This window comes from Dryobates pubescens, chromosome 40, assembly GCF_014839835.1.
Source record: "Dryobates pubescens isolate bDryPub1 chromosome 40, bDryPub1.pri, whole genome shotgun sequence".
Lineage (NCBI taxonomy): Eukaryota > Metazoa > Chordata > Aves > Piciformes > Picidae > Dryobates > Dryobates pubescens.
In genome coordinates, this window is record NC_071651.1 from 2091389 (window position 1) to 2219996 (window position 128608).

Here is a 128608-nt window from a genome sequence, read left to right on the forward strand (position 1 = left end):
GGCAGCAGCAACTCTGAGCTGGGCTAGGAACTGGCTGGAGGCTGAGCCCAGAGGGTGGTGGTGAATGGTGCCACAGGCAGCTGGCAGCCTGGCACCAGGGGTGCCCCCCCCAGGGAGCAGTGCTGGGCCCCAGCCTGATCAATATCTTCATTGATGATCTGCAGGAGGGGATGGAGTCCATCAGCAGGGAGCTTGCAGAGGGCACCAAGCTGGGGGCAGGAGTGGAGCTGGGAGAGGGGAGCAGAGCTCTGCAGAGAGACCTTTGCCAGGCTGGGCAGAGCCCAACAGGATGGCACTGAGCAGGGCCCAGGGCCAGGGGCTGCACTTTGGCCACAGCAACCCCAGGCAGTGCTGCAGGCTGGGGGCAGAGGGGCTGAGAGCAGCCAGGCAGAGAGGGAGCTGGGGGGAGTGGGGGAGAGCAGCTGAACATGAGCCAGCAGTGTGCCCAGGGGGCCAAGAAGGCCAAGGGCAGCCTGGCCTGGGGCAGGAGCAGTGTGGGCAGCAGGAGCAGGGAGCTGATCCTGCCCTGTGCTCAGCACTGCTGAGGCCACCCCTGGAGTCCTGTGTCCAGCTCTGGGCTCCTCAGGGTAGGAAAGAGGTTGAGCTGCTGGAAGGGGTCCAGAGAAGGGCAACAAAGCTGGGGAGGGGGCTGGGGCACAGGGCTGAGGAAGGGGCTGGGGCACAGCCCTGTGAGGAGAGGCTGAGGGAGCTGGGGTTGCTTAGCCTGGAGCAGAGGAGGCTCAGGGGAGACCTTCTTGCTCTCTGCAACTCCCTGCAGGGAGGTTGGAGCCAGGTGGGGGTTGGGCTCTTCTGCCAGGCCCCCAGCAGCAGAACAAGAGGACACAGCCTCAAGCTGTGCCAGGGGAGGTTTAGGCTGGAGGGGAGGAGAAAGTTCTTCCCAGAGAGATTTGCCCTTGGGCTGTGCTGCCCAGGGGGGTGGTGGAGTCCTCATCCCTGGAGATATTTAGGAGGAGCCTGGATGAGGCCCTTGGTGCCATGGCTGAGTTGATTAGGTGGTGCTGGATGATAGGTTGGACTTGGTGATCTTGAAGGTCTCTTCCAACCTGGTCCCCTTCCCTTCCCTTCCCTTCCCTTCCCTTCCCTTCCCTTCCCTTCCCTTCCCTTCCCCTTCCCTTCCCCTTCCCTTCCCCTTCCCTTCCCCTTCCCTTCCCCTCCCCTCCCCTCCCCTCCCCTCCCCTCCCCTCCCCTCCCCTCCCCTCCCCTCCCCTCCCCTCCCCTCCCTTTGTGGGGCTGCAGCACATCAGAGAAGCCCAAAGAGGGAGACTCAGACCGCGGAGAAGGGAGAGTCTGACTCCGAGGGTGGTGAGACCCTGGCCCAGGCTGCCCAGGCCGGGGGGGGTGCCCCAGGTGAGGCTGAGAGTTTGGGGCTCTGGGCGGGGATGTCCCTGCTGAGAGCGGGGGGCTTGGGCTGGAGGAGCTTCCCAGGTCCCTCCCCAGCCCAAGCAGCCTGCGGGGTGCGCCCAGAAGCAGAGGCTGCCAGCCCCTGCCCCGGGCTCTCCCTGGCACTTGTTGAGCTGGGAGGGGACAGTGGCCGCCCGGCAGGAGCTGTGCCCAGCAGGGCCAGCCCCGGAACCAAGGCCGCAGCCCCTCTGCCCACCCCCCAGCCGAGCTCCTCGCTGAGCAGAGCTCTGCAGCCCTTCTCCGATCGATTCCGCTCCGAGACAAATCGCGGCCGCAGCCGGCGCCCTCCCCCGGCATGCAAATGTATGCAAATGAGAGGGGCGTGCGCTTCAAGATTCCTCAGCAGAGGAGCAGAGCTCTGCCGCAGCGCCAAGCAGCAGCTGCCCTGCTCCAAGGGCTCGGGGTCGGTCCGGGGGTGAGGAGGTGGCCGGCGCCGGGCTGGCACCGCGCTGGCACCGCGGCTCCGAGCTCTGCCAGCTGCGGAGCTCAGCTCCCGCGGGGTCCCAGCTGCCACCTGGCACTGAAGAGCTTCTTGGGTCGGTCCGGAGAGGCTGGGCTGGGCCGGGGGATGGAACCTGCCCTGCCGGGGGGGAGGTTTCGCTTCCTGCTCGCCTGGCGGGGGCGCAGGTTTGTGCCCGCTCGGGAGAGGGTGCGGTGGGAGCAGGATGCTGCCGGAGGTTGCCTCGGGATGGAAGGGACCCTCCAAGGGCAGCTCCTCCAAGCCCCCTGCAGGGGACAGGGACACCTCCAAGGCGATGAAGTCGCTCAAGGGCACATCCAGGCTGACCTTGGATGTCTGCAGGGATGGAGCCTCTGGCACAGCCCTGGGCAGCCTGTGCCAGGCTCTCACCACCCTCATGGGGAAGAACTTCCTCTGATGTCCAACCTGAACCTAACCTGCTGCAGTTTCAAACCATTGCTGCTCCTCCTGGCACCCCCAGCCCTTGTCCCAGGTCCCTCCCCAGCTCCCCTGGAGCTTCTTCAGCTCCTGAACTGCAGCTCCAAGCTCTCCCTGCAGCCTTCTCCTCTCCAGGCTGCACAGCCCCAACCCTCCCAGCCTGCCCCCACAGCAGAGGCTCTGCAGCCTCTCAGCATCTCCATGGCCTCCTCTGGAGCCTCCCCAGCAGCTCCAGCTCCTCCTGCTGTTGAGGGCCCCACAGCTGCCCCCAGCCCTGCAGGGGAGGTCTCCCCAGGGCAGAGCAAGGGGCAGGATCCTCTCTCCAGCTCTGGCCACACTGCTTTGGCTGCAGCCCAGGCTGCCCTTGGCCTCCTGTGCTGCCAGTGCCCAGTGCTGGCTCCTGCCCAGCTGCTCCCCACCCCCAGCACCCCCAAGGCCTTCCCTGCAGGGCTGCTCTGGACCTCAGCACCCCCAGCCTGGATGGATGCCGAGGGCTGGCCTGGCCTGGCTGCAGGATCCTGCACTTGGCCTTACTGCCCCCCAGGAGGATCTCCTCAGCCACCCCTGCAGCCTGCCCAGGTGCCCCTGGATGGTTCCCATCCTATCCTTCAGCCTTCCCAACCTCTCCACTCAGCTTGGTGTCCCCTGCAGGCTTGCTGAGGGTGCCTCAGCCTCTGTTTCACTGACACAAGGACTGTCCCAGGCAGGCTGCAGGACCTTGGCCTTGCTGCTGCTCCCCTGAGCTCCCTCCCCTGTGATGAGCTCCAAAGCAGCTGTGAGGGGAGGGATCCAATCCTGCAGGGGACAGGGTGGGAGAACCTTTCCAGTGGACAGGGAGGGGGACAAGGGGAAAATGATTTAGCTTCATCAAGACAAGAGCCAAGAACTGAGAGGCTGCCTTGGAAGTTTTAGCCTTTCCCCCTCCCTCCCCCTTTCTTTTACTCCTTTTTATTTTCCCCTCCTTTTTTTCTCATTTTTTCATTTTCTTTCTCTTTTTCCTCCTTCCCCCTCTCCCTTTCTACCTTTTTCCCCCATTTTCCCCTCCTTTCTCTTCCTTTCTTTTTTCCTCCTTTCTTTTCCTTTCTCTTTTTCCTCCTTTCTTCCCTCCTTTTTATTCCATTCCTTCCTTTCCCTCCTTCCTTCCTTTCCCTCCTTCCTTCCTTTCCTTCCTTCCTTCCTTTCCTTCCTTCCTGCCTTTCCTTCCTTCCTGCCTTTCCTTCCTTCCTTTTCTTCTTCCCTTCCTTTTTTTCCTTTTTTCCTCCTCTTTTTCTCCTTCTTTTTCTCCTTCTCTTTTTCCTCTTTCCCCCTCCTTCCTCTTTCCCCCTCCTTCCTCTTTCCCCCTCCTTCCTCTTTTCCCCTCCTTCCTCTTTCCCCCTCCTTCCTCTTTCCCCCTCCTTCCTTTTTTCCCCTCCTTCCTCTTTCCCCCTCCTTCCTCTTTCCCCCTCCTTCCTCTTTCCCCCTCCTTCCTCTTTCCCCCTCCTTCCTCTTTCCCCCTCCTTCCTCTTTCCCCCTCCTTCCTCTTTCCCCCTCCTTCCTCTTTCCCCCTCCTTCCTCTTTTCCCCTCCTTCCTCTTTTCCCCTCCTTCCTCTTTCCCCCTCCTTCCTTTTTTCCCCTCCTTCCTCTTTCCTCCTCCTTCCTCTTTCCCCCTCCTTCCTCTTTCCCCCTCCTTCCTCTTTCCCCCTCCTTCCTTTTTCCCCCTCCTTCCTTTTTCCCCCTCCTTCCTTTTTTCCCCTCCTTCCTTTTTTCCCCTCCTTCCTTTTTTCCCCTCCTTCCTTTTTCCCCCTCCTTCCTCTTTCCCCCTCCTTCCTCTTTCCCCCTCCTTCCTTTTTTCCCCTCCTTCCTCTTTCCTCCTCCTTCCTTTTTTCCCCTCCTTCCTTTTTTCCCCTCCTTCCTCTTTCCTCCTCCTTCCTCTTTCCCCCTCCTTCCTCTTTCCCCCTCCTTCCTTTTTTCCCCTCCTTCCTTTTTTCCCCTCCTTCCTTTTTTCCCCTCCTTCCTTTTTTCCCCTCCTTCCTTTTTTCCCCTCCTTCCTTTTTTCCCCTCCTTCCTTTTTTCCCCTCCTTCCTTTTTTCCCCTCCTTCCTCTTTCCCCCTCCTTCCTTTTTTCCTCCCCTCCTTCCTTTCCTTCCCCTGCCGGGAGGCGCTGGAGTCTTCGAGCTGCCGAAGCCAGCGCACTCCGGGGGCGATCCTGCCGCTTCCTTTCCCCTCAGCGATCCCCAGGCAGCTGTGACCGAGCCTGGCGCCGGCCTGCAGAGCCCCAGGCTCGCACCTGCGGCGCCGATCAGCTCTGCACCCAGCGGCATCCTTCTCTTCCTTCCTTTCAGCCACTCGGCGGCAGGGCTGAAGCTGCATCTCAGCTCCCCTCGTGGTCCAACGACAATCCCAACCCCTCCCAGCTGGGTCCCAGCACTGAGCACCAGAGGTGTCCCCTGCCCACCCACTCCACCAGGACCCCCAGCAGCTGGTGGGATGTGCAGAGCCTCTGCTGCTCTCTCCTCTCTTGGAAGCCCCCAAAGCAAACCTCCTGCTCATCTCCTGAGGAGGACCACACCGCCTCCAGCTCTGGGACCCCCAGCACAGGGAGGACCTGGAAGTGTCAGAGAGGGACTGGAGGAGGTCACCAAGATGAGCAGAGGGGTGGAGAAACCTCCCCTGTGGAGAGCTGGGGCTGTGCAGCCTGGAGAAGAGAAGACTCCAGGGAGAGCTTAGAGCAGCTTCCAGCAGCAAACCTCCTCCTCACCTCCTGAGCCAGAGGCACCTGAGCTGCCTCCACCCCCCCAGGAGAGCCCTGCAGCCTCCAGCTCCCCCCTGGCACCAAGCAAGGACAAGCTGCAGGCAGACTCCAAAACTGGGCTGGGGGAGATCCCTGCAGCACTGCCCCCAGCCCTGGGACCCCCAGCCCTGGGACCCCCAGCACAGGGAGGAGCTGCAGCTGCTGGGGAGGCTCCAGAGGAGGCCACAGAGAGGAGCAGAGGCTGCAGAGCCTCCCCTGAGGGGCCAGGCTGGGAGGGTTGGGGCTGTGCAGCCTGCAGAGGAGAAGGCTGCAGGGAGAGCTCAAAGCAGCTGCCAGCAGCTGAAGAGGCTCCAGGGGAGCTGGGGAGGGAGCTGGGACCAGGGCTGGGGGTGGCAGGGTGAGGGAGGATGGATTGGGGCTGGGAGAGGAAAGGTTGAGAGGGGAGAGGAGGAAGAAATCCTTCAGAGGGAGGCTGGGGAGAGCCTGGCACAGGCTGCCCAGGGAGGCTGTGGCTGCCTGGGGGTGCTGAGGGCCAGGCTGGATGAGGCCCTGGAGCAGCCTGGGCTGGGGGGAGGGGTCCCTGGGCATGGCAGGGGCTGGAGCTGGCTGAGCCCTGAGCTCCCTCCCAGCCCAACCTGGGATTTCATGAAATAAATAAGAAGTGGAAAAGGAGGAGGGGGACAGGGGAGGGATGGGCTGGGGCCAGGGAGGGTGCCAGGGGCTGCAGGCACTCAGCTTGGGCACCACATGGGTGCCAGGGTGGAGGTCAGGGATCCACCAGCTCCTCTTTGAGCCCAAGCCCAGAGCAGCTCTGAGAGTGGGGGCTAAAGACCGCCCCCCCCTCGGGCTCTTTGAATAGACCAGACTAGAATAAACCAGGCTGGAAGAGACCTCTGAGGTCACCAAGTCCAACCTCCCCCCAGCACCATCTGAGCAACTCAGCCATGGCACCAAGGGCCTCATCCAGGCTCCTCCTGAACACCTCCAGGGGTGAGGACTCCACCACCCCCCTGGGCAGCACAGCCCAAGGGCAAATCTCTCTCTCTGGGGAGAATTCCCTCCTCCCCTCCAGCCTGAACCTCCCCTGGCACAGCTTGAGGCTGTGTCCTCTTGTTCTGCTGCTGGGGGCCTGGCAGAAGAGCCCAACCCCCACCTGGCTACAGCCTCCCTGCAGGGAGTTGCAGAGAGCAAGAAGGTCTCCCCTGAGCCTCCTCTGCTCCAGGCTAAGCAACCCCAGCTCCCTCAGCCTCTCCTCACAGGGCTGTGCCCCAGCCCCCTCCCCAGCCCTGTGCCCCAGACCCCTCCCCAGCTTTGTTGCCCTTCTCTGGACCCCTTCCAGCAGCTCAACCTCTTTCCTACCCTGAGGAGCCCAGAGCTGGACACAGGACTCCAGGGGTGGCCTCAGCAGTGCTGAGCACAGGGCAGGATCAGCTCCCTGCTCCTGCTGGCCACACTGCTCCTGACCCAGCCCAGGCTGCCCTTGGCCTTCTTGGCCCCCTGGGCACACTGCTGCCTCCTGTTCAGCTGCTCTCCCCCACTCCCCCCAGCTCCCTCTCTGCCTGGCTGCTCTCAGCCCCTCTGCCCCCAGCCTGCAGCACTGCCTGGGGTTGCTGTGGCCAAAGTGCAGCCCCTGGCCCTGGGCCCTGCTCAGTGCCATCCTGTTGGGCTCTGCCCAGCCTGGCAAAGGTCTCTCTGCAGAGCTCTGCTCCCCTCTCCCAGCTCCACTCCTGCCCCCAGCTTGGTGCCCTCTGCAAGCTCCCTGCTGATGGACTCCATCCCCTCCTGCAGATCATCAATGAAGATATTGATCAGGCTGGGGCCCAGCACTGCTCCCTGGGGGGGGCACCCCTGGTGCCAGGCTGCCAGCTGCCTGTGGCACCATTCACCACCACCCTCTGGGCTCAGCCCCCAGCCAGGGCAGGGCTGGACAGGACCCTGGAGGCAGGGCAGGATTCGGCCTCCCCCCTCCTGCACCTTCTGCTGGGGGGCTGTGGAGATGGAGCCCCCCCCGCCCTGAATGACTCCTCCCTGCCCCCCCCCAGGGCCTGCCCCCCCCCCCCCCAGGGCCTGCCCCCCCCCTCCCCAGGGCCTGCCCCCCCCCCCCCTGGGCCTGCCCCCCTCCCCAGGGCCTGCCCCCCCCCCCCCCGGGCCTGCCCCCCTCCCCAGGGCCTGCCCCCCCTGCAGCCTCTGGAAGCATTTTGGGGTTGATTATTCCCAACAAAGGTTCAAGCCCCAGAGGCTGCCTGGAGGGAAGGGGGGGGGGGGCTGGGAAGGGGAAGAAATGAGCTCCCCCCGTGCTGCCCTGGGGGGGGGGGGGGGGGTGTGTCTCTCATTAATGTGATGGTTAATTGGTGGTGATTATTAATTAGAGCTGGGGGGGCTCCTGCTTGGTGGAGTTGGGGATCTGGGGAGGCCCTGAGTTGAAAGGGAGGGGATGGGGGAGTGGGGCTGGGGGCTGGGGGGGCTCTGAGTGAAGCAGGGAGGTGCTGAGCCCACCCAGAGCTGGGCTCAGGAGGACTTGGGGGGGGGCTGCAGAACCAGAGGCTTCCCCAGGCACCAAAGTGGGGGCACAGCTGCAAGGGGGACCCCAAAGCTGGGGGGGGGGGAGGCGGGGTGCTGAAAATAGAAGTGGGGGGCTGGGGGCTTGGGGAGGATCAGAGCTGCTCTGGGATGCAGCTTGAGGGAGGCTGGGATGGGGGGAGGGGGCTGGGGGGAGGTGGGGGGGGAGGCTGTGGGGTTTGGAGGGTGCTGGCACTTTGGGGGTCGAGGTTTGACGGGGGGGTCTCAGACTGGGCACGTTGGGGAATGGGGGGGATATGAGTTGGGGGGGGTCCGGGGGGGCTCTGGCTGAGGGGAGGGGGGGGACAGAGAGTTGGTGTGAGTTGGGGGGGGGGATCCTGGGGGGCTCTGGCTGAGGGGGGGGCGGGCAGAGAGTTGGGGGGGAGGGGGGTGTCCTGGGGGGCTCTGGCTGGGGGGGGGGGGGTCAGAGAGTTGGTGTTGGGGGGGGGGTCCTGGGGGGCTCTGGCTGGGGTTGGGGGGGGGTGGGCAGAGAATTGGGTTCCAGGCTCCTGTCCCTTGGGTGCCCGGGGTGGGGAGTTGAGGACTCTGCACTCCTGGGGAAGCTCCAGGTTGGGGGGGGGGGGTGGATGGGGGAGGGGGGAGGCATGGTGGGGAGGGGGCTCCCAGCTTGGGAGGGGCTCAGGGTTGGGGGCACTGTGGAGGTCTCCAGGGCTGTGCTCCTCTTCCAGGGGGCTCCAAGCCGGCTGTGCCTCCAGCCGGGGGGGGGGGGGGTTGGGGGGGGGCCCTGGGGTGAGTCTAGGGGGAGCTGCAGGCTCGGGGTGCGCGTGTCTGGGGGGGGTCTGGGATTTGGGGGGGGTGGATCTGGTGCTGGGGAGCCACAAGCCTTGGAGCTCTGACGCTGGGGGTCAGGGCTGGAGGGGGCTTTGGCTCCAGGGTCTGTGGATGCTGTGGTCTGGGGGCTTGGGGCTGCAGGGGGCTCTGGGTCAGGTATCAAGGCGGGGGGGGGGGGGGGGGGTCTGGGGTCTGGGAGAGGTATTTGTGCTCTCTGTGGTCTGGGGGCGTCTCTGGCTCTGGGGGGGGGGGGGGGGTGGTCCCTGGCTGGGGAGAGTCTGCAGCCCAGAGGGTCCTTGGCTGGGGCAGAGGTCTCATGGCCAGGGGGGGCTCTGGTTCCCAGGGGCACTCTCTGCTCTGGAGGGGTCTCTGCTTAGGGGGTCTCTGGCTCTGGAGGGGTCTCTGGCTCCAGGGGGGGCTCTGATCAGGGTGTCCTTGGCTCCGGGGGTCTCTTTCCTTTCCAGGGGAGGGTCTCTGGCTCTCCAGGGGTCTCCCTTCTGGGGAAGGGGGGAGGGGGCAGTGGAGGGTGTCTCTGGCTCCGGGGGTCCTCGGTCCTTGCTCTTTCTTGGCTCCGGTGGTCTCCCCCCTCTGGGAGGGTGGCTCTGGCTCTGGGGGTCGCTGGTCCTGAGCCTCTCTGCTCCGGTGGTCTCTCTGCTCTGGGGGTCTCTCTCCCTTCTGGGAGGGGGTCCCTGGTCCTCCTGAGGTTCACTCTCCCCTCTGGGGGTCTCTCCCCCCTCCGGGAAGGTTCTCTGGCTCTGGGGGTCCCTGGCCCTCAGGCTCTGCTCCAGTGCTCTGGGGGCCCCTGGTCCTGAGGCTATCTTTTGGCTCCGGGGGTCTCTGGTCCTCAGGCTCTCCCTTGGCTCCAGGGGCCTCTCTCCCCTCCAGCAGGGTCCTCAGGCTCTCTGTTCTGGTGGTCTCTCTGCTCTAGGGGTCTCTGAGCTCCGGGGGTCCCCGGTCCCGAGACTCTCACTGGGCTCTGGGGGTCTCTGAGCTCCGGGGGTCCCCGGTCCCGAGTCTCTCACTGGGCTCTAGGGGTCTCTGAGCTCCGGGGGTCCCCGGTCCCGAGTCTCTCTCTGGGCTCTGGGGGTCTCTGGGCTCCGGGGGTCCCCGGTCCCGAGTCTCACTCTGGGCTCTGGGGGTCTCTGGGCTCCGGGGGTCCCCCGTCCCGAGTCTCTCTCTGGGCTCTGGGGGTCTCTGGGTTCCGGGGGTCCCCGGTCCCGAGACTCTCACTGGGCTCTGGGGGTCTCTGAGGCTCCGGGGGGTCCCCGGTCCCGAGTCTCCTCACTGGGCTCTAGGGGGTCTTCTGAGATCCCGGGGGTCCCCGGGTCCCGAGTCCTCTCTCTGGGCTCTGGGGGGTCTCTGGGCTTCCGGGGTGTCCCCGGTCCCGAGTCTCACTCTGGGCTCTGGGGGTCTCTGGGGCTCCGGGGGTCCCCCCGTCCCGAGTACTCTCTCCTGGGCTCTGCGGGGGGCTCTTGGGGTTACCCGGGGGTCCCGGTCCCGGAGGTCCTCTGGGCTCTGGGGTCATCTGGGCTCCGGGGGTCCCCGGTCCCGAGTCTCTGGGCTCTGGGGGTCTCTGTGCTCCGGGGGTCCCCGGTCCGGAGTCTCTCTCTGGGCTCTGGGGGTCTCTGGGCTCCGGGGGTCCCCGGTCCCGAGTCTCTGGGCTCTGGGGGTCTCTATGCTCCGGGGGTCCCCGGTCCCGAGTCTCTCACTGGGCTCTGGGGGTCTCTGAGCTCCGGGGGTCCCCGGTCCCGAGTCTCTCTCTGGGCTCTGGGGGTCTCTGTGCTCCGGGGGTCCCCGGTCCCGAGTCTCTGGGCTCTGGGGGTCTCTGTGCTCCGGGGGTCCCCGGTCCCGAGTCTCTGGGCTCTGGGGGTCTCTGTGCTCCGGGGGTCCCCGGTCCCGAGTCTCTGGACTCTGGGGGTCTCTGGGCTCCGGGGGTCCCCAGTCCCGAGTCTCTGGGCTCTGGGGGTCTCTGGGCTCCGGGGGTCCCCGGTCCCGAGTCTCTCTCTGGGCTCTGGGGGTCTCTGGGCTCCGGGGGTCCCCGGTCCCGAGTCTCTGGGGGTCTCTGTGCTCCGGGGGTCGCCGGTCCCGAGTCTCTCTCTGGGCTCTGGGGGTCTCTGGGCTCCGGGGGTCCCCGGTCCCGAGTCTCTGGGCTCTGGGGGTCTCTGTGCTCCGGGGGTCCCCGGTCCCGAGTCTCTGGGCTCCGGGGGTCCCCGGTCCCGAGTCTCTGGGCTCTGGGGGTCTCTGGGCTCCGGGGGTCCCCGGTCCCGAGTCTCTGGGCTCTGGGAGTCTCTGGGCTCCGGGGGTCCCCGGTCCCGAGTTTCTGGGCTCTGGGGATCTCTGGGCTCCGGGGGTCCCCGGTCCCGAGTCTCTCTCTGGGCTCTGGGGGTCTCTGGGCTCCGGGGGTCCCCGGTCCCGAGTCTCTCTCTGGGCTCTGGGGGTCTCTGGGCTCCGGGGGTCCCCGGTCCCGAGTCTCTGGGGGTCTCTGTGCTCTGGGGGTCGCCGGTCCCGAGTCTCTCTCTGGGCTCTGGGGGTCTCTGGGCTCCGGGGGTCCCCGGTCCCGAGTCTCTCTCTGGGCTCTGGGGGTCTCTGGGTTCCGGGGGTCCCCGGTCCCGAGTCTCTGGGCTCTGGGGGTCTCTGGGTTCCGGGGGTCCCCGGTCCCGAGTCTCTGGGCTCTGGGGGTCTCTGTGCTCCGGGGGTCCCCGGTCCCGAGTCTCTGGGCTCTGGGGGTCTCTGTGCTCCGGGGGTCCCCGGTCCCGAGTCTCTCTCTGGGCTCTGGGGGTCTCTGGGCTCCGGGGGTCCCCGGTCCCGAGTCTCTGGGCTCTGGGGGTCTCTGTGCTCCGGGGGTCCCCGGTCCCGAGTCTCTCCGCGGGCTCCCGGTGTCCTTCGGGCCGGCTCCCGGGGCGCCCCCTGGCGGCGCTGGGTGTCGCTGCGGCCCCGCGGATGCGGCAGAGGCCCTGGCGCATAAATTATGTTCATGACGCAGCAGCTAAAAAATCCCCCCCGGAGCAGGCGGCGAAGCCCCTCCCGGAGCCCTGCGGCCGCAGCCCACCCCCCACTTTGCCCTCCCTAGGCAAAGAGCCCCCAGCGCCGGCCGCCCGCCCCCCACCCCGCGCCCCCCGCCTCGCTCCCCGCCGGGCTGGCCGCTCGGGGGGTCCCGGCGCCGCTCGCCGCCTCCCCCCGGCCCCGCTCCCCTCCCCCTTTGTGCCGCCGCCGCTGTGAGATGAATTTTTAATCGCTGCCGGCACCGGGCGGGCTCGGAGCGGCGCGGAGCGGTGCGGGGAGCGGCGCGGAGCGGTGCGGGGAGCGGCGCGGGGAGCGGTGCGGAGCGGCGCGGGGAGCGGTGCGGGGAGCGGCGGCCGAGCGGCGCCGGGGCAGCGCGGAGCACCCCCGCTCCGGGCCCCCCCTCCAAGCCCCCGGGGCCGCGGTGAGTGCGGGGCCGGAGCGGGGCGGGGGGCGGCGGCGGGGCCGGTGGCGGTGAATATGCAATGGCGTAATTAGCATAATTTATATATTTATGATAAAGAGCGAGGGAGGGGGAGGGGAGGAGGGGGTGGGGGGAGGGGGGGGAAAGAAAGCGGCGAGGAGGGGGGGGAAGAGCGGAGAGCCGGGAGGGGGGGCGCGGAAGGGCTTTTTCGGGGAGGGGGAGGCAGGGTTCGGAGGGGCAGAAGGGGTTCGAGGGGGAGACGCTGGGGGGGGGCGTCCGGGGGGGGCGAATTGGGCAGAACTGGGCAGAGAGATGCTGAGAGGGGAGACTGGGGGGGAGGGGGCGCTGGAATTGGGGGGTAGGGGTTTAGGGGGTGCTCGAGGGGGGGGGGCACCCCCCCGCAGCTGGGGGTGTCCAGGAAAAAGGGGGAACGAGACGACCCCCCCCGGGGCAGGGAAAGGGCAGAGCTGGGGGGGGCGCAGGGGGGAGAGGAGAAAATTGGGGCTGGGGGGGGTTGAGTTTTAGGGGCAGGAGAGGAGGGGCGGCCGAGGAGCGGCGCTGCGGGGACCGGGGGGGGTCCTGCCGGGGGGGGGCTGGCAGCGGGAGCTGAGGGAGGTGCCCGGCCCTAGGGGTGCGGGTGCCAGGCAGGAGTTTGGGTGCCCCCAAACTGGGGGGGGGGGGCGAGCAGACCCCCCGGGAAGGGGGGGGGGGCGCTTGGAGACCAGGTCCGGGAGGGCAACTGCTGCGTTTCGGGTGGGGGCGCAGTGCGGGGCCGAGCTTGGGGTGCTGCAGGGATTTGGGGGGGGTCGTGCTCCCCGTGGAGGCTCCCACGGCACCCTGAGCCCCTCGGGGGGGCGGGGGGGGGGGGGCACGGCCGCGGTCCCTGCGTGCTGCAGAGCCTCAGCTGGCAGCGATCCGACAGCGCAGGGCGGGGGGGGGGGGCACCGGTTGGTGTCCGGGGGGGGTTCGGTGTTGGGGGGGGGGGGGAGCAGGGGGGTCCTGTGCCCCGCCCCCCGTCCCCACCCTGCTGTCCCTCTGAGACGCCCCTGGAGCCTCGGAGGTGGCTTCCAGTGCTGGGACTGAGGGCAGGGAGGGATTGATGCTTTGGGAGGGGGGAGCTGGCAGAGGAGCTCCCAAACCTGCTCCTGGCTTTGCTGAGCTCCTCAGAGGTGACCTTGGGAGGTGAACTTCATCCTCTGCCCTCCCCTCCCCTCCCCTCCCCTCCCCTGGCTGTGTGCAGCAGGGGGAAGTGAAAATGCTGTGGAGAAAGGAAGAGGTCCCTGGGCAGGGGCCCTGAGCAGGTCCAGCTGCTGCCTGGTGGGATGAGCTGGGCAGGGTCTGGCCCTGCACAGAGGAGGGACCCCCAGACCCCCAGCACAGGCAGCAGGGCAGGTTTGGGAGCAGGCTCTGGCTCCCCAGAGCCCTCCTGCAGGCAGGGAGCTAGGCAGGGCTGGGAGCTGAGGCCATGCTGGGAAGCTCTACAGCAGAACAGCTCTCAGAGCTGAGAACTGGCACAGGATGAGTTGGGTTGGCTTGGAAGAGACCTTTGAAGGTCCTGCAGTCCAGCCCTTGACCCAGCACTGCCAGGGCACCCCCAGCCCCTGGCCCTCAGCACCACAGCTCCAGGGCTTTGGAAGCCCTGCAGGCAATGGGGACCTCACCAGCACCTCCCTGGGCAGCCTGGGCCAGGCCTGGACAACCCTCAAGGGGCAGAAATTGTTCCTGAAGGCAATCCTGAACCTGCCCTGGGGCAGCCTGAGGCCATCTCCTCTTGTCCTGGCCCCAGAGCCCAACCCCCCCTGGCTCCAGGCTCCTCTCAGGCACTGGCAGGGAGCCAGGAGGTCTCCCCTCAGCCTCCTCTCCTCCAGCCTCAGCCCCCCCAGCTCCCTCAGCTGCTCCTCCCCAGCCCTCTCCCCCAGCCCCCTCCCCAGCTCCCTTGCCCTTCCCTGGCCCTGCTGCAGCCCTCCTGGCCCTGAGGAGCCCAAGGCTGCCCCCAGGCTGCCAGCTGTGCCCCCCCAGTGCCCAGCCCAGGGGCAGCATCCCTGCCCTGCTGCTGCTGCCCACAGCACTGCTGCTGCAGCCCAGGCTGCTGGTGGCCTCCTTGCCCCCCTGGGCCCCCCCTGGCTCCTCTCCAGCTGCTGACCCCAGCAGTGCAGTGAACATCAGGAGCTGGTTTTACCTGGTGCAGGCTTTGGGACAACTCTTCTGTGTTCAGCCTGACCTGAGGAGTCTCAGCCCAGGCCACAGAGCCTCCTCCTCCTCCTGCTGCTGCTGCTGCTGCTGCTGCTGCTGCTGCTGCTGCTGCTGCTGCTGCTGCTGCTGCTGCTGCTGCTGCTGCTGCTGCTGCTGCAGCCGCTGCTGCTGCTGCTGCTGCTGCTGCTGCTGCTGCTGCTGCTGCTGGCAGGGGGGCTGCAGCCCCTTGGTCTCCCTGCACCTTCCCAGGCTGTGGCCAGCAGGGCAATGCTGCCAGAAGGATCTTTGGCAGAGAGCAAAGTTCAAGCTCCCAAAGGCTCAGCTGGCTCTGGGGGGGGTTCCAAGCAGCTTTTTGGGGACCCTCCCTTCCCCCCCCAGGCATTTCCCCTGCCTTGCCCTGGCAGGAGATGCTCTGATGGAGGGGAGGAGGAGCTGGGGTGCCCCTGCTGGGGGCTGGGGGGCTGGAGCCAGCCTCCAGCCTCCATAGAAGGGCTTCTGGGCTCAGGCTTGGGGCCAGGGGGTGCCAGGCAGCCTCCACCTCAGCCCAGGCTGAGCAGCTCCTGCTGTGCTTCAGCAGCCCCAGCTGCCCCCAGGCCTTCCCCTGAGCAGTTCCTGCTCCAGCAGGACCCCTGTGGGCTCCACGGAGCCCCTCGGCCCCAGGTGGCCCTGGCCAAGCCCCCCTGGGGGAGCTGGGCCAGGAGCTGAGCTGTCCCAGGCTCCTCTCCAGGGCCCTGCTGCCCCAGCCCTGCCTGGGGGCTTCCAGGCAAGGAGGTTGACTCAGCCCTGGGGCTGGGGAACGCTGGGGAGCTGCCATGTGGCCTCCAGAAGCTTCCCAGTGGGAAGCTCTCCCCTGGCTGCTGGCAGTGCCGGCAGTGCCACCAGGGCTGCTGCCCTGCCCCCCAGGACAGGCTGTGCCAGGCGGTGCCAGGCTGGGGTTGGGTGCAGGGCAAGGGCAGGGAAGGGGAAATGGGGCAGCAATGGGGCAGCACTGGAGCAGCAGTGGGGCAGCCCTGGAGCAGCCCTGGGGCAGCAATGGGGCAGGAATGAGGCAGCCGTGGGGCAGCAGTGAGGCAGCAATGAGGCAGCAATGGGGCAGGAATGGGGCAGGACTGAGGCAACAATGGGGCAGCCGTGGGGCAGGAATGGGGCAGCCGTGGGGCAGGAATGAGGCAGCAATGGAGCAGGAATGAGGCAGCAGTGGGGCAGCAGTGAGGCAGGAATGGGCCAGCCCTGGGGCAGTAGTGGGCCAGCCGTGGGGCAGGAATGAGGCAGCCTTGGGGCAGCAATGGGGCAGGAATGAGGCAGCCGTGAAGCAGCAGTGGGGCAGCCGTGGGGCAGCAATGAGGCATCAATGGGGCAGCCGTGGGGCAGCCATGGGGTAGCCGTGGGGCAGCAGTGAGGCAGCTGTGGGGCAGGAATGAGGCAGCTGTGGGGCAGCAATGAGGCAGCTGTGGGGCAGCAGTGGGGCAGCCATGGGGCAGGGCTGAGGCATCAATGGGGCAGCAGTGGGGCAGCAATGAGGCAGCTGTAGGGCAGCAATGAGGCAGCCGTGGGGCAGCCGTGGGGCAGCCATGGGGCAGGACTGAGGCAGCCTTGGGGCAGCCTTGGGGCAGCAATGGGGCAGGAATGGGGCAGGACTGAGGCAGTCATGGGGCAGCAGTGGGGCATCAATGAGGCATCAATGAGGCAGCCGTGGGGCAGCCATGGGGCAGCCGTGGGGCAGCAATGAGGCAGCAGTGGGGCAGCTATGGGGCAGCACTGGCGCAGCCGTGGGGCAGCCGTGGGGCAGCACTGGGGCAGCCGTGGGGCAGCTATGGGGCAGCCGTGGGGCAGCTATGGGGCAGCACTGGGGCAGCTGTGGGGCAGCACTGGCGCAGCCGTGGGGCAGCTATGGGGCAGCCGTGGGGCAGCACTGGCGCAGCTATGGGGCAGCACTGGCGCAGCTATGGGGCAGCACTGGCGCAGCCGTGGGGCAGCCGTGGGGCAGCCGTGGGGCAGCTATGGGGCAGCACTGGCGCAGCTGTGGGGCAGCTATGGGGCAGCCGTGGGGCAGCTGTGGGGCAGCACTGGCGCAGCCGTGGGGCAGCTATGGGGCAGCAGTGGGGCAGCAGTGGGGCAGCAGTGGGGCAGCTGTGGGGCAGCTATGGGGCAGCACTGGCGCAGCTGTGGGGCAGCTATGGGGCAGCAGTGGGGCAGCTATGGGGCAGCACTGGCGCAGCCGTGGGGCAGCTATGGGGCAGCCGTGGGGCAGCTGTGGGGCAGCACTGGCGCAGCTGTGGGGCAGCTATGGGGCAGCACTGGCGCAGCTGTGGGGCAGCACTGGCGCAGCTGTGGGGCAGCTATGGGGCAGCAGTGGGGCAGCTATGGGGCAGCCGTGGGGCAGCTATGGGGCAGCAGTGGGGCAGCTATGGGGCAGCACTGGCGTCTGTGTGGCTTTGCTGCCCTGCAGGGGTCTGGGGGCGCACCCGGCCTGGGCAGTTCCCTCCTCTGGGGCTCTGCAGAGGCTGAAGGGCAACCACCATGGGGGAGGGCCTGGGGCAGAGGCCTTGTGAGGGGCATCTGAGCTGGGGGCTGGGGGCTGCAGGAGGGGAGGCTGAGGGAGCCCTCAGTGCTCTGCAACTCCCTGCCAGGAGGCTGGAGCCAGGGGGGGTTGGGCTCTGCTCCCATGCAGCAAGGGCCAGGACAGGAGATGGCCTCAAGCGGTGCCAGGGCAGGTCCAGGCTGGCCCTGAGGAACCATTGCTGCCCTGCAAGGGTGCCCAGGCCTGGCCCAGGCAGGTGGTGGTGGAGTCCCCATCCCTGGGGGGGTTCCAAGCCCCCCTGGCTGCGGTGCTGTGGGTCAGGGCTGGTGGCTGAGCAGCAGTGGTGGTGCTGTGAGCTCTGGTGAGTGCTGCCCTGGGGCAGCTGCAAGGGCTCCCCCAGCCCGGGGGGCTCCATGGCTCTGTGATGGGAGGCAGTGAGCTGCAGGTTGTCTCCCAGGTCTCTCAGCTCCACTTGGCAGGAAAGAGAAGCCTCAAAACCTCCCCAGCCCTGAGCTGCCAGGGCTGCCAGAAGCCCTGCAGCTGATGGCAGTGGGGAGGATGCTGCAGGTCCCCTCCTGGGGCAGCAATGCAGCTCCTTGGACTTGCAGGAGGCATCTGGGGATCTGATTGGGACTTTCCCTTGCCACCAACTCCATTTCTCTCCCAACCTCAACCCTCTGCTGTTGATCCTTGCCCCAGAGCCCTGGCTGCAGCCACCAGAGCCAGCTGTGCCACACCACCGAATGGCACAGGGACAAAACTCCATCAAGCTGTGCCAGGGCAGGTCCAGGCTGGCCCTGAGGAACCATTGCTGCCCTGCAAGGGTGCCCAGGCCTGGCCCAGGCAGGTGGTGGTGGAGTCCCCATCCCTGGGGGGGTTCCAAGCCCCCCTGGCTGTGGTGCTGTGGGTCAGGGCTGGTGGCTGAGCAGCAGTGGTGGTGCTGTGAGCTCTGGGTGAGTGCTGCCCTGGGGGAGCTCCAAGGGCTCCTCCAAGCTCAGCAGCTCCATGGCTCCGAGGAGTCCCTGAGGGGTGACTGCCCCAAGCCTCCCTGCTGGGCACAGAGGTGGGTTTGGGGCTCTGGAGGCTCAGGCTGGGGGCTGCAGGGGGCTGGGGGTGGCTCAGTTGTGTCTGAGCACTGCTGATGGCTTTGGGCAGCTCCTGGAGCCCTGCAGGGCCAGGCAGGGGGCAGGAGGGGGGGAAGGGGAAGGGGAAGGGGAAGGGGAAGGGGAAGGGGAAGGGGAAGGGGAAGCTCCTCCACAGTTCCCTGGTGCTCCCCAGGCAGCCTGGGTCCTGTCCCTTGGGCAGAGATGGAAGAGTTTGAGGCCTGGGGGCAGCAGCAGCAGTCTGCAGCAGCTGCCCCCCTGGCAGTGAGTGCAGGGAAGCCCTGCAGGGGTAAGGAGCAGGAGGGAGAGAAGAGGGAGGCTGGGACACAGAGGGAGGCTGGGACAGAGGGAGGCTGGAGCCCAGGTCTCCACCACTGGGCCAGCTGCAGACAGGCTTTGGAGAGCAGCTCCTGCTGGCAGCAGCATTCCCAGCCTGGCATTCCAGAGGGTCTTGGTGGGCAAAGAGTGAGAGGAGAGAGCCCACAACTGCCTGGGGCCCTGCTGGCACTGGAGCAGCTCCAGGCAGTGGGAGCATGGCCCAGCCCTTGGGCATGGGCAAGGGGCAGCCTCCAGCCCTGCCCCTGGGGAGGAACAGAGCAGGGCAGGGGGAACCTGCTGGGAAGCAGCTCTGTGGGGGGCAGGGAGCTGCCCATGGACAGCCAAGGGGCCCAGAGGGACAGTGGCATCCTGGGGGGCATCAGGAGGAGTGTGGGCAGCAGGGCAGGGCAGGTTCTGCTGCCCCTCTGCTCTGCCCTGCTGGAGCATTGTGCCCAGCCCTGGGCTCCCCAGCTGCAGAGGGCCAGGGAAGGGCTGGGGACAGTCCAGGGGAGGCTGGGAGGATGCTGGGGGGACCTGGAGCAGCTCTGTGAGCAGCAAAGGCTGAGCCCTGGGGCTGAGCAGCCCCAGAGGCATCTTGCTGATGTTCATAGATACCTGCAGGGTGGGGGTCAGGAAGGGGCCAGGCTCTGCTCAGTGGTACCCAGGGGCACAGAGTGCAGCCCAGGAGGCTGCAGCAGAGCAGGAGGAGAAAGTAGTTTGGGGTGAGGCTGCTGGAGGCCTGGGGCAGGCTGCCCAGGGAGGCTCTGTGTGGAGCCTCCTTCCCTGGAGAGCTTCCAACCCCCCCTGGCTGTGTTCCTGGCTGCCCTGCCCTGCCCTGCCCTGCCAGGGCTTTGGGCTGGATGCCCTCCAGAGGTCCCTTCCAGGCTGTGATGGCTTTGGTGGGAACTGCCAGGAGCCTCTGTGCCCCAGGGGGGTGCCAAGGTGCCAACCCAGCTCTGAGTATGCAGCCCAGCAGAGCAGCCTGAGGGCTGCCCTCAGTGCTGGGCATCAAGATGTGCAGGGCTGGAGCCAGGCTCTGCTCAGGGATGCCCAAGGGCAGCACAGGGGGCACTGGGTGCCAGCTGCAGCAGAGGAGGGGGCAGGGGAGCAGGAGGGGAAACTTTGTCCCTGTGAGGCTGCCAGAGCCTGGAGCAGGCTGCCCAGAGAGGCTGTGGAGGCTCCTCTGGAGGCTTCCAACCCCCCCTGGATGTGCTCCTGGGTGCCCTGCCCTGGGTGCCCTGCCCTGGCAGGGGGCTTGGCCTGGACCCTCCCCAGAGGTCCTTTCCAGCCCCCCTGGCTGTGTTCCTGGCTGCCCTGCTCTGGTGCCTTGGCTCTCAGGGCTCCTCTGCCTGAAGCTGGCATCGATGGTGCCCCCCCAGAGCCCCTCAGCCTGGCACCCTGGGTGCCCCCTCGTGGCGGGGGGGCGCTGGGGGCAGCAGGCTGAGGGAGCCCTGCAGGAGCTGCAGCCATGGTGCAGGGCTGGGCTCTGAGGGGAAGCTCTGAGCAGCCTTCACCTGGGGCAACTTTGCTCAAACTTCGATTTCCACCCACGGGGGGCTGGGAGAGGCTCAGCTCTGACTCATCAGCGCTGCTAATTAACACAGCAATTACCGGCACGGGGAGCAGCTGCAGTCACCCTGCTCCTGCTCCCTCTCCCTCCTTTTTCCCTTCCCCCCCTCCCCAGTTTCTCTCTCTTCACTCCCTCGGTTTTATGTCTCTTCACTCTTCCCCTTTTAGTTCTTTCTCTTAGTATTAATTAATTATTATTAATGATTATCATTTGGGGGCATTCCCCCCCCCCCCCTTCCTTCCCACCATCTGCTGCTGCCCCGGGGCTGCCTCCTGCCTGCCTGCACTTCACCAGCACCATCTGCAGGCTTCGTTTGGGCCAGGAATTGCTGAGGAGAGGGGAGAAAAACTAAGCCAGAAGTGTGAAGCAGGCAGCAGAGAGGCAGCCCAGAGGGAGCTGCAGCTCAGAGGCAGCCCAGAGCGAGATGCAGCTCAGAGGCAGCACAGAGCGAGATGCAGCTCAGAGGCAGGCACAGCTCACAGGCAGCTCAGGGGCTGCTCAGAGGCAGCACAGAGGCAGCTGCAGCTCAGAGGCAGCTGCAGCTCAAAGGCAGCTGCAGTTCAGGGGCTGCTCTGAGGCAGCACAGAGGGAGCTGCAACTCAGGCAGCTCAGAGGCAACTGCAGCTCAGAGACAGCTCAGAGGCAGCACAGAGGGAGATGCAGCTCAGAGGGAGCTGCAGGTCAAAGGCAGCTGCAGTTCAGGGGCTGCTCAGAAGCAGCTCTGAGGCAGCTGCAGCTCAGAGGCAGCACAGAGGGAGATGCAGCTCAGAGGGAGCTGCAGGTCAAAGGCAGCTGCAGTTCAGGGGCTGCTCAGAAGCAGCTCTGAGGCAGCTGCAGCTCAGAGGCAGCTCCGAGGCAGCTGCAGTTCAGAGGCTGCTCAGAGGCAGCACAGAGGGAGCTGCAACTCAGGCAGCTCCGAGGCAGCTGCAGCTCAGAGGCAGCTGCAGCTCGGGCTGCTCAGAGGCAGCAGAGAGGCAGCTCAGGGGCAGCACAGAGGGAGCTGCAGCTCAGAGGCAGCACAGAGGGAGATGCAGCTCAGAGGCAGGCACAGCTCACAGGCAGCTCAGGGGCTGCTCAGAGGCAGCACAGAGGCAGCTGCAGCTCAAAGGCAGCTGCAGTTCAGGGGCTGCTCTGAGGCAGCACAGAGGGAGCTGCAACTCAGGCAGCTCAGAGGCAACTGCAGCTCAGAGACAGCTCAGAGGCAGCTCAGAGGCAGCACAGAGGGAGATGCAGCTCAGAGGGAGCTGCAGGTCAAAGGCAGCTGCAGTTCAGGGGCTGCTCAGAAGCAGCTCTGAGGCAGCTGCAGCTCAGAGGCAGCTCCGAGGCAGCTGCAGTTCAGAGGCAGCTGCAGCTTGGGCTGCTCAGAGGCAGCAGAGAGGCAGCTCAGGGGCAGCACAGAGGGAGCTGCAGCTCAGAGGCAGCACAGAGGCAGCTCAGAGGCAGCACAGAGGGAGCTGCAGCTCAGAGGCAGGCACAGCTCACAGGCAGCTCAGGGGCTGCTCTGAGGCAGCTGCAGTTCAGAGGCAGCACAGAGGCAGCTGCAGCTCAGAGGCAGCTCCGAGACAGCTGCAGTTCAGAGGCTGCTCAGAGGCAGCACAGAGGGAGCTGCAACTCAGGCAGCTCAGAGGCAGCTCAGAGGCAGGTGCAGCTCGGGCTGCTCAGAGGCAGCAGAGAGGCAGCTCAGGGGCAGCTCAGAGGCAGCTGCAGCTCCGAGGCAGCACAGAGGGAGCTGCAGCTCAAAGGCAGCTGCAGTTCAGGGGCTGCTCAGAGGCAGCTGCAGCTCAGAGGCAGCACAGAGGCAGCTGCAGCTCAGAGGCAGCACAGAGGCAGCTGCAGCTCAGGCAGCTCAGAGGCAGCTGCAGCTCAGAGGGAGCTCAGAGGCAGAGGCAGCTCAGAGGAAGCTGCAGTTCAGGGGCTGCTCTGAGGCAGCACAGAGGGAGCTGCAGCTCAGAGGCAGGCACAGCTCACAGGCAGTTCAGGGGCTGCTCAGAGGCAGCACAGAGGCAGCTGCAGCTCAGGCAGCTCAGAGGCAGCACAGAGGGAGCTGCAGCTCAAAGGCAGCTGCAGTTCAGGGGCTGCTCAGAGGCAGCACAGAGGGAGCTGCAACTCAGGCAGCTCAGAGGCAGCTGCAGCGCAGAGGCAGCTCAGAGGCAGCTGCAGCTCAGGGGCAGCTCAGAGGCAGCTGCAGCTCAGGGGCAGCTCAGAGGCAGCTGCAGCATAGAGGCAGCTCAGAGGGAGATGCAGCACAGAGGGAGCTGCAGCTCAGGAAGCTCAGAGGCAGCTGCAGCTCAGATGCAGCACAGAGGGAGATGCAGCTGAGAGGGAGCTGCAGTTCAGGGGCTGCTCAGAGGCAGCTCAGAGGGAGATGCAGCTCAGAGGGAGATGCAGCTCAGAGGCAGCTGCAGCTCAGATGCAGCACAGAGGGAGATGCAGCTGAGAGGGAGCTGCAGTTCAGGGGCTGCTCTGAGGCAGCACAGAGGGAGCTGCAGCTCAGGCAGCTCAGAGGCAGCTCAGAGGGAGCTGCAGCTCAGGCAGCACAGAGGGAGCTGCAGCTCAGAGGCAGCTCAGAGGCAGCTGCAGCTCAGAGGCAGCTCAGAGCCTGAAGCTTCCAACCCCCCCTGGATGTGCTCCTGGGTGCCCTGCCCTGGCAGGGGGCTTGGCCTGGATGCTCTCCGGAGCTCCCTTCCAGCCCCTCCTGGCATCCAGCAGGATGTGTGCTCAGAGCTCACCCTGGGAGGTGTGGAGGTCATCCTCAGCCCTCCCTGCAGCCAGCTGTCCCCCAGCGTTCTCCTTCCCTTGCTCCCTGAGCCCTGCGGCTTGGCTCTGCTGCCCCTTGCTGGCAGCCCTGGCACCCCTTGGCAGCCCTGGCACCCTGGCAGCCCTGGCTCCCTGACGCCCTGGCTCCCTAGCAGCCCTGGCACCCCTGGCACCCTGGCTCCCTGACACCCTGGCTCCCTAGCAGCCCTGGCAGCCCTGGCTCCCTGGCACCCCTGGCTCCCTGACGCCCTGGCTCCCTAGCAGCCCTGGCACCCCTGGCACCCTGGCTCCCTGACACCCTGGCTCCCTGGCACCCCTGGCTCCCTGGCACCCCTGGCACCCTGGCTCCCTGACACCCTGGCTCCCTAGCAGCCCTGGCTCCCTGGCACCCCTGGCTCCCTGACACCCTGGCTCCCTGGCACCCCTGGCACCCTGGCACCTGGCTCCGGTGCCCGCCGCCGTTTGCCCGCGCTGGCTGCGGGGATCTCGGGAGGTTTCTTGCCGGCCGCTGCCTGCGAGCCGCAGGCTCCTCCCCGGCCGCGCCGCCCGCAGTCAGTCGCTGCTGAGGGTGCTGAGGGCAGCGCTCAGCCTCCCGGCGGCTCCCGGGGAGCTCCCCGGCCGCTGGCAAAGCCACAGCCCGCTGGAAGAGACCCCCAGGACCACCCGGCCCAAGCGCCCCGAGCCCAGCCCTGCGGCTCAGCACCAAACCGTGGCCCTCAGCACCGGGGCCACGGCTGCTGGAGCACCCCCAGGGCAGCCTGGGCCAGACCCTGACCACCCTGCGGGGCAGAAACTGTTCCTCAGGGCCAGCCTGGACCTGCCCCGGGGCAGCCTGAGGCCTTCTCCTCCTCTCCTGGCCCCTGGCCCCAGAGCCCAACCCCCCCCCGGCTCCAGGCTCCTCTCAGGCACTTGCAGGGAGCCAGGAGGTCTCCCCTCAGCCTCCTCTCCTCCAGCCTCAGCCCCCCCAGCTCCCTCAGCTGCTCCTCAGAACTTCCCCTTCCCCTTCCCCTTCCCCTTCCCCTTCCCCTTCCCCTTCCCCTTCCCCTTCCCCTTCCCCTTCCCCTTCCCCTTCCCCTTCCCCTTCCCCTTCCCCTTCCCCTTCCCCTTCCCCTTCCCCTTCCCCTTCCCCTTCCCCTTCCCCTTCCCCTCTGCCCTGGGCAGGCTCCAGCCCTCAATGTCCTTCCTGCAGGGAGGGTCCCAGAGCTGAGCTCAGCCCCTGAGCTGTGGCCTCCCCGGAGCTGAGCCCTGGGCAGGGGAAGGAGAAGCTCCTGAGGGGCAGCAGGGAGAGGGCAGAGCTCTGGCCCCGGGGAGGGGCAGGGCTGAGCAGGGCAGGGCAGGGCTGGGCTGGGCAGGGCTGATCAGGGCAGGGCTGGGAAGGGCTGATCAGGGCAGGGCAGGGCTGAGCAGGGCAGGGCTGGGCAGGGCTGGGCGAGGCAGGGCTGGGCTGGGCTGAACAGGGCTGGGCGAGGCTGGGCTGGGCAGGGCAGGGCTGAGCAGGGCTGGGCTGGGCAGGGCAGGGCTGAGCAGGGCTGAACAGGGCTGGGCGAGGCTGGGCTGGGCAGGGCAGGGCTGAGCAGGGCTGGGCTGGGCAGGGCAGGGCTGGGCTGAGCAGGGCTGGGCTGGGCAGGGCAGGGCTGAGCAGGGCTGGGCAGGGCAGGGCTGGGCAGGGCTGATCAGGGCAGGGCTGGGAAGGGCAGGGCTGGGTGGGGCAGGGCTGGGCGAGGCAGGGCTGGGCTGGGCTGAACAGGGCTGGGCGAGGCAGGGCAGGGCTGAACAGGGCTGGGCAGGGCTGGGCTGGGCAGGGCAGGGCTGGGCTGGGCGAGGCAGGGCTGAGCAGGGCAGGGCTGGGCTGGGCAGGGCAGGGCTGGGCAGGGTTGGGCGAGGCAGGGCAGGGCTGGGCAGGGCTGGGCGAGGCAGGGCTGGGCAGGGCTGGGCAGGGCAGGGCTGGGCAGGGCTGGGCAGGGCAGGGCTGGGCAGGGCTGGGCAGGGTTGGGCGGGGCAGGGCTGGGCTGGGCAGGGCTGGGCGAGGCAGGGCAGGGCCGGGCAGGGCAGGGTTTGTACTGCTGGGCAGCAGTTCCAGAGAGAAGGACCTTGGGCTGCTGCTGGGCAGCAAGGGCTCCACAGGCCAGCAGTGGCCTTGTGGCTGAGAGGGCCAAGGGCATCCTGGGGGGCACCAGGAGAAGGGTGGCAGCAGCTCTGGGGAGGTTCTGCTGTGCCCAGCTCTGGACCTCCCCTGCAGGGCAGTGCCCAGGGCTGTGCCCAGCTGCAGGGCTCAGGGGGCAGAGAGCCCAAGGGAGCTGCAGGGGCCTGGCACAGCTCTGGGGCTGCTCCCTGCGGAGAGGAGAGGCTGCAGAGCCTCCTTCTGTGCCCCCCTGGGTGCCCTGCCCTGGGTGCCCTGCCCTGGGTGCCCCAGGGCACAGCACAGAGGGCAGGGCAGGGGGCGCTGGGGGGCGCTGGGCAGGGGCAGGCTTGAAGCTGGGGCCAGAGGGTGAGCCCTGGGCCCCTCCCTGGGGCAGTGCCAACCTCTTCTGTGCCCTCTGCTGCAGCAGGAGGAAGATCTGAGCCGGGGGCACCATGGACACCGAAGCGGCGCAGCCCCAGGAGGGCTCCCTGATGGTCAACGAGCAGGTATGGCATGGCTGTGCCAGCCTGTGCTGCCAGCCTGGGGTGCCCCATCCCTGCTGTGCCCACCCTGCTGTGCCAGCCTGGCCTGCCAGCCTGGGGTGTGCCCACCCTGCTGTGCTGCATCCCTGCTGTGCCACCCTGCTGTGCCACCCTGGCCTGCCAGCCTGCTGTGCTCCAACCCTGCTGTGCCAGCCTGTGCTGCCAGCCTGGGGTGCCCTATCCTTGCTGTGCCCACCCTGCTGTGCCAGCCTGGGCTGCCACCCTGCTGTGCTCCAACCCTGCTGTGCTCCAACCCTGCTGTGCTCCAACCCTGCTGTGCCAGCCTGGGCTGCCAGCCTGGGGTGTGCCATCCCTGCTGTGCCCAGCCTCCTGTGCCACCCTGCTGTGCCAGCCTGGCCTGCCAGCCCGCTGTGCCCCACCCCCGCTGTGCCCCACCCCCGCTGTGCCCCACCCCCGCTGTGCCCCCCTGCTGGGGCCTGGCTGCCTTCTTCTGGGGGGGGGTGAGCAGGGAGGAGCAGGGTGGGGCAGGCAGGAGGGGCAGGTAGGAGCAGGCAGGGAGGGAGGAGCAGGGAAGAGGCACAGGCAGGAGGGGGAAGAGGCAGGAGGGGCAGGGAGGGGCAGGCAAGCAGGAGGGGCAGGGAGGGGCAGGCAGCAGCAGGCAGCAGCAGGGGGGCGCTGGGGGAGGGGCAGCTCCCTGGCCCTGCTGCTCTCTCTCTTCCCTGCTGTGGGGGCAGCAGAGTCTTGGTTCAGGGCCAGCCCCAGGGGTCTGCAGCTCCGGGGGTGCTGGGGGGGGGGGTCCTGTGCCACTGGGGTGCTGGGGGGGGGTTCCTGTGGAGCTGGGGTGCTGGGGGGGGGGTCCTGTGCCGCTGGGGTGCTCCGAGCCCAGTGCGGTGCCCAGGGGCTGCCCCCAAGCAAACCTCCCGAGGGGAGGGGAGGGGAGGGGAGGGGAGGGGAGGGGAGGGGAGGGGAGGGGAGGGGGAGGGCAGGGGTGGGCTCTGCTGCGGCTGAGGGTCACCCCCAGCCCTATCCCCAGGGGCAGGAGCAGCTTCCCCACTCTGCCCCGGGCCGGGGGGGGTGGCCTGGGGCGGGCAGCGCGGGGGGGCTGCCCCCTGGGGCTGATGGGCAACTCTGGGGACCCCTCCGCAGGTCATTGTCATGTCCAGCCATGAGACCATCCGGGTGCTGGAGGTGGGAGTGGACACCCCCTTGCCCGCTGAGGAGGAGCAGAAGGCCTCGGAGATGCCCCCCGGGGAGGCAGCCCGGAGCCCCCCGGGGGAGAGCGGCCCCCGGGGCGGGGAGGAGGAGGTCCCCGGCAGCAGCCAGAGCTCCAGCAGCGGCCAGGCAGCCGGTGAGACACACCTTCCATGGCCGGGGCTGCTGCCCGGGCTGCCCAGCACCACGGCGGGGGCAGGGGGCACAGGGACCCCCGCAGCCCGCTCCAGGGCACCCCTGGGCCGGGCTGGGTGAAGAGAAGAAGAGGCAGAGCCTGCCCCGGGGGGGCAGCCCCGGTGTGCCGCGGGGGGGGGCAGCCCCGGTGTGCCGCGGGGGGGGGCAGCCCCGGTGTGCCGCGGGGGGGGGCAGCCCCGGTGTGGGGCAGCCCCGGTGTGCCGCGGGGGGTACAGCCCCGGTGTGCCGCGGGGGGGCAGCCCCGCCGTGCCGCGGGGGGGGCAGCCCCGCCGTGCCGCGGGGGGAGGGCAGCCCCGGTGTGCCGCGGGGGGGGGCAGCCCCGGTGTGCCGCGGGGGGGCAGCCCCGCCGTGCCGCGGGGGGTACAGCCCCGGTGTGCCGCGGGGGGGGCAGCCCCGGTGTGCCGCGGGGGGGGGGCAGCCCCGGTGTGCCGCGGGGGGGGTACAGCCCCGGTGTGCCGCGGGGGGGGGCAGCCCCGGTGTGCCGCGGGGGTGACAGCCCCGGTGTGCCGCGGGGGGGGCAGCCCCGCTGTGGGGCAGCCCCGGTGTGCCGCGGGGGGGCAGCCCCGCTGTGCCGCGGGGTGCTGGCAGCTCCCTCTGAGCTCCCTCTGGCTCTAGGCTGAGCCCTCTGCAGCTGCCTCCTTCCCCCCCCGCGCTGCCAGTGAGCCTCCGGGGAGGCCTTACCCTGCTCCCCGGGGGGGTGGGTGTCCATCCCGAGCCCCCCCGCCTTCCCCTCCCCCACTCCGGTGCTCCCTTGGGAAGAGGCTTTTCCTCCCAGCTCTCACCTCTGAGCACAGCCAAATCCCTGTGGTTTTACCCCAAAAATAAGGGGCACAGGGCTGCAGTCTGCTGGCTGGGGGGGGCGGGGTGGGAGAGTGTCCCTCTGTGCCCTGCTGCTGCCAGCTGGGGCGGGGGGGGACAGGAACAGCTCAGAGAGACTGAGCTGAAGGCGGCAGACCCGGGGCAGGGGGCGCCAGGGGAGTGCCGGGGGCTCCCCTGGGCCCTGGGAGTGGATTTGGGGGCGGGGGGGGCGTTCAAAGAAGCTGTTCTGAAGCCCTGCAGGGACTTGGGGGCAGGGAAGCAGAGCCCAGCAGTGCCCCTGGCCGCTGCCCCAGGCGGGGATGGGTTGGGTTGAAGGGGCAGGAAAAGGGGCTGGGGGCGATGCAGAAACAGGGGAGGGCAAAGTGGGTTTTGCACTGCAGGGGGCAGGGGGCAGGGGGCAGGGTTCCTCTCCCTCAGACGCTCCCGAGGAGGAAGGAGCCAGGGGCTGTGGCCTGGGAGGGTGGTCGGAGGGTGGTCGGAAGGCGCTGAGTGGAGCTCAGCCCATGGGGACACCCCCCCCTGCCTTGGGCAGGCGCTGCCTGGGGTCTCCCTTCCCTCTCCAGGTCCCTGGGCAGCGGTTCCGGGGCTGACTCCGCTCCGGTTGCTGCTACCTTGGGAGCCGGCAGAGGGAAACCAGCTCCTGCCCCCCGCCCCCCGCCAGCCTGGGAGAGGCAACTGCGGCCCAGCAGACCACTCCCCACCCCCTTCGCCCCCCTGCTTCCCTCCCCGGGCTCACCTGAACTCCCCTCTCCCTCCTTTGCCTCCTCCCCAGAGCATCCCAGGGGAAGTTCTCAGCAGCTCCTCTGCTCCACTCCCCCCTGACCTGGGCAGAGGATGCCCCGGGACGGCTGCTGTGCCAGCCTGCAGCTCGCCCCGGGGCGGGGGGGCTCATGGGAGGGTGCCCATTCCCCGGGCCCCTGTCACTTGGGTGCCCATTCCCCGGGCCCCTGTCACTTGGGTGCCCCCCTCCCCTCGCCGTCCTCGCCTGGCAGCCTCTCCAACACATCTCCTCTGCCCTCCCCCCCAGGCAAAGCCAAGGCGGTGCCGCCCCCCAGCGCCGTGCCCTGCGCGGGCAGCTTCAGCCAGGCTGGCAGCCAGCCGCCGCCGGTGGCCTCGCTGGCCGTGCAAGCCGCCCCCCAGGTAACTACCCCCCGACCCCTGCAGAGGCACGGGAGGGAGAAGGGGGAAGGGGCCGGCGGGGACGAGGTTGGGGGACCCCCCCCGGGGTGGGGGTAGGGGGGTGGCATCTGCTTGCCGCTACGGCCGAGCCCCCCCCTGCGGAGCTGCCTGCCGGCGGCGCGGGGAGCAGGAGCTGCGCCCCGACCCGCGGCGGGCGGCCGCCGCTTGGCCCCCTCCCCACAGGGCGTGGCGCCGGGTGGGGTTGGGAGGGGCGGGTTGGGGTGGGGGGGCGGGGTTGGGAGGGGCGGGGTTTAGAGAGGTAGGATAGGGTCTGGAGGGGCGGGGCGGGGTATAGAGGGGCGGGGCGGGGTTCAGAGAGGTAGGGTGGGGTTTGGAGGGCGGGGCGGGGTTTAGTGGAACGGGGCGGGGTTTGGAGGGGTAGGATGGGTGGGGGACCCCCAGCATCTATCTCCCCACGGAGAAGGGGGGGCGCAGGGAGCTGGAAGCCAGCCGCTGCGCCGGGGGGCGGGGACGGGGGGTGGGGGAAGCCCTTCGCTGCGGCGACTCTGTGCTGCGGGCCCTTGACTTGCGTCCTCCTTTAAATCTTGTTTGCTTTTGCAGGTCTTGACTCAGGAAAACTTAGCAACAGTTGTGACAGGAGTAATGGTTCCGGCAGGGACAGTTACTCAACCTCTTCTTATCCCCATCAGTATTGCAGGTCAAGTGGCAGGTCAGCAGGGGCTGGCTGTGTGGACATTCCCTGCAGCGACCGTCGCTGCCCTCCCCGGACTGACGACAGCTTCTCCTTCAGGGGGAGTTTTCAAACCGCCTTTAGCCAATCTGCAAGGTAACCTCCCCCCCGCGCCCGCCCCCCGCAGCCTCCTCGCCCGAGCCTCCTCCGTTAGCTTAGCTCCTGCGGCGCTCCCCGGTCGGAAGCTCGGCCGGCTCCGAGCCCCTGCGGCGGGGGCAGGATCCAGCCCAGGCTGCGCACCCAGCTCGCCGGGGCCGCCGCAGCCTCCCGCCGGGGCCGCCGCAGCCTCCCGCCGGGGCCGCCGCAGCCTCCCGCCGGGGCCGCCGCAGCCTCCCGCCGGGGCCGCCGCAGCCTCCTGCCAGCAGCCTGTGCCAGGCTCTCCCCAGCCTCACTGGGAAGGAGTTTCTCCCCCCTCTCCAGTCTCAGTCTCCCATCTGCCAGCTCCAAGCCCTTGCCCCTCCAGCCTGGCACTGCCAGCCCCTGGGGACCTGCGGGCAGCTCCCCAGGGACAGCGAGGAGCCAGGAGAGAAAGGGGAGGGCAGGGTGAGGATGGTGCCAGGGAGGAAGGCAGTGAGCAGGGCTGGGGTGTGAGGTCCAGTTCAGCTGTGGGGCCCTGGGCCTCCTGGTGCCCCTTTGCGTGGGGTGTGAGAGCAGAGGGATCTGTGCCCCCCCCAGGGCAGGGGGAGGGGAGGTGACCTCCCCCAGGCCCCCCTGGGGCACAGCCTCTGTCCCGGGAGCGATTCGTGGGCAGGGGGAGAGGGGACAGGAGCCTGGGGGTGCCCCTGGGCCAGGCTCAGCACCCCGGCAGGGCAGGATGAGCCCCGCTGTAGCAGAGGGCTTTGGCTCTGGCCGTGCCGCCAGCAGCTGGCAGGGGTTGGGTGCCCCCGGGGCAGGGCTGGCGCTGGGCACAGGGCACAGGGCCCTGCGCGGTGCCCCCCGGCTGACGCCGCCTCCCTCTCTCCGCTCCGCAGCCGCTGTGCTGAACGCAGCCATCCCGGCGCCGGTGCAGCCTCCTGCCCAGCCGCTGCCGGCGGCGCAGCCCCGGCCGCCCGGCCAGGCCCCCGGCGTCTATCCCGGCCCCGGCTGCAGCCAGCCCCCGCTCCTGCCGCAGCCTCCTGCCGCCGCCGCGCCCACGCCGCCCGTGGCCAAGCCGCTGGAGACAGCGCCGCAGATCAGCGTCCAGCCGGCTGGATTTGCCTTTAACCCTGGCATAGTAAGGAGCCTGGCAGCCCCCGGCGCGGAGCCGGGCGAGTTTGGCACCGGCTCCCCCTCCTCTGGTGCCCTGCGTGGGCCGTGGGAGCTGTGAGGAGCCCTGGGGATGAAGCTCTGCAGCTCCAGCCAGCGCCTCCCGGGGGAGCCTGCAAGACCCCAGCCTCAGTTTCCCCACCCCTGGCAAAGGAGGAGCAGCCCAGGATGGACCGAAGGATGCCAAGGGCCCCCGTGCCCAGGATGCTGCGGGCAGGGGCTGGCTGGCAGCGCTTGGGGGGGAGGGTTCCGGGGGGGTGTGGTGGCCCCGAGGTGCCAGCCGTGCCCTGACCCCTGGCTCTCGGTTCTCTGCAGATCAGTGCAGCCTCCCTGGGGGGCCAGGCCCAGCTGCTGGGCTCCCTGGCAGCCACCCCGGTGATTGCCAACACCCTCTCCAGCGTGCAGGGCATCACGGGCCAGATCCTGACCAATGCCCAGGGCCAGGTACCGCTGCGGGGGCCGGGGGGGTGTCCCTGCTCTTGCCCCCTGCCCCAGAGTGGTGGCACCTGGCAGCCTGTGCCCCCTCCCTCCCCCAGCCCCGGGGCAGGCTGTCTGCAGCCCTGCAGCCCTGGTTCTCCTCCCTGGCACAGGTGATCGGGACCCTGCCCTGGGTGGTGAACCCCCCGGGGCTGGCAGCTGCCAGCCCTGCCCCCGCGCTGCCAGCCCAGAGCCTGCAGGTGCAGACGGTGACCCCGCAGCTGCTGCTCAATGCCCAGGGCCAGGTCATCGCCACCCTGGCTGGCAGTGCCATCCAGGCAGCTGCCATCAAGAAGGCTGGCACCCCTGAGCCCCCCCCCAAGAACGAGGTGAGCAGTGGTGGGCACCAAGGGGGGCTGGCACCAGCCCTGCCCACAGGGCTCTGGGTGCACCTGGGCATACTTGGGACCCAGCCACGGCGCTCTGGGAGGTGCCCACGTTGCCTTGGCAGCAGCTGAGAGCATCTTTGGGAGGGGCCCACATTGCCCTGGCACCACCTGAGAGCATCTCTGGGAGGTGCTCACATGGTTTTGGCAGCAGCTAAGCATCTTTGGTTGGTGCCCACGTGGCTGTGGAAGGTGCCCACGTTGCTGTGGCACCACCTGAATACCTCTGGGAGGTGCCCACATAGCTTTGGCACCACCTGAGAGCATCTCTGGGAGGTGCCCACATTGCCCTAGCACCACCTGAGAGCATCTCTGGGAGGTGCCCACATAGCTTTGGCACCACCTGAGAGCATCTCTGGGAGGTGCCCACATTGCCCTAGCACCACCTGAGAGCATCTCTGGGAGGTGCCCACATAGCTTTGGCACCACCTGAGAGCATCTCTGGGAGGTGCCCACATTGCCCTAGCACCACCTGAGAGCATCTCTGGGAGGTGCCCACGTTGCTGTGGCACCACCTGAATACCTCTGGGAGGTGCCCACATGGCTTTGGCAGCAGCTAAGCATCTTTGGTTGGTGCCCACATTGCCCTGGCACCACCTGAGAGCATCTCTGGGAGGTGCCCATGTTGCTGTGGCACCACCTGAACACTTCTGGGAGGTGCCCACATGGCTTTGGCACCACCTGAGAGCATCTCTAGGAGGTGCCCACGTTGCTGTGGCACCACCTGAATACCTCTGGGAGGTGCCCACATGGCTTTGGCAGCAGCTAAGCATCTTTGGTTGGTGCCCACATTGCCCTGGCACCACCTGAGAGCATCTCTGGGAGGTGCCCACATTGCCCTGGCACCACCTGAGAGCATCTCTGGGAGGTGCCCATGTTGCTGTGGCACCACCTGAACACTTCTGGGAGGTGCCCACATGGCTTTGGCACCACCTGAGAGCCCCTCTGGGTTGTGCCCACCTTAGCTGTGGCACCACCTTGGGCATCTTCACCTCCCCTCCCTCTCCGTGGTGCTTCCCCTAGGGACATCTGCTCCCTGCCAGCTGGGATGGCACCGTGGCACCTTGGGCACGAGCAGAGCCGTTGCCCACCCCCCCAGGCCTAGCTGCCAGGGCCCCACAGCCCTGGTACAGAGCTGGCACAGCTCCGCGCCCGGCCCGGGGGCTCCCGCGGGGCTGCGGCCGGGGGGCAGGGAGCAGCCTGGCAGGGAGGGGCCCAGGGGCGCTGACCCTGCTCTGCCTCGTGCCAGGTGCAGCCCATCCAGCCCGCCCCGGCCCTGGCACCGCCGGCTGGCGTGGTGCCAAGCCCTGCCCCGGCCAAGGGCCCCGCGCCTGTGCCCATCACCTGCTCCGAGACCCCCACCGTCAGCCAGCTGGTCTCCAGTGAGTGCCAGGGGCGCTGGGGCAGGGCTGGGCAGCAGCTGCCCTGGCAAGGAGGGCACCAGGGGCTGAGATGCCCTGGGGAAGAGGGAGGGGCACTGGGATGCCAGGGGCGGGGGGAGAAGACGCCGCAGGGGTCGCTGGGGGGGTGCCAGGGACTGGGATGCCAGGGACTGGGATAGTGCCCACCCGTGGGGCTGACCACTGGCACCCTGCAGATGACCACTGGCACCCAGGGATGGCTTCAGAGGTACCCTAGGGCTGACCACTGGCACCCAAGGAGGGCCACTGGCACCCTGGGGATGACCACTGGCACTCCACAGCTGTCCCAGAGCTGCTGACAGTGGCAGGGCCCAGGTGGCTCCGGGGACCGGGGTGGCTCCGGGGGCGGTGGCTCCGGGGGCGGTGGCTCCGGGGACGGGGGCGGCTCCGGGGGCGGCTCCGGGGGCGGGGGCGGCTCCGGGGGCGGCGGCTCCGCGGCGGTTGGAGCGCAGCCCCCGCGCTGTGTCCTGCCCCAGCAGAGCCTCCCAGCGCCGGCAGCGGCTCGGAGGAGGATGGAATCAACCTGGAGGAGATCCGAGAGTTCGCCAAGAACTTCAAGATCCGGAGGCTCTCCCTCGGCCTCACCCAGACCCAGGTGGGGCAGGCCCTGACCGCCACCGAGGGACCGGCGTACAGCCAGTCTGCCATCTGCAGGTGAGGGGGGAGGGCAGGGGAGGGGAGAGGGGAGGGCAGGGGAGAGGAGGGGAGAGGGGAGGGCAGGGGAGAGGCGAGGGAACTGGAAAGAAGGAAAATGGAAAGGAGAGAAGAAATGGAGAGAGGAAGGAAAATTGGAGAAAAGGGAAAACAGGGAAAAGGAGAACAGGAAGGAGGGAAATGGAGAAGAGAGATGGGAGAGGAAGGGAATGGGAGAAAAGTTAGGGGAAGGGAGGAGAATGGGAGGAGGATGGAGGGAAGGGAGAAGAGCTGGCAGGAAGGTAGAGAAAGGGAGGAAAAGAGGAGAAGGAAAGGAGAGACGGTGGAGGGGGCTGCCCGTGGGGCTGCTCAGCACAGCCCTGCTCCCGACCAAAGGCAGCAGAGCCCCCAGCCCCATCCCCGCCTGCTCCCCCCAGCCCCGTCCCACCCTGCTCCCCGTACCCCCCTGCTCCCCCCATTCCCTATCCCCCTGCTCCCCCCATCCCCTTCCCCCCCCCCCAACCCTTTCCCCTCTCCTCGCCGCCAGCCCTTTCCCCCCCTGCTCCCCCCCCCAGCCCCATGCCCCCTGCCCCCGCGGCGGCTGAGGGTCCGTGGCGCTAGGTTCGAGAAGCTGGACATCACCCCCAAGAGCGCCCAGAAGCTGAAGCCGGTGCTGGAGAAGTGGCTGAGCGAAGCGGAGCTGCGCAACCAGGAGGGGCAGCAGAACCTGCTGGAGTTCGTCGGGGGGGAGCCGTCCAAGAAGCGGAAGCGCCGCACGTCCTTCACGCCGCAGGCCGTCGAGGCCCTCAACGCCTACTTCGAGAAGAACTCTCTGCCCACGGGGCAGGAGATCACCGAGATCGCCAAGGAGCTCAACTACGACCGCGAGGTGGTCCGCGTCTGGTTCTGCAACCGCCGCCAGACGCTGAAGAACACCAGCAAGCTCAACGTGTTCCAGATCCCCTGAGACCCCCGCCCCCCCGAGACCCCTCCCCGCCCTGCCCCCCACCTCCTCCTGCCAGCAGCACTTTGTTCCCCCCCCTCCTCCACCCCCAGCCCCCACGCTGGGTGCTGAGGGTCTCCCCCGTGCCCCTAGGTGTGTCCTCCCCTCCCTGCCACATCGCCGTGACCCCCTCTCCCCCCCACCCCCAAAGCGTGTTCGTGGAGTGCCACACACCTGCAGCCCCACCCCCCCCCCCCCCCCCTCGCCTGCCCCCTCCGCCCCCCCCCCAGCAGTGATTCTCATTTTGGGGCCGTTTCCTGGGTTTCTGAAGCAGGTTTTCGCCTCACCTGGGAGGACTCCGCTTGCAGCAGCCCCCCACCCTCTGCCCACCAGCACCCGGGGGGGGAGGGTCCTCGCGGCAACCTCACCGTGAAGGGCCGTCGGGGGTCTCACCAGGCTCCTCGCTGTCCTGAGGGGGGATAGAGGGAGGGGGGCAAGCCCCGTACGGGGGGCACCGCGTCCACCCCACTGCCCCCCCCGAGCCCGGCGGCCAGGCAGTGCGGGGGGCGGGGGGGGCAGGGGAGGGGGGCTCTATCCCTCAGCCGGGGAGCCACGGGGGCGAAGCGGCGGCTGGGGGGGCAGGGGGCTTGGAGGAGCCGGGGAGGGCTTGCCGGGTGCCGGCGTTCTGATGCACTTGCTGTAGTGGTGTGAAATAAACAGTATTTTTCTTTTTTCTTTGCCTTTTCCCCATTTTTTCCCAGGGGGGAGGGATGGGGGCGGGGGGGGGAGGTGTCCCTGCTGACCCTGCCCAGTCCCTTGGGGGACTGTCCCCGCCCCCATCTGAGGGGACGCGGCGGGAGGGCTGCTCTAGGCACCCAGCCGCGGCTCCCCACCGGCGCTCTGGGGGAAGCGGCTCCGAGGGTGGGACAGAGCTCCGCGCAGCTCAGCGCAGGCATGAGGCGGGACCGGGACTCGAACCCACGGCCAGCGGGAGGAGCCGCTCGGGCCCGCGCGCCCCGCCCCGCTAAGAGTCGGCCAATCGCCGCGCGGCGAGCTCGGGACGAGTTTCCCATTGGCTGCCGCCCGCTGTGCGTCCCTCCCCCCTCCGCCCCCGCCCGGAGGCGCGCGTCTCCCATTGGCCGGGCCTGGCGGGAGGGGGCGGGGCCGGCTGGTGCGCGGCGCCGCCGCCTCCATCTTGCGGGGCCGCGGCCCGGGGCCCGGCTGGGCTTGGGGCGGCTGCGGCGCAGCGCCGCGGGGAGGCCTCTCGGGGGGGCGGCTCCTGGGGGGGCGCCAGGGCCGTGGCGGGGGGGACCCGCGGGCAGCACCTGCAGGGGGCTTGGCCTTTAGAAGCCGAGGAGGGGGGCGGGGCGTGGGGCCAGGGCGGTAGAGCCGAGGGGATCCCCGGAGGGGGCAGCCCCTGGGGGGCGCAGGCTGGGGGTAGCTGTAGGGGGGGTCCCTGGGGGTCGCCGCGGGGCCTGCGGGGTCCTTGTGGCGGGGAGCTCGCGGGGGCCCGCCGGGGGGTGCAGCCCCTCGGGGGGGGGGGGGGGGCGGCGGCGCAGGCACTCGGAGGGGGCCGGGGGGGGGTTAGGGGTCCCGGGGGCGGGGGGCGCGAATCCCTCGCAGGGAGTCTGCAGGCTTCGGGGTAGGGCCTGGGGGGGGGGGTCCGCAGAGGGGTCCCGGGGAGCCCCCATGCGGGGCGCGGGGGGGGCTCCGCGCTGAGCCGGGGCGCTCGCTGGGGGGGCGCCCGCTGGGGGGGCGCCCGCTGGGGGGGCGCCGCCGCCCCCCGCCCGCAGCGCCGGCATGGCCTGGGCGCTGAAGCTGCCTCTGGCTGACGAAGTGATCGAGTCCGGGCTGGTGCAGGACTTCGACGCCAGCCTCTCGGGCATCGGCCAGGAGCTGGGCGCCGGAGCCTACAGCATGAGGTAGGTGCCGGGGGGCTCGGGGGGGGGCTCCAAGAGCGGGGCCGGGGGCGGCTCCGGGGGCGGTCTCGGTGTCACGTCGGGGATGGCTCCCGGCGCCGTCAGCCCCGGACCGTGCTGGCGGCCGCGGAGCCCTCGGCCACGGCGGGGGGGGGGCTGGGGATCCTCAGGGGGGGCTGGGGCTGGGTGGTCGCCCAGGCTGGGTCCCAGGCGGCTGGGAGGAGGAGGAGGTGGTCCCGGGAGGTGGTCCCGGGAGGTGGTCCCGGGGCTGCTGGCTGCGGGCTCCATGCCCTCCTTAACCCCCTCCCAGAGGAGCAGCGGCAGCAAGGGAGGGGTTGGGTCAGAGCTGGAGCCGCAGCAGGACCCCCCCGAGGTCTGACACCCCCCCGGGGCAGGACCTCGTGGTGCTGAGTGCTCGAGCTGGGCATGGCCCAGGGGGGGCACAGCCTGCTGCAAGGCTCTGACCCCCCCAGCAGTGGCTTTGGAAGGGGTTGGGCTGGGAGGGAGCTCAGGGCTCAGCCAGCTCCAGCCCCTGCCCTGCCCAGGGACCCCTCCCACCAGCCCCAGGCTGCTCCAGGGCCTCATCCAGCCTGGCCCTCAGCACCCCCAGGCAGCCACAGCCTCCCTGGGCAGCCTGTGCCAGGCTCTCCCCAGCCTCCCTCTCAAGGATTTCTTCCTCCTCTCCCCTCTCAACCTCTCCTCTCCCAGCTCCAATCCATCCTCCCTCACCCTGCCACCCCCAGCCCTGGTCCCAGCTCCCTCCCCAGCTCCCCTGGAGCCTCTGCAGCTGCTGGCAGCTGCTCTGAGCTCTCCCTGCAGCCTTCTCCTCTGCAGGCTGCACAGCCCCAACCCTCCCAGCCTGGCCCCACAGGGGAGGCTCTGCAGCCTCTGCTCCTCTCTGTGGCCTCCTCTGGAGCCTCCCCAGCAGCTGCAGCTCCTCCCTGTGCTGGGGGTCCCAGGGCTGGGGGCAGTGCTGCAGGGGAGGGCAGAGCTGAGGGCAGAGTCCCCTCCCTGTGCTGCTCTTCCTCTCTCCTCCCCAGGCTGCACAGCCTCAGCTCTCCTGCCCTGCCCCTGGCCCAAGCCTCTGGGGCAGAGCTCTGCTCAGGACTCTTTGGGTGCTTTCAGTTGCAGCAGGGGAGAGGAGCTGGGGGGCGGGGGGGGGACCACTGAGGCTGCTTCCCTGCCCCTTGGCTCCACCTGGGGCCTGTGCAGGCCTGGTGGCCTTGGTTGCAGGGTGGGGTGGGGACCCCCCTGGCTCACACAGGGCTTTGCTTCTGCTCCTCCTCATCCTGGGATCTTCTCTGGTGGCAGTGAGGAGGGAGGGGGCAAGATGGATCCCCTCCCCGCCCAGGGCTGAGGGCATGCAGGGGGAGGGTGGAGAAGGGTCCCTGGGAGGGTTGAGCTGAGCTGCAGCACTGCAGGAGCCAGGGGATGCCCTTCCCCCACCCCCCGAGGGTGGATTGGCCCCAGGTGAGCTCTGTGAGGCTGGAGGTGGCCCCAGGTGAGAGCCAGCCAGGGGCTGGGGGCTTGCAGTGAGCCAGGCTGGGAAGCAGCCACCAGGACCCTGCCCTCCCCCAGCCTCCATCCTCTGCTGCTGGGGCCTGGCACAGCCCCTGGGGGGGCAGCAGGGCTGGGAGGGCACCGAGGGCTGGGGGCTGCCCCTGGCTCACAGCCACCCCAGGAGGGCTCCAGGCTGGGGGCAGAGGGGCTGGGAGCTGCCCTGGGGGGGGGTTGGTGTCAGCAGCTGGAGAGGAGCCAGGGGGGGCCCTGGGGGGGCAAGGAGGCCACCAGCAGCCTGGGCTGCAGCAGCAGTGCTGTGGGCAGCAGCAGCAGGGCAGGGATGCTGCCCCTGGGCTGGGCACTGGGGGGGCACAGCTGGCAGCCTGGGGGCAGCCTTGGGCTCCTCAGGGCCAGGAGGACTTGGAGGGCTGCAGCAGGGCCAGGGAAGGGCAAGGGAGCTGGGGAGGGGGCTGGGGAAGGGGCTGGGGGGGGAGGAGCAGCTGAGGGAGCTGGGGGGGCTGAGGCTGGAGGAGAGGAGGCTGAGGGGAGACCTCCTGGCTCCCTGCCAGTGCCTGAGAGGAGCCTGGAGCCAGGGGGGGTTGGGCTCTGGGGCCAGGACCAGAGGAGGTGGCCTCAGGCTGCCCCAGGGCAGGCTCAGGATGGCCTTGAGGAAGCTCTTGGGGGGTGCCCAGGCCTGGCCCAGGCTGCCCAGGGAGGTGCTGGTGGAGTCCCCAACCCCCCCTGGCTCTCCCCTGGGGGCTGTGGGCAGTCTCCATCCCTGGGGGGGATCCCAGCCCCCCCCCGGCTCTCCCCTGGGGGCTGTGGGCAGTCTCCACCCCTGGGGGGGGGGTCCCAGCCCCCCTGGCTCTCCCCTGGGGGCTGTGGGCAGTCTCCATCCCTGGGGGGGGTCCCAGCCCCCCCCTGGCTCTCCCCTGGGGGCTGTGGGCAGTCTCCATCCCTGGGGGGGGGTCCCAGCCCCCCTGGCTCTCCCCTGGGGGCTGTGGGTCAGACCTGGGGCAGTCTCCATCCCTGGGGGGGTCAGGCCCGGGGCGGTGTCCGTCCGGGGGCGCCCAGGGTGGGTCTGGGGGCTCTGGGTGACCCCCGCCCCTCCCCCCTGCAGCGATGTGCTGGCCCTGCCCATCTTCAAGCAGGAGGAGGCCTCGCTGCCGGCCGAGCCCGAGGCCAAGCTGCTGCCCTTCCAGTACGTGCTCTGCGCTGCCACCTCCCCGGCCGTCAAGCTGCACGAGGAGACCCTCACCTATCTCAACCAGGGTGAGGGCAGCCCCCGGGCCCTGCAGCCCCCCCCGGGCCCTGGCACCCTGCCTGTGGAGCCTTCCCACCCCCACCCCCCCCCCGAGCGGTGCAGCCCTGGGAGCGCCGCGGAGCCGGCAGCAAGGGGAAGCTGCTCCCTGGGGGGGGAGGAGGAGGATGGGGAGAGGGGGAGGAGGATATGGTGAGGAGGAGGATATGGTGAGAGGAGGAGGATGGAGAGGGAAGGAGGAGAAGGATGGGGGGGAGGATGGGGAGGAGGTTGGGAAGGAGGAGGAGGAGGGTGGGGAGAGGAGGAGGATGGGGAGGAAGAGAAGGTTGGGGAGACAAGGGGAGGAGGAGGTTGGGGAGGAGGAGGTTGGGGGAGGGAGGGAGGAAGAGGTTGGGGGGAAGGAGAAGGTTGGAGAGGAAGAGGTTGGGAGGAGGAGGAAGATGGGGGCAGGAGGTTGGGGAGTGGAGGAGGATGTTGGGGAGAGGGTAGGACCGGCAGGGGGGCAGCGCTGGGAGCAGAGGGCAGGGGGGCTGCAGAGAGGCAGGGCAGAGGCTGGCAGGGGGGCAAGGCTGGCAGCACGGGGGGCATGCCCGGTGGCAGAGCCCTGTGCCCCCCCGGTGGCAGTGCCCCCCCGGTGGCAGTGCCCCGTGCCCCCCCGGTGGCAGTGCCCCCCCGGTGGCAGTGCCCCCCCGGTGGCAGAGCCCTGTGCCCCCCCGGTGGCAGAGCCCTGTGCCCCCCCGGTGGCAGTGCCCCCCCGGTGGCAGTGCCATGTGCCCCCCCGGTGGCAGTGCCCCCCCGGTGGCAGAGCCCCCCCGGTGGCAGTGCCCCGTGCCCCCCCGGTGGCAGTGCCCCCCCGGTGGCAGTGCCCCCCCGGTGGCAGAGCCCTGGGCCCCCCCGGTGGCAGAGCCCTGTGCCCCCCCGGTGGCAGAGCCCCCCCGGTGGCAGTGCCCCCCCGGTGGCAGTGCCCCCCCGGTGGCAGTGCCCCGTGCCCCCCCGGTGGCAGTGCCCCCCCGGTGGCAGTGCCCCCCCGGTGGCAGTGCCCCGTGCCCCCCCGGTGGCAGTGCCCCCCCGGTGGCAGTGCCCCCCCGGTGGCAGTGCCCCGTGCCCCCCCGGTGGCAGTGCCCCCCCGGTGGCAGTGCCCCGTGCCCCCCCGGTGGCAGTGCCCCCCCGGTGGCAGAGCCATGTGCCCCCCCAGTGGCAGTGCCCCCCCGGTGGCAGAGCCATGTGCCCCCCCGGTGGCAGTGCCCCCCCGGTGGCAGAGCCATGTGCCCCCCCGGTGGCAGTGCCCCCCCGGTGGCAGTGCCCCCCCGGTGGCAGAGCCCTGTGCCCCCCCGGTGGCAGTGCCCCCCCGGTGGCAGAGCCCCGTGCCCCCCCGGTGGCAGTGCCCCCCCGGTGGCAGTGCCCCCCCGGTGGCAGAGCCCTGTGCCCCCAGGGCAGTCGTACGAGATCCGGATGCTGGACAACCGGAAGCTGGGAGAGCTGCCGGAGCTCAATGGGAAGCTGGTGAAGGTCAGCGGCCGCCAGGGGGCGCCAGGGGCCCGCGGGGGCCTCCCGGGCAGCAGGGCTGGGCTGGCACTGCCCGGCCTGGGCTTGGGGCACCCTGAGCGGGGATGGCTCTGGCAGCCGGGGGGGGCTGTGCTTGGGGGGGGTGTTGGTGCTGGGGGGATGGTGAGGGGGGGGTGATGGGGCAGGGTGTGCTGGTGTGGGTGAGGGTCTGGGGTACTGGGGGGAGGGTGCTGGGGGCTAGTGAGGGGGTGCTGGGGGGGCGGGGGGTGCTGGGGGGGCGGGGGGGTGGGTGCTGGGGGGGGTTGGTGCTGGGGGGGCGCTGGGGGGCGGGGGTGGTGCTGGGGGGTGGGGTGGTGCTGGGGGGGTTGGTGCTGGGGGGGTTGGTGCTGGGGGGTGGGGTGGTGCTGGGGGGGGTTGGTGCTGGGGGGTGGGGTGGTGCTGGGGGGGTTGGTGCTGGGGGGGTTGGTGCTGGGGGGTGGGGTGGTGCTGGGGGGGTTGGTGCTGGGGGGGTTGGTGCTGGGGGGGTTGGTGCTGGGGGGTGGGGTGGTGCTGGGGGGGTTGGTGCTGGGGGGGGTTGGTGCTGGGGGGTGGGGTGGTGCTGGGGGGGTTGGTGCTGCGGGGGTTGGTGCTGGGGGGGGTTGGTGCTGGGGGGGGTTGGTGCTGGGGGGGGTTGGTGCTGGGGGGTGGGGTGGTGCTGGGGGGGTTGGTGCTGGGGGGTGGGGTGGTGCTGGGGGGGTTGGTGCTGGGGGGGTTGGTGCTGGGGGGGGTTGGTGCTGGGGGGTGGGGTGGTGCTGGGGGGGGTTGGTGCTGGGGGAGTTGGTGCTGGGGGGTGGGGTGGTGCTGGGGGGGTTGGTGCTGGGGGGTGGGGTGGTGCTGGGGGGGTTGGTGCTCGGGGGGTTGGTGCTGGGGGGGGGGGTTGGTGCTGGGGGGGTTGGTGCTGGGGGGTGGGGTGGTGCTGGGGGGGTTGGTGCTGGGGGGGGGTTGGTGCTGGGGGGTGGGGTGGTGCTGGGGGGGGTTGGTGCTCGGGGGGTTGGTGCTGGGGGGGGGGGTTGGTGCTGGGGGGGGTTGGTGCTGGGGGGTGGGGTGGTGCTGGGGGGGTTGGTGCTGGGGGGGGTTGGTGCTGGGGGGTGGGGTGGTGCTGGGGGGGTTGGTGCTCGGGGGGTTGGTGCTGGGGGGGGGGTTGGTGCTGGGGGGGTTGGTGCTGGGGGGTGGGGTGGTGCTCGGGGGGTTGGTGCTGGGGGGGGCGTTGGTGCTGGGGGGGTTGGTGCTCGGGGGGTTGGTGCTGGGGGGGGGGTTGGTGCTGGGGGGGGTTGGTGCTGGGGGGTGGGGTGGTGCTGGGGGGGTTGGTGCTGGGGGGGCGCTGGGGGGCGGGGGGTGTTCTGCTGCCATCCCGCTGGGGCCCAGGGCTCCGTCCGAGGCTCTCGGTGCCGGGCAGCCCCCCGCAGGGGCCGCAGCCCCCCCCCGGCTCTCCCAGGGCTCCTGCACCGCTCTGGCTTCTTCCCGGCCCCCTCCCCACCGGGGGTCTGGCCCCGCCCTCCCCCGGGCGCGTGCCAGGCCCTGCCCTGCCCCCGCAGAGCATCTTCCGGGTGGTGTTCCACGACCGGCGGCTGCAGTACACTGAGCACCAGCAGCTGGAGGGCTGGCGCTGGAGCCGCCCCGGGGACAGGATCCTCGACATCGGTGAGTGGGGGGGGGGGGGGGGGGCTGGGGCGAGGGGGGGAGGGCAGGGCCAGGGAGGGGCAGGGCTGGGCCGGGGTGGGGGGCTGAGGCCCCTCCAGGGGGCTTCCCACTGCCCTGTGCCAGCTCTGGTTACTGCCAGCCTGTGCTTGGTCTTTCCATGGAAGCCCTGGGAATCTTCCCTTCCTCCTCCCCTCCCCTTCTCCCCCCTCCCCTCCCCTTCCCCCCTCCCCTCCCCTTCCCCCCCCCCTTCCTTCCCCTCTCCCCCCCCTTCCTTCCCCTCTCCCCTCCCTTCCCCCCTCCCCTCCTTCCCCTCCCCAGCTGAGGGTCTCCCTGTGGCCCCTGCAGACATCCCCATGTCCGTGGGCATCATCGACCCCCGAGCCAACCCCACCCAGCTCAACACAGTGGAGTTCCTCTGGGACCCCTCCAAGAGGACTTCTGTCTTCATCCAGGTGAGAGGGAAGGGAGAGAGGGAGGGGAGGGGAAGGGGAGGCTGCTGCTGGGGGTGCCCAGGAGTGACTGAGGCGGGTCTGGGGGCTGCGGCGGGTCCGGGGGTGCTGTGGGTGTGGGGGCTGCGGGGACTGCCGTGGGCCTGGGGGCTGCGTCGGCTGCGGCAGGTGTGGGGTCCGGGTGCTGAGGTGGGTCTGGGGTCCGGGTCCTGAGGCGGGTCTGGGGGCTCCGTGGGTCAGGGGTCCGGGGGCTGTGCGGCGCGGGGTGCAGGCGCTGAGGTGGGTCTGGGGTCTGGGGTTGGGGTGTGGGCACTGAGGCGGGTCCGGGGGCTCTGCAGTCAGGGTGCGGCGCTGAGGCGGGTCAGGGCGTGGCACCGAGGCAGGTCTGGGGGCTCCGCGGTCGGGGCGTGGCGCTGAGGCGGGTCCGGGGGCTCTGCGGTCGGGGCGCGGCGCTGAGGCAGGTTGGGGCGCAGTGCCGAGGCTGGTCTGGGATCTGGGGTCGGGGTCCGGGGCGCGGCGCTGAGGCGGGTCTGGGGTCTGGGGGCCGGGGCGGGGTCTGGGTGCGGCACCGAGGCGGGTGTGGGGGCCGGGGTCGGGGTCCAGGCGCAGCGCTGAGGCGGGTCTGGGGGCCGGGTGCGGCACTGAGGTGGGTCTGGGGGCCAGGCGCAGTGCCGAGGCAGGTGTGGGGGCCGGGGCGGGGTCCGGGCGCGGTGCTGAGGTGGGTGTGGGGTCCAGGGTGGGGTCCGGGCGCGGCGCCCAGGCGGGTGTGGGGCTGGGGCGGGGTCCGGGCGTGGCGCCGAGGTGGGTGTGGGGTCGGGGTCCAGGCGCGGCTCCGAGGCGGGTGTGGGGGCCGGGGCGGGGTCCGGGCGCGGTGCTGAGGCGGGTGTGGGGGCCGGGGTGGGGTCCGGACGCGGCGCTGAGGCAGGTCTGGGGGCCGGGGCGGGGTCCGGGCATGGCGCCGAGGTGGGTGTGGGGGCCGGGGCGGGGTCCGGGCGCGGCGCTGAGGCGGGTCTGGGGGCCGGGGCGGGGGCCGGGCGCAGCGCTGAGGCGGGTCTAGGGGCCGGGCGTGGCGCCGAGGCGGGCGTGGCGGCCGGGGCGGGGTCCGGGCGCGGCGCTGAGGCGGGGCCTGCGGCAGGTGCACTGCATCAGCACGGAGTTCACGCCGCGCAAGCACGGCGGCGAGAAGGGCGTGCCCTTCCGCGTGCAGATCGACACCTTCCGGCAGAGCGCCGGCGGCCACTACGCCGAGCACCTGCACTCCGCCAGCTGCCAGATCAAGGTCTTCAAGGTACCCCCCGGGGCCCTGAGGCACCTCTGACCCCTCCGCTCCCCCCCCCGCTTCCTCCTCCTCTTCCCCCCCCGCTTCCTCCTCCGCTCCCCCCCCGCTTCCTCCTCCTCTTCCCCCCCCGCTTCCTCCTCCTCTTCCCCCCCCCGCTTCCTCCTCTTCTTCCCCCCCCGCTTCCTCCTCTTCTTCCCCCCCCGCTTCCTCCTCTTCTTCCCCCCCCGCTTCCTCCTCCTCTTCCCCCCCGCTTCCTCCTCCTCTTCCCCCCCCGCTTCCTCCTCTCCCCCCCCCTGCCCTGTCCCCCCTGCCCTGTCCCCCCCCTGCCCTGTCCCCCCTGCTGCTCTCACTGTGCCTTCTCCCTGCAGCCCAAGGGAGCTGACAGGAAGCAGAAGACAGACAGAGAGAAGATGGAGAAGAGAACTCCCCACGAGAAGGAGAAGTACCAACCCTCCTATGAGACCACCATCCTCACTGAGGTGGGCACCCTGCTGCCAGCCCCTGCCCAGGGGGCACAGTACCAACCCTCCTATGAGACCACCATCCTCACTGAGGTGGGCACCCTGCTGCCAGCCCCTGCCCAGGGGGCACAGTACCAACCCTCCTATGAGACCACCATCCTCACTGAGGTGGGCACCCTGCTGCCAGCCCCTGCCCAGGGGCACAGTACCAACCCTCCTATGAGACCACCATCCTCACTGAGGTGGGCACCCTGCTGCCAGCCCCTGCCCGGGGGCACAGTACCAACCCTCCTATGAGACCACCATCCTCACTGAGGTGGGCACCCTGCTGCCAGCCCCTGCCCAGGGGCACAGTACCAACCCTCCTATGAGACCACCATCCTCACTGAGGTGGGCACCCTGCTGCCAGCCCCTGCCCAGGGGCACAGAGCCTTTGCCCCCAGCTGTTAGCAGCTGCCAGGGGGAAGGAGCTGAGGAGTTTGGGAGCACAGGAGAGGTGCTGAGGAGAGCTGGAGAAGGGCTTGGGGGGGAAGGGAGCTCAGAGCTCAGAGCTCAGCCAGCTCCAGCCCCTGCCATGCCCAGGGACCCCTCCCCCCAGCCCAGGCTGCTCCAGGGCCTCATCCAGCCTGGCCCTCAGCACCTCCAGGCAGCCACAGCCTCCCTGGGCAGCCTGAGCCAGGCTCTCCCCAGCCTCCCTCTCAAGGATTTCTTCCTCCTCTCCCCTCTCAACCTCTCCTCTCCCAGCTCCAATCCATCCTCCCTCACCCTGCCACCCCCAGCCCTGGTCCCAGCTCCCTCCCCAGCTCCCCTGGAGCCTCTTCAGGCCCTGGCAGCTGCTCTGAGCTCTCCCTGCAGCCTTCTCCTCTGCAGGCTGCACAGCCCCAACCCTCCCAGCCTGGCCCCACAGGGGAGGCTCTGCAGCCTCTGCTTCTCTCTGTGGCCTCCTCTGGAGCCTCCCCAGCAGCTGCAGCTCCTCCCTGTGCTGGGGGTCCCAGGGCTGGGGGCAGTGCTGCAGGGGAGGGCAGAGCAGAGGGCAGAGTCCCCTCCCTGTGCTGGGGGTCCCAGAGTTCATTGCTGACCCTCATGGAAGGTTTTTATCTCCCCCTGAGGCTGGGAGCTGGCCAAAGGCCCTGGCTGCCTCCCCCCTGAGCTTGAGGCTCCTGCCCACAGCTCTGTGAGTCCAAAGGCATCAGCTGGCTGTGGCCAGAGCTGGGATGGGACTGAGCTGGGGGGCAGCTGAGCTGCTGGGGGCTGCAGGCTCTGCAGAGGGCCCAGGCCAGGCTGCAGCCATGGCTGAGGCCAAGGGCAGGAGGGCAGCGAGGGCTGGGGCCTGCCCCTGGCTCACAGCCACCCCAGGAGGGCTCCAGGCTGGGGGCAGAGGGGCTGGGAGCTGCCCTGGGGGGGTGTTGGTGTCAGCAGCTGGAGAGGAGCCAGGGGGGGCCCAGGGGGGCAAGGAGGCCACCAGCAGCCTGGGCTGCAGCAGCAGTGCTGTGGGCAGCAGCAGCAGGGCAGGGATGCTGCCCCTGGGCTGGGCACTGGGGGGGCACAGCTGGCAGCCTGGGGGCAGCCTTGGGCTCCTCAGGGCCAGGAGGACTTGGAGGGCTGCAGCAGGGCCAGGGAAGGGCAAGGGAGCTGGGGAGGGGGCTGGGGGAGAGGGCTGGGGAGGAGCAGCTGAGGGAGCTGGGGGGGCTGAGGCTGGAGGAGAGGAGGCTGAGGGGAGACCTCCTGGCTCCCTGCCAGTGCCTGAGAGGAGCCTGGAGCCAGGGGGGGTTGGGCTCTGGGGCCAGGACAGGAGGAGAAGGCCTCAGGCTGCCCCAGAGGGGCTCAGGATGGCCTTGAGGAAGGCCTTGGGGGGTGCCCAGGGCAGAGCTGCAGCCTCCAGCCCTGGGGGGGTCAGAAGCAGCTTTGGCTGAGCTGCAGCAGGGCCCTGGGCTGGCAGCGGAGGGCAGGGAGGGGCTGGGGCAGAGCTGCAGCCAGGGGGCTGAGAGCATTGGGCTGGGGGGGGGGGGGGCTGTTGGGGGGCACTCAGTGCCCAGCTTGGGCTCAGCCTGCTGCCCAGGGGTGCCCAGCCTGGGGGGTGCCCAGCCTGGGGGGTGCCAGCCCAGCCCCAGGCCTTGGGATCCTCTGTGGCTGCACCTTGGGGGCTGCAGAATCCACCCAGGGCAGCACTGAGAGCCCCCCCAGGGCCTTGGCCTGGCTGCCCTGAGCCCTCTGCCCTGCTCTGGGGCAGGCAGCAGCTGGCACTGCTGGGCAGTGCTGCCCAGGGCAGAGCCTTGGAGCTCTCTGCCCCCTGGCAGTGCCCTCCCTAGCCAGGGGTCAGCTCTCTGCCCCCCTGGCAGTGCCCTCCCTGGCCAGGGGTCAGCTCTGTGCCCCCCTGCAGTGCTCTCCCTGGCCAGGGGTCAGCTCTGTGCCCCCCTGCAGTGCTCTCCCTGGCCAGGGGTCAGCTCTGTGCCCCACTGCAGTGCCCTCCCTGGCCAGGGGTCAGCTCTGTGCCCCCCTGGCAGTGCCCTCCCTAGCCAGGGGTCAGCTCTGTGCCCCCCTGCAGTGCCCTCCCTGGCCAGGGGTCAGCTCTGTGCCCCCCTGGCAGTGCCCTCCCTGGCCAGGGGTCAGCTCTCTGCCCCCTGGCAGTGCCCTCCCTGGCCAGGGGTCAGCTCTGTGCCCCCCTGGCAGTGCCCTCCCTGGCCAGGGGTCAGCTCTGTGCCCCCCTGCAGTGCCCTCCCTGGCCAGGGGTCAGCTCTCTGCCCCCCTGCAGTGCCCTCCCTGGCCAGGGGTCAGCTCTGTGCCCCCCTGCAGTGCCCTCCCTGGCCAGGGGTCAGCTCTGTGCCCCCCTGCAGTGCTCTCCCTGGCCAGGGGTCAGCTCTGTGCCCCCCTGCAGTGCCCTCCCTGGCCAGGGGTCAGCTCTGTGCCCCCCTGGCAGTGCCCTCCCTGGCCAGGGGTCAGCTCTGTGCCCCCCTGCAGTGCCCTCCCTGGCCAGGGGTCAGCTCTGTGCCCCCCTGCAGTGCCCTCCCTGGCCAGGGGTCAGCTCTGTGCCCCCCTGCAGTGCCCTCCCTGGCCAGGGGTCAGCTCTGTGCCCCCCTGCAGTGCTCTCCCTGGCCAGGGGTCAGCTCTGTGCCCCCCTGCAGTGCTCTCCCTGGCCTGACATCAGCTATGTCAGCAGCTCTCCATCCCCAGGCTTCAGCAGCTCCCACAGCAGCTTCTCACTGGGGGAAGGGTGAGCCAGGGGCACTGCTGCCCCCCCCGCCCCCCTGCCTGCTCGGGGGGGAGGTGCTGCTGCATGGTGTGGAAGCCTCGGGGCAGGGGGGAGGGAGGAAGGGCAGGGGGGAAGCTACTGGGGGGGGTGGTGGAGGGAAGGGGGAGGTGGGGGAGGGGAGGGGAATGGGGGGGTAAAGGGGGGGGAAGGGAAGGGAGGGGTGGTGAGGAGGGGGAAAGGGGGAGGCTGGGGGGAGGAGGGGGGAGGGGGTAGGGTGAGGGTGAGGGGGGATGGAGAGGGGGAGGGGGGCAGCAGGGGCAGAAGGTGGGGGAGAAGGGGGGGGGATGAGGGGGGGGATGGGGAGGGAGGTGGGGGGCATGGGGAGGGGGGTTGGGGGGAGGAAGCTGCCAGGGCTGGAGGCTGCAGCACAGCTCCAGGAGCCTGCCACCCAACCCTGCTGCCTGGCACTGCCTGTGGGCACAGGGCTGGGGCTGGGGGTGGCAGCTGCTGCCTGCCAGGAGCTAACCCTGTGCCCTCTGCCCTGTGCCCTCTGCCCTGCTCTCCTGTGCCCTGTGCCCTGCTCTCCTGTGCCCTCTGCCCTGCTCTCCTGTGCCCTGTGCCCTGTGCCCTGCTCTCCTGTGCCCTCTGCCCTGCTCTCCTGTGCCCTGTGCCCTGCTCTCCTGTGCCCTGCCCAGCAATGGGTCTCCAAACCACCAGCCTGAGCCACCGCCCCCCATGGCAGAGGTAAGGCACAGCCCAGAGCTGGGGCCCTGGGCAGGGAGCTGTGGCACTGTGCTGGCAGTGCCAGTTTGCCATCCCTAGAGAGTTCTCTCTCCCCCTGCTGCCTTCTTCCTCCCTCTGCCTCTCCCCCTGCTGCCTCCCTCCCTCTCCCCCTGCTGCCTTCCTCCTCCCTCCTCTTCCTCCTGCTGCCTTCCTCCTCCCTCCTCTTCCTCCTGCTGCCTTCCTCCTCCCTCCCTCTCCCCCTGCTGCCTTCCTCCTCCCTCCCTCTCCCCCTGCTGCCTTCCTCCCTCAGCTGGGCTCAGCCTGGCTGCCTGGGGGCTGTGCTGGCCCTCAGCCCAGGCCCCCCCTGCTCTCCCCCTGCCCAGCACCTGCTGCCCACCAGCAGCCCCCAGGAGGCTCAGCAGTGGCTGCACCACCATCGCTTCTCAGCCTTCTCTCGGCTGCTCAGGAACTTCTCAGGTGGGCTGGGGGCAAACTCTGCCTGACCCTGACCCCTGCCTGACCCTGACCCCTGCCTGCCCCTGCCTGCCCCTTGGCCCTGCCTGACCCTTGCCCCTGCCTGCCCCTGCCCCCTCCTGTCCCTGCAGGCAGAGATGCTGGGGGAAGGTTAAGGTCCTGGGGTTTGTCCTGCAGTCCCTGGGGGCTGGGCTGGGCCCTGGGGGCCCTTGGGGCTCTGGGGGCTCTCAGCTGGGCCCTGGGGGCTGTGGGGCTGGGCTGGGTCCATTCCCAGTGCCCCCCAGCAGCCCCCAGGCCGAGATGCAGCTGGGGGGGGCCGGGGCAGGGCAGTGCCTGAGCAGCTCCCTGCTGGCTGCTGCTGCCCTGGGGAGGAGCAGAGCCCTGCAGGGCGCCCTGGGGAGCAGGGGCAGAGGCTCTGGGGGGGGGGGGGGCGGGGGGGAGCCAGCAGGGTGCTGCTGCCCAGAGCCTCCCCCCCAGCCCCTGGCTCTCTGGGCTGCATTCTGGGAGCCTCTCCCCTCCCCCCCCAGGAGCAGACCTGCTGAGGCTGAGCAGGGAGGATGTGATCCAGATCTGCGGCCCCGCAGATGGCATCCGGCTCTTCAACGCCCTCAAGGGCAGGTGGGGCTGGGGGCTCAGGCCTGGGGGGGGCTGGGGGTGGGGTGGGGCTGGGGCAGGGGGCTGTGGGGGGGGGTGGCTGGGGGGGGGGGCTGCAGCAACCAGCTCTGAGCCTCCAGAGCCTCAGCAGGGCCCTGCCTGGGGCTGCCCTGGGGCTGCTGCCCAGAGCGGAGGGCAGGGCGGGGCAGGGGCGGGGCAGGGTGGGGCAGGGGCAGGGCAGGTTGGGTTTGTCTTTGGGCTGAGTTCTTCCTCTTCTCCTCTCCCTCTGAGGATGCCTGGAGGGGGGAAGGGCCCTGGCAGGGGGAAGGGCCCAGGGGGGAGGTGCCAGGGCCAGGGGGGGCCCCAGCAGAGCCCCTGGGGCTGAGGCTGTGCCCTGCCCCAGGGTGGTGAGGCCCAGGCTGACCATCTACGTGTGCCAGGAGTCCCAGCAGCTGAGGCAGAAGCAGGAGGAGGCAGAGGGCAGCAGCTTCTTTGGTAAGGGGCAGGCAGGGTGGGCAGGGGGCTGGCAGGGCAGGGGCTGGCAGGGCAGGGGCTGGCAGGGCGGGCAGGGGGCTGGCAGGGCGGGCAGGGGGCTGGCAGGGCAGGGGTTGGCAGGGCGGGCAGGGGGCTGGCAGGGCAGGGGTTGGCAGGGCGGGCAGGGGGCTGGCAGGGCAGGCAGGGGGCTGGCAGGGCAGGGGTTGGCAGGGCAGGGGTTGGCAGGGCAGGGGTTGGCAGGGCGGGCAGGGGGCTGGCGGGCAGGGGGCTGGCAGGGCGGGCAGGGGGCTGGCAGGCAGGGGGCTGGCAGGGCGGGCAGGGGGCTGGCAGGGCAGGGGCTGGCAGGGCGGGCAGGGGGCTGGCGGGCAGGGGGCTGGCAGGCGGGGCTGGCAGGGCGGGCAGGGGGCTGGCAGGGCAGGGGCTGGCAGGGCGGGCAGGGGGCTGGCAGGGCGGGCAGGGGGCTGGCAGGGCAGGGGCTGGCAGGCAGGGGGCTGGCAGGGCAGGGGCTGGCAGGGCAGGCAGGGGGCTGGCGGGCAGGGGGCTGGCAGGGCAGGCAGGGGGCTGGCAGGGCAGGGGCTGGCAGGCAGGGGGCTGGCAGGGTGGGCAGGGGGCTGGCAGGGCAGGGGGCTGGCAGGGCAGGGGCTGGCAGGGCGGGCAGGGGGCTGGCGGGCAGGGGGCTGGCAGGGCGGGCAGGGGGCTGGCAGGGCAGGGGCTGGCAGGGCGGGCAGGGGGCTGGCAGGGCAGGGGGCTGGCAGGGCGGGCAGGGGGCTGGCAGGGCAGGCAGGGGGCTGGCGGGCAGGGGGCTGGCAGGGCAGGGGCTGGCAGGGCGGGCAGGGGGCTGGCAGGGCAGGGGGCTGGCAGGCAGGGGGCTGGCAGGGCAGGGGCTGGCAGGGCGGGCAGGGGGCTGGTGGGCAGGGGGCTGGCAGGCAGGGGGCTGGCAGGGCGGGCAGGGGGCTGGTGGGCAGGGGGCTGGCAGGGCGGGCAGGGGGCTGGCAGGCAGGGGGCTGGCAGGGCGGGCAGGGGGCTGGCAGGGCAGGGGCTGGCAGGGCGGGCAGGGGGCTGGCAGGAGGGGCAGGGGGCTGGCAGGGCGGGCAGGGGGCTGGCAGGGCAGGCAGGGGGCTGGCAGGCAGGGGGCTGGCAGGGCGGGCAGGGGGCTGGCAGGGCAGGGGGCTGGCAGGGCGGGCAGGGGGCTGGCAGGCAGGGGGCTGGCAGGGCGGGCAGGGGGCTGGCAGGGCAGGGGCTGGCAGGGCGGGCAGGGGGCTGGCAGGCAGGGGGCTGGCAGGGCGGGCAGGGGGCTGGGGGTGGTGCTGAGCACGGAGCTGCGCCCCATGGGGGCCCGGATGGGACCCCAGAGCTCCCCGCCGGGGGCAGGGCCACCCAGGCCTGCCGGGGGCGCCGCGTGCCCTGCCCGGCACAGGGCAGGCTGCAGAGCCCTGAGCTGGCAGCCGCCGGCCCCCGAGGCGCCAGGCGGCCACGGCTGACCCCCCCCAGACTGCAGCAGCCAGGGGCAGGCAGCTGCTGCCCTGCTCTGCTCCTGCCTGGGGTCGGCCTGCCCAGGGCCCCCCCGGCCTGCCCTGCACCGCCGTGCCCGCAGTGTACCACGCGCTGTACCTGGAGGAGCTGACGGCCCCGGAGCTGGCCGGGAAGCTGGCTCAGCTCTTCAGCATCTCCTGCCGGCACATCGGCCACCTCTACAGGCAGGGCCCCACCGGCATCCACGTGCTGCTCACCGACGAGGTACCGGCCTGGGCCCTGCCCGCCCGGCCCTGCCCGGCCCTGCCTGGCCCTGCCCTGCCCAGCCCTGCCCTGCCCGGCCCTGCCCGGCCCTGCCCTGCCCTGCCCTGCCCTGCTGTCCCTTCCCCTTCCCCTTCCCCTTCCCCTTCCCCTTCCCCTTCCCCTTCCCCTTCCCCTTCCCCTTCCCCTTCCCCTTCCCCTTCCCCTTCCCCTTCCCCCCCAGCCCTGCCCCAGCCCCACCCAGGGGCTTGCAGCTGGGCTCAGGCCCAGGCCCAGCCCCAGGCTGAGCTGCTGCCTGCTGTGGCCTCTCTCAGATGATTCGGAACTTCCAGGATGAGTCCTGCTTCGTCCTGGACACCATGAAAGGTGAGGAGCGGTCCCTGCCCCTCCCCTGCCCCTCCCCTGCCCCTCCCCTGCCCCCTGGGGCTCTGCAGGGCCCTGGGCAGGGCAGCTCAGGAGCTTTGCTTTCCCTTGCAGCTGAAGCCGGAGACAGCTTCCACATCCTGCTGAAGTAGGGCAGGGAGGAGCTGCTGCTGCAGTGCTGCTGCAGTGCTGCTGCTGCAGTGTTCCTGCAGTGCCCCTGCTGCACGGCTCCTGCAGAGGTCCTGCTGCAGTGCTCCTGCTGCTGCAGTGCTCCTGCTGCCCAGCTGCACCTGCAGGGCCCTGCTCAGCCTCCTCCCTGTTCTCAAGAGCCAGAGTTGGTTGCTGCAGCCCTGGAGAGCGCCCAGGAGGGTGGCACCTGTGGGGCACTGCCCTGCTGCTGACCTCAAACCCTTCTGAAACCCAGCAGGGGTCTGGATGCTGCCCCTGGGCACCCCTGGGACGGCCCCAGCCTGGGGGCTCTCCCTTGTCTTTTCTTGCAGGGCACTGCTGGCACCCCCAGGGGCACTGCTGCCACCCCAGGGGCACTGCTGCCACCCTGCTGGCTGACCCCTGGCGCTCTGAGGCTGCCCTTGCCAGGTCCCCCTCGTGGGCAGGAGTTTGCCCCTGGCACCCAGGAGCTGTGTGGAGACTTTGCCTGTGGCAGCCCTGGGGGGCACCAGCTGCTGCCAGCCTGGCAGAGATGAACTCAAGAGGCCCAGGAGAGGCAGCCCTGGGCACTCAGCTGGCTGCTGGGGGAGGCTGGGGCTGACAGGAGCCTTCCTCAGAGGCTTTGTTCAGCTCTCCTTTGGCATCTCTCAGGCAGGGGTGGGAGCTCCACTCCTGCCCTCTGCACCCCCCCAGGCCCCGGTGCCAACCTTGCCAGGGGAGGCCCCCAGGGCCTGGGGGCAGAAGTGGCCTTGGATAAAGGGAGAGCTGCCAGGCCTGGCTCTGGGCTTCTTTCCTTGGGGCTGAGGGAGGGAGAGGAAGACTTCAGCTGCTGGAAGCTGTGGATGCAGGCTGCTGGCTGCCCCAGGCTGGCTCTGGGGGGGCAGGCAGAGAGCAGGGGCAGAGGGGAGGAGGAAGCTGCTGGGCTGGGGGGGGCAGAGGCAGCTCCATGCAGGCTTCCAGGGCAGCAGTGAAGCCTCAGGGCTGGGGGAACTGCCCTGGGGGGCAGGGGAGGGGATCCTGGTGCCCAGCAGGTGCCACCTGCCTGCACCCCCCCCAGCCCAGCTGCAGCCCCAAGCCAGGCAGGGCTGCAGGCAGCAGCTGCCCCTGGGGGGAGCAGCTCAGAACAAGGCTGCAAGGAGGCCCAGGCCCAGGCAGGGACCTCCTGCCCTGCCCCTCGGGGTGTCCGGGGGGGGGGAGAGGGGGGCAAGGGTGCTGAGGGGGGTGGCAGCTGGGGGGGGGACATCTGTGACCCTCCTGGAGCTGGGAGCAGGCTTCCAGCCCTGCTGCTGCAGGGACCCTGCAGGCTCTGTGCTGCTGCAGGGACCCTGCAGGCTCTGTGCTGCTGCAGGGACCCTGCAGGCTCTGTGCTGCTGCAGGGACCCTGCAGGCTCTGTGCTGCTGCAGGGACCCTGCAGGCTCTGTGCTGCTGCAGGGACCCTGCAGGCTCTGTGCTGCTGCAGGGACCCTGCAGGCTCTGTGCTGCTGCAGGGACCCTGCAGGCTCTGTGCTGCTGCAGGGACCCTGCAGGCTCTGTGCTGCTGCAGGGACCCTGCAGGCTCTGCTGCTGCAGGGACCCTGCAGGCTCTCTGCTGCTGCAGGGATCCTGCAGTGTCCCCAGGGCCCTGCAGGCTCTGTGCTGCTGGGGGCCAAGTGGTGCAGCAGGGGCTCAGGAGCCCCCTCCTGGGCTCTGCTCACCCAGCACTGCCCAGGCTGGGGCCAAGGCTCTGCCTGGCAGTGCCAGGGCAGGGAGGGGGCTGCAGGCTGAGCCCTGCAGTGCCCTGGAGCTGCCCAGCAGTGGGCACAGCCTGGCTGAGCTCTGCCTGGGTGCTGCTGGGTGTGGGCAGAGGCCTCAGGTGAGGAAGGTGCCAGGCAGAGGGGATGGGGCTGGGGGCTCAATGCCTCCCGGGGGGGCTCAGCTGGGAGTGCTCCAGGCAGGGCAGGGACCCCTGTGGCTCACCCAGCCCAAAGCCCTGCCCCAGCAGGGCCCCCCCAGCAGCTGGCCCTGGGGCCAGGGGGGGTTGGAAGCTCTGCAGGGAAGAGCCTTCAGCACCTCCCTGAGCAGCCTGCCCCAGGCCCCCAGCAGCCTCCCACCAGGGAGGTTTCTCCTCGGGTTCAGGGGGCCCTGAGGGGCCCTGGGAGTGTCTGAGGGCCAGGCTGGGGCTGGGCTTTACCTTCCCAGCCCTCAGAGCTGGGGCAGGGCACTGAGGCTCCAGGCTGGGTGGGAGTTGCTCTGCTGGGCAGCCCCAGCCCCTGCTTTGGGTCAGGGCTGGTGGCTGTGTGGTGCCCAGCACCGAGGGCTCTGGGCAGCCTGGAGCTGTCCCTGCTGCCTGCAGGGGCTTGGGCTGGATGCCCTTGGGGGGTCCCTTCCTCCCCAGTGCCAGATGTGGCTCTCTGGAGACCCAAAGGCATCAGCTGGCTGTGGCCAGAGCTGGGATGGGACTGAGCTGGGGGGCAGCTGAGCTGCTGGGGGCTGCAGGCTCTGCAGAGGGCCCAGGCCAGGCTGCAGCCATGGCTGAGGCCAAGGGCAGGAGGGCAGCGAGGGCTGGGACCTGCCCCTGGCTCACAGCCACCCCAGGAGGGCTCCAGGCTGGGGGCAGAGGGGCTGGGAGCTGCCCTGGGGGGGGGTTGGTGCCAGCAGCTGGAGAGGAGCCAGGGGGGGCCCGGGGGGGCAAGGAGGCCACCAGCAGCCTGGGCTGCAGCAGCAGTGCTGTGGGCAGCAGCAGCAGGGCAGGGATGCTGCCCCTGGGCTGGGCACTGGGGGGGCACAGCTGGCAGCCTGGGGGCAGCCTTGGGCTCCTCAGGGCCAGGAGGGGAACTCTGTGACTGCAGAGGAGGCAAAGGCTGAGGCCTGAACACCTTCTCTGCCTCAGTGCTTAACAGCAGGGCAGGAGCTCAGCACCTCCTGAGCAGGGGATGGGGTCAGGGAGCAGTGTGATGCCCCAGAAATCCATGAGGAATTAGCTGGGGACCTGCTGAGCCACTTGGACACTCACAAGTCCATGGGGCCGGATGGGATCCATCCCAGGGTGCTGAGGGAGCTGGCAGAGGAGCTGCCAAGCTGCTCTCCATCATTTGCCTCCAGCCCTGGCTCACTGGAGAGGTCCCAGGGGACTGAAACTGGCCAAGGTGGTCCCCAGCCACAGGCAGGGTCGGATGGAGGAGCCTGGAAGCTCCAGGCCTGGAGCCTGAGCTCAGTGCCAGGGAAAGTGATGGAGCAGATTATCCTGGGGGCAATCACTGCACCTGAAGGAGGGCCAAGGGCTCAGGCCCAGCCAGCAGGGATTCAGGCAGGGCAGCTCCTGCCTCTCCAACCTGAGCTCCTTCCATGTCCCCTACTCCTGGGGGCTGTGGGGAGGCTGTGGATGAACTCTGCCTGGACTGCAGCAGGGCCTTGGACACCATCCCCACAGCAAGCTCCTGGCCAAGCTGCCAGCCCCTGGCTGGGGCAGCAGCAGCTCTGAGCTGGGTTAGGAACTGGCTGGAGGCTGAGCCCAGAGGGTGGTGGTGAATGGTGCCACAGGCAGCTGGCAGCCAGGCACCAGGGGTGCCCCCCCCAGGGAGCAGTGCTGGGCCCCAGCCTGATCAATATCTTCATTGATGATCTGCAGGAGGGGATGGAGTCCATCAGCAGGGAGCTTGCAGAGGGCACCAAGCTGGGGGCAGGAGTGGAGCTGGGAGAGGGGAGCAGAGCTCTGCAGAGAGACCTTTGCCAGGCTGGGCAGAGCCCAACAGGATGGCACTGAGCAGGGCCCAGGGCCAGGGGCTGCACTTTGGCCACAGCAACCCCAGGCAGTGCTGCAGGCTGGGGGCAGAGGGGCTGAGAGCAGCCAGGCAGAGAGGGAGCTGGGGGGAGTGGGGGAGAGCAGCTGAACAGGAGGCAGCAGTGTGCCCAGGGGGCCAAGAAGGCCAAGGGCAGCCTGGGCTGGGTCAGGAGCAGTGTGGGCAGCAGGAGCAGGGAGCTGATCCTGCCCTGTGCTCAGCACTGCTGAGGCCACCCCTGGAGTCCTGTGTCCAGCTCTGGGCTCCTCAGTTCAGGAAGGAGGTTGAGAGACTTGAACCTGGCCAGAGAAGGGCAACAAAGCTGGGGAGGGGTCTGGGGCACAGGGCTGGGGAGGGGGCTGGGGCACAGCCCTGTGAGGAGAGGCTGAGGGAGCTGGGGTTGCTTAGCCTGGAGCAGAGGAGGCTCAGGGGAGACCTTCTTGCTCTCTGCAACTCCCTGCAGGGAGGTTGGAGCCAGATGGGGGTTGGGCTCTTCTGCCAGGCCCCCAGCAGCAGAACAAGAGGACACAGCCTCAAGCTGTGCCAGGGGAGGTTTAGGCTGGAGGTAAGGAGAAAGTTCTTCACCGAGAGAGTCGTTCGCCTTTGGGATGTGCTGCCCAGGGGGTGGTGGAGTCACCGTCCCTGGAGGTGTTCAGGAGGAGATTGGATGTGGCACTTGGAGCCATGGTCTGGTCGTGAGGTCTGTTGGGACAGCTTGGACTCGATGAGCTTTGAGGTCTCTTCCAACCTTGGTGGTGCTGTGAGACTGTGACTTTGAGAGCTGCAGCAGGGCCAGGGAAGGGCAAGGGAGATGGGGAGGGGGCTGGGGAGGAGCAGCTGAGGGAGCTGGGGGGGCTGAGGCTGGAGGAGAGGAGGCTGAGGGCTCCCTGCCAGTGCCTGAGAGGAGCCTGGAGCCGGAGGGGGTTGGGCTCTGGGGCCAAGAAGGGAAAGACTGAGAGGAAAGGGCCTGGAGCTGCAGCCAAGGAAGCTGAGGCTGGCCCCAGGCTGCCCAGGGCGCTGGTGGTGGAGTCCCCAGCCCCGGAGGTGCCCAGGGTGCTGCAGCTGTGCTGCAGATGTGCTGCTGCAGGCTGTGGTGCAGCCCAGCCCTGCTGCTTGGGCTCCAGCAGCTGGGAGCTCTGCACCGGGGCTGACTCTGTGGAGCCTCCTGGGTGCCAGTCTGTGCCCCCTGCCCCGTCCCTGGGCACCACCCAGCAGGGTCTGGCCCCTGCCCCTCGTCCCCAGCCCCTGGGCAGCGCCGCTCCGGGGCTGCTCCTGCCCAGGCTCAGCTGCCCCCAGAGCTCTGAGCTGGGGAAGTTTGGGCCAGGCCGTGGCCCCCCCGACCCCCCCATGCCCTTCACCCGGCCCCTCCACGCTTGACCCCGCCTTGCCCCCCCCGCCCGGTGCCCCCCCCCCGCTGCTCCTCTCCCCTCGCACTGAGGCTCTTTGGGCCCTGCCCCCCCAGCCCCCCCGCCGCTGATCTGTGCAGGCTCTGGGCCCCTCCCGGGGGCCGTGGGGGTGGCTCCTGCTGCAGGTTCCTCCCGCTCAGCCCCGCCCTGCCCCGCCCCACCCTGCCCTGCTCAGCCCCGCCCCGCTCCACCTCACCCTGCCCCACCCCACTCTGCCCTACCCCGCTCCGCCCCGCCCTGCCCCGCCCTCTGCCCCTCCCGCGCGGTGCGGGAGCAGCCCCCAGGCCCCGCCCCCTCCTCCCTCCCCGCACTACATTTCCCGCCAGCCTCGCGCGCCGCGACCCCTGCCCCCTCCGGGACTCTCTCTCCCGTGATGCTCCGCGCGGGGGGGCGGGGCGGCGGCGGCGCGGCGCGGGGCCGGCCGCGCGGCGGTCACGTGGCCGCGGGGTACTTAAGGCGCGGCGCGGCGCTCGCGGCCCCATTGTTGTCGGCGCGGCGGCGGCGGGGGGGCGGCGCGCGCGGCCCCAGCCCCCTGCGCGCCCCCGGGAGCCGCCCGCGCCCGGCCCCGCCCCGGCCCCGGTGAGTGCCGAGGGGGAGGGGGAGGGGGGAGAGGGTCCGGCCGCGCGGCCTCTCCCCCGCGGGGGGGCACAGGGAGGATGCAGCAGCCCCGGGGGGGGGAGGGGGCTCAGAGCCTGCGGGGCCTGCAGCGGGGGGGGAGGGGAGGGGGAGGGGGCTCAGAGCTGGGAGACTGTGGCCGATGGGGAGGGGGCTCAGAGCCGGGGGCCTGCAGCGGGTGGGGAGGGGGCTCAGAGCCGGGGGCCTGCAGCGGGTGGGGAGGGGGCTCAGAGCCGGGGGCCTGCAGCGGGTGGGGAGGGGGCTCAGAGCCGGGGGCCTGCAGCGGGTGGGGAGGGGGCTCAGAGCCCGGGGGCCTGCAGCGGGTGGGGAGGGGGCTCAGAGCCGGGGGCCTGCAGCGGGTGGGGAGGGGGCTCAGAGCCGGGGGCCTGCAGCGGATGGGGAGGGGGCTCAGAGCCCGGGGGCCTGCAGCGGGTGGGGAGGGGGCTCAGGGCCGGGGGGCTCTGCAGGGCATCCGTGGCCTTGGGGCTTCTGCAGCTGGGGGGCACAGAGGCTGTGGGGGCTGGGGGTCAGTTCCAGCAGGGGCTGGGGGCGCAGAGAGGATGGGGGGGGGGCGCTGGGGGCCTTTCCTAGCTGGGGAACCTATAGAGGGTGGGAGGAGATGGAGGCCTAGAGGGGATGGGGAGGGGGCTTGGGGGATGGGGGGCAGAGGAGATGGGGAGGGCCCTAGAGGGGATGGGGAGGGGGTTAGAGGGGCTGGGGGGCAGAGGAGATGGGGAGGGCCCTAGAGGGGATGGAGGCCTAGAGGGGATGAGGAGGGGGCTAGGGGAGATGGGGAGGGGGATGGGGGGCAGAGGAGATGGAGAGGGGGTTAGAGGGGATGGAGGCCTAGAGGGGATGGGGAGGGGGCTAGAAAGGATGGGGAGGGCCCTAGAGGGGATGGGGAGGGGGCTAGTGGGGATGGAGACCTAGAGGGGATGGGGAGGGGGCTAGGGGGGATGGGGGTCAGAGGGCATGGGGCGGGGTGGGGTCTTCTGTGGGGGGCACAGGGAGCATGTGGCAGGCACTGGGGGGCTGGGGGGGCTGCTGAGGACGCAGAGGGTGCAGGGGCCTGGGGGGTGCTCAGAGCTGGGGGGGGGCACAGGGGGGATGCAGAGGCCTTTGGGGGGGGTCTCTAGCGGGGGGGCTGGCAGGGGACACAGGAACCTTGTGGGGGCCTGCAGAGGGGCAGAGGCGGTGGGGGGTGGGGGGCACCTCGCAGCCGGGGGGGGCTGTGGGGGCTGTGCCCCCCCCGCTGCAGGGCCGGCGGAGGCCGCGGGGGGGCACTCCGGAGGCCCCCAGCTGGGGCTCTGCCTTCTGCTCTGCCTGGGGGGGCTGCAAGGGAACTGCTTTCCCTTTGGGGAGGGGGCTCGGGGGGAGCTCTGGGACTCCTGTGGGGGTCGTGGGGTGGCCTTGGAGCTGCTGCATCCCCTGGGGGCTTAGCGAGGAAGGGGGGGGGGGCTTGTGGGGGGGTCACCTTGGGGGGGTGCCAGAGTCTCTGTCGGGCAGGGGGGGGTCGTGTGTGCCCCCCCCAAGGGTCCTCGGTCTGGAGGAGGGGCTGCAGGCGGGGGGGGGCTGCTCTGGTCCCCCCTCAGGCTGGGGAGGGGTCGCTGCTGGGGGGGTCCTGGGGGGGACAGAGGGCTGCGAGGGGCAGGGTCCTGCGGGGAGGGGAGGAGGGGGCTGGGCTCAGCCCCTCCTGGGGGGGGCTCAGGAGCCCTGGGCCCAGCCTGGGCCTCGCTGCAGCCAGGAGAGACCACAGCAGCCCCCCGGGGGTCTCCCCTGCCTCGGGGGGGCTGGGGGGGCCTCACCTTGCTGCCTTGGTTGTGGTGGTGGCCAAAGGGCCCAGGGTGGGGCTGGGGGCTGCGGGCTGGGGGCTGCTCCCTGAGCCCGGGGGAGAGGTTGTGGGGAGAGCCCAGCCCCAGGGGGCAGGATGGTGCTGGGTGGTGCTGGGGGTGGTGCAGGATGGTGCTGGGTGGTGCTGGGTGCAGTGCAGGATGGTGCTGGGCAGTGCTGGGGGTGGCGCAGGATGGTGCTGGGCGGTGCAGGATGGTGCTGGGCGGTGCTAGGTGCAGTGCAGGATGGACCTGGGTGGTGCTGGATGCGGTGCTGGGCAGTGCAGGATGGTGCTGGGTGGTGCAGGATGGTGCTGGGCGGTGCTAGGTGCAGTGCAGGATGGACCTGGGTGGTGCTGGGTGCGGTGCTGGGCAGTGCAGGATGGTGCTGGGTGGTGCAGGATGGTGCTGGGCGGTGCTAGGTGCAGTGCAGGATGGACCTGGGTGGTGCTGGGTGCGGTGCTGGGTGGTGCAGGATGGTGCTGGGCGGTGCTAGGTGCAGTGCAGGATGGACCTGGGTGGTGCTGGGTGCGGTGCTGGGCAGTGCAGGATGGTGCTGGGTGGTGCAGGATGGTGCTGGGCGGTGCTAGGTGCAGTGCAGGATGGACCTGGGTGGTGCTGGGTGCGGTGCTGGGCGGTGCAGGATGGTGCTGGGCAGTGCAGGATGGTGCTGGGTGGTGCTGGGGGCAGTGCAGGATGGTGCTGGGCGGTGCTAGGTGCAGTGCAGGATGGACCTGGGTGGTGCTGGGTGCGGTGCTGGGCGGTGCAGGATGGTGCTGGGCAGTGCAGGATGATGCTGGGCGGTGCTGGGGGCAGTGCAGGATGGTGCTGGGCGGTGCTAGGTGCAGTGCAGGATGGACCTGGGTGGTGCTGGGGGCGGTGCTGGGCAGTGCAGGATGGTGCTGGGCAGTGCTGGGGGCAGTGCAGGATGGTGCTGGGCGGTGCTAGGTGCAGTGCAGGATGGACCTGGGTGGTGCTGGGGGCGGTGCAGGGTGGTGCTGGGCAGTGCAGGATGGTGCTGGGCGGTGCAGGATGGTGCTGGGCAGTGCAGGATGGTGCTGGGCGGTGCTGGGCGGTGCAGGATGGTGCTGGGCAGTGCAGGATGGTGCTGGGCGGTGCTGGGCGGTGCAGGATGGTGCTGGGCGGTGCTGGGCGGTGCAGGATGGTGCTGGGCGGTGCTGGTCACCCCTGTGCTGTCTCTGCTGTGTCTCAGCCCTGGAGCTGCAGCCTGCAGCTGCTGTGCAGCCTGGGAGGCAAAGCAGCTGCTCAGCCCTGCTGCTCCCTGCAGCTCCCTGCGCCTCCTGCAGCTCCCTGCACCTCCTGCAGCTCCCTGCTGCTCCCTGCACCTCCTGCAGCTCCCTGCTGCTCCCTGCACCTCCTGCAGCTCCCTGCTGCTCCCTGCAGCTCCCTGCACCTCCTGCAGCTCCCTGCTGCTCCCTGCACCTCCTGCAGCTCCCTGCTGCTCCCTGCAGCTCCCTGCAGCTCCTGCAGCTCCCTGCTGCTGCAGCTGCTGTGCCAGGCTCAGCCCCCCAGGCCCTGGCACAGGGAGGCCACAGAGGCTGCAGGGAGGCAGGAGGGCAGCAGTGCCCTGCCTGCAGCTGGGCACAGCTCCGGGATGGGCACTCAGCACCTCCTCGAGGGCAGGCTGGGGCCCTGCTGCTCCCCCCAGGGGTGCCCAGGGTGCCCAAGCTGCTGCCAAGCTGCTGCCCAGGCTGCTGCCCAAGGGTGCCTAAGCTGCTGCCCAAGCTGGTGCCAAGCTGCTGCCCAGGCTGCTGCCCAAGGGTGCCTAAGCTGCTGCCCAAGCTGGTGCCAAGCTGCTGCCCAGGCTGCTGCCCAAGGGTGCCTAAGCTGCTGCCCAAGCTGGTGCCAAGCTGCTGCCCCAGGCCCAGCAGTGAAGCTGCAGAGCAGGCTGTGAGCTGCCAGCCTGGCCTGAGGAGCACAGGGGGGGCACAGCAGCGGTGCCAACCTGCCCCTCCCCCCCAGCCACTGCTGCCACCAGGGCCCTGACTGCCCCTCAGGATCTCAGTGCCCAGGAGGGCCCTGGGGGGCTGCCCGTGGGGTGCTGCCCGTGGGGTGCTGCCCGTGGGGGGCTGCCCCTGGGGGGCTGCCTGTGGGAGGCTTTCCCTGGGGTGCTGCCCGTGGGGGGCTGCCCCTGGGGGGCTGCCCAGCCTGCAGCTGGCATCGCCTGTGCCAGCAGGGAGCTCAGGGAGGCTGCTGCAGAGCCGGGGGGCAGCTGCCAGCCGCAGCCCTGCCCGGGGTGGGGGGCAGGGGGCACAGAGGCTGTGGCTGGGGGAAGGCCTCCAGAAGGTCTCCCTGGAGCCTCCTCCAGGCTGACCCCCCCCGGCCCCCCCCCGCGCTGCTGTGGCCTCCTCCGGCCCTGCCCCCACCTCGGGGACCCTCACCCTTGGGAGCCCCTCCAGGGCCGGGCGCCCCCTGGCGGCTGGGGGCAGCCCCCGGGGCTCCCCCTCAGGAGCCTGTGGCTCCGGCGCCGGCCCTGGGGGTGCCCCGGCCGGGGCCTGGCAGTGCCCGGCCTGGGCACCACTGTGGGCAGGGACTGCTCCTGGTGGGCACCCTGAGCCCCCCTGGGGCTCCTGCTCTGCTGGCTCTGTTCCCAGGGAGCCCCCAGGCCCTGGCAGCAGCCCCCAGGCCCTGGCAGCAGCCAGACTCTGTCACCCCTGCTCCCAGCTGCAGGCTGGGCAGCCCCCCAGGGGCAGCCCCCCACGGGCAGCCCCCCACGGGCAGCCCCCCAGGCCCCTCCTGGAGCCCTTCTGGGCACTGAGATCCTGAGGGGCAGTCAGGGCCCTGGTGGCAGCAGTGGCTGGGGGGGAGAGGCAGGTTGGCACCGCTGCTGTGCCCCCCCTGTGCTCCTCAGGCCAGGCTGGCAGCTCACAGCCTGCTCTGCAGCTTCACTGCTGGGCCTGGGGCAGCAGCTTGGCACCAGCTTGGGCAGCAGCTTGGGCAGCAGCTTGGCGCCAGCTTGGCACCAGCTTGGGCACCAGCTGGGCCAGCAACTTGGGCAGCAGCTTGGCAGCAGCCTGGGCACCCTTGGGCACCCTTGGGGGGAGCAGCAGGGCCCCAGCCTGCCCTCGAGGAGGTGCTGAGTGCCCATCCCGGAGCTGTGCCCAGCTGCAGGCAGGGCACTGCTTCCCTCCTGCCTCCCTGCAGCCTCTGTGGCCTCCCTGTGCCAGGGCCTGCCCAGGGGCTGTCAGGCTCCAGCTGGCACCCAGTGCCAGGATGGGGCCCCCAGGGGCTGGTGCTGGATGCTGGCATCAGGAGCAGCCTGGTGACAGCAGAGGGAGGCTGAGAGCCCAGGGGGGCACAGAGGGCACCCTCCAGCATGCCCTGGGCTGGCAGGGAGCTGAGGAAGTCCAAGAGGGACAAGTGTGGGCACCACCAAGGGCACCAGCAGGGGTGAAGAAGTCCTTGTGCCAGCCCTTGCCCCTTGGGGTCCCTCCCCAGCTGCCATCCCATGGGGGTGGCACTGCCATGGGAGCAGGCAGCAGGCCCAGGAGAGGGCAGAGCTGGGGTGGCAGAGCTGGGCTGGTGCTGGGCTCAGCAGGGTGGCACAGGGTGTGCCAGGGGGGCTCCTGCTCTGGCCTGGCCCCTGCTGGGCCTTGGGCAGCAGCTTGGGCAGCCAGGGGGCAGGGCTGTGGGTGCCAGCTGCCAGCCTGGCTCTGGAGGATCCTCTCTGAGCATCCTGCAGAGGTTGTGGCTGCCAAAGCTCAGCCCTGGAGGCTTCCTGCTGCCATCTGCTGCCATCTGCTGCCCTGGCACAGGCTGCTGCCCCCCTGCAGGGCAGGCTGAAGGCCTCCTGTGGGAGGCAGAGCCAGGAGTGGAGCCTGGCAAAGCCTCCCAGGGCCCCTAGAGGTGCCCAGAAGGGAGCTGTGGGGCAGGGAGAGGCTGGGGATGGCTTGAGGAGGGATGCCAGGGTTGGCACAGGCAGAGGCTGCCAGGCTCAGCAGCAGGGCACCAGGGCTGCCAAGGTTGGCACAGGGAGAGGCTGCCAGGCTCAGCAGCAGGGCACCAGGGCTGCCAAGGTTGGCACAGGCAAAGGCTGCCAGGCTCAGCAGCAGGGCACCAGGGCTGCCAAGGTTGGCACAGGCAAAGGCTGCCAGGCTCAGCAGCAGGGCACCAGGGCTGCCAAGGTTGGCACAGGCAAAGGCTGCCAGGCTCAGCAGCAGGGCACCAGGGCTGCCAAGGTTGGCACAGGCAAAGGCTGCCAGGCTCAGCAGCAGGGCACCAGGGCTGCCAAGGTTGGCACAGGCAGAGGCTGCCAGGCTCAGCTGCAGGGCACCAGGGCTGCCAAGGTTGGCACAGGGAGGGGCTGCCAGGCTCAGCAGCAGGGCACCAGGGCTGCCAAGGTTGGCACAGGCAGAGGCTGCCAGGCTCAGCAGCAGGGCACCAGGGCTGCCAAGGTTGGCACAGGCAAAGGCTGCCAGGCTCAGCAGCAGGGCACCAGGGCTGCCAAGGTTGGCACAGGGAGGGGCTGCCAGGCTCAGCAGCAGGGCACCAGGGCTGCCAAGGTTGGCACAGGGAGAGGCTGCCAGGCTCAGCAGCAGGGCACCAGGGCTGCCAAGGTTGGCACAGGCAGAGGCTGCCAGGCTCAGCAGCAGGGCACCAGGGCTGCCAAGGTTGGCACAGGCAAAGGCTGCCAGGCTCAGCAGCAGGGCACCAGGGCTGCCAAGGTTGGCACAGGGAGGGGCTGCCAGGCTCAGCAGCAGGGCACCAGGGCTGCCAAGGTTGGCACAGGCAGAGGCTGCCAGGCTTAGCAGCAGGGCACCAGGGCTGCCAAGGTTGGCACAGGCAGAGGCTGCCAGGCTCAGCAGCAGGGCACCAGGGCTGCCAAGGTTGGCACAGGCAGAGGCTGCCAGGCTCAGCAGCAGGGCACCAGGGCTGCCAAGGTTGGCACAGGGAGGGGCTGCCAGGCTCAGCAGCAGGGCACCAGGGCTGCCAAGGTTGGCACAGGGAGAGGCTGCCAGGCTCAGCAGCAGGGCACTAGGGCTGCCAAGGTTGGCACAGGGAGGGGCTGCCAGGCTCAGCAGCAGGGCACCAGGGCTGCCAAGGTTGGCACAGGCAGAGGCCGCCAGGCTCAGCAGCAGGGCACCAGGGCTGCCAAGGTTGGCACAGGGAGGGGCTGCCAGGCTCAGCAGCAGGGCACCAGGGCTGCCAAGGTTGGCACAGGCAGAGGCTGCCAGGCTCAGCAGCAGGGCACCAGGGCTGCCAAGGTTGGCACAGGCAGAGGCTGCCAGGCTCAGCAGCAGGGCACCAGGGCTGCCAAGGTTGGCACAGGCAAAGGCTGCCAGGCTCAGCAGCAGGGCACCAGGGCTGCCAAGGTTGGCACAGGCAAAGGCTGCCAGGCTCAGCAGCAGGGCACCAGGGCTGCCAAGGTTGGCACAGGGAGGGGCTGCCAGGCTCAGCAGCAGGGCACCAGGGCTGCCAAGGTTGGCACAGGCAGAGGCTGCCAGGCTTAGCAGCAGGGCACCAGGGCTGCCAAGGTTGGCACAGGCAGAGGTTGCCAGGCTCAGCAGCAGGGCACCAGGGCTGCCAAGGTTGGCACAGGCAGAGGCTGCCAGGCTCAGCAGCAGGGCACCAGGGCTGCCAAGGTTGGCACAGGGAGGGGCTGCCAGGCTCAGCAGCAGGGCACCAGGGCTGCCAAGGTTGGCACAGGGAGGGGCTGCCAGGCTCAGCAGCAGGGCACCAGGGCTGCCAAGGTTGGCACAGGCAGAGGCTGCCAGGCTCAGCAGCAGGGCACCAGGGCTGCCAAGGTTGGCACAGGCAAAGGCTGCCAGGCTCAGCAGCAGGGCACCAGGGCTGCCAAGGTTGGCACAGGCAAAGGCTGCCAGGCTCAGCAGCAGGGCACCAGGGCTGCCAAGGTTGGCACAGGGAGAGGCTGCCAGGCTCAGCAGCAGGGCACCAGGGCTGCCAAGGTTGGCACAGGCAGAGGCTGCCAGGCTCAGCAGCAGGGCACCAGGGCTGCCAAGGTTGGCACAGGCAGAGGCTGCCAGGCTCAGCAGCAGGGCACCAGGGCTGCCAAGGTTGGCACAGGCAGAGGCTGCCAGGCTCAGCAGCAGGGCACCAGGGCTGCCAAGGTTGGCACAGGGAGGGGCTGCCAGGCTCAGTAGCAGGGCACCAGGGCTGCCAAGGTTGGCACAGGCAGAGGTTGCCAGGCTCAGCAGCAGGGCACCAGGGCTGCCAAGGTTGGCACAGGGAGAGGCTGCCAGGCTCAGCAGCAGGGCACCAGGGCTGCCAAGGTTGGCACAGGGAGAGGCTGCCAGGCTCAGCAGCAGGGCACTAGGGCTGCCAAGGTTGGCACAGGGAGGGGCTGCCAGGCTCAGCAGCAGGGCACCAGGGCTGCCAAGGTTGGCACAGGCAGAGGCCGCCAGGCTCAGCAGCAGGGCACCAGGGCTGCCAAGGTTGGCACAGGCAGAGGCTGCCAGGCTCAGCAGCAGGGCACCAGGGCTGCCAAGGTTGGCACAGGGAGAGGCTGCCAGGCTCAGCAGCAGGGCACCAGGGCTGTCAAGGTTGGCACAGGCAGAGGCTGCCAGGCTCAGCAGCAGGGCACCAGGGCTGCCAAGGTTGGCACAGGCAGAGGCCGCCAGGCTCAGCAGCAGGGCACCAGGGCTGCCAAGGTTGGCACAGGCAGAGGCTGCCAGGCTCAGCAGCAGGGCACCAGGGCTGCCAAGGTTGGCACAGGCAGAGGCCGCCAGGCTCAGCAGCAGGGCACCAGGGCTGCCAAGGTTGGCACAGGCAGAGGCCGCCAGGCTCAGCAGCAGGGCACCAGGGCTGCCAAGGTTGGCACAGGGAGAGGCTGCCAGGCTCAGCAGCAGGGCACCAGGGCTGCCAAGGTTGGCACAGGCAGAGGCCGCCAGGCTCAGCAGCAGGACACCAGGGCTGCAGCCCAGGCCTGCCTTGGCACAGCTCCTGGCACCCAGGGGGGAGCCCTCTGCCCCTCCTGGGAAGGTGCCAGGGGGCAGGCAAGGCAGGAGCCAGGCTGCAGCCCCCTGTGCCCCCCCAGCAGTGCTGCAGAGCCCTTGGGAGGTGCCCAGCACCCCCGGGATGCTGGGGGGCTCCCAAGGCCCCCCCAGGGTGAAGCCCCCAGCAGAGCTCCTGGCCTTGCCCCCAGGCTGCCTGGCACAGGCCCTGGTGAGGGTAGGGGCAGGCAGCTGGCACGGAGCCAGGATGGGTTGGGCTGGGGGGGGCCCCCCAGATCCCCCTGGCCCCAGCCCCCTGCCACGGGCAGGGACCCCTCCGCCCCCCCCCGGGCTGCTCAGGGCCTCATCCAGCCTGGCCCTGAGCACCCCCAGGCAGGAGGCAGCCACAGCCTCCCTGGGCAGCCTGTGCCAGGCTCTCCCCAGCCTCACTTCACCTCCAGGCTCAGGGGGACCCCCTGGACCCCCCCAGGCTCACAGCTGGTGGTGCAGGGACCCCCCCCTGGCCCCCAGAGCATGGCAGAAGGGCTCTGGTTCGGGTCCCAAGCCCCTGGGAGGCCACAGCAGAGCCCCAGGGGGGCCCCAGGGAGAGGCAGGCTGGGGAGGGGGCAGGGGGGCAGCAGGGGCTGGCAGCAGCTGGGGCTGGGGGCATGGTGCCCAGCACCACCCCTGGGCCCTGCCCCCCCCCAGAGCCCAGAAGTGAGATCAGTGCCAGGGGCACAGCCTGGGCAGGGAGCAGCCCCCAGAGCCCTTCCCAAAGGACCCTCTTGGCCTGGGGGGGGCTGAGCCTGGGGGAGTCTGGGGTCTGAGCCTGGGGTCTGAGCCTGGGGTCTGAGCCTGGGGGAGCCTGGGGGTCTGAGCCTGGGGGAGCCTGGGGTCTGAGCCTGGGGGAGCCTGGGGTCTGAGCCTGGGGGGGGTCTGGGGCCTGAGCCTCCCTTCCCCTCCAGCCGCCAGGCTGTGGGGATGCCCCATGGCCTCCCCGGGCCGGGCACTGCCCCATGGCCTCCCCGGGCCGGGCACTGCCCCATGGCCTCCCCGGGCCGGGCACTGCCCTGGCACAGCTGCTGCCAGCTCCTGGCAACTCAGTTCCAAGTGGGCTTAGAACAGGAGAGGTTGGCTGGAGGGGAAGAGGGCAAACAGGGCCCAGGGGTGCCCCAGGGCGCCCCAGGGCTCCCGGGGTGCCCCAGGGCGGGCAGCAGCGCAGGGGAGGTTCAGCTGGAGGCCTGGGGCCAGCTCTGTGCTCCCCAGCTGCAGGGGGCCAGGGGAGGGCTGGGGAGCGCCGGGGGGGCTCCAGCAGCTGGGAGCTCTGCACCGGGGCTGACTCTGTGGAGCCTCCTGGGTGCCAGTCTGTGCCCCCTGCCCCTGCCCCGTCCCTGGGCACCACCCAGCAGGGTCTGGCCCCTGCCCCTCGCCCCCAGCCCCTGGGCAGCGCCGCTCGGGGGCCCGGGAGGAGGCTGCGGCCAGGCTGGGCTCTGGTGCCGGGGGGCAGCGAGGGGCGCGGGTGCGGTGCCCGTGCCGGGGGGGCTCCGGCGCCCCGTGCCCACCGCCGGGGCGGGGGCGAGGGTCGCTGGGGGACCTCGTGCGGCCCCCCCCGTGCCGCGGGGCAGCGCCGGGGCCGGGCTCCGGGGGAGGCTCTCCGGGAGCCGCCGACAGCCTCTCGCCCCCCCGCAGGGCAGCGCCGGGGCCGCGCCGGTGCCCCCCGGCCCCTCCCCGCCGGCAGCGCCCCCCATGCCCAGCGGGCCCCGATGGCCGCCGTGGCGAGCGGAGGCCTCAAGAGGAGGTTGGAGGAGGCGGAGCTGGGCTCGCAGGGCTCCCGCTCGGACGATGAGGAAGTGTCCAACAGCGACAGCGGCGACAGCTGCGACAGCGTCCCCCGGTGCGGCGCCGCCGCCTGCAGCCGTGAGTGCCCCGGCCCCGGCCCCTGCCCGATCTGCCCCGCGGGCTGCCCCCTGCCCAGGCTGCCCCCTGCCCCTGCCCGATCTGCCCCGCGGGCTGCCCCCGGCCCCCGCGGGCTGCCCCCTGCCCGGGCTGCCCCCAGCCCCTGCCCGATCTGACCCCGGGCTGCCCCCAGCCCCTGCCCGATCTGACCCTGGGCTGCCCCCAGCCCCTGCCCGATCTGACCCCGGGCTGCCCCCGGCCCCTGCCCGATCTGCCCCCCGGGCTGCCCCCGGCCCCTGCCCGGGCTGCCCCCTGCCCAGGCTGCCCCCGGGCTGCCCCCTGCCCCTGCCCAGGCTGCCCCCGGGCTGCCCCCAGCCCCTGCCCAGGCTGCCCCAGGCCCCTGCAGGCTACCCCTGGCCTCATCCAGCCTGGCCCTGAGCACCTCCAGGCAGGAGGCAGCCACAGCCTCCCTGGGTAGCCTGTGCCAGGCTCTCCCCAGCTGTCCCTGCCAAGAACTTCTTCTTCCTCTGCAGCCTCAACCTTTCCTCTCCCAGCTCCAATCCATCCTCCCTCACCCTGCCACCCCCAGCCCTGGTCCCAGCTCCCTCCCCAGCTCTCCTGGAGCCTCTTCAGGCCCTGGCAGCTGCTCTGAGCTCTCCCTGCAGCCTTCCCCAGGCTCCAGCCCTCCCAGCCTGGGCCCTCAGGGGAGGCTCTGCAGCCTCTGCTCATCTTGGTGGCCTCCTCTGGAGCCTCTCCAGCAGCTCCAGGTCTTCTCAGGAGGGGTCTGGGGGTGCTCCTGAGGACGTTTCTGCGCCCCTCAGAGCCCCCTCCCCTGTGTGCCCCTGCAGCCCCCTCCATCTGCCCACCTGCCCAGCCTGGCAAGGTCCCCCCTGCAGACCCCTCCTACCCTCCACCAGCTCAGCTCTGCCCCCAGCTTGCTGCCCCCTGCAAACTCTCTGAGCCCCCCCGGGCAGGCAGGAGGGGTCTGGGGATCTGGGGGTGCTCTTGAGGAGGTTATCTGTGCCCCTCAGAGCCCCCTCCCCTGTGTGCCCCTGCAGCCAGGGGCATCCTGTGTCCATCCTGAAGCAGCAGAAGCAGCTGGGCAGGAAGAGGCTTTCCTGGCTTGCTGCCCCCTGCAAACTCACTGAGCCCCCCCCCAGGCAGGCTGGAGGGGTCTGGGGGTCTTGGGGTGCTCCTGAGGATGTTTCTGTGCCCCTCAGAGCCCCCTCCCCCGTGTGCCCCCCGCAGCCCCCTCCATCCTGAAGCGGCTGCGCAGGAAGAGCCTTCCCTGGCTTGCCGCCCCCTGCAAACTCTCTGAGCCCCCCCCCCGGGCAGGCAGGAGGGGTCTGGGGGGGTCTGGATGGGTCTGGGGGCGCTCCCGAGGAGGCTTCCCGCGCCCCTGAGCCCCCTGCCCCCCCGCAGCCCCCTCCATCCTGAAGCGGCAGAAGCGGCTGGGCAGGAAGAGCGTCCGCTTCGACCAGGTGACGGTGTACTACTTCTCGCGGCGGCAGGGCTTCACCAGCGTGCCCAGCCAGGGCGGCAGCTCGCTGGGCATGGCCCCCAGGCACAGCTCCGTGCGCAGCTACACCCTCTGCGAGTTCGCCCGCGAGCAGCAGGGGCACCACCGGCAGCTGCTGCGCCAGCACCTGCGGCAGGAGAAGCTGCGCGCGCGCAAGATGAAGGTGCCCGGGGCGGGGGGCTCGGGCCCGGGGCGGGGGGCTCAGCCCCTGGGGAGGGGGGCTCAGCCCCTGGGGAGGGGGCTCAGTCCGTGGGGGGAGGGGGCTCAGCCCCTGGGGAGGGGGCTCAGACCCTGGGGAGGAGGGGGCTCAGCCCCTGGGGAGGGGGCTCAGACCCTGGGGAGGGGGCTCAGTCTGTGGGGGGAAGGGGCTCAGACCCTGAGGAGGGGGCTCAGTCCGTGGGGGGAGGGGGCTCAGACCCTGGGGAGGGAGCTCAGACCCTGAGGGGAGGGAGCTCAGACCCTGAGGGGAGGGGGCTCAGACCCTGGGGAGGGGGCTCAGACCCTGAGGAGGGGGCTCAGCCCCTGGGGAGGAGGGGGCTCAGACCCTGGGGAGGAGGCTCAGCCCCTGGGGAGGGGGCTCAGTCTGTGGGGGGAGGGGGCTCAGACCCTGAGGAGGGGGCTCAGTCCGTGGGGGGAAGGGGCTCAGACCCTGGGGAGGGAGCTCAGACCCTGAGGGGAGGGGGCTCAGCCCCTGAGGAGGGGGCTCAGTCCGTGGGGGGAGGGGGCTCAGCCCCTGGGGAGGAGGCTCAGACCCTGAGGGGAGGGAGCTCAGACCCTGAGGGGAGGGGGCTCAGCCCCTGGGGAGGGGGCTCAGACCCTGGGGAGGGGGCTCAGTCCGTGGGGGGAGGGGGCTCAGACCCTGGGGAGGGAGCTCAGACCCTGAGGGGAGGGAGCTCAGACCCTGAGGGGAGGGGGCTCAGCCCCTGGGGAGGGGGCTCAGACCCTGGGGAGGGGGCTCAGTCCGTGGGGGGAGGGGGCTCAGACCCTGGGGAGGGAGCTCAGACCCTGAGGGGAGGGAGCTCAGACCCTGAGGGGAGGGGGCTCAGCCCCTGGGGAGGGGGCTCAGACCCTGAGGAGGGGGCTCAGTCCGTGGGGGGAGGGGGCTCAGACCCTGGGGAGGGAGCTCAGACCCTGAGGGGAGGGAGCTCAGACCCTGAGGGGAGGGGGCTCAGCCCCTGGGGAGGGGGCTCAGACCCTGGGGAGGGGGCTCAGACCCTGAGGAGGGGGCTCAGCCCCTGGGGAGGAGGGGGCTCAGACCCTGGGGAGGAGGCTCAGCCCCTGGGGAGGGGGCTCAGTCTGTGGGGGGAGGGGGCTCAGACCCTGAGGAGGGGGCTCAGTCCGTGGGGGGAAGGGGCTCAGACCCTGGGGAGGGAGCTCAGACCCTGAGGGGAGGGGGCTCAGCCCCTGAGGAGGGGGCTCAGTCCGTGGGGGGAGGGGGCTCAGCCCCTGGGGAGGAGGCTCAGACCCTGAGGAGGGGGCTCAGACCCTGAGGGGAGGGGGCTCAGACCCTGGGGAAGAGGCTCAGACCCTGGGGAAGAGGCTCAGACCCTGGGGAGGAGGCTCAGACCCTGGGGAGGAGGCTCAGCCCCTGGGGAGGAGGCTCAGACCCTGAGGAGGAGGCTCAGACCCTGAGGGGAGGGGGCTCAGACCCTGAGGGGAGGGGGCTCAGACCCTGGGGAGGAGGCTCAGACCCTGAGGAGGAGGCTCAGCCCCTGGGGAGGAGGCTCAGACCCTGGGGAGGAGGCTCAGCCCCTGAGGAGGAGGCTCAGACCCTGAGGGGAGGGGGCTCAGACCCTGAGGGGAGGGGGCTCAGACCCTGAGGGGAGGGAGCTCAGACCCTGAGGGGAGGGGGCTCAGACCCTGGGGAGGGGGCTCAGACCCTGAGAGGAGGGGGCTCAGCCCCTCGGGAGGAGGCTCAGACCCTGAGAGGAGGGGGCTCAGCCCCTCGGGAGGAGGCTCAGACCCTGGGGGGAGGGAGGACAGCAAACACCCCCCTACCCCCCCACCCCCTGCATGCATGGCCTGGGGGGTGGGGAGAGCCCAGAGCTGGGCACAGCCCTGCAGGGCACAGCAGAACCTCCCCAGAGGCTCTGATGAGGCACAGCAGGGACAGGCCCCAGGCCCCCCCGGGGCAGGGTGGGGAAGCTGCTCCTGGCCCTGGGGACAGGGCTGGGGGTGACCCTCAGAGCCCAACCCTGCCCACAGCAGGGGCACAGCAGGGTCTGTGCCCACAGGCTGGGACTGTGCCCACAGGCTGGGCTCTCTCTGCCCAGCTGGGTGCCCTGGAGGTGCTGCTGTGGCAGCCTGCCCTGGGCACAGGGGCACAAAGCCACCCCCCAGCCTCCTTGGCCCCCAGTGCCAGGCTTTGGGGGTGCCAGGGAGCGGGGGGCAGGCTGGCAGGGCTCAGAGCAGGGAGGTGAAGCCTTGCTGCAGGATGCAGTCCTGGCCCCTGGCTGCCCCCAGTCCTGCTGCCCCCAGGGGCAGCTCTGCAGCTCCTCTGCCCTGGGAGCCTCAGGGGGAGGAGGGAAGAGGGAGGAGGGAGAGAGGGAAGGGGGAAAGCGTTTTGGGCTCTGGGCTCTGGTGGGCAGGCTCTGACCCTACCTCCCCACCCCCTCCAGGGCTGTGTGCCCCCCGGGCAGGCTCTGACCCTACCTCCCCACCCCCTCCAGGGCTGTGTGCCCCCCGGGCAGGCTCTGGCCCTACCTCCCCACCCCCTCCAGGGCTGTGTGCCCCCCGGGCAGGCTCTGACCCTACCTCCTCACCCCCTCCCCGCCGCTGGGCGGGCCCGGTGCCCCCTGGGCGGGCCCGGTGCCCCCTGGGCGGCTCGGCTCCCCCCGGGCAGGGCCTGCTGACGCCCCCCGCCCCCCGCAGCTGACCCGGAACGGGACGGTGGCGTCGCAGGAGGCGGAGGGGCTGACCCTGGAGGATGTCTCTGACGACGACATCGACGTGGAGGGGGTGGAGGTGGACGACTGCTTCTTCCTGCAGCCGCTGCCCACCAAGCGGCGCCGAGCGCTGCTGCGGGCTGCCGGCGTGCAGCGCATCGACGCCGAGGAGAAGCAGGAGCTGAGGGCGATCCGGCTGTCCCGCGAGGAGTGCGGCTGCCACTGCCGCCTCTACTGCGACCCCCAGGCCTGCGCCTGCAGCCAGGCCGGCATCAAGTGCCAGGTGAGGGCAGGGGAGGGCAGCGGGGGGAGTCCCCCGAGGGCGCTGCACCCCCTGCCGAGGGCACTGCACCCCCTGCCGAGGGCACTGCACCCCCCCCGAGGGCACTGCACCCCCCCCCGAGGGCACTGCACCCCCTGCCGAGGGCACTGCACCCCCCCCGAGGGCACTGCACCCCCTGCCGAGGGCACTGCACCCCCCCCCGAGGGCACTGCACCCCCCCCGAGGGCACTGCACCCCCTGCCGAGGGCACTGCACCCCCCCCCGAGGGCACTGCACCCCCCCCGAGGGCACTGCACCCCCTGCGGAGGGCACTGCACCCCCCCCCCGAGGGCACTGCACCCCCCCCGAGGGCACTGCACCCCCCCCCCCGAGGGCACTGCACCCCCCCCCGAGGGCACTGCACCCCCCCCCCGAGGGCACTGCACCCCCCGCCGAGGGCACTGCACCCCCCCCGAGGGCACTGCAACCCCTGCCGAGGGCACTGCACCCCCCCCGAGGGCACTGCAACCCCTGCCGAGGGCACTGCACCCCCCCCCGAGGGCACTGCAACCCCTGCCGAGGGCACTGCACCCCCCCCCCGAGGGCACTGCACCCCCTGCCGAGGGCACTGCACCCCCCCCGAGGGCACTGCACCCCCTGCCGAGGGCCGGCTGAGGGCTTGGAGCGCTTTGGTCTGGGCAGGAGCAGCCTGAGGGGGATCTGATCGATGCTGATCAGTACTGCGGGGGTGGGTGGCAGGGGGCCGGGGCCAGGCCAAGGGGCAGAGGGCACAGGGGAGGATCCAGCTGAAGGAAGCTCCCTGGGGCAGGCTGCCCGCAGAGGCTGTGCAGTCTCCTTGCCGGGAGAGCTTCCAACCCCCCCCGCTGCGCTCCCGGGCGCCCGGAGGTCCCTTCCGCCCCTCCCCCCGCGCCGTGCCTCTGCCGTTGGGGCTGCGGCAGGAGCCCTCCCTGCCCGCCGGGGCTGCCCGAGCTGTGTCGCCGCAGGTGGACCGAATGTCCTTCCCCTGCGGCTGCTCCCGCGACGGCTGCGGCAACGCCTCCGGGCGGATCGAATTCAACCCCCTGCGGGTGCGGACTCACTACCTGCACACCATCATGAAGCTGGAGCTGGAGAGCAAGCGCCAGGGCGGCCGCCCCCCGGCCCCCGAGCAGGAGGCGGCGGCGCTGCCGCCCGGCGGCGCCTGGCCGGGGCCGCAGGCGGCCGAGACCCAGGACTTCCAGGAGTTCATGGCCGAGAACGAGTCGGCAGTGCTGCACCTGCAGAGCGCCGAGGAGCTGGAGAGGCTGAAGGCCGAGGAAGACTCCAGCAGCGGCTCCGGCGTGGAGGGCCTGGGGGTCTGCATCCTGCAGGAGCCGCTGGCCGTGCCCGAGGGGCTGTGCCCGGCCCTGGCCGCCCCCATCCTCATCCAGGCGCAGCTGCCCCCGGGCTCCTCCGTGCTCTGCTTCGCCGAGGGCTCGGAGCCGCCGGCGCCGCCGGGGGGCAGCGACCCCTACCTGAACGATGGCGCCGTGCTCTACTACCAGCTGGAGCCGCGCCCGGCGCCGCCTGCCAAGGCCGAGGGCAGCCCGGCCGAGCCGCCGGGGCCGTGCCCCTGCCCGGTAGTGCCACAGGCACCGTGCCCCTGCCCGGCCGAGCCGCCGGCGCCGTGCCCCTGTCCTCCGGAGAAGGGCCCCGGAGCCCTCCCCGTGCCCTGCAGCCGAGCTGCGAGCGAGGGGGAAGCCCCCAGACCCCCTCCCTCGGCCCCGGAGAAGGTAGCGGCCGCCGCCCCCCGCAGCCCCTCCCAGCCGGCGGAGCCAGCCCCGGAGCCGCCCTGCCCCGAGGGGCACTCTCCGGGGCCCATCCTGCCGGTCTGAGGGTCGCGGGGGTCCCTCCCCCGCAGCTCTTTATTTATTGACAATGGTTTTGTGTGGGGCGGCCGCGGCCGGGGGCGGGGACACGGGGGGGGGGGGAGGGGGTGGTGGGCCTCGGGGCTGCTCCTCCTCTGCAGCCTCTGGCAGCCTCTGGCTCTTTGCTGCCCTCGGCCCAGCTGCTGCCGGGGGCTGCTCGGGCGGCACCCACGCGTGGGGACACACCACAGCTGTGTGCCACAGCAGCTCCTCCTCGCTCATCCTTCGCCCCCTCAGCTGCCCCCAGCACAGCCCCGGGCTGCCAGGGCACCTCCAACCCTCTTTGGGCTTTAAGGGAAAAAGCCCTTTTGGGCTTTTTTTGCCCTTTTTTCCCTTCCTTCCTCGCTGGATGCTCCCCAGGCGCGGCCCGGCCCAGCCCAGCTCGGCCCGGCCCAGCCCAGCCCGGGTGATGCTCTCCTGCTGCAGCCGGGGCCCAGGCTGGCCCCAGCGGGGAGCTGGGCAGGCTCTGATTGCACAGAGGAGAGAGCGCAGCCCCGGAGCGCTCCGGGGAGCCCTGGGGAGCTTTAACCCCCGCCGGACTGGAGGAGTTTGAGCCCGGGGGGGCCGCGGCACAGCCGTGCTGCGGAGCTCTGTCTGTCTGTCCCTGTGCTGCCCTCCAGGAGCCGTCCAGAGCCTCCTGGCCAGGCAGCAGAAGCTCTTCCCTGCTCCTCAGCCTCCCCCAGCGGCTCCTCTCCTTTTGCCTGCTGCCCAAAGCAGCCCCTCCGAGGGTCTTTCTGGTGCATTCGGGGGGGGAACACCCTTCTGGGGCTGCCCTTCCCCCTCCCCAGCAGCTTTTGCCTCCTCTCCAGCTCCAGCCTCCTGCCAGCCCCGGGCGCGCAGCCCCCCCGCAGCCCAGCGCTCGCCGGGGGCTGGGTGAGGGTCGCTGGAGAGCCTCAGGAGGAGGGGGGGGACCCGCGGGGGTCGGCCCAGCGCAGCCCCCTGCAGCTCAGGGGACGCTGAAACGTCCCAGCTGGAGAGCAGGGAAACTGGGGGTGGGGAACTGGCCTGAGGAAGGCTTCGGTGGCTTCAGGCCTCTCTGGTGCCCCTGGCAGTGCCCTCCTCCGGCTCGGAGGGGTTTAACCCCACCCCCCGTGCTGCTCCCCTGCAGCTCCAGCTGAGCCTTAACCCTCCTGCTGCTGCCCCCTCCTGCCCTCCTCGCTGGGCCAAGCCCTTGGGGCCGTCCCAGAGCCCCGGGGCCGCCGCCCCTGGCTTGGGGAGGGGACGCGGGGGAGGGGCGGGAGCTGCTTTCATGTCCACAGCGGGAGGGGCTTGGGGCAAGTCAGCAGCTGGCACCGATCCTGGCAGCAGCTCTCCCTGGGCACACAAGGGCTAATCCCGGGAGGAAGGAAGCCTTACCCCTGCTGGATGCTCGCAGCTGATGCCCCCTCCCCTCCCTGCCCTGCCCCGGTTGGTCCCGGGGGGGGGTCGCAGCTCCCTCAAGAAGCGGAGCCGCGGGGGGAGCCGGCGGGGGCTGAACGCCGGCGGAGTTCCTGCTGCTTCCTGCTGCTTTGCGCGGCCCAAGGAGGCTTCGCTCCCTCCCCAGCCCCACGTCCAGGCCTTGGCACCGCAGCCAGGTCGGACCCGCCTGGGGGCGGGGGGAGGTGTGAGTGTGGAGGCTCCGTCCGTGAGCGGGTTGAGGCTGGGGAGGCCACAAGCTCCATCCCTGCGAAGGACTGAAGAGAACTGACTCAGATCCTCCACTTAAGGCCTGAAACGGTGCCAGGGGCTGCTCAGGTTGCCCACGAGGAACAATTTCTGCCCTGCAAGGGCGCTCAGGCCTGGCACAGGCTGCCCAGGGAGGTGGTGGAGTCCCCATCCCTGAGGCGCGGTGCCCATGGCCCTCGGGGCCGTGGTTTGGTGCCCCGGGTGGGGTTGGGTTGATCCCCTTGGGAGGCCTCCAGCCCAAAGCATTCACTGAGCGCTCACCCAGCAGTGCCGCGAAGCGATTCTGCCTCCTGGCCAGCCCCGGCTGGCACCGCCGCTGCTGCCAGGCTGGCTGCCCCCTGCCGCGCCCCCGCCGCTGTCCCTGGTGCTGCAGGGCCCGGGGGGCACAGCCGCTGTCCCTGGTGCTGCAGGGCCTGGGGGGCACAGCCGCTGTCCCTGGTGCTGCAGGGCCCGGGGGGCACAGCTGCTGTCCCTGGTGCTGCAGGGGCCGGGGGGCACAGCCGCTGTCCCTGGTGCTGCAGGGCCCGGGGGGCACAGCCGCTGTCCCTGGTGCTGCAGGGGCCGGGGGGCACAGCCGCTGTCCCTGGTGCTGCAGGGGCCGGGGGGGGCACAGCTGCTGTCCCTGGTGCTGCAGGGCCCGGGGGGCACAGCTGCTGTCCATGGTGCTGCAGGGGCCGGGGGGGGCATAGCTGCTGTCCCTGGTGCTGCAGGGCCCGGGGGGCACAGCCGCTGTCCCTGGTGCTGCAGGGGCCGGGGGGCACAGCCGCTGTCCCTGGTGCTGCAGGGGCCGGGGGGGGCACAGCTGCTGTCCCTGGTGCTGCAGGGCCCGGGGGGCACAGCTGCTGTCCATGGTGCTGCAGGGGCCGGGGGGGGCACAGCTGCTGTCCCTGGTGCTGCAGGGCCCGGGGGGCACAGCTGCTGTCCATGGTGCTGCAGGGCCCGGGGGGCACAGCTGCTGTCCCTGGTGCTGCAGGGCCCGGGGGGCACAGCTGCTGTCCATGGTGCTGCAGGGGCCGGGGGGCACAGCTGCTGTCCATGGTGCTGCAGGGGCCGGGGGGCACAGCTGCTGTCCATGGTGCTGCAGGGGCCGGGGGGGGCACAGCTGCTGTCCCTGGTGCTGCAGGGGCCGGGGGGCACAGCCGCTGTCCATGGGGCCGGGGGGGGCCATGCCCCCAGCCGCTGTCCGTGGGGCCGCAGGGGCCAGGCCGTGGCCGCGCTGCCCTCCCCGGTGCCAGGCTCCGGCCCCTTTGGGTCTCCTCCTCCAGTGTGAATCCAAAGCTTCTCCAGGCCTTGGGGTTGAGGTTTTACCTTGCCCCCCGCTTCCCCTCCCCCCCCGCCCCTCCCGGGGCCCTCTCGCTGTATTTAAAGAGGATATTTAAGTGTACAAATAAACGCAGTGCTCCCAGCCGGACCGCGGGAGGGCAGAGCCGCCCGGGGCAGCCCCCCGGGGCAGGGGGTGGGGAAAAGGCTGCCGGGGGAGGGCAGGGCTCAGGGAGAGCTGCGGGAGAGGAACCTCCTGAAGGGCAACAGCAGGGCCCTGCCCCTGGGGAGGAGCAAACCCTGCTGGGGAGCAGCTGCAGGCAGCAGGAGCCGGCGGGGCTGGGGCACAGGGAGGGAGCCAGCAACCTGCCCTGGGGGCAGCCAGAGGAGTGTGGCCAGCAGGGCAAGGGAGGTGCTGCTGCCCCTCTGCTCTGCCCCACCTGGAGAAGGAGGCCTGGGGCCAGCTCTGGGCTCCCTAGCTGCAGAGGGCCAGGGGGGGCTGGGAGGATGCTGAGGGGACCTGGAGCAGCTCAGGCTCAGAGTCCTGGGGCTGAGAGCCTGCAGCAGAGCAGCCCCAGAGGGGCTCTGAGCAATGCTCAGCAAGAGCTGAAGGAGCTCTGGGGGGCAAGAGCCTGGGGCTGGCATCTGCTGAGTGGTGCCAAGGGGCACAGAGTGCAGCCCAGGAGGCTGCAGCAGGGCAGGAGGAGAAAGTTGTTTGGGGTGAGGCTGCTGGAGGCCTGGGGCAGGCTGCCCAGGGAGGCTCTGTGTGGAGCCTCCTTCCCTGCAGGGCTTCCAACCCCCCCTGGGCACCCTGCTGGGGCTGCCCTGCTGGGGCTGGCACCGGGGGCAAGCTCCAGAGGCCCCTTCCAGCCTCTCCCTGCTGGGATTCTTCTCCAGGGTGAGGGAGGAGCTGTGGGGGGCAGGCAGGGAGGGTCCCCCCCCCAGAGCCAGGCAGCCAGGGCCTTGCTTTAGGCTTTATTAACAAACACCAAGTTGGAGGCCCTCAGGCCCTGGGCAGTGCGAGGGCAGTGCCAGGGCAGGCCTGGCTCTACCCCCTCAGCACAGCTGCCCCCTGCCCCGCCCCCGAGGCTGCCACTGCCCAGCAGGCAGCACAGGGCCAGGAGCTCAGGGGGCAAAGGCTGCCCAAGGCCTCACAGATGGCATCAGGGCCTCTCCAGCCACACTCCTGCCAGGCCTGGTGCCCTCCCTCCTGCAGGCAGCTGCAGGACCCCCCAGGGGAGTTGGGGTCTTGTCTGAACCCCTCAGGGAGCTCTGTGAGACTCTGGAGTCAAGAAAGGAGGGCAGGAGGCTGCCTGGGGCAGAGGGCACCAAGCCCCAGCTGCAGGCAGCCCAGGCAGCAGGGTCCTCATCCTGCCCAGCTGGCACCACTGGAGCAGCTGTGGCAGCAGAGCCACCCTCTGCCCCCTGCCAGCCCCCCCCAGCACAGAGGGGAAGGGCTGGCACTGGCCCTGGCACAGCAGCACTGGGGCCCCTCTGGCCAGCCCAGGACTGGGGTGGTTCCTGTGGCACCAGGCTGGCAGCTGCCAGGCTGCTGGCTGGGCTCAGGCCTTGGCCTGGCTGTAGTTGAGGGACAGCAGCACCATGCTGTTGGCCAGCAGAGAGGCTTCTGAGGCTGCAAGGACAGCAGAGAGGAGTCAGGGTGGCACTGCCAGGGCCCCACCGTCCCCAGGGTGCTCACCCCCAGCTGCCAGGGTGGCACCAGAGCCCCTGGGGCTCCCCCTTGCCCCTGCCCCTCTCTCTGGGGGCTCCTTGCCCTGCTCTGGGCTTCCCTCCTGCTCGCTGCAGGGCTCCAGGCAGCAGCAGCAGGGCCCTGCCCAGGGCACGCTGGGCACAGGCTGCCCCTGGCACCTCCCTGGAGAGCCAGCAGCCTCCCCCCTGGCCTCAGGGTTTGGTGGAGCAGCTCAGGAGGCTGCTGCCAGGCTCCCCCTGCCCCCCCTGCCCCCCCTGGCCCCAGGCACCTTGCAGCCTGCAGGACAGCCTCAGCCACTGCTCCATCCAGGCTCTGCACTCCGCCAGCCCCAGGTGCGTCGAGTCCAGGCCCCGCAGGTAGCAAGCCTGGGGGCACAGGGGGGTGGGCACAGGGGGGTGGGCACAGGGGGCAGGGGATGGGCACAGGGGGCAGGGGATGGGCACAGGGGGAGCCCTGCCCAGGGCTGCCCCAGCAGGGCCCTGGCCCCAGGAAGGGGCTCGGGAAGGGCCTCCCCGGGGGCAGGGCTGGGGGGGGCCGCATGGGGGCTGGGGCAGGCGGGGGGGCCGCAGGGGGGCTGGGGGGGGCGGGGGGGCCGCAGGGGGGGCTGGGGGGCCGCAGGGGGGGCTGGGGCAGGCGGGGGGGGCCGCAGGGGGGGCTGGGGGGGGCCGCAGGGGGGCTGGGGGGGGCGGGGGGGCCGCAGGGGGGGCTGGGGGGCCGCAGGGGGGGCTGGGGCACGCGGGGGGGCCGCAGGGGGGGCTGGGGGGCCGCAGGGGGGCTGGGGCAGGCGGGGGGGCCGCAGGGGGAGCTGGGGGGCCGCAGGGGGGGGCCGCAGGGGCTCTCACCGCTCGCAGCTCCTGCTCTGACAGCTGCCCCAGCCCCAGCCGCCGCAGGGGGGTGCAGGGGGGGCTGGGGGCTGGCAGGGGGTGCTGGGGGGGCCGCAGGGGGGGCTGGGGGCTGGCAGGGGGGGATGGGGGGCCGCAGGGGGTGCTGGGGGGCCACAGGGGGGGATGGGGGGCCGCAGGGGGGCCGCAGGGGCTCTCACCGCTCGCAGCTCCTGCTCTGACAGCTGCCCCAGCCCCAGCTGCCGCAGGGCTCTGTCCAGCTGCAGGATCTCCAGCAGGTGGCTCCGCAGGCGGCGCCGCAGCAGCGCCCCCGGCAGGTAGGGAGTGAGGAACAGCACCTGGCTGAGGGCTCTCTGCGGGGGGCAGGGAGGGAGCCGAGCTCTGGGCCGGGCCGAAGCCTCTCCCGCCCCGGGGCAGCTCTCTGCCTCCCTCCCAGCTCCCTGACCCAGTTCTGCCCACGCCGAAACCTGGCCCCGGGCTCCCGGCTCAGCCTCCTGCCCTGGCAGGGCCCGGCTGGGGCAGGGAGCACAAACAGCCTCCTGCTGGGGCTGCTCCCCCAGCCCCACACAGGGACCCTCACAGCCCACCAGAGCCAGCCCCAGCTGCAGCAGGGGGCCCAGAGCCCCAAACCTGAGCCGGGCTGGTGCCAGGCAGGGGCAGCTCCAACCTCCCTGGGCAGCCTGGGCCAGGCTCTCCCCACCCTCAGCAGGAAGAATTTCCTCCTTAGGTCCCCTCCAGCCCCAGCCTCTCCCAGCTCAAACCATCCCCTCCTGTGCTGCCCCAGCAGGCCCTGCTCAGCAGTCCCTCCCCAGCTCTCTTCTCAGCCCCTTTGAGCCCTGCAGGGCCACCAGGAAGCCTCCCTGCAGCCTCCTGCAGGCTGAGCTCCCCCAGCAGAGCCCTCCCAGCCTGGGCTCCCCCAGCAGAGCCCTCCCAGCCTGGGCTCTCCCAGCAGAGCCCTCCCAGCCTGGGCTCTCCCAGCAGAGCCCTCCCAGCCTGGGCTCCCCCAGCAGAGCCCTCCCAGCCTGGGCTCCCCCAGCAGAGCCCTCCCAGCCCTGCTCCAGCAGCTCCAGGGCTCTGCTGAGGGCTCCAGAGCTGCTGCCAGCACAGCAGGGGAGGTCTCCCCAGGGCTGCTCTCCAGCCCTTTCCCCCCAGCCTGGCTCCACACCAGGGACTGCCCCAGCCCAGCCTTGCCCTTGGCCTGGTTGCACCTCCTGAGCTTGGCCTGGATCCACTTCTCCAGCCTGGCACAGTCCCTCTGGGTGCATCCTGTCCCTCAGGTGCCCCCTGCACCACCCAGCTGGGTGCCAGCTGCAGGCTTGCTGAGGGGGCCTGGCTCCCACTGCCCCTGGCACCGCTGCAGGCACTGCAGAGCCCTGGGCCCAGTGCAGAGCCCTGGGGGGCACCACTTGGCACCAGCCCCCACCTGGACACCCAGCTGCTGGCCACAGCTCAGCTCAGTGCCCCCCAGCAGCATGCCCTGGGCACACTCAACCATCCTGCTGCCAGTACAGACCCCAGGCACCACCAACCTCCCCCCAGGCCCTCAGCTGCTGACCACTGCCCTTTGAGTGCCACCCAGGGCTGCTGGTTCCTCACCCAGCAGCAGGTCCCAGTGGTGCCCAGTGCTGGTTGTCTGCCTCAGAGCCACAGCCCAAAGACTTCCCAAGGCCACCAAGCAGATGCTGCAGAGTCCTCATGCCCCTGGGGCCAGCTCCAGAGCTGCTCCCAGCCCTGCAGGGGAGGTCTCAGCAGAGGCAGAATCCCCTCCCAGCCCCTGCTAGGGCCCAGGCCAGGGCTGGCAGCAGCCTGGCTCCCCAGCCCCTGCCTGCTGCCCACCCCAGTGGCTGGCAGCCAGATGCCCTCCAGCCCCCAACTCACCACGTGGGAGACCTGCAGCTGGTTCAGCCCCAGGGGAGATCCTGAGAAGAGAGCCCTGAGGGCACAGAGCTCTGCCACCTGAGGCTGGCAGCCCCCCTGCACCTGGCACGAGCACAGAAGGGACCTCAAAGACCACCCAGCTGCAGGCCCCCGCCAGGGGCAGCTCCCCCAGCCCTGGGGGTGCAGTGCCAGGGGGCAGGGCAGGGGGGGCAGCGCCATACCTGGGCACAGAGCTGCTGCAGGAGGCCCTGGAGCCGAGGCTCAGGCAGGGAGGAGGCTGCCAGGGCCAGGCTGGAGAGCACCAGGGGGTAGCTGCGGCGGCGCCTGGCGTGGTTGGCATCCAGGAACTGCAGCTGCTGGGCAGGGGTCCAGAAGTGCCTGATGAGAATCTGCCTGGGGAAGAGGTACCTGGGGAGGGGCAGCAGAGGGGCACTCAGCAGGGAGGGAGGCAGCAGCCAGGGCAGGCAGTGCCAGCTGCCAGCCAGGGCACAGGCAGGGGCTGGGCAGGGGCAGCCTGGGCACAGCTGGCTGGGAGCTGAGCTCTGCCCATGGGCTGGCAGGGGGCAGCAGCCTGGGGGGGGGTCCCCAGGCCGGGGAGAGGAGGAGCAGGGAGGGAGCCTGAGCCCAGCCCCTCCCCAGCTCCAGCATCTGCCCTGCTGGGGCCCAGGCTCAGAGCTGCTGCAGAGCCCAGGAGGCCACAGAGCTGATCCCAGGGCTGGAGCAGCTCTGCCCTGAGGCCAGGCTGAGGCAGCCTGCAGGGGAGAAGGCTCCAGGGGGACCTCAGAGCTGCTCCCAGTGCCTGCAGGGAGGCTCTGGCTGAGGGGGCTGAGCCAGGCCCGGGGGAAGGGTTTGGAGCTGAGGCAGAGCAGGGATGGAGCAGAGCTGAGGGAGAAGCTCTGCAGCAGGAGGCTGAGCAGAGCCTGGCACAGGCTGCCCGGGGGGGATGAAGGCCTTGGGCAGAGGCTGCCTGCCCGGGGCCGGGGGCAGCGCCGGGGCCGGGGGCAGCGCCGGGGCCGACTCACATCAGCAGCAGCAGCAGGAAGTTGGCGAAGGGAGGAAGGGCGATGAGCAGCGCGGGCGTGGCCTTCAGCAGGTCCCTGCGGAACTGCGCCGGGGGCGCGGCTCAGCGACCCCCCGCGACCCCCCAGCCCCCCCAGAGACCCCCGAGCCCCCCCCGCTGACCCCAGCGACCCCCAGCGAACCTTCAGCAGGTCCCTGCGGAACTGCGCCGGGGGCGCGGCTCAGCGACCCCCCGCGACCCCCCAGCCCCCCAGCGAACCTTCAGCAGGTCCCTGCGGGGGAGCGCGGCTCAGCCCCGGGCCTGCGACCCCCCCCGCGACCCCCCGGCAGCACCCAGCCCCCGGCCCCCCCGTGACCCCCCAGCCAACCTCCGCCCCCCCCCCCCCCCGCGAACCCCCAGGCCCTGCCCCCGGCCTCCCCCAGCCCCCCGCTGGGGCAGTAGCCCCCCGCAGGTGAGAGCCCAACCCGGCCACGGCCCTCCCCCACCCTCAGGCCGCCTCGGACGGAAGCTGACAGCTCCCAAGCCCCTGCCCAGTCTCTGCGGCCCCCGGCCCAGCCCCCGGCCCGGGGGGGGCAGCGCTGCCCCCCGCGGGGCTCCGAACCTGCCGCAGCCTCTCCTGCTCGCGGTAGGGCAGCTGCTGGCTGCTGAGCTGCTGCTGAGCCATCCTGGCTTTGATCCTCCTGACCTCCCTGGCCTCCAGGAAGAGAGCCTGGACCCCTGCAGGGCAGAGAGCAGCCTCAGGACTCCACTGCCGGCAAAGCATCCCCGGCCCAGCCCCCCCCGGAGCCTTCTCCTCTGCAGGCTGCACAGCCCCAAGCCTCCCAGCCTGGCCCCTCAGGGGAGGCTCTGCAGCCTCTGCTCCTCTCTGTGGCCTCCTCTGGAGCCTCCCCAGCAGCTGCAGCTCCTCCCTGTGCTGGGGGTCCCAGGGCTGGGGGCAGTGCTGCAGGGGAGGGCAGAGCAGAGCAGAGGGCAGAATCCCCTCCCTGTGCTGCTGCTCTGCCTCCTGCTGCTGCAGCCCAGCTCAGGGTTGGCTTCTGGGTTGCCAGTGACCACTGCTGGCTCCTGGGGACTCTGTCAGCCACTGCCACCCCCAAAGCCTTCCCCTGCAGGCTGCCCCCAGCCCCCTCCTCCCCCAGCCTGGCTCTGTGCTGCCCCTGCCCTGCCCCAGCTGCAGGAACCTTGCCCTGGGCCCTGCTGAGCTTGGCTTGAGGCCACCTCTGCAGCCTGCCCAGCTGCCTCTGGGGCCCTTCCCTCCCTCCAGCATCCCAACCCCCCCAGCTGGGTGCCAGCTGCAGACCACTGCCCCTGGCCTCAGCACAGGGCTCCAGGAGCTCTGGGCTCAGTGCCCCCCCCGAGAGCCTTCCCCCCTCCTCAGGACCCACCTCTGGTGAAGGTGGCATGGAGCAGGTAGAACCTGGGGCAGGTCCTCTCCAGGAACCTCTCATAGCTGCTGTTCAGCTGCTTCACCTTCGAGGCCACAGCAGCCAGGAGGGACCTGGAGCCAGCTCTGGTGGAGAGGCAGCAGCCAGGGGACCTGCAGCGACCCCCCCGGCCCCCACCCCCCACTGGTGTCAGCAAGAGGCTCTGAGGGGAGGCCTGGAGAGAGGCAGGAGGGTGCCCAAAGCCCCCCAGAGAGGGCACAGGACGCTGTGCCCCCTCCCCCATGCCCACACACAGGGCCCAAGGCCGTGGCCAGGGTTGGGGGGGCAGCAGGGGGGAGGGGGGGCAGGGGCAGGCCTGGGGGGGAGCTGTGCTTTAGCCATGGCAGACTTCAAGATGGCACAGGACAGGGGCAACCTAGAGGGGAGGGGGCAGGCCTGGTGCTGGGGGAGCTCGGGGGGGGCACATGGGACCCCATTGGGGGGGGTCGGGAGGACAGTGGGGAGCAGGCAGGGGCCATGGGTAGCACCGGGAGGGGCTCCAGTGGGGTTCATGAGAGACTGCAAGGAGAAAGCTGGGGGGTCAGGGGTGGCCTGGAGGTCCCCGGAAGGGTCCAGAGGGCCCCGAGAGGGTCTTCAAGCTCCCTCGGGAAGGGTCAGGGGGTGCTGGGGGGTCCCGGGGGCGTCACCGCGGGTCCCGAAGGGCCCCAGACAATAGGAAGTGTCCTACAAGGGAAGGGTCCTGGGGGGGAGTGGGGGGAGGAGGAGAGCGTTCGGCCCCACCGGAGGTCTGAGATCCCCGGGGAGGGTCCCCGAGGTGCCCCAGGAGAGCGAGAGGGCTGCGGGGGGCTGGCGGAAGGGCCCCGGAGGTGCCGCGGGGCAGCCGGGGGCCGAGCAGGGCCGGCGGGCACTGAGGGGTGTCAGGGTGGGCGCCGGCGAGGGCTGAGGGCGGGGGGTGGGTGGCGGTGCCCTCACCTGAGCGTCCCCCGGGCAGGGCTGAGGCGCCGCAGCCCCCAGCCGCAGCCAGCCCTGGCCAGCGCCATCTTGGCCGGGCCCGGCCGCGCGCGGGGCACGCCGGGAGCGCCGCGGGCTGAGCGCTGATTGGCTGCGGCTGCGGCGCCACGTGACGGCGGCCGGAAGTGGCGGTCATGTGACCGCGGGCGGAAGTGCCTCTGCCGGGTCGTGGCCGGACGGCGCCGAGCGCTGCCGGGGCCGAGCCTGGCACTCTCCGGGGCTTGCGGCGGGACCCACCGTGGTTCGTTCCCGGTGGTCTGGGCCTGGTGCTCTCCGGCGCTCGGAGCTGAGCACCCATGGCCCAGTAACGCTGGCCTGGGTCGGGGTCTGGCCGGGAGCTCCCCGGCGCTTGCGGCTGCGCTCCCCCGGGCTCCTTACCGGTGGCCTGGGCCTGCGGCTGGCGCTAGGCCTCGTCGGGAGCTGGGGACCGCCCCTCCGTGCCCCTTGGACCCTGTTAGCAGTGGTCTGGGGCACGGCAATTCCAGCACCCTCCGAGCCTTCCCCACCCCCTCCTCTTCCTCTGGCCCCTTCGAGCGCCGGCGCTGGGGGCTGAGCCCTTCCCCGGCCCTGTGAACGCAGAGCGCCCAGCGCCGGGCACGGGGGGAGGCCAAATGCCCGGAGGAGCCCAGTGAGGGACGGGGCAGCAGCAGAGAGGCTTTGCTCCCTGCCGGAGCTCCGTGGGTGCCTGCCCTGGGTGGCTCTCCCTGCTCGCCCCCAGCTTCCCTGGCCCGGAGCCAGCTCCGGTTCCCGGAGCTGCGCCAGGATGTGTCCATCCCTCCCACGGGGTGGCCGAACCAGTTCCGCAGCTGCCCTGCGTGGTTTCGCCGGGCTCCTCTTTGCTCTCCCTTCCGAGTGCCCTAAGAAACGGCACCGAGCTCCTGTTGGGAAACAAACTGCGGCTCCGCGGCCCACGAGCGCCTCCCACCCCCTCCCTCCCTGCCCCGGGGCCCGGCGCTGCCTCCGCCCAGCTCTGCGCTCTCCTCCGTGACCCCTTGGGAGCTGCTGTTGTCAGCCCGGCCCTCGCTGCTCCCCCGGCGCTCCCCGCACCGTCCCGGGGAGCAGCGGTGCGTGGCGCCGGGCACGGCTGCCCGCGTGGGGCCGGACACGCACGTCCGCGCCTTTGCCCTGCCGCCTGCTGAGCCCGGAGCTCCTTCGGCTCTCGCTTATCGGAGGGCGGCAGCGGGGCCCCTTTGGCGGAGCGGCGAGCAGCGAGCCGCACAAAGTGCGGGGGTTATCGGCGCGCCTCGGGCCGGCAGGGATCGCTGATAAGGGATCGCACTGATCCCGGCTGGCAAGGGACCGCCTCTTATCAACGCTGCACGTAGGGCGGCTGGAAAATGCCCTGGAAGGTGCCAGTTTGGGCTCTGGAGGAGCAGAGTCCAGGTCGTCTCCTCCCTTAAGCACCCAGCTGATGCTCACCCCCGGTGCCTCCCGGCTCGATAAGCTCTGACCCAGCCACGCTGCCGCTCACCACGGGGCTGAGGCTCCACATCAAAGCGGCTGCTGTGTGTCCCCCCCGCGCCGTTAACAGCCCCCTGCCCCCCCCCGTTAACAACCCCGTGCCCTGCCCCCCCCGTTAACAACCCCGTGCCCTGACCCCCCCCCCGTTAACTGCCCCCTGCCCCCCCCCTTTCTATCCTCTAATAGCCTGGAAGGGCACCGGAGGCAGCGCAGCTCCGAGCCGGCCCTGAGCTCCCCCCGCAGGGGACTCTGCACCAGCGGCTGGGGCCCGTGGGTGGAGGAGGGAGGGAGGGGAGCTGGGGGGGAGGGTGGGGACACCTCCTATATAGGCAGAGGAACGCTGGGGTGCCTGCTCCAGAAACCAGCAAGGAGAGGAGGAGGAGGAGGAGGAAGGAAAGCAACAGCAGCCATGCCCAAGAGATACAGCCTGGAGCAGAGCCCCCCTGGCTGTGAGCTGAGTGAGTACCACAGAGCCCTGGCTGGGTGACCTCAGCAGCCCTCTGGGGTCAGCTCCCCCGAGGCAGGCAGCAGCCTCATCCCAGACTCCCAGCAAGACATCAGCCTGGGCCCAAACTCCCCTAAATTCATCACTCTCATCCCTGGATCCCCCCAGATCCATCAGCCTCAGCCCAAAATGCCAACAGCACCTCAGCACCACCCCAAAATCCACCACCCCCATCCCTAGCAGGGCCAGGGAGGGGATTCTGCCCCTCTGCTCCCCTCTGCTCACACCACCCCTGCAGCTCTGGGGCCAGCTCTGCAGCCTCTGCTCCAGGAAGGCTCTGCAGGGGCTGGAAGGTGTCCAGAGCAGGGCCAGCAGGAGGAGCAGAGGGCTGGAGCTGCTCTGCTGTGAGCACAGCCTGAGGGAGTTGGGGTTGTGCAGGCTGCAGAGGAGAAGGCTCCAGGGAGACCTTCTGGTGGCCTCCCAGGGGCTGCAGGAAAGCTGGGGAGGGACTTTGGAGGCTGCCAGGGAGGGACAGGACTGGGGGGGATGGAGCAGAACTGGAAGTGGGGAGACTCAGCTTGGCTGTGAGGAGGAAGTTCCTCCCCAGGAGGGTGCTGAGAGCCTGGCACAGGCTGCCCAGGGAGGTGCTGAGGGCCAGGCTGGAGCTGGCTGTGAGCAACCTGCCCTGGTGGGAGGGCTCCCTGCCCATGGCAGGGGGCTGGAGCTGGCTGAGCCTCGAGCTCCCTTCCAGCCCTGAGTCTCAAGCCCCTGAATCCCTCAGCCCCATCCCAACCCCCCAAATCCATCACTCCCACCCCTGAATTCCCCAAAGCCATCACCCAAATCCACCCAAACTCCTTCACCCTCCTCCCCCAATCCCCCAACTCTTCCCCCAGATCCTCTCCACCCATCCCACAATCCAGAGACTCCTCTCCATTTTCCACCCCCAGCCCCCAACCCTTTGGAGCCTTCCCCCCTGCCCTGCAAGCTGCCCCTGGCCTTCCCCTGCTGAGCTTTGGGTTTCTTCTCCCTCCCCAGCCAGGGCTCCAGCTCCTGGATCTCTCCTCTGCTTTTTCCAGCCCCTGGGAATTCCAGCAGCCCTCCTGGGGTTCTTTGGGGCTTGGAAGCTTTGCCTCTGCAGGAGGCAGGGAGCTGCCCCCGGCCCAGGCCGGCCTGGGGCACAGAAGGGGCAGAGCAGGGGCTCAGGGGATGCCACTCCCCCAGCCCAGCCCCCCCCTGGCACTGTGCCCTCAGCTCAGAGCCAGCCCCAGGTCCCAACAGAGCTCTCTTGGAGCTGCCAGGATGGGAAAAGCTCAGGGGGGTGGTGCCAGGGACTGGAGCTGGCAGGGGTCTTGTGCAAGCAGAGAGCAATTAACTGAGGTCACCAATTAAACCTCCTGGGAGGGAGAGCAGGAGAGGCTGGGAGGGGAGCTGCTGGGCAAGGACCCTGGAGGGGCCTGGAGGACCCTGGATGGGCCTGGAGGGGCCTGGAGTCCACCCCAGAGGGTCCTGCTGGCCAATCCCCTCTCCATGGCACAGCCATCCCAGAGTGGTTTGGCTTGGAAGAGGTCTCCCAAGGCCACCCAGGCCAAGCCCCCTGCAGCCACCAGGGACCCCTCCAGCCAGAGCAGGTTGCTCAGAGCCTCACCAGGAGTAGCTCCAGGGATGGGACCTCAAGCACCTCCCTGGGCAGCCTGCTCCATGGCTCCAGGGGCTCCTGGAGGGCCTCAAGAGGGCCAGCAGGGCAGGGGAGGTGCTGCTGCCCTCTGCTCTGCCCCAGGGAGGCCACAGCTGGAGGAGGCCTGGGGCCAGCTCTGGGCTCCCCAGCTGCAGAGGGCCAGGGGAGGGCTGGGGAGAGCCCAGGGGGGGCTGGGAGGATGCTGAGGGGACCTGGAGCAGCTCAGGCTCATAGCCCTGGGGCTGAGAGCCTGCAGCAGAGCAGCCCCAGAGGGGCTCTGAGCAATGCTCAGCAAGAGCTGAAGGAGCTCTGGGGGGCAAGAGCCTGGGGCTGGCATCTGCTGAGTGGTGCCCAGGGCCAAGGGGCACAGAGTGCAGCCCAGGAGGCTGCAGCAGAGCAGGAGGAGAAAGTTGTTTGGGGTGAGGCTGCTGGAGGCCTGGGGCAGGCTGCCCAGGGAGGCTCTGTGTGGAGCCTCCTTCCCTGCAGGGCTTCCAACCCCCCCTGGCTGTGTTCCTGGGCACCCTGCCCTGGCAGGGGCTTGCTCTGGGTGCTCTCCAGAGGTCCCTTCCACCCAGGCCCTCAAGCTGGGGGTTGCTGGGGGCTGTTCTCTGAAGCTTTCAGGGCTTCAGGTGCAGGGGAGAGGAATTCTGTGCAGGAGCAGCATTGATCTCTGGAGCAGGAGGAAAAGCCAATTCCAGCCTCTTCTCCCCCAAACTGGGCTGCTTTGTGCTGCACTCAGCAGCCACTGGCACAGAGCTGAGCCTGCAGCTGGCTTCTGCCAGCCAGGAGTCTACAACCTGAGCTGATTTGGCACAGCCCAGCGCAGAGGGCCTGGCACAGCAGGCTGGCTCCTGCCCTGCCTCTTGGTCTTGCTTGGGTTGGACAAGGGTCACCCAGGGACCCTCAACCTGACCCCAGCATGGGCACCAAACCTTGGCCCCAGGTGCCAGGGCCACAGGGTGCTGGAACACCTCCAGGGATGGAGGCTCCACCAGCACCTCCCAGGGTGCCCAGTGCCAGCTGCTGGCCAGGGCACAGGCAGGGTCCTCACCCTGCCCTCAGGGGCTGGGCAGCTTCCCCCTGCCAAAGGAGCCAGGGGCTGGGGAGGGCTCTGAGGGGCACAGAGCCCAACCCTCAGCACTGCCCCAGGGCACCCCCAGCCCCTGGCCCTCAGCACCACAGCTCCAGGGCCCTGGAAGCCTTCCAGGGATGGAGGCTCCACCAGCACCTCCCTGGGCAGGCTCTGCAGGGCAGCAATGGTTCCTCAGGGCCAACCTGAGCCCCCCTGGGGCAGCCTGAGGCCTTCTCTTCCCCTGGCCCCAGAGCCCAACCCCCACCCCTGGCTCCAGGCTCCTCTCAGGCACTGGCAGGGAGCCAGGAGGTCTCCCCTCAGCCTCCTCTCCTCCAGCCTCAGCCCCCCAGCTCCCTCAGCTGCTCCTCCCCAGCCCCCTCCCCAGCTCCCTTGCCCTTCCCTGGCCCTGCTGCAGCCCTCCAAGTCCTCCTGGCCCTGAGGAGCCCAAGGCTGCCCCCAGGCTGCCAGCTGTGCCCCCCCAGTGCCCAGCCCAGGGGCAGCATCCCTGCCCTGCTCCATACCAGGCTGCCTGCTGGTCTCTGTGCCCTGCCCGGGGCTTGGTCAGGGCCTTGTGTCCCCTGCCCTGGGACCCTCCCGTGCTGGGTCCCCCGCGGGGCCGCACCGGGGGCTGTGAGCTCCCCGCGGCGCTTCCTGTGCCCTCGCCAGGAGCCCCTGCTCCGGACCGGGACCTGCCCCGGGGCCCAGCCCTCCGCACCGGGGCTCCGTGTGCGGCTCCGCCGTGGTGGGGGCCTTACACCGGCCCCGGTTCCCCCCGCACCGGCCCCGCGCTCCCCACCCGGAGCCTGCCCCGGGCCTCCGCGCAGCGCCCAGGCCCCGCCCCCAGCGACTCCTGTCCCGCCCCGTGGCCCCGCCCCCATGACTCGAGCCCCGCCCCGCCGTGGCCCCGGCCCCGCCCCGCCGTGGCCCCGGCCCCGCCCCGCCGTGGCCCCGGCCCCGCCCCGCCGTGGCCCCGGCTCCGCCCCTCCGTGGCCCCGGCCCGGCCCCGCCGTGGCCCCGGCCCCGCCCCCTGCCCCCGGTCGCGCCGAGCCGCGTCACGGGGCCGGGGCGCGCAGGCGGCGGCGCGGAGCGGAGCGGGGCCGGGGCCGGGGCCGGGGCATGAGGAGGCGGCGGCGGCTGCGGGACCGGCCGGGGGCGGCCGAGGCGGTGAGCGGCGGCGGCTCGGGGCGGCGGTGATCCCCGGGGGGTGTCGGTGAGCCCCGGGGGGGGTCGGTGAGCCCCCGGGGGTGTCGGTGAGCCCGGGGGGGTGTCGGTGAGTCCCGGGGGGGTGTCGGTGATCCCGGGGGGTGTCGGTGAGTCCCGGGGGGGTGTCGGTGATCCCCGGGGGGGTGTCGGTGATCCCCGGGGGGTGTCGGTGACCCCGGGGGGGGTTGGTGACCCCGGGGGGGGTCGGTGATCCCGGGGGGTGTCGGTGAGCCCCGGGGGGTGTCGGTGATCCCGGGGGGTGTCGGTGAGCCCCGGGGGGTGTCGGTGATCCCGGGGGGTGTCGGTGAGCCCCGGGGGGTGTCGGTGGGACCCCCTCGTGAGCCCGGGCGGGGCTGGGGCAGGGATCGAGCCGGGGGGGGTCCCCTGGGTGTGCTGGGGGCACCCCCGGCCCCGGAGCGATCCCCGAGGGATCCCGGCGGTGCTCGGGGGGGATCCTCCCTTGGGGAGTGGCGGGGGGGGGATCCCCCCATCCCTGGGGGGTCCCTGAGGGGTCCTGCGGTGCTCTGTTGGGAGATACTCACTCGGCTGATCCCTGGGGGTCTGTCTGAGAGTGGGGGGTTGGATCCCCCCTGGGGGGTCCCTGGGTCACTTTGGCAGGGGGGGGCCATGGAGCCACGGGGGCTCAGGGACCCCCCCCCGGCCTGGGCTGTGGCTGCTGAGTGACCTTGGGGTGGCCCCGGCCCGGGGGGACTCTAAGGGACAGGTCCTGGCAGCGGTGGCCTGGCCTTGGCACGGCCTGGCTCTGGCACAGCCTGGCACGGCCTGGCTCTGGCACTGCCTGGCACGGCCTGGCTCTGGCACAGCCTGGCTCTGGCTCTGGCACGGCCTGGCTCTGGCACTGCCTGGCTCTGGCACTGCCTGGCCTTGGCACGGCCTGGCCTTGCCACAGCCTGGCCTTGGCACGGCCTGGCTCTGGCACTGCCTGGCTCTGGCTCTGGCACAGCCTGGCTCTGGCACAGCCTGGCTCTGGCACAGCCTGGCCTTGGCACGGCCTGGCTCTGGCACAGCCTGGCCTTGGCACGGCCTGGCTCTGGCACTGCCTGGCTCTGGCTCTGGCACAGCCTGGCTCTGGCACAGCCTGGCTCTGGCACAGCCTGGCCTTGGCACGGCCTGGCTCTGGCACAGCCTGGCCTTGGCACGGCCTGGCTCTGGCACTGCCTGGCTCTGGCTCTGGCACAGCCTGGCTCTGGCACAGCCTGGCTCTGGCACAGCCTGGCCTTGGCACGGCCTGGCTCTGGCACAGCCTGGCCTTGGCATGGCCTGGCTCTGGCACAGCCTGGCACGGCCTGGCTCTGGCACAGCCTGGCTTTGGCTCTGGCATGGCCTGGCTCTGGCACAGCCTGGCACGGCCTGGCTCTGGCACTGCCTGGCTCTGGCACTGCCTGGCCTTGCCACAGCCTGGCCTTGGCACGGCCTGGCTCTGGCACAGCCTGGCTCTGCCTGGCTCTGGCACTGCCTGGCTCTGGCCTTGGCACGGCCTGGCTCTGGCACAGCCTGGCTCTGGCTCTGGCTGGCTCTGGCCTTGGCACTGCCTGGCTCTGGCACAGCCTGGCTCTGGCACAGCCTGGCTCTGTCTCTGCCTGGCTCTGGCTCTGGCACAGCCTGGCCTTGGCACTCCCTGGCTCTGGCACTCCCTGGCTCTGGCACTCCCTGGCTCTGGCACCTCCTGGCTGGCTCCTGGGGGTGCTGGGATGTGCAGCCTGGAGCAGAGCAGCCCTGGGGGGGAGCTGGGGCAGGGTCAGGAGACTCTGCAGGGGGGAAGGAGGAGCCAGGCTCTGCCCCGCGGTGCCCAGGGCCAAGGGGCACAGAGTGGAGCCCAGGAGGCTGCAGCAGGGCAGGAGAAGCCTTGGGGGTGAGGGTGGCAGAGCCTGGGGCAGGCTGCCTGGGGAGGCTGTGGAGCCTCCATCCCTGGAGAGCTTCCAGCCCCCCCTGGCTGTGTCCCTGGGTGCCCTGCCCTGGGTGCCCTGCCCTGGGTGCCCTGCCCTGGCAGGGGCTTGCCCTGGGTGCTCTCCAGGGGTCCCTTCCAGCTGGGGGTGCTGAGTGCTGTGGCTTGAGGCAGGAGGGGCACAGAGCAGTTGGTGGTGATGGCTCCTGGGCAGGGCTCTGTAGCCTAGCACAGCCTCACCCTGCCAGGTGCCAGCCCCAGCCCGGGGGCAGGAGGTGCAGCAGCCCATGGTCTGCGCTGGGTGGGCACAGCCTGGGCACTGGGCTCAGCCAGCTCCAGCCCCTGCCATGCCCAGGGACCCCTCCCCCCAGCCCAGGCTGCTCAGGGCCTCATCCAGCCTGGCCCTGAGCACCCCCAGGCAGGGGGCAGCCACAGCCTCCCTGGGCAGCCTGTGCCAGGCTCTTCCCAGCCTCACTGGCAGGAATTTCCTCCTCCTCTCCACTCTCAGTCTGCCCTCTCCCAGCTCCAGGCCTCAGCCTGTTCCCTGCCCAGCTCCCCTGGAGCCCCTTCAGGTACTGGGAGGCTGCTCTGAGGTCTGCCTGGAGCCTTCCCTTCTCCAGGCTCTCAGCTTTGCTCCTCACAGAGCTGCTCCAGGCCCCTCAGCAGCCTCCCCTGGGCTCTCTCCAGCCCTTCCCTGGCCCTCTGGAGCTGGGGAGCCCAGAACTGGACCCAGACCTTCAGCTGTGGCCTCAGCAGGGCAGAGCAGAGGGGGAGGAGAACCTCCCTGCCCTGCTGCCCCACACTCTTCCTGCCCCCCAGGAGCCCCAAGGACACTTTGCTGCCCTCCTGCATGGAGCTGCTCTCCCTGGCACCTGGCTGGCAGAGGGCTCTGGGGTGGCACTGCCAGCCTGGCTCTGGTGGGTGAGCCCCAGGAGCTGGGCAGCTGCTGGTGCTGATAGGGGACCCCAGCTGGCCCCCACCCAGGCCAGGGCTGCTCTGCAAGGAGAGATTTAGCTTGGGCTGGCCCCACAGGCAGCACCCCCAAGGGGATCTGCTCCCCCTTGGCCATGGCTGAGGCCTCCCTGGGAGCCACTGCTGGGCTCAGCACTGCTGCCCCTGCCCAGAGAGGGGAGGGAGGGAGGAGCTGGCCTGGGGCTGCTGCCAGCACCTTGGGTTGGTGCTTAGAAAGAGACCTGGGGGACACCAACTATGGGCAGCAGGCCCTGGGCACAAGGCCAGGGGCAGCCTGGAGGCAGCAGGAAGAGTGTGGGGCAGGGGAGGTGCTGCTGCCCCTCTGCTCTGCCCTAGGGAGGCCACAGCTGGAGGAGGCCTGGGGCCAGCCCTGGGCTCCCCAGCTGCTGAGGGCCAGGGGAGGGCTGGGGAGAGCCCAGGGGGGGCTGGGAGGATGCTGAGGGGATCTGGAGCAGAGCAGCCCCAGAGGGGCTCTGAGCAATGCTCAGCAAGAGCTGAAGGAGCTCTGGGGGGCAAGAGCCTGGGGCTGGCATCTGCTGAGTGGTGCCCAGGGCCAAGGGGCACAGAGTGCAGCCCAGGAGGCTGCAGCAGAGCAGGAGGAGAAAGTTGTTTGGGGTGAGGCTGCTGGAGGCCTGGGGCAGGCTGCCCAGGGAGGCTCTGTGTGGAGTCTCCTCCTGTGCCTGTGGCCCTGGGTGCCCTGCCCTGGGTGCCCTGTGCCTGGGTGCCCTGTGCCTGGGTGCCCTGCCCTGGGTGCCCTGTGCCTGGGTGCCCTGGCAGGGGCTTGCTCTGGATGCTCTCCAGAGGTCCCTTTCATCCCCCCTGTGCTGTGGGTCTGTGGACAGCTGCAGAGGCTTTGTCCCTCCAGCCCCGGGTGGGCTATTTTGGGCTATTTTGGGCTATTTTGGGCTATTTTGTCCTGCCAGGCTTGGCTGCAGACCACCTCTGGAGCTGGTGGCGGAGGCAGGGACCCAACCTCTGCCTGGGCTGGGTTCAGCTCCTTGCAGATGGCCTCCTGGCTGCTGTGCTTCCCTCCTCTCCTCCCTGCCCCAGGGTACCTCCTGCTGACACAGAAGAGGCCTGGGGGGAGATGAAGGCCTTCAGATCCCAGAGCTGTGTCCTGCTGAACTTTGACCTGGCCTTGAGGGCTTGGGGGGGGTTGGCCTTGGAGAGCCCAGGGGGCAGCAGCAGGGAGTCATTGGGGCTGGGGAAGGCCTCTCAGCTCATCCAGTCCAAGCAGTCTCTGCCTCTGCCAAGGCTGGGGCTGACCCCAGGGCCTCAGCACCACAGCTCCAGGGCTTTAGGTCACCTCCAGGCATGGGCACTGCACCAGCACCTCCCTGGGCAGCCTGGGCCAGGCCCTGAGCACCCTGCAGGGCAGCAATGGTTCCTCAAGGCCAACCTGAGCCCCCCTGGGACAGCCTGAGGCCTTCTCCTCCTGTCCTGGCCCCAGAGCCCAACCCCCCCTGGCTCCAGGCTCCTCTCAGGCACTGGCAGGGAGCCAGGAGGTCTCCCCTCAGCCTCCTCTCCTCCAGCCTCAGCCCCCCCAGCTCCCTCAGCTGCTCCTCCCCAGCCCTCTCCCCCAGCCCCCTCCCCAGCTCCCTTGCCCTTCCCTGGCCCTGAGGAGCCCAAGGCTGCCCCCAGGCTGCCAGCTGTGCCCCCCCAGTGCCCAGCCCAGGGGCAGCATCCCTGCCCTGCTGCTGCTGCCCACAGCACTGCTGCCCCAGCCCAGATCCTGGTTCCTTTCCCCCTGGGCTGGATTTAAAGCCACTCTGTGATGCCCTTGAGAGAGGCTCCAGCTGCCCTCTGCAGGGTGAGCTGTGGCTGCCAGAGTGGTGCCTGGGAGGGGAGGCTTGGTCTGGGATCTCTCCCCACGGGGGAAGTTCCACTCCTGGTTCCTTGGTGGAGTTTGAGGGCAGGTCCTGCCTCCTGCTCTGGCAGCTGCAGCTCCCAGGCAGAGCCTTCCACAGGGAGCTGCAGAGCTCAGGCAGGGCTGGGGAGCTGCAGGAGCTGCTGAGCTGGGGAGGAGCTCCAGGGCCTGGAGCTGCTCCCCCTGGGCCCTGCAGCCCCCGGAGCTGCTCCTTGGCCTTGCAGCCTTTGCCACAGGAAGGCCTGGTTGGAGCAGAGCTGCAGATGGCAGAGTCCAGCCCTGGCCTAGCATCTCCTGCACCCCACTCCTAGAGCTCCTGAGCATCCAAACCCCTCCAGGGCTGCAGCTCCACAGAATGCTTTAGGCTGGGAGGGACCTTCAGAGGTCGCCCAGCCCAGCCCCCTGCAGGAGCTCCAGCAGCCTCTTGGGTGCTTCTGTTGCCCTGCCTGAGAGTTTCTTTTCCCTCTCTCCCCTGCAGCCAAAGTGTCCAATCTGACCCAGGCTCCAGGACCCTGCAAAGCTTCCACCATGGGCAGCTCAGGCACGGAGCAGAAGGCAGCCTACGGTGAGGCTCCCCCGGCCCTGACCCTCCCAGGCCTCCCCAAAGCAGCCTGGGACCTGCCCTGCTCACTGGCTGCTGGCTGCCCCTGGGGGGCACCGACCCCCAGGCTTCTGAGCAGGAGATTTGCAGCCCCCGGGGCGGCTCCCCCTCCCCTCGGCCCTGCGGCCCCCGGGGCTCCCCAGCCCACCCTGTGCAGCCTGAGGTCTCCTGCCCTGGGCTGCGGGGCAGGCGGGTGCCAGGGAGGATGGGGAGGATGGGGAGGAGGAGGAGGAGGAGTTTGCTCTGATGATGCAATCAGCAGCTCTGTAAAAGCGCCGCCCGGGGTCGGCTTCTCCTCCTCTCGGCCAGGCGGAGCGCTGGGGACTCTGCCGCGCCTCGGCATGCCGCGGAGGGACGGACGTGAGCGGCGCTGAGCACCGGGGGCAGGGGGCAGCCGGGGGGCAGGGGGCGGGCGGGGGGACAGCGGGTAGGCAACAGCCGGGGGTCGGGAGCAGGGGGCAGCCAGGAGGGCCGGGGGGGGCAGGGGCAGGTTTGAAGCCGGGGCAAGAGATCTGCTGCTGGCTGGAGCAGCCCCGCAGCCCTTCCAGGGGGGTTGAGCTCCGCAGCTCTCCTGAGGAGCCCCCGGGGCCGCCCCTGCTGCCGGCCGAGGAGCAGGGGAGGGCTGCGGGCAGCCTCCCGGCTGTCCCCTGCCTCCGGACCGCTGCCCTCTGCCCCGGACGGGGCCTGGAGCCCGCAGCGGGGCAGCGCTCGCCGGCCCCCGGCCCGGGGCTGCCCCAGGAGCGCTTGGGGAGCTCAGCTCCCGGCCGGCTGCCTCCGCAGCCTGTGGGGCAGGGGAGGGCTGGCAGGGAGCTGGGCAGGGGTCACAGCCCTGCGTGCGATTTGCACTTCGTTGGCTCTTAATGACCTTAATTAGCGTTGCCTGGCTGCCTTTTGCTCTGCCTCCAGCTCTTGCCAGGCCCCTGCCAAGTTCTCCTCTGCCTCCAGTGGTTTTCCCTCCTTCCTCTTCTGCTTCTCTGGAGGCTTCCAAGCCCCCCCCCCCGGGATGTGTTCCTGGGTGCCCAGCTCTGGACTGGATGCTCTCCAGAGGTCCCTTCCAACCCTTCTGTGACTCTGTGACCCTCTCACCCCACAGATGCTGCCTCCGGGGAGCAGGGGGAGGTGGTCAGCACCATATCGAGCAGCAGGAACCCCCTGCAGCCACCTGAGGGCTCCGAGGAGCCTTTCACCACCTACTTCGACAGCAAGGTTCCCATCCCCGAGGATGAAACAGTGAGTGAGGAACCTCCCCTCAGCCCCCTGCCTGGGGCATGCCCTGGCTGCTGGGCCCCCATCTCCCCTGGCATGGGGATGGGCAGGGGGCTGCTGGAGGGAGGTCTGGGGGAGAATTCCAGGATGGGTTGGGAGGGAGCTCAAAGCTCAGCCAGCTCCAACCCCCTGCCATGGGCAGGGACCCCTCCCACCAGCCCAGGCTGCTCAGGGCCTCATCCAGCCTGGCCTGGGACACCTCCAGGGAGGTGGCAGCCACGGCCGGCTCCAGGGTCTCCCCAGCCTGTCAGGGTGGTGCAGGCTCTCTGCTTGCTGTGCAGTTAATGATTCATGGCTCAGGATTTGCTGAGCAGCTCCAGCAGCAAGGTCTGGGCCTGGTCTGTAGCCCCAGGGGAGGAGGGGACCTTGGTCCTTTGTTCCCTTATCAAGGAGAGGAGCAGGAGGTGGCCTCTGCCTTGTCCCCAGCTCCTCTCTTTGCTTTGGGTGAAGCAACCAGGCAGCAGCTGCCACTGGTGGCCCTGGGGGAGTCATCTCCCACCCTAGAGCCTCTCCTTGGCTACCTCTTGACCCTAAACCCTTTAGATTGGGGCCAGAGATTGCTGAAGGGTTTGGGGGAGGATCCAGGGCTGACCTCATCTGCTGGGGCAGTGAGGAAGCCCTGAAGGAAGGTCTGTGGGGATGATCTCTGAGCAGCAGGAGCTGGGAGTGCTGCTGGGCACCAGGGAGCCCTGAGCCAGCAGGGAGACCTTGTGGCCAAGGGGGACAGTGGCAGCCTGGGGGGCAGCAGGCAGAGTGTGGCCAGCAGGGAGAGGGAGGATCTGCTGCTGGCTGCTGTGCCCTGGGGAGGCCTCACCTGCAGCACTCTGCCCAGCTCTGGGCTCCCCACTTGAAGGAGGACAAAGAACTGCTGGAGGGAGCCCAGCCCAGGGCCACTGGAGATGCTGAGGGCTCTGGAGCAGCTCCCACGAGGAGCTGAGAGAGCTGGGGGTGGGCAGCCAGGAGAGGAGGAGGAGGCTGAGGGGGAGGATCTCATCGGTGCTGGGTGTCAGGAGGATGGGGCCAGACTCTGCTCAGTGGTCCCCAGTGACAGGACCAGAGGTGCTGGGCACAAACCTGGCCACAGGAAGCTGCATCTGGACACGAGGAGGAATCCTTTGGTGTGAGGCAGCTGGAGCCTGGGGCAGGCTGCCCAGGGAGGCTGTGAAGGCTTCTCTGGATGTGTCCCTGGGTGCCCTGCCCTGGGTGCCCTGCCCTGGTCTGGATGCTCTCCAGAGGTCCCTTCCAAGCCCCCTGCAGCCTGCTGCAGCCTGAGCTCTGCTCTCCCTCTGCAGCATTCCTGCTTCAGCTTCCGCAAGCTCTGGGCCTTCACGGGGCCAGGCTTCCTGATGAGCATTGCCTACCTGGACCCTGGCAACATCGAGTCTGACCTGCAGTCAGGGGCTGTGGCAGGCTTCAAGGTGAGGGCAGGCCCCCCGGGGGGGGCTGGGCAGCCCCCAGCCCGCCGGGGGCCTTGCTGCTGAGCCAGCAGCAGCCCGGAGCGGGAGGCTCTCCCGGCCCCCCCGGCCGCGGCTCCTGGGCTCTGCTTTTGGAACCTTAACCTCCACAAAGGTGGCCTGGGGGGGGCTGGGCAGGCTGCAGACCTCCCTGGGGCTGTGGACCCATTGCCTGTTTGCCCCCTGTCCCTCCACAGCTGCTCTGGGTGCTGCTGCTGGCGACCATCATCGGGCTGCTGCTGCAGCGGCTGGCGGCCAGGCTGGGGGTGGTGACCGGGCTGCACCTGGCGGAGGTCTGCCACAGGCAGTACCACAAGGTAGGAGGCACTGGGGCAGGAGTCCCCTTGCCAGGGGCCACTGCTGCCCACTCAGTGCCAAGTGCTGCCCAGCAGCAAGCTCAGGAGGGCTCCTGCTTGATGGGAGGAGTTTTGGTCATGGAAGGGCTCAGGCTGGGAGGGAGCTCAGGGCTCAGCCAGCTCCAAGCCCCTGCTGTGGGCTGGGACCCCTCCCCCAGCCCAGGCTGCCCCAGGCCTCAGCCACTTAGATGAGGCTGAACACATCCCAGGGGCTGCACTTTGGCCACAGCAACCCCAGGCAGTGCTGCAGGCTGGGGGCAGAGGGGCTGAGAGCAGCCAGGCAGAGAGGGAGCTGGGGGGAGTGGGGGAGAGCAGCTGAACAGGAGCCAGCAGTGTGCCCAGGGGGCCAAGGAGGCCAAGGTGACCTCAGAGGTCTCTTCCAACCTGGTTAATCCTATCCCTATGCTATCCCTGTCCTATCCCTGTCCTATCCCTATGCTATCCCTATCCTACCCCGGCCTGGAACACCTCCAGGCAGGAGGCAGCCACAGCCTCCCTGGGCAGCCTGTGCCAGGCTCTCCCCAGCCTCCCTCTCAAGGATTTCTTCCTCTGCTCCACTCTCAACCTCTCCTCTCCCAGCTCCAATCCATCCTCCCTCATCCTGTCCCTCCCAGCCCTTGCCCCAGGTCCCTGCCCAGCTCTCCTGGAGCCTTGTGCCAGGAGGGGCTCCATGCCCTGGTCAGCTGCAGCTGAGGGAGGCTTTGCCTTGGGAAGGGCCCTGGGGAAGTCCAGGCTGTGCCCAGCAGAGAGCAGTTTGCTGTTTCTCATCCAGCCCCTGAGGCTTTGTCACTGCCCTGCCCGTGTGAGACATCTCCTGGGGCCCTTCCCAGCTCAGGGCATGGAGGGCAGGGGCTTGGCTTGTGGAAGTGCCTCAGGGAGGCCTTAGAGCTGCAGTTCAATAGCTGCAGAGGCTCCAGGAGGCTGGGGAGGGACTGCTCAGAAGGGGCTGTGGGGACAGGCCCAGGGGCAGTGGTTTGGCACTGCAGCAGCCTGGCCTTAGGTTGGGCATCAGGAGCAGCTCTGCAGAGTGGGAGCCTGGCACAGGCTGCCCAGGGCTGTGCTGCAGCCTCCACCCCTGGGGACATCCAAGCAGGATGCCCTTGGGGGGTCCCTGCCCACCCCCCGTGATTCCCTGCCTGCTTTCCATACCACAGCCATGGCCGGGGGGGGCATCCCCACCCCCAGGCTCAGCTGGGGCGGCTCCAGGGGCTGCTGGGCCTGCCCTGAGCAGCTCTGGCTGTTCCCTGCCCCAGGTGCCCAGGATCATGCTCTGGCTGATGGTGGAGTTGGCCATCATCGGCTCCGACATGCAGGAGGTCATCGGCTCGGCCATCGCCATCAACCTGCTCTCCATGGGCAAGTGAGTTGTGCTGCTCAGCAGCAGGCCTGGGGCTGACCTCTGCCCCCCAGCCTCAGCCAAGTGTCCTGTGGTGTCCTGTGGTGTCCTGCAGCCCTGCTGAGCTGAGCTGAGCTGCCTGGGGAGGCTGAGTCAGCAGAGCCCTTCCTGCTGGCTGCGGTGACTCAGCCTCTGCTGCCTGCTGCTGAGCTGCTGCTGAGCTGCACTCTGGGGCCTGGGGCTGACTTCAGCTCTGCCTGAGCCACCCCACAGCCCTGCTGCAGGTTCTCCAAACCCTGTTCCAAATCAGGCAGGGTTGGGAATGCCCAAGGGGGGCAGGGAGCTGCCCTTCTGCACCCAGTCACCTCCAAGCCTCCTTCCCTCCTGGTGCTCCCAGACTGAGCTTGGGGCAGGAGCCTCTGGCCTGAGCTGTGTGCAGGGCACAGACCCTGCCCCAGCTCCTGAGGCTGCAAACCAGCCCTTGGACAACGAGGTCCTGCCCCTGGAGGTGACAGGAGAGGGCTGGGCTGGTGATAGAGTCCCCAGGAGCCAGCAGTGGTCATTGGCAGCCCAGAAGCCAGCCCTGAGCTGGGCTGCAGCAGCAGGAGGCAGAGCAGCAGCACAGGGAGGGGACTCTGCCCCCAGCCCTGGGACCCCCAGCACAGGGAGGAGCTGCAGCTGCTGGAGAGGCTCCAGAGGAGGCCACAGAGAGGAGCAGAGGCTGCAGAGCCTCCCCTGAGGGGCCAGGCTGGGAGGGTTGGGGCTGTGCAGCCTGCAGAGGAGAAGGCTGCAGGGAGAGCTCAGAGCAGCTGCCAGCAGCTGCAGAGGCTCCAGGGGAGCTGGGACCAGGGCTGGGGGTGGCAGGGTGAGGGAGGATGGATTGGAGCTGGGAGAGGAAAGGTTGAGAGGGGAGAGGAGGAAGAAATCCTTGAGAGGGAGGCTGGGGAGAGCCTGGCACAGGCTGCCCAGGGAGGCTGTGGCTGCCTGGGGGTGCTGAGGGCCAGGCTGGATGAGGCCCTGGAGCAGCCTGGGCTGGGGGGAGGGGTCCCTGGGCATGGCAGGGGCTGGAGCTGGCTGAGCCCTGAGCTCCCTCCCAGCCCTCCATGGCCCTGCTGGGCTCCAGCCGATGGCTCCCTGCTGCCTCCCGCAGGATCCCGCTCTGGGGGGGGGTGCTGATCACCATCGCTGACACCTTTGCCTTCCTCTTCCTGGACAAATATGGTAACTGCTCCTCCTCCTCCCCCCGGTGCCCTCCCTGCCTCCCAGCACAGCTCCTCCCCAGCCCTGATGCTCCTCTCTCCTCCTGCCAGGCCTGCGGAAGCTGGAGGCTTTGTTTGGCTTCCTGATCACCATCATGGCTCTGACCTTCGGCTACGAGGTGCCAGCCCCGCCCCAGCCCCGCCCCAGCCCCGCCCCAGCCCCGCCCCAGCCCCGCCCCTGCCCCCCGCTGCCCCCCGCTGCCCCTGCCCCCAGCTGCCCCCAGCTGCCCCTGCTCCTAGCCCCCTGCCACCCCCTGCCCCTTGGCCCCCTGCTGCCCCTGCCCCTCTCCTCCCACCTCCAGCCCTGGGCCCAAGCAGCACCAGAACCCAGGAGCAGAGACAGTGCCCAGGGGGCCCCTGGCTCACAGCCACCCCAGGAGGGCTCCAGGCTGGGGGCAGAGGGGCTGGGAGCTGCCCTGGGGGGGGTTGGTGTCAGCAGCTGGAGAGGAGCCAGGGGGGGCCCAGGGGGGCAAGGAGGCCACCAGCAGCCTGGGCTGCAGCAGCAGTGCTGTGGGCAGCAGCAGCAGGGCAGGGATGCTGCCCCTGGGCTGGGCACTGGGGGGGCACAGCTGGCAGCCTGGGGGCAGCCTTGGGCTCCTCAGGGCCAGGAGGACTTGGAGGGCTGCAGCAGGGCCAGGGAAGGGCAAGGGAGCTGGGGAGGGGGCTGGGGGGGCTGAGGCTGGAGGAGAGGAGGCTGAGGGGAGACCTCCTGGCTCCCTGCCAGTGCCTGAGAGGAGCCTGGAGCCAGGGGGGTTGGGCTCTGGGGCCAGGGGAAGAGAAGAAGGCCTCAGGCTGCCCCAGGGCAGGCTCAGGTTGGCCTTGAGGAACAATTTCTGCCCTTCAGAGTGGTCAGGGCCTGGCCCAGGCTGCCCTGGGGGTGCTGGTGGAGCCTCCATGCCTGGAGGGGTTCTAGCACCCTGTGGCCCTGGCCCCTGGGGCCATGGCTTGGTGCCCCTGGTGGGGTTGGGTTGAGAGTCTCTGGGTGACCTTGGAGGCCTTCTGCAGCCCACCCCCTGCCACGATGCTGTGGCTTAAAGACATCTGAAGCTCTGCCCTGTGCCCTTGCCCTGCCTCCTTGCCATGCAGCTGCCACCCCCTGCCCCAGCAGGCAGCTGCCACCCTGTGCTTGCCCTTCTCCCCAGGGTGGCCTCAGCTGCCAGGAGTCACCAACCCTCCTGTCCCTCTCTCCCTACCCAGTACATCACTGTCAGACCTGACCAGGGGAAGGTGCTGCAGGGCCTCTTCGTCCCCTACTGCCACAACTGTGGCACCCCCCAGCTGGAGCAGGCTGTGGGCATCGTGGGGGCTGTCATCATGCCACACAACATGTACCTGCACTCTGCCCTGGTCAAGGTGAGTGGGGACACCCTGGGGGGGAGCAGGGGCTGCAGAGCCTCCCCTCTGGGGCCAGGCTGGGAGGGTTGGGGCTGTGCAGCCTGGAGGAGGCTCCAGGGAGAGCTGAGAGCAGCCTGGCAGTGCCTGGAGGGGCTGCAGGAGAGCTGAGAGCAGCCTGGCAGTGCCTGGAGGGGCTGCAGGGAGAGCTGAGAGCAGCCTGGCAGTGCCTGGAGGGGCTGCAGGGAGAGCTGAGAGCAGCCTGGCAGTGCCTGGAGGGGCTGCAGGGAGAGCTGAGAGCAGCCTAGCAGTGCCTGGAGGGGCTGCAGGAGAGCTGAGAGCAGCCTGGCAGTGCCTGGAGGGGCTGCAGGGAGAGCTGAGAGCAGCCTGGCAGTGCCTGGAGGGGCTGCAGGGAGAGCTGAGAGCAGCCTGGCAGTGCCTGGAGGGGCTGCAGGAGAGCTGAGAGCAGCCTAGCAGTGCCTGGAGGGGCTGCAGGAGAGCTGAGAGCAGCCTGGCAGTGCCTGGAGGGGCTGCAGGGAGAGCTGAGAGCAGCCTGGCAGTGCCTGGAGGGGCTGCAGGGAGAGCTGAGAGCAGCCTGGCAGTGCCTGGAGGGGCTGCAGGAGAGCTGAGAGCAGCCTGGCAGTGCCTGGAGGGGCTGCAGGAGAGCTGAGAGCAGCCTGGCAGTGCCTGGAGGGGCTGCAGGAGAGCTGAGAGCAGCCTGGCAGTGCCTGGAGGGGCTGCAGGGAGAGCTGAGAGCAGCCTGGCAGTGCCTGGAGGGGCTGCAGGAGAGCTGAGAGCAGCCTGGCAGTGCCTGGAGGGGCTGCAGGGAGAGCTGAGAGCAGCCTGGCAGTGCCTGGAGGGGCTGCAGGAGAGCTGAGAGCAGCCTGGCAGTGCCTGGAGGGGCTGGGGAGGGACTTGGGATAAGAGGTTGTGGTGATGGGGGGGGGGGGGGGTGGCTTCAGGCTGGGAGAAGCTGAACTGAGTTGGAACAGGAAGAGGAAATTGTTCCCCAGGAGGGGGGAGAGAGCCTGGCACAGGCTGCCCAGGGAGGCTGTGGCTGCCCCCTGCCTGGGGGTGCTCAGGGCCAGGCTGGATGAGGCCCTGGAGCAGCCTGGGCTGGTGGAGGGTCCCTGGGCAGGGCAGGGGCTTGGAGCTGGCTGAGCTCTGAGCTCCCTCCCAGCCCAACCCAGCCTGTGGCTCCGTGGTGAGCTGTGGGCTGCTGGGGGCCAGGCTGAGCCTCTCACAGCTGGCACAGCCCAGCCTGGCACAGCCCAGCCTGTCTGTAGCCTGCCTGGCACAGCCCAGCCTGGCACTGCCCAGCCTGTCTGTAGCCTGCCTGGCACAGCCCAGCCTGGCACTGCCCAGCCTGTCTGTAGCCTGCCTGGCACAGCCCTGCCTATCACAGCCCAGCCTGTCTATAGCCTGCCTGGCACAGCGCAGCCTGGCACAGCCCAGCCTGGCACAGCCCAGCCTGGCACAGCGCTGCCTGGCACAGCCCAGCCTGGCACAGCCCTGCCTGTCTGTAGCCTGCCCGGCACAGCCCTGCCTGGCACAGCGCTGCCTGGCACAGCCCAGCCTGTCTGTAGCCTGCCTGGCACAGCGCTGCCTGGCACAGCGCTGCCTGGCACAGCCCAGCCTGTCTGTAGCCTGCCTGGCACAGCCCTGCCTGGCACAGCCCAGCCTGTCTGTAGCCTGCCTGGCACAGCGCTGCCTGGCACAGCCCAGCCTGTCTGTAGCCTGCCTGGCACAGCCCTGCCTGGCACAGCCCTGCCTGGCACAGCCCAGCCTGTCTGTAGCCTGCCTGGCACAGCGCTGCCTGGCACAGCCCAGCCTGTCTGTAGCCTGCCTGGCACAGCCCTGCCTGGCACAGCCCAGCCTGTCTGTAGCCTGCCTGGCACAGCCCTGCCTGGCACAGCCCTGCCTGGCACAGCCCTGCCTGGCACAGCGCTGCCTGGCACAGCCCAGCCTGTCTGTAGCCTGCCTGGCACAGCCCTGCCTGGCACAGCCCTGCCTGGCACAGCCCTGCCTGGCACAGCCCAGCCTGTCTGTAGCCTGCCTGGCACAGCCCTGCCTGGCACAGCCCTGCCTGGCACAGCCCTGCCTGGCACAGCCCTGCCTGGCACAGCGCTGCCTGGCACAGCGCTGCCTGACGCCTGTGCCGTGCGCAGTCGCGGCAGGTGGAGCGCGGCAGCCGCCGGGCGGTGCGGGAGGCCAACAAGTACTTCTTCCTCGAGTCCTGCATCGCTCTCTTCGTCTCCTTCATCATCAACGTCTTCGTCGTCGCCGTCTTCGCGGAGGCCTTCTACGGCAGGACCAACGCCGACGTGGTGAGGCCTGGCGCCCCCTGGCGGCGCCCTGCGAGCCTGCGCGGCCCCGGCCTCTGCCTGCGGGGGGCGCCCGGCCCAAGAGGGCATCCGGCAGCTGCTGAGGTCCTGCGGCCTCCGGGCCCTGCAGCTGCTGCCCTGCGGCCTCTGGCCCCTGCAGCTGCTGCCCTGCGGCCTCTGGGCCCTGCAGCTGCTGCCCTGCGGCCTCCAGGCCCTGCAGCAGCTGCCCTGCAGCCTCTGGCCCCTGCAGCAGCTGCCCTGCGGCCTCTGGGCCCTGCAGCCTCTGGGCCCTGCAGCCTCTGGGCCCTGCAGCAGCTGCCCTGCGGCCTCCAGGCCCTGCAGCTGCTGCCCTGCAGCCTCTGGGCCCTGCAGCTGCTGCCCTGCGGCCTCTGGGCCCTGCAGCTGCTGCCCTGCGGCCTCTGGGCCCTGCAGCTGCTGCCCTGCGGCCTCTGGGCCCTGCAGCTGCTGCCCTGCAGCCTCCGGGCCCTGCAGCTGCTGCCCTGCGGCCTCCGGGCCCTGCAGCTGCTGCCCTGCGGCCTCCGGGCCCTGCAGCTGCTGCCCTGCGGCCTCTGGGCCCTGCAGCTGCTGCCCTGCGGCCTCTGGGCCCTGCAGCTGCTGCCCTGCGGCCTCTGGGCCCTGCAGCTGCTGCCCTGCGGCCTCTGGCCCCTGCAGCAGCTGCCCTGCGGCCTCCAGGCCCTGCAGCTGCTGCCCTGCAGCCTCTGGCCCCTGCAGCAGCTGCCCTGCGGGCTCTGGGCCCTGCAGCCTCTGGGCCCTGCAGCCTCTGGGCCCTGCAGCTGCTGCCCTGCAGCCTCTGGGCCCTGCAGCTGCTGCTCTGCGGGCTCTGGGCCCTGCAGCCTCTGGGCCCTGCAGCCTCTGGGCCCTGCAGCCTCTGGGCCCTGCAGCCTCTGGGCCCTGCAGCTGCTGCCCTGCAGCCTCTGGGCCCTGCAGCTGCTGCCCTGCGGGCTCTGGGCCCTGCAGCCTCTGGGCCCTGCAGCCTCTGGGCCCTGCAGCCTCTGGGCCCTGCAGCCTCTGGGCCCTGCAGCTGCTCCCTGCAGGCTGTGCTGTGCTCAGCTGGGCAGGGCCAACCTGCTGCCCTGTCTTGCAGAACGCTGTCTGTGTCAACTCCAGCAGCCCTCACTCCTCTCTCTTCCCTGTCAACAACCAGACCCTGGAGGTGGACATCTACAAGGGGGTGAGTGGCCCCCAGGGCCCCCTGGCCTCCTCTGGCAGCTGCTGCCGGCTGGGCAGGGGGTGCTGAACGCCAGGACCCCCCAAAACCACAGCTGGAGGAGACCCTTGGAGGTCCTTGAGCCCAGCCCTGTGAGGCAGCAGAGTCCCTGGCCCCCTCCTGCTCCCCCTAACCCACCCCAGGGGCTGTGCAGCAGCACCCCCTGGGCAGGCCTTGCTGTGGAGCTGCTTGGCTCAGCTGCAGCTGAGGAGCCACCAAGCATCCCAGGGTGGAGGTTGGCCTCTGGAGGTCACCCAGACCAACCCCCCAGGGTCACCCAGGGCAGGACACAGTGGAGTGCAGGGTTTGGGGTGACTCCAGGGCAGGGCACCCAGGAACACGTCCAGGGGGGGGTTGGAAGCTCCCCAGAGATGGAGACTGCAGCAGAGCCTCCCTGGGCAGCCTGCCCCAGGCCTCCAGCAGCCTCTCACCAGAGCTCCTCCCCAGGCTGGGCTGGAACCTCCTGGGGTCCAGTCTGGCTCTGGGGGCCAGGGGGGTGCTGGGGCTGGGGGTTGGCCCTTGGAGGTCTCTTCCACCCCTCCTGAGTCAGCTGTGGCTCTGCCTCCTCCCCTGCAGGGTGCTGTCCTGGGCTGCTACTTTGGCCCTGCTGCTCTCTACATCTGGGCCATTGGGATCCTGGCTGCTGGGCAGAGCTCCACGATGACAGGGACCTACTCTGGGCAGTTTGTCATGGAGGTAACCAGGGCCAGCTCTGGGCAGGAGCCTTCCAAGCTCCCCTGGGGATTCCCCTGCAGCCCACTGGAGCCCTCCCCCAGTGTGCTTTGAGCCTGCCCCCAGCCCCCTCCTCAGAGTCCCACTTGCAGAGTGCTGAGGCTGGAAGGGCCTCTGGGGCTCCCCTGGTGCCATCGCCAGCAGGGTGCCCAGGGGCACAGTGCCCAGGGGGGGTTGGAAGCCCTGCAGGGAAGGAGGCTCCACACAGAGCCTCCCTGGGCAGCCTGCCCCAGGCCTCCAGCAGCCTCACCCCAAACAACTTTCTCCTCCTGCTCTGCTGCAGCCTCCTGGGCTGCACTCTGTGCCCCTTGGCCCTGGGCACCACTCAGCAGATGCCAGCCCCAGGCTCTTGCCCCCCAGAGCTCCTTCAGCTCTTGCTGAGCATTGCTCAGAGCCCCTCTGGGGCTGCTCTGCTGCAGGCTCTCAGCCCCAGGGCTATGAGCCTGAGCTGCTCCAGGTCCCCTCAGCATCCTTCCAGCCTCCCCTGGGCTCTCTCCAGCCCTTCCCTGGCCCTCTGCAGCTGGGGAGCCCAGAGCTGGCCCCAGGCCTCCTCCAGCTGTGGCCTCCCTGGGGCAGAGCAGAGGGCAGCAGCACCTCCCCTGCCCTGCTGGCCCTCTTGAGGCCCTCCAGGAGCCCCTGGAGCCATGGAGCAGGCTGCCCAGGGAGGTGCTTGAGGTCCCATCCCTGGAGCTACTCCTGGTGAGGCTCTGAGCAACCTGCTCTGGCTGGAGGGGTCCCTGGTGGCTGCAGGGGGCTTGGCCTGGGTGGCCTTGGGAGACCTCTTCCAAGCCAAACCACTCTGGGATGGCTGTGCCATGGAGAGGGGATTGGCCAGCAGGACCCTCTGGGGTGGACTCCAGGCCCCTCCAGGCCCATCCAGGGTCCTCCAGGCCCCTCCAGGGTCCTTGCCCAGCAGCTCCCCTCCCAGCCTCTCCTGCTCTCCCTCCCAGGAGGTTTAATTGGTGACCTCAGTTAATTGCTCTCTGCTTGCACAAGACCCCTGCCAGCTCCAGTCCCTGGCACCACCCCCCTGAGCTTTTCCCATCCTGGCAGCTCCAAGAGAGCTCTGTTGGGACCTGGGGCTGGCTCTGAGCTGAGGGCACAGTGCCAGGGGGGGGCTGGGCTGGGGGAGTGGCATCCCCTGAGCCCCTGCTCTGCCCCTTCTGTGCCCCAGGCCGGCCTGGGCCGGGGGCAGCTCCCTGCCTCCTGCAGAGGCAAAGCTTCCAAGCCCCAAAGAACCCCAGGAGGGCTGCTGGAATTCCCAGGGGCTGGAAAAAGCAGAGGAGAGATCCAGGAGCTGGAGCCCTGGCTGGGGAGGGAGAAGAAACCCAAAGCTCAGCAGGGGAAGGCCAGGGGCAGGTTGCAGGGCAGGGGGGAAGGCTCCAAAGGGTTGGGGGCTGGGGGTGGAAAATGGAGAGGAGTCTCTGGATTGTGGGATGGGTGGAGAGGATCTGGGGGGAAGAGTTGGGGGATTGGGGGAGGAGGGTGAAGGAGTTTGGGTGGATTTGGGTGATGGCTTTGGGGAATTCAGGGGTGGGAGTGATGGATTTGGGGGGTTGGGATGGGGCTGAGGGATTCAGGGGCTTGAGACTCAGGGCTGGAAGGGAGCTCGAGGCTCAGCCAGCTCCAGCCCCCTGCCATGGGCAGGGAGCCCTCCCACCAGGGCAGGTTGCTCACAGCCAGCTCCAGCCTGGCCCTCAGCACCTCCCTGGGCAGCCTGTGCCAGGCTCTCAGCACCCTCCTGGGGAGGAACTTCCTCCTCACAGCCAAGCTGAGTCTCCCCACTTCCAGTTCTGCTCCATCCCCCCCAGTCCTGTCCCTCCCTGGCAGCCTCCAAAGTCCCTCCCCAGCTTTCCTGCAGCCCCTGGGAGGCCACCAGAAGGTCTCCCTGGAGCCTTCTCCTCTGCAGCCTGCACAACCCCAACTCCCTCAGGCTGTGCTCACAGCAGAGCAGCTCCAGCCCTCTGCTCCTCCTGCTGGCCCTGCTCTGGACACCTTCCAGCCCCTGCAGAGCCTTCCTGGAGCAGAGGCTGCAGAGCTGGCCCCAGAGCTGCAGGGGTGGTGTGAGCAGAGGGGAGCAGAGGGGCAGAATCCCCTCCCTGGCCCTGCTAGGGATGGGGGTGGTGGATTTTGGGGTGGTGCTGAGGTGCTGTTGGCATTTTGGGCTGAGGCTGATGGATCTGGGGGGATCCAGGGATGAGAGTGATGAATTTAGGGGAGTTTGGGCCCAGGCTGATGTCTTGCTGGGAGTCTGGGATGAGGCTGCTGCCTGCCTCGGGGGAGCTGACCCCAGAGGGCTGCTGAGGTCACCCAGCCAGGGCTCTGTGGTACTCACTCAGCTCACAGCCAGGGGGGCTCTGCTCCAGGCTGTATCTCTTGGGCATGGCTGCTGTTGCTTTCCTTCCTCCTCCTCCTCCTCCTCTCCTTGCTGGTTTCTGGAGCAGGCACCCCAGCGTTCCTCTGCCTATATAGGAGGTGTCCCCACCCTGCCCCCCAGCTCCCCTCCCTCCCTCCTCCACCCACGGGCCCCAGCCGCTGGTGCAGAGTCCCCTGCGGGGGGAGCTCAGGGCCGGCTCGGAGCTGCGCTGCCTCCGGTGCCGCCAGAAGGTCTCCCTGGAGCCTTCTGCTCTGCCTGGCCGCTGCCCAGGGGCAGGGTCCTGCTCTTGGCCTTCTTGCCCTCGCTGAGGGTCCTCTCCCCCCGCCGCCTGCCCCCTGCCCCTCGCCCCCTGCCCCTGCTCGCCCCCTGCCCCTGCTCGCCCCCTGCCCCTCGCCCCCCGCCCCCCGCCCGCCCCCTGCCCCTCGCCCCCTGCCCCTGCTCGCCCCCCGCCCGCCCCCTGCCCCCCGCCCGCCCCTGCCCAGCGCTGTCCCCCGCAGGGCTTCCTCAACCTGCGCTGGTCTCGCTTCGCGCGGGTGCTGCTGACTCGCTCCATCGCCGTCACCCCCACGCTGCTGGTGGCCATCTTCCAGGACGTGCAGCACCTCACCGGCATGAACGACTTCCTCAACGTCCTGATGAGCCTGCAGGTCGGCACCGGCCCGGGGGGCGGGGAGGGGGCATGGGGATGGGGGATGGGGATTAGGTTGGGAAGGACCTCAGAGGTCATGGAGTCCAAGCTGCCCCCCAACAGCTCCTGGCAACTCAGCTGTGGCTCCAAGTGCCACATCCAAGCCCCTCCTGAACACCTCCAGGGGTGGGGACTCCACCACCCCCTGGGCAGCACAGCCCCAGGGCAAATCTCTCTCTGGGAAGAGCTTTCTCCTCACCTGCAGCCTGAACCTTCCCTGGCACAGCTTGAGGCTGTGTCCTCTTGTTCTGGTGCTGGGGGCCTGGGAGAAGAGCCCAACCCCCACCTGGCTACAGCCTCCCTGCAGGGAGCTGGAGAGAGCAAGAAGGTCTCCCCTGAGCCTCCTCTGCTCCAGGCTGAGCAACCCCAGCTCCCTCAGCCTCTCCTCACAGGGCTGTGCCCCAGACCACGGTGGGGTTGGGCTGAGGGTCACTGGGTGACCTTGGAGGCCTTCTCCAACCCTAACACTTCTCTGGTTCTATGATAGCTCCCAGCCCCTGCCATGCCCAGGGTCACCTCCACCAGCCCAGGCTGCTCCAGGCCTCATCCAGCCTGGCCTGGAACAGCTCCCGGCAGGGAGCAGCCACAGCTTCCCTCTCCTCAGCCTCCCCTCCTGGCTCAGTCTCTCCTCTCCCAGCTCCTGAGGTGCCTGAGGGTTTGGAGAAGCTGCTGAGCAGGGCCAGGAGCTGTGGAGCTGCTGGGCTGGGCGGTGGTGGAGATGAAGCAGGGTCTGAAGTTGCTTCCTGCTGGCTGTGGGGAAGTCCCTCAGGCTCTGGTGGCAGGGGGGAGGCCGTGGGGGCAGCTCTGGGCTGGGTGCTGGTGCTGAGCTCATCAGAGCTCTGTCTCTGCTTGCCTGCAGCTGCCCTTCGCCCTCATCCCGGTGCTGACCTTCACCAGCCTGCCCGGCGTCATGCACGACTTCGCCAACGGGCTGTGAGTGCTGGGGGAGCTGGGCCCTGCCCTGCCCTGCCCTGCCCTGCCCTCACCAGGCTCTGCCCTGCCCTGCCCTGCCCTGCCCTGTCCTCACCAGGCCCTGCCCTGCCCTGCCCTGCCCTGCCCTGCCCTGCCCTCACCAGGCTCTGCCCTGCCCTGCCCTGCCCTGCCCTCACCAGGCTCTGCCCTGCCCTGCCCTGCCCTGCCCTGCCCTCACCAGGCCCTGCCCTGCCCTGCCCTCACCAGGCCCTGCCCTGCCCTGCCCTGCCCTCACCAGGCTCTGCCCTGCCCTGCCCTGCCCTCACCAGGCTCTGCCCTGCCCTGCCCTGCCCTCACCAGGCCCTGCCCTGCCCTGCCCTGCCCTCACCAGGCCCTGCCCTGCCCTGCCCTCACCAGGCCCTGCCCTGCCCTGCCCTGCCCTCACCAGGCTCTGCCCTGCCCTGCCCTCACCAGGCCCTGCCCTGCCCTGCCCTGCCCTCACCAGGCCCTGCCCTGCCCTGCCCTGCCCTGCCCTCACCAGGCCCTGCCCTCACCAGGCCCTGCCCTGCCCTGCCCTGCCCTGCCCTCACCAGCTGTGCCCTGCAGGTTCTGGAGGGTCGCTGGGGGGCTGCTGATCCTCCTCATCTGCTGCATCAACATCTACTTCGTGGTTGCCTACGTGCTGGCCCTGGGCCACCTGGCTCTCTACGTCGGGGCTGCCATCCTCAGCCTGCTCTACCTGGCCTTTGTGGCCTACCTGGTGAGTGCTGCCTAGCCGGCACCTGGCACCCTGGCACGGGCCCTGGCACCTTGGCACGGGCCCTGGCACCTTGGCACGGGCCCTGGCACCTTGGCACGGGCCCTGGCACCCTGGCACGGGCCCTGGCACCCTGGCACGGGCCCTGGCACCCTGGCATGGGCCCTGGCACCCTGGCACGGGCCCTGGCACCTTGACACGGACCCTGGCACCTTGGCACAGGCCCTGGCACCCCCGGGCAGGCCTGGAGCTGCAGGGGAGGTTGAGGCTTCTGTGGCCTCCTGCCCTTGGGGAATCCTTTCTGCTGCCCCCCCGAGGCCTTGCCCCTGCCCCCAGCCCCCAGCAGCTCTCTGGGGCTCAGCTCAGGCCAAAGGCTGCTGCAGGCCTGGGAGGGACCCCCAGGGCCCCTGGGCGGTGCCAGGGAGGGGGGATGGGCGTGGAGCCCCCAGCTGGCTTGGGGGAGGGGAGGGCATCCCCCAGGCTCATCCCTGCAGCCAGCCTGCCCCATAGAGCCTCCTGGGGGGCTCCTGCCCCATAGAGACCTCCTGCCCCATAGAGCCCCCCGGGGGGCTCCTGCCCCACATCCCCCCAGTGGCCTCATCCAGCTGCACCTCAGAGCTGCTCCAGGAGGGGCTGGGGAGGGTGGAAGGGACCCAAGGAGCCTCCACTAGGAGCTGATCAATGAGGCTGAACTCAGCAGCCTTGGGCCAGCCCAGACCCAGCAGCAGCAGCTTGCAGCTGGGAGCCTTTGGCTGTCCCAAACCACCCTGAAATGGACCCAAAATCACCGTGGGGGTGGTGGAGGACAGGTCCCAGGTCCTGTTCCTGGTGGCACCATGCAAAGATCAAAGCCTCCTTCAGGGCCTGGAGCGGCCTGGGCTGGGGGAGGGGTCCCTGCCCATGGCAGGGCTTGGAGCTGGCTGAGCTCTGAGCTCCCTTCCAACCTGAGCCCTTCCATGGAGCCAGCAGGATCAGCTCTGCAGATGGCACCGAGCTGGAGTCACTGTGCCAGGGGCGTGGGAACCATCCAGGGGCACCTGGGCAGGCTGCAGGGGTGGCTGAGGAGATCCTCCTGGGGGGCAGTAAGGCCAAGTGCAGGATCCTGCAGCCAGGCCAGGCCAGGCCTTCCCCTCTCCTCCCACCTCCAGCCCTGGGCCCAAGCAGCACCAGAACCCAGAAGCAGAGACAGTGCCCAGGGGGCCCCTGGCTCACAGCCACCCCAGGAGGGCTCCAGGCTGGGGGCAGAGGGGCTGGGAGCTGCCCTGGGGGGGGTTGGTGCCAGCAGCTGGAGAGGAGCCAGGGGGGGCCCGGGGGGGCAAGGAGGCCACCAGCAGCCTGGGCTGCAGCAGCAGTGCTGTGGGCAGCAGCAGCAGGGCAGGGATGCTGCCCCTGGGCTGGGCACTGGGGGGGCACAGCTGGCAGCCTGGGGGCAGCCTTGGGCTCCTCAGGGCCAGGAGGACTTGGAGGGCTGCAGCAGGGCCAGGGAAGGGCAAGGGAGCTGGGAAGGGGGCTGGGGAAGGGGCTGGGGAAGGGGCTGGGGGGGGGAGGAGCAGCTGAGGGAGCTGGGGGGGCTGAGGCTGGAGGAGAGGAGGCTGAGGGGAGACCTCCTGGCTCCCTGCCAGTGCCTGAGAGGAGCCTGGAGCCAGGGGGGGTTGGGCTCTGGGGCCAGGACCAGAGGAGGTGGCCTCAGGCTGCCCCAGAGGGGCTCAGGTTGGCCTTGAGGAACAATTTCTGCCCCTTGGGGCTGGCCCAGGCCTGGCCCAGGCTGCCCAGGGAGGTGCTGGTGGAGCCTCCACCCTGGAGCTGTGCTGCTGAGGGCCAGGGGCTGGGGGGGCCTGGGGCAGTTCTGGGTCAAGCTCAGCGATGCCAAAGGTCTCCTCCAACCCAACCCATTCCCTGCTCCATGAGCCTGTGCCAAGCCCCCAGGGCAGCCCCCAGGGCCCCCCCTGGCCCCTCTGACCCCCTGCTCTCCCTGCAGACCTGGCTGTGCCTGGTGGCCCTGGGGCTCTCCTTCCTGGCCTGCGGCACCACGGTAAGCGTCACCAGGACCCTGCTGAGCGAGGAGCCTGCTGCAGACCCTGCCAAGTAGAGCTGCTGCCAGCCAGCAGCCACCACTGCCAGCCTGGCCCTGTGCTGCCAGCCCAGCCAGGGGCACTGGGGACGCAGCCAGGGCCGGGGCCCAGGGCGCTGCTGGGACCCCCCCGGGGCTGGGGCTGTGCTCTGCTGGACTCTGATCGCCCTGGGCAGGAAGAGCCTTGAGCTGCTCTCCACTGCCAGCCCCCTGCATGGCATGGAGGGACCCTCCCTGTGCCTCCAACCTCGACCTCTGCCAGCTGCCTCCAACCTCCTGAGGCTTCTGCTTGCAAGCCAGCAGCTCCTGGTGCTGCTGCAGCCACCCTCCTGGGCTCATCCACCCTCCTGAGCCACCCTCTTGGGCTCATCCACCCTCCTGAGCCACCCTCTTGGGCTCATCCACCCTCCTGAGCCACCCTCCTGGGCTCATCCACCCTCCTGAGCCAACCTCTTGGGCTCATCCACCCTCCTGGGCTCATCCACCCTCTTGAGCTCGTCCACCCTCCTGAGCCACCCTCCTGGGCTCATCCACCCTCTTGAGCCAACTTCTTGGGCTCATCCACTCTCCTGAGCTCATCCACCCTCCTGAGCCAACCTCTTGAGCTCATCCACCCTCCTGGGCTCATCCACCCTCTTGAGCCAACCTCTTGGGCTCATCCACTCTCCTGAGCTCATCCATCCTCTTGAGCCACCCTCTTGGGCTTGTCCACCCTCTTGAGCCACCCTCTTGGGCTCATCCACCCTCTTGAGCTCATCCAACTTGTTGGTGCATCTTGATGCAGTCAACCTCTTGAGCCAACCTCTTGGTCCCATCCAACCTCTTGATGCTTCCACCCTCTTGAGCCAACCTCTTGGCCCCATCCAACCTGTTGAGGCATCTTGGTGCATCCAACTTGTTGATTAGCCTCTTGGTCTCCTCCAGCCTCTTGGTGCATCTTGGTGCAGCCTGATGGATCCCCCCCCTTGCCCCCCCTTAATGCTTTTGCTTCCAGCCCTCCCCTCCCTTGAGCAGCACAAACTCTGCAGCCCCAGGGACTTGCTGCTGCTTCCAGCAGTGCCCTGGAACCAAACCCCAGAGCAATAAGCTAAAGCCCTTCCAGATGCAGCTTGCTGGGGGGCAGGGTTGGGGGGCAGTGGGCAAGGAGTGACCCAGAGACACCCTGGCCAGAGTCTACCTCTGTGCTCAGAGGGGCCCTGGGCTGGCTGCCCTGGCACTGCAGGGCAGAGCTGGCCACGAGGGGAGGCCTCCAGGGGGCAGAAGCACATCAGGACAAACCTCAGCAGCAACTCTGCCACTTTGGGGTCCCTCAGCATCAATTCTGTGACATTTGGGGTTCCCCAGCATCAATTCTGTGACATTTGGGGTCCCTCAGCATCAATTCTGTGACATTTGGGGTCCCTCAGCATCAATTCTGTGACATTTGGGGTTCCCCAGCATCAATTCTGTGACATTTGGGGTCCCTCAGCATCAATTCTGTGACATTTGGGGTCCCTCAGCATCAATTCTGTGACATTTGGGGTTCCCCAGCATCAATTCTGCCACATTTGGGGTTCCCCAGCATCAATTCTGTGACATTTGGGGTCCCTCAGCATCAATTCTGCCACATTTGGGGTCCCTCAGCATCAATTCTGTGACGTTTGGGGTCCCTCAGCATCAATTCTGCCACATTTGGGGTCCCTCAGCATCAATTCTGTGACATTTGGGGTCCCTCAGCATCAATTCTGCCACATTTGGGGTTCCCCAGCATCAATTCTGTGACATTTGGGGTTCCCCAGCATCAATTCTGCCATACTTGGGGTTCCCCAGCATCAATTCTGCCACATTTGGGGTTCCCCAGCATCAATTCTGTGACATTTGGGGTCCCTCAGCATCAATTCTGCCATACTTGGGGTTCCCCAGCATTAATTCTGCCACTTTTGGGGTTCCCCAGCATTAATTCTGCCACTTTTGGGGTTCCCCAGCATCAATTCTGCCACATTTGGGGTTCCCCAGCATTAATTCTGCCACATTTGGGGTCCCTCAGCATCAATTCTGTGACATTTGGGGTTCCCCAGCATTAATTCTGCCACTTTTGGGGTTCCCCAGCATCAATTCTGTGACATTTGGGGTCCCTCAGCATCAATTCTGTGACATTTGGGTCCCTCAGCAGCAACTCTGCCACATTTGGGGTTCCCCAGCATTAATTCTGCCACTTTTGGGGTTCCCCAGCATCAATTCTGTGACATTTGGGGTTCCCCAGCATTAATTCTGCCACTTTTGGGGTTCCCCAGCATCAATTCTGTGACATTTGGGGTCCCTCAGCATCAATTCTGTGACATTTGGGTCCCTCAGCAGCAACTCTGCCACATTTGGGGTTCCCCAGCATCAATTCTGCCACATTTGGGGTTCCCCAGCATCAATTCTGTGACATTTGGGGTCCCTCAGCATCAATTCTGCCACATTTGGGGTTCCCCAGCATCAATTCTGTGACATTTGGGATTCCCCAGCATTAATTCTGCCACATTTGGGGTTCCCCAGCATTAATTCTGCCACTTTTGGGGTCCCTCAGCATCAATTCTGCCACTTTTGGGGTTCCCCAGCATCAATTCTGTGACATTTGGGATTCCCCAGCATTAATTCTGCCACTTTTGGGGTCCCTCAGCATCAATTCTGCCACTTTTGGGGTTCCCCAGCATCAATTCTGTGACATTTGGGATTCCCCAGCATTAATTCTGCCACATTTGGGGTTCCCCAGCATTAATTCTGCCACTTTTGGGGTCCCTCAGCATCAATTCTGCCACTTTTGGGGTTCCCCAGCATCAATTCTGTGACATTTGGGATTCCCCAGCATTAATTCTGCCACATTTGGGGTTCCCCAGCATTAATTCTGCCACTTTTGGGGTCCCTCAGCATCAATTCTGCCACATTTGGGGTTCCCCAGCATCAATTCTGTGACATTTGGGATTCCCCAGCATTAATTCTGCCACATTTGGGGTTCCCCAGCATTAATTCTGCCACTTTTGGGGTCCCTCAGCATCAATTCTGTGACATTTGGGGTCCCTCAGCATCAATTCTGCCACATTTGGGGTTCCCCAGCATTAATTCTGCCACTTTTGGGGTCCCCCAGCCTCCACCCCCAGCTGATTTCAGTGCTCAGCCAAGGCAAGAGGCTGGGACCCCCCCAGCTCCCTTCTGGCTGTGCTGAGCTGATTCCCTCTGGCTTGGGCTCCATGGAAACCTCCTTGGGCTGCCCCCAAATCCCAGTTTTATGCCCCAGAATGGCCCCCGGGGGTGGGGACAGCTCCTGCAGGAGCTCCTCCCTGGCACCAGGCTCTGCCCCAGCTCCCCTGCAGACCCTCTTCGAGGGGCACCTTCAGCTGGAGGTGGTCTCTGTGCCAGGTGGCCACAGAAGGCTCCAGGTGGCCTTGGAGGTCACCTCCTGCCTGCTGGGTGGCTTTGGGCCTGCCCAGTGTGGCCCTTGGGTGCTGGGGGCAGTGCCCCGGGGGTGGGGGTTGGCCTCTGCTTGGCTTTGGCTCTCCTGTGCCCAGCTGGAGGCTGTGGGGGGCTGGGGCCCAGGGCCCAGCTCCAGAGGGGTCTCAGGGGCTGGGTTGTGAGTGCAGGGGGCTGAGGTGCCCCTGCTCGTGGGCACCAAGCCCTGGCAGTGCAGGCTCAGGACCAGGCTCTGCCAAGGCCACCAAGGTCCCTGCCAGGCTCTGCCTGTGCCACCACTGCCACTTCCCTCCCCCCCAGGGCATTCCTCCCAGCTCAGCTGTGCCCAGGGCTGGGCTCCAGCCCCAGCCTTGCCAGGGCTCCTCCCTGGCATTCCTCAGGTGCCCTCTGGTGCCAGGTAGGGACCTGCTGTGCCAACAGTGCCCCCTGGCATCAGAGGCAGCACTTTGGGCTCTGTTCCTGGGTGACCAAACCCTGGGCACACTGTGCCAGCAGCTGGCTGAGGGTGAGCAGGAGGAGGGTGGCACAGCTGGGGCAGCACAGGGACCTGCTGAGCTCTCAGCTGGGCTCCAGCCCAAGCCCTGGGGGCATCTGGTGGTGCCAGTGCCAGGCAAAGCCCCAAAGCATGGCATGAGAACTCCCTTGGATGCCAGGCACAGTCCTTGGGCCTCTTCCCACCCTTACCCTGCCCAGCTGGGCACTGCTGGCTGCCCCTGGGGCTGGGCAGGTGCCAGGGCAGTCCTGGGCTCCCGGTGGGATTCCCTCCCCTGCTGGGATGCTCCAGGCCTTAGCCCCCCCCGGGGAGCCCCACCCCGGTCCTGGCTTTGGGCTCTGGGGGGTCAGGGGGTGCTGTAGGAGGCTTCCCCTGCTGCTGCTCTGCCCCAGAGCCTCCTCTCCAAGTCCTCATCCTTGGCCTCTGCCCCTCAGGGAGTTTGGTTCCTCCTTGCCCCCCCCCAGGCTCTGCCCCTGGAGCACTTTGTACAAAGCATTAAAGATGGAGACTTTGGCACCTCGGTCTGGGCTCCTTTGTGGGGGGGTCCTTCCCCAGGGCTGCCTGGGAGCTGCTTCTCCAGGCGAGGCCTCAGCTGGGGCTGAAGAGTGAAGGTTTCCCCACTCAGCCTCTGCCTTCCTTCCCCCCCGTGGCCAAGCTTCCTCTGCTTGGAGGAGCTCATGGAGTCCAGCCAGGATCTCTGCTTGGTTCCCTTCTCATCCAGACCCTTCTGGACCCCCCCAGGGGTGGTGTCTCTACCTCCTCCCTGCCCAGCCTGCTCCAGTGACCCTTGGAAGAGTCTTCTCCCAGCGTCCAACCTCTGGACCTGCAGCCTGAGCGCTGCAGCTCCTCAGGCTCTCAGGTTCAGAGCAGCTCCAGAGCTGACCTGGGCAGTGCAGAGCTGAGTGGTTGACCAAACCTGGGTGGCTTCAACCCAAACCAGCAACCCTTCAGCATCCCCCCAGACTCTGCGGCGCTCTGGGTCTCTGAAAGCTGTCCCAGGGTAGATCCAACCCTCTGGAGCCTCCTCAGCCCCCCCCGGGCACCTTCCTGTGCCAGCTGCCGGGGCTGAGGCTGTTAGCAGGGGGCTTGGACTCGGTGATCTCTGGGGGTCCCTTCCAGCCCTCACCAGGCTGTGATTCCTCAGCCTCCATCTCTGGAGGCATTCAGCCCCCACCTGCTCCTGGTCCTGGTCGGTATTCTTCTGGTGGCCCTGCCGTGGCAGGGGGAGTTGCTCCCTCCCAGCCCTCCCCACGCTGTGCTTCCAGGACCCTTCTCTGAAGAGCCTCTGCCGGCTCCGGCGGCGCAGCCCCGGGCGCCCTGCACCCTCCTCCCCCTCTGGCCCTCGGCCTCCAGCGGCTGCTCTGTGCCCGGGGGCTGGAGGCGCCGGAGCCCCGGGCCCGGCCGGGAGGTGCTGGAGGCTCCTTCCGACCTGCTGCTGGCGACCCTGCCCGGGCAGGGGGCTTGGCGCGGATCGTCCCCAGGGGACACCACCCCTGCGTCCCCTGCAGCTCCGGCCCCGACCCCCTCCCCGCCTGCCCCCTGCCCCGCTCCGGCCCCGACCCCCTCCCCGCCTGCCCCTGCCCCCTCCGGCTGTCTCCCGGGGCTCTGCAGACTCCGGGAGCCGCTGGCAGCGCTGCCCGCGGTGCCCAGCCCTGCCCTCTGCGGGCTGCTCCCTGCCCTCTGTCGCGCCTGGGAGGTGCCAGCCGCCCTAATTAACCACCTCATTAAGGCTCGGCTGCACCCCAAAGTTAATTGGCACTGGGGAGGGGGGGAGGGCGATCTGAGGCTGCTCTGGGGTGGATCCCTCGCTTGGTGCTGCCGCCAGCTCCCTCTGCTAATTAATTAGCCGCTAATGAGCCGGGGCTGGGGCAGGGGGTGGAACGGGCGGGCGCCGCAAGTGCCGCTCCGTGCTCGCCACGGCCTCACCTTCCCCCCCGGCCCCACGCGTGGCCGCGGCGGGCCCGTGGCTTAATTAAAGCCTGGCAATTAATCCTCGGCGCCTTCAACCCTCCTCGGGAGCTCCGAGGCCGCTGCGATTCCCCAGGCCCTGGCTGCAGGGGCGGCAGCGAGCGCCGGGAGGGCAGCGGCGAGGTCGGCGCCGGCTTTGTTAAACCAGGGCTTAAACCCCGCGGGGAGTGGGGGGGGGGGGATCCCCTTCCCTGGAGGGGCTGCGGAGAGCTGGTGCTGAGGTGGTGCTCGGTTTGGGCTTCATTCAGCTGGGCTCAGATTGGTATTCGTTGACCTGGGTTCAGATTTGGCTTCATTAAACTGGGCTCAGCCTGGGCCTCGCTGAACCCTGCTCAGCCTGGGCTTTGGTAAGCCCTGCTCCGCCTGGGCTGTGCCCAGCTCTGAGCCCTGTGCCTCTCTTGCAGCAGCAGTTTGGCTTTGCCGCCCGCCCGGAGCTCTTCCTGCTCAACGATGTTGACTCAGAGGCCTCCACCCCCAGATGACCCAAGGGGGGAGACCCCTCCTGACCACAGCAGCGCCCCCCAGCGAGCCTGGCACGCACCGGGGACCAAGCAGAGCCTGGCAGGACGATGGCCTCGGCCCCGCGAGGAGCCACGGAGCCTTGTGGCACGGCTGGGCACGGCCCAGGTGCCAGCTGTGACCTCGCTGAGCTCGGAGGCTGTTGGCAGCCTCTGAAGCTTTCCCTCTGCCTTCCCCAAAGAGTTTCCCTGCCCTGGGCAGGGTCTGAGCTCTGCTGCCTGCCTCTGGGGCTGGCTGCTGGGGAGGGGCAGAGCCTCCTCAGGAGGGAGGTCCTGGGGGGTGCCCTCAGGCTAGGGAGGTGCCCAGGGTGAGATGGTGCCCCCAGGCCCAGCTTTGGTGCCCCCAGGCCCAGCTTTGGTGCTCCTGGCAGAGAGGCAAAGGATTCCCAATTCCTGCTTCTCCCTCCCAGCCTGGGGCTGGATCCTTCTCTGTGCAGGGAGCAGTGGAGATGCTGCTCCCAGAGAGCCAGAGCAGAGCCCTGGCTTACACCAGGCATGGAGCCTGCCCCCTCCTTTCCCCCCCCTCCTTTCCCCCCCCTCCCCCCCCCCCCCTCCCCCCCCCCCCTCTCCCCCCCCCCCCTTCCCCCCCCCCCTTTCCCCCCCTCTCCTTTCCCCCCTCTCCTTTCCCCCCCTCTCCTTTCCCCCCCTCTCCTTTCCCCCCCTCTCCTTTCCCCCCCTCTCCTTTCCCCCCCTCTCCTTTCCCCCCCTCTCCTTTCCCCCCCTCTTTTCCCCCCTCTCCTTTCCCCCCCTCTTTTCCCCCCTCTCCTTTCCCCCCCTCTTTTCCCCCCTCTCCTTTCCCCCCCCTCCATCCTCCCCCCTCCATCCCTCCCTTTCCCTCCCCCCCCCCCATTTCCAGAAGCTTTGGGAGCTGCCAGGACCCTGCAGGAGCCCAACCCTGCCCCTCAGCCTGAGCCCCCCTGCAGCTCCCTGCTGCCCCCTGCCCCTGAGGCTGCTTCTGGTCTCTTCCCTCTTGGAGTTGAATGAAATCTTTCTCCCAACCAAACCTTTTCTGCTTCTGAGGCTTTGGCAGCAGCAGGGACCTGAGGCTGGACCTCTCCCTGCAAAGGACCTGGCTGGGGGGTGGCACTCGGGGAGCTGTGGCCAACAGCCCAGGGCCCAAATGGAGCCCAGGAGGGCACTGGGCCCAGAGCTCCTGGAGCCCTGTGCTGAGGCCAGGGGCAGTGGTCTGCAGCTGGCACCCAGCTGGGGGGGTTGGGATGCTGGAGGGAGGGAAGGGCCCCAGAGGCAGCTGGGCAGGCTGCAGAGGTGGCCCCAAGCCAGGCTCAGGAAGCTCAGCAGGGCCCAGGGCAAGGTTCCTGCAGCTGGGGCAGGGCAGGGGCAGCACAGAGCCAGGCTGGGGGAGGAGGGGGCTGGGGGCAGCCTGCAGGGGAAGGCCTTGGGGGTGGCAGTGGCTGACAGAGTCCCAGGAGCCAGCAGTGGTCACTGGCAACCCAGAAGCCAACCCTGAGCTGGGCTGCAGCAGCAGGAGGCAGAGCAGCAGCACAGGGAGGGGACTCTGCCCTCTGCTCAGAGCCCACCTGCAGCACTGCCCCCAGCCCTGGGACCCCCAGCACAGGGAGGAGCTGCAGCTGCTGGGGAGGCTCCAGAGGGTCCCCCCCAGCACCTCCCTGTACACAGCAGGGACCTGGACTCGATGTGGGGATTGCTGAGTGGCTTGGATGGACACAACCAAAGGGCAGTGGTCAGCAGCTGAGGGCCTGGGGGGAGGTTGGTGGTGCCTGGGGTCTGTACTGGCAGCAGGATGGTTGAGTGTGCCCAGGGCATGCTGCTGGGGGACACTGAGCTGAGCTGTGGCCAGCAGCTGGGTGTCCAGGTGGGGGCTGGTGCCAAGTGGTGCCCCCCAGGGCTCTGCACTGGGCCCAGGGCTCTGCAGTGCCTGCAGCGGTGCCAGGGGCAGTGGGAGCCAGGCCCCCTCAGCAAGCCTGCAGCTGGCACCCAGCTGGGTGGTGCAGGGGGCACCTGAGGGACAGGATGCACCCAGAGGGACTGTGCCAGGCTGGAGAAGTGGATCCAGGCCAAGCTCAGGAGGTGCAACCAGGCCAAGGGCAAGGCTGGGCTGGGGCAGTCCCTGGTGTGGAGCCAGGCTGGGGGGAAAGGGCTGGAGAGCAGCCCTGGGGAGACCTCCCCTGCTGTGCTGGCAGCAGCTCTGGAGCCCTCAGCAGAGCCCTGGAGCTGCTGGAGCAGGGCTGGGAGGGCTCTGCTGGGAGAGCCCAGGCTGGGAGGGCTCTGCTGGGGGAGCCCAGGCTGGGAGGGCTCTGCTGGGGGAGCCCAGGCTGGGAGGGCTCTGCTGGGGGAGCCCAGGCTGGGAGGGCTCTGCTGGGGGAGCCCAGGCTGGGAGGGCTCTGCTGGGGGAGCCCAGGCTGGGAGGGCTCTGCTGGGGGAGCTCAGCCTGCAGGAGGCTGCAGGGAGGCTTCCTGGTGGCCCTGCAGGGCTCAAAGGGGCTGAGAAGAGAGCTGGGGAGGGACTGCTGAGCAGGGCCTGCTGGGGCAGCACAGGAGGGGATGGTTTGAGCTGGGAGAGGCTGGGGCTGGAGGGGACCTAAGGAGGAAATTCTTCCTGCTGAGGGTGGGGAGAGCCTGGCCCAGGCTGCCCAGGGAGGTTGGAGCTGCCCCTGCCTGGCACCAGCCCGGCTCAGGTTTGGGGCTCTGGGCCCCCTGCTGCAGCTGGGGCTGTGCCTGCTGGCTGCAGGGGGCTGGGCAGGATGAGCTTGGAGGATGCCTTCCCCTCTCCCTGGCATCTCCCCAGCCCTTGCCCCAGGTCCCTCCCCAGCTCCCCTGGAGCTTCTTCAGCTCCAAGCTCTCCCTGCAGCCTTCTCCTCTCCAGGCTGCACAGCCCCAACCCTCCCAGCCTGCCCCCACAGCAGAGGCTCTGCAGCCTCTCAGCATCTCCATGGCCTCCTCTGGAGCCTCCCCAGCAGCTCCAGCTCCTCCTGCTGTTGAGGGCCCCACAGCTGCCCCCAGCCCTGCAGGGGAGGTCTCCCCAGGGCAGAGCAAGGGGCAGGATCCTCTCTCCAGCTCTGGCCACACTGCTTTGGCTGCAGCCCAGGCTGCCCTTGGCCTCCTGTGCTGCCAGTGCCCAGTGCTGGCTCCTGCCCAGCTGCTCCCCACCCCCAGCACCCCAAGGCCTTCCCTGCAGGGCTGCTCTGGACCTCAGCACCCCCAGCCTGGATGGATGCCGAGGGCTGGCCTGGCCTGGCTGCAGGATCCTGCACTTGGCCTTACTGCCCCCCAGGAGGATCTCCTCAGCCACCCCTGCAGCCTGCCCAGGTGCCCCTGGATGGTTCCCACGCCCCTGGCACAGTGACTCCAGCTCGGTGCCATCTGCAGAGCTGATCCTGCTGGCTCCATGGAAGGGCTCAGGTTGGAAGGGAGCTCAGAGCTCAGCCAGCTCCAAGCCCTGCCATGGGCAGGGACCCCTCCCCCAGCCCAGGCCGCTCCAGGCCCTGAAGGAGGCTTTGATCTTTGCATGGTGCCACCAGGAACAGGACCTGGGACCTGTCCTCCACCACCCCCACGGTGATTTTGGGTCCATTTCAGGGTGGTTTGGGACAGCCAAAGGCTCCCAGCTGCAAGCTGCTGCTGCTGGGTCTGGGCTGGCCCAAGGCTGCTGAGTTCAGCCTCATTGATCAGCTCCTAGTGGAGGCTCCTTGGGTCCCTTCCACCCTCCCCAGCCCCTCCTGGAGCAGCTCTGAGGTGCAGCTGGATGAGGCCACTGGGGGGATGTGGGGCAGGAGGTGACATAGGAGGAAGTTTCCATGGGGCAGGAGCCTCCCAGAGGTCTGAGTGAGGCAGGAGGTATGCAGGGCAGGGGGGTGGGAGGGGTCTCTGTGGGGCAGGAGCCCCCCCGAGACTCTCAATGGGGCAGGGGCTCCTCGGGGGTCTCTATGGGGCAGGAGGGGAGAGGGGAGGAGGTCTCTATGGGGCAGGAGCCCCCTGGGGGTCTCTCTGGGGCAGGAGGTCTCGATGGGACAGGAGCCCCCCGGGGGTCTCTCTGGGGCAGGAACTCCCCGGGGGTCTCTCTGGAGCAGGAGGTCTCGATGGGGCAGGAGCCCCCCGGGGGTCTCTCTGGGGCAGGAACTCCTCGAGGGTCTCTCTGGGGCAGGAGCTCCCCGGGGGTCTCTCTGGGGCAGGAGGTCTCGATGGGGCAGGAGCTCCTCGGGGGTCTCTCTGGGGCAGAAGCCCCCCGGGGGTCTCGATGGGGCAGGAGCTCCCCGGGGGTCTCGGTGGGGCAGGAGCTCCCCGGGGGTCTCTCTGGGGCAGGAGCTCCTCGGGGGTCTCTCTGGGGCAGAAGCCCCCCGGGGGTCTCGATGGGGCAGGAGCCCCCCGGGGGTCTCGGTGGGGCAGGAGCTCCCCGGGGGTCTCTCTGGGGCAGGAGCCCCTCGGGGTCCGACCCCGCGCCCCCTCCCCCGGCCCCCTCCCCGCTGCACCCTTTGGCGGTAAACACCGCTTGGCTCCGCCTCCTTGGCACGGCCCAGCCAATCCCCTTTCCGCAGCTCCACCCCCCACCCCCTTACCGGCCAATGAGGGCCCGACAGCCGTTTCAAGGCTCCCCTCCCTCGCCCCCCTCCCCGCCGATCCCTCCAATCGCGACCCGCGGGGCTCGGCCAAGCCCCGGCCACGCCCTTCCCGGGGGGGGCCTCGAAACCGCCGCGGCTCCGTTTCCTGCGTCGGGCGCGTGCGGGGCGCCCCCCCCCTCCCCCGAACGCCCCCCCCCAAATCGGGGTCCCCGGTCCCCTCCCCCCCCGCGACCCGGGATCGGCGGCGACAGGTACCGGGGGGGGGGGGGCAGGGAAGGAGCAGGCAGCGGGGGCGGGGGAGGCGGAGCCCCCCGGGGGGGAGGGGGGGGCTGGGCTTGGCCGGGCCCTGGGGGTGGCGTCTCCCTGCCCCCCCCCCCCGCTGTGTCCCCCCTTGTTTGTTGTTAGCCCCCCCCCGTTAATGACCCCCCCGGCACTGTCACCCCCCGTTAGGGCCCCCCCAATCTGTCCTACTTATGCCCCCCCACTTTAGCGCCCCCCCCCCCCCACTGCCAACCCTCTTCCCGCCCCCTCCTGCCCCCCCGCCCGCCCCCTCCCCCCCCGTTAGCGCCCCCCCATCCCTGTCCCACTTACTGTCACCCCCCCGTTAATGCCCCCCGCCCCCATCACCGGCACCCCCCAGCACCGCCCCTCCCTTTCTTCTTACCCCCCCCCACTGCCCTGCCCCCCCCCCGCCCCCTCCCCCCCGTTATTGTTATCCCCTGGTTAAATGCACCCCCCCTGCCCCCCCTTCTTTATTGTCACCTCCTCTTAACGCCCCTCCCCATTTATTGTCCCCCCCCCTTAATCCCCCCTCACTCCCCTCCCCCTTTCTGCCCCCCCCGTTACAGACAGCCTCTTGTTGTCAGCCCCCCCCTTCCCCCCATCACTTCCTGCACCCTGGGTAAGGGGGGGTGGGGGTGGGGGGTAAATGGGGGGGCGTCGAGACAAGGACCCCCAGCGCGTGCACGGGGGGGGGCGGGCACTGAGCTGTCCCCAAATCCACAGGGACCGCGTGACCGGGGAGGGGGGTGGGAGGGGAGTTCGGGGCAGGGGGGTGACAAGGAGCGGGGGGGGTTGGGACGGAGGTTTTAATTCGGGGGGGGGGGGGGGGGTCCCGGGGGGGCGATGTGGCCGTGGCCCGGTTCAAGTAATCCAGGATAGGCTGTTCCTGCCTGGCCTGTTCCAGGTTACTTGTCCCGGGAGGCAGCCGGAGGCGACGCGGGGGGGGGGGGGGGGGGGGCAAGGGGGCGTCCGGTCCTGGAGGAGACACAGTGCAGTGTGTGCCCCCCCCGTGTGCCCCCAGCCCCAATCTCCCCCCCAGCAAAACACTCAATGGTGTGCCCCCCCCCGCCCCGAGACCAAGGGGATGGAACTGGGGGGGGGGGGGGGGTGTCCCCCTGTGGGGTCTCGTGCACACCCCCCCCCCCCCTTGGGACATGAGGATGTGTGAAGACCCCCAGCCCCCCCCCCCAAGCCCAGGTGAAGACCTCCCCAGGCCCCTCCCCAAATCATGGCGAACCCCCCCCCGGGACCCCCATCCCAACCCCCCCAATGGCAGTGACACCCCCACCCCCCCCCCGCACCCTCCTCTCTCATCTCTCCTGGCACCCACTCAGGGTCACCACTGTCACCCCCCATCCCCACGCTGGGGTCAGGAGTGGGGGTGGTGCCCCCCCCAGGTGCTTTCCCCCCCCCCCAATTTGTTCTGATTTGCCATTAGAAAAAACACAGAAGTTGGGGAGGGGGATGGGGGGGGGGGGGGGCAAAGTTTGGAGGGGGAGGGGAGGCTCCCCCTGGCCGGGGGGGGGGAAGGGGCAGATATTGGGGGGTGCTCTCCCCCCCCCCCCCATCAATAAACACTTTGGGCTGCTTCCTGCACAGCTTTATTCTTCCCTTGGCTCTCCAAGGTTTGGGGGGGGTCCTCACGGTGCCCCCCCCCGGTGAAAGAGGCTCTGGGGGTTGGGGTACAGCAGCTCCCCCCTCCCCCCGGGGCACGTTTGTTCCCCCCCCCCGCTCCAGCGTCAGGCTGGGGGGGCCGGGGCGGTGTCCGGGGGGGCCGCGGGGGTCTCCTCCCCGCACTGGAAGCGCAGGAAGCCGCTGACCAGCAGCCCCCCCCCGCGCAGCAGCTGCCCCACGGTGAGCTGCGGCTGCAGCAGGAAGCTCTGCGCCAGGAGCCTGCTCTCCTCCTCGCCCCGCGGCAGGTCCTGGGGGGTCCCCAGGCTGCGGGGGGCCATCCCCACCACGTGCTGGGCGACCTTGCGCCCCAGCTCCTCCAGCTCGGCCCGGGGGGGCCCCGCGCCCGCCCCCCCGCAGCCCACCAGCGCCCCGTAGGTGCCCATGGCCACGGCCCCCCCCGGGCCGGCGCCGCCCCCCCCGCCGTGGGCGTAGGTGGCGACGAAGCCCCCGGGGGTGGGCACCCGGAGCCAGGCCGCCCGCCGCAGTGCCAGCTTCTCACCCAGCTTCCCTGGGGGGGGAAAGGGTCGGGGGGGTGGCAGGGAGACCCCCGGGCCCCCACCTGCCGGTTCCCCTCCGCGGTGCCCCCCCCAGTTCCCCACCCCCGCTGCCCCTCCCTTGCCCATTCCCTCCCCCCAATGCCCTGCTGCTCCCTCCCACCCCCGACCTCGCTGAAGCCCCCCCTCAATTCCCCCCGTAGCCCCTCCCCCCCGACTCATTCAAGCCCCCCCTCAATTCCCCC

General features: G+C 69.9%; 7 protein-coding genes across 7 annotated transcripts in view; 4 read left to right on the forward strand and 3 right to left on the reverse strand.

Moving 5' to 3' along the window:
- Positions 1 to 9922: 9922 nt before the first annotated feature.
- Positions 9923 to 11377, reverse strand: LOC128899110 (proline-rich protein 2-like). Its single transcript, XM_054177351.1, has one exon. It carries the CDS (start codon positions 11375 to 11377, stop codon positions 9923 to 9925), a length of 1455 nt encoding a protein of 484 aa, XP_054033326.1.
- Positions 11378 to 11788: 411 nt separating this feature from the next.
- Positions 11789 to 34157, forward strand: POU6F1 (POU class 6 homeobox 1). The gene is made up of 12 exons (XM_054177480.1): positions 11789 to 11825; positions 24834 to 24915; positions 26059 to 26260; positions 28166 to 28278; positions 28879 to 29104; positions 29980 to 30065; positions 30102 to 30221; positions 30569 to 30697; positions 30844 to 31059; positions 32366 to 32498; positions 33017 to 33191; positions 33792 to 34157. The coding sequence occupies exons 2-12, from the start codon at positions 24862 to 24864 to the stop codon at positions 34135 to 34137; spliced, it is 1800 nt and encodes a 599-aa protein (XP_054033455.1). The 5' UTR covers positions 11789 to 11825; positions 24834 to 24861; the 3' UTR covers positions 34138 to 34157.
- A 1744-nt stretch (positions 34158 to 35901) lies between these two features.
- On the forward strand, positions 35902 to 51893 carry TFCP2 (transcription factor CP2). The gene is made up of 15 exons (XM_054177353.1): positions 35902 to 36035; positions 38653 to 38804; positions 40226 to 40302; positions 41874 to 41979; positions 42325 to 42431; positions 43564 to 43716; positions 44076 to 44186; positions 47291 to 47379; positions 48054 to 48102; positions 48465 to 48558; positions 49083 to 49173; positions 49553 to 49644; positions 51239 to 51381; positions 51693 to 51744; positions 51856 to 51893. The coding sequence occupies exons 1-15, from the start codon at positions 35914 to 35916 to the stop codon at positions 51891 to 51893; spliced, it is 1476 nt and encodes a 491-aa protein (XP_054033328.1). The 5' UTR covers positions 35902 to 35913.
- Positions 51894 to 68192: 16299 nt separating this feature from the next.
- CSRNP2 (cysteine and serine rich nuclear protein 2) lies at positions 68193 to 74865 on the forward strand. The gene is made up of 4 exons (XM_054177354.1): positions 68193 to 68346; positions 69748 to 70007; positions 72716 to 73012; positions 73996 to 74865. Exons 1-4 carry the CDS (start codon positions 68193 to 68195, stop codon positions 74863 to 74865), a joined length of 1581 nt encoding a protein of 526 aa, XP_054033329.1.
- Positions 74866 to 79267: 4402 nt separating this feature from the next.
- On the reverse strand, positions 79268 to 85697 carry LETMD1 (LETM1 domain containing 1). Its single transcript, XM_054177355.1, has 9 exons — positions 85630 to 85697; positions 84658 to 84809; positions 83877 to 83992; positions 83277 to 83359; positions 82476 to 82662; positions 82255 to 82356; positions 80577 to 80729; positions 79803 to 79899; positions 79268 to 79456 (listed from the first exon to the last, which is right to left on the reverse strand). Exons 1-9 carry the CDS (start codon positions 85695 to 85697, stop codon positions 79386 to 79388), a joined length of 1029 nt encoding a protein of 342 aa, XP_054033330.1. The 3' UTR covers positions 79268 to 79385.
- Positions 85698 to 99431: 13734 nt separating this feature from the next.
- On the forward strand, positions 99432 to 121420 carry SLC11A2 (solute carrier family 11 member 2). The gene is made up of 14 exons (XM_054177478.1): positions 99432 to 99557; positions 99791 to 99910; positions 101203 to 101309; positions 102436 to 102506; positions 102596 to 102663; positions 103742 to 103897; positions 106045 to 106203; positions 107306 to 107392; positions 108005 to 108124; positions 111035 to 111184; positions 112085 to 112158; positions 112744 to 112897; positions 114873 to 114926; positions 121266 to 121420. The coding sequence occupies exons 1-14, from the start codon at positions 99486 to 99488 to the stop codon at positions 121338 to 121340; spliced, it is 1467 nt and encodes a 488-aa protein (XP_054033453.1). The 5' UTR covers positions 99432 to 99485; the 3' UTR covers positions 121341 to 121420.
- Positions 121421 to 127934: 6514 nt separating this feature from the next.
- Positions 127935 to 128608, reverse strand: part of TSFM (Ts translation elongation factor, mitochondrial) — a 3258-nt gene continuing 2584 nt past the window's right edge. The window contains exon 7 of the mRNA XM_054177356.1: positions 127935 to 128377. Within this exon, the coding sequence (XP_054033331.1) occupies positions 127935 to 128377 (443 nt within the window). The remainder of the gene's footprint in view (positions 128378 to 128608) is intronic.

Bases quoted from the DNA above. Each gene is read 5' to 3' on its own strand.
- LOC128899110 (XM_054177351.1), bottom strand. From the start codon at position 11,377: ATGAACATAATTTATGCGCCAGGGCCTCTGCCGCATCCGCGGGGCCGC.
- POU6F1 (XM_054177480.1), top strand. From the start codon at position 24,862: ATGGACACCGAAGCGGCGCAGCCCCAGGAGGGCTCCCTGATGGTCAAC. The intron at 30,222-30,568 runs GTAAGGAGCCTG...GGTTCTCTGCAG, and splicing joins TTGCCTTTAACCCTGGCATA to ATCAGTGCAGCCTCCCTGGG. The intron at 33,192-33,791 runs GTGAGGGGGGAG...CCGTGGCGCTAG, and splicing joins AGCCAGTCTGCCATCTGCAG to GTTCGAGAAGCTGGACATCA.
- TFCP2 (XM_054177353.1), top strand. From the start codon at position 35,914: ATGGCCTGGGCGCTGAAGCTGCCTCTGGCTGACGAAGTGATCGAGTCC. The intron at 43,717-44,075 runs GTACCCCCCGGG...TTCTCCCTGCAG, and splicing joins GCCAGATCAAGGTCTTCAAG to CCCAAGGGAGCTGACAGGAA. The intron at 48,559-49,082 runs GTGGGCTGGGGG...CTCCCCCCCCAG, and splicing joins GCTGCTCAGGAACTTCTCAG to GAGCAGACCTGCTGAGGCTG.
- CSRNP2 (XM_054177354.1), top strand. From the start codon at position 68,193: ATGGCCGCCGTGGCGAGCGGAGGCCTCAAGAGGAGGTTGGAGGAGGCG. The intron at 70,008-72,715 runs GTGCCCGGGGCG...CGCCCCCCGCAG, and splicing joins TGCGCGCGCGCAAGATGAAG to CTGACCCGGAACGGGACGGT. The intron at 73,013-73,995 runs GTGAGGGCAGGG...GTGTCGCCGCAG, and splicing joins AGGCCGGCATCAAGTGCCAG to GTGGACCGAATGTCCTTCCC.
- LETMD1 (XM_054177355.1), bottom strand. From the start codon at position 85,697: ATGGCGCTGGCCAGGGCTGGCTGCGGCTGGGGGCTGCGGCGCCTCAGC. The intron at 83,360-83,876 runs GTTCGGAGCCCC...CCCCCGGCGCAG, and splicing joins AGCAGGAGAGGCTGCGGCAG to TTCCGCAGGGACCTGCTGAA. The intron at 82,357-82,475 runs GTATGGCGCTGC...TGCTCGTGCCAG, and splicing joins TGCAGCAGCTCTGTGCCCAG to GTGCAGGGGGGCTGCCAGCC.
- SLC11A2 (XM_054177478.1), top strand. From the start codon at position 99,486: ATGAGCATTGCCTACCTGGACCCTGGCAACATCGAGTCTGACCTGCAG. The intron at 102,507-102,595 runs GTAACTGCTCCT...TCCTCCTGCCAG, and splicing joins CCTCTTCCTGGACAAATATG to GCCTGCGGAAGCTGGAGGCT. The intron at 107,393-108,004 runs GTGAGTGGCCCC...CCTCCCCTGCAG, and splicing joins AGGTGGACATCTACAAGGGG to GGTGCTGTCCTGGGCTGCTA.